The sequence below is a fragment of the Megalops cyprinoides genome, chromosome 5 (genome assembly GCF_013368585.1).
Source record: "Megalops cyprinoides isolate fMegCyp1 chromosome 5, fMegCyp1.pri, whole genome shotgun sequence".
In the NCBI taxonomy this organism is placed as follows: domain Eukaryota; kingdom Metazoa; phylum Chordata; class Actinopteri; order Elopiformes; family Megalopidae; genus Megalops; species Megalops cyprinoides.
This window is the reverse complement of record NC_050587.1, coordinates 4,296,749-4,440,927: the sequence shown is the minus strand read 5'-3', so window position 1 is coordinate 4,440,927 and position 144,179 is coordinate 4,296,749. Positions and strand designations below refer to the sequence as shown.

Genomic DNA, 144,179 nt, shown 5'->3' with positions numbered 1-144,179 from the left:
TGCTAGCGCTGCTTTTAAGGGCCTATTGAGTTGTCAGTACATATTGAACAGATTGGGTTAAGGGCCTAGCCCTACTGAAGCATGGCCCAGCTAACATCTTTGTGATTCAGCCGTGTTTTCCACAGAAACATTAGCACTGAGGAGATTCTGCTCCAGGAAAATGATTGTTGAGAGAAATATGCCTGAAAGAAACTTTCCACAACTGTTTATCTAAATGCAATACAAAAGGAAAAAGATTCATTTTATTGCACACAAGAACAGTGGGTACACCTACACTCTCCAAACTGAAAGGTATCTCTGTTTCACAAGAAAACAAATTCACTCATTAACAGTTGGAGTTCTTTATGTTCATATATGTTGTTTACAGATGGAAATGAGAATTGCTTAATGGATCTGACTCACTGTTCACAAAGATGCCTGAGGATTCAAAATCTGAAATTTTCTAGCCTAAAGAGTCTTCTCATACTTTTTATAAAGCATTTTATAAAGCAATGAAGTTAAATCTTTTGTTTTGAGTTGTTTCCTGTGACAATGAAGCTGTTCCTAAAATCTCTCCCCGTGTGTTCCTGTTGGGCTTTCTATAAAGCTGCTGGAATTATTCCAAAAATATCTGTAACACAGCTTTCACAAACATAACTAGAAACATATGTGTGGATCAGGAGTATTACATCTAAATACTACAGAAATATGTGAGTATCACATTCTGTCAGCATTTTCATAATGTTCAGCCTGGCTCACTGTGTAGTTCTGTGCATTACAGTATGAAAGTTTAATGCACAGCACGCTATCAAAGAGAAAAAAAAATCACTTTTCAAGATTTTAAATTCTCATACATTATGATACCATTGCCCATTCAGAAGAGTGGTCTATGAGCTCATTGACCTCATTTGTTCAGAATTATCACCATCACTGTAAATGTAGCCTCATTATATAGAGTTTGTGTGTGTGTGTGTGTGTGTGTGTGTGTGTGTGTGTGCGTGTGTGTGACAGATGTGTATCACAGGGTGCTCTTGAACATCTACAGTTAATTATCAATTCCCATAGTAACTGCTAAATTGTCTCATGCATGCTGTGCTGTGCTGCAGGAAACAGGAAGACAGGAAGTGACACACATGACTAATGAGTTTAAAGGCGGGTTGAGCTAATGGTTTGGTATGTTGTATCCATCACAAACAGAGCATACTGCTGTGTTAAGAGGCAGCACAGATGCATTTGGGAAGGGAAAGACTCATGTGGTGAGTTTACATTTATAGTGGAATCAGAGTTTTTCCTGCACCTGTCCTGAATTTTGGTGTTATTTACCCCTCACAGCACTGTAGTTTCTTTTCAAATGCTATTTGCTGGTTTTACATGAAGCACACCTGTAATAATTTCTGTTACTTTGTGAATGTGGTATCCATCTGTCAATGATCCTCTTGTGAAAAAGAGCAGCCAACTACAATGATTAATATACTGCCCTGAACCTTTGTCATTATCTGATATGCTGGAAGTTTGAGGTTAAACAGGAGCTACGACTTCATATCAGATTATTTCTGCATCCAAATAGGAAAACAAGTGGAGATAATAATTTGAAACTACTGTACCTGCTACAGCAAATGCAAAACTTGTTTTGCTATGAAGTCTCCACCTACAGCATTATTTATTTGGCACTATCATTTCCAGCACTTAACCTACTGTTAATGCTGTATCTCCTGCTGGTTGAACAGTGATGGCTGTTCTAGAATAACTTGCCTGCCATTTTAATAAGGCAGAAAAGATGGCTGCATTTCCCTTGCCCTTCTTTGCGCAGCTACGTTCAAAACAACATCACACATCTTAGGGTTGGATGCCAAAAACTGCAGTAAAAATCATACTACAGTATCTCCCCTGGATGACTACATACAGTATATGTTATTGTTCTGATTATTGTGAACAAGAAATTTGCTCATTTCCACCACAATCTCTGCTATGTCCATAGTACAGCTGACCCAACCAGGGCAGTTTGGCACTTTAGATCCATCTACAGAAAAAATCGGCAGTTCAACAGCTTCTACAGAAAATATCCTGCTTATTAGATGTTTACAAGAATGTAACTGTCAGATCATTCACAACGTGAACAGTGATTTTGATGGTGGCCAGCCAGCAGGTGTCAGTCATGTCAGAGAACAGAGAGGAAAGCTTCTTTTTCTGGAAAGTCTTTGACACGGTCATGCCTTTGGTAGAGCATAGACACAATGCAGTAACATACAATACCAGTCACAAAAGTATCATTTCCTTGTACGGTTTGTGTGCAGTTCAATTTCCTGTGCAATTGGTGTGTTTGTATTGAAATAATTAGCAGTATGTGTTTGTATACTGGATGGCATTACTTACAGTTGCACTTCAGCGCATATGATCCTTTCTGCCATTATGCATTGTGTGTTTAGCGGTTGAGCTGCTGTTTTGCTTCATGTGCTGGTAAAGGTCATCATGTTTATTCACTACCAGAGAGTTCCAAAGAAGCAAGGGCTTTCTCCCAAATGAGGGCCTGCGGCAATGAGACCGAGGCGGGACAGGCAGGCAGGTTCTGGGCTGCTCTGTGTTTTATCCCGAGCAGGGTGGTCCAAGCCGCCCGCTCAGAGCAGCACATTTTAAAACAATACCCTTCTCTCCAAACAGACCTGGCTATATCATCGTTACAGTGGAGGGGGGTTGGAAACCATTTTTTGAGACGAGACAACAATAGCAACAGAATGCTCCCTCTGATGATGATTAATCAGCACTGTAAGACTTGGTTCTAAGGTTACAGAGACTGCTTCATTATATGCTGAAACGCGCAGAGAGCTTGTATGTGCCCAACTGAGTGCAGGCGAATCTCAGCTTAATGTCACTGCTGGTAAGATTTAAAAAAGAAAAAGAGGAACAAATGGAACTGAAGCAGCAGTTGGTGGGACCGCGTGTGTGATTACGTCCTTAATTACTATGTTGCACTCAGCAAACACGGATCCAACTGGAACTGGTTTTGTATAGTGGAAACTTTCTTTGGTGAGTCATGCTAGACCTTAAAGCAGATTCTGAAAAATATTTTCCATAAAGCAGTAGTCATTATTGATTCCACACTGCTATCTGCCCTCTTTCTAGAGAACAGTGTTTCCTTTGAATATCTTGTTGGTTTGTTCACTGTGTGAAATACATCCAAAATTACAGGCCTGCTCATCAGAATGAAGAGAAGGACCAGACTATGTCAATCATGCCATTAATATGATTGTCAGTTTTAAGTCATTTAGAAATGTTTCTGTTGACAAATCTTTTTCTGCCATTTTCCCACAAGTTAAAGATTTCACAAATTATAATAAAGCAGCCATACATTAAGATGAAAAAGAATCAGAAGAAGAAACTGTTGAGAACCATGCTCACTGTTCAAGGCACTGAGTCACTGTTCAACTCCCTGACCAGCTCGCATTCTGTCATATACAAACCTCTGCCCTGTCACTTGCTAATCACAATATACCAGCCATTTTAAATAATAAGCTATTGTCGTTTTTAAAGAATATAATGATGTGATTATTCTGAGCCGTGTTTATGTGTTTATCTAGAGTTATTCTTGATCAGGTGCTTTTGGAAGTGGAAAAGATTTGACATTTGTGGCTTTTATGTGTTTTTTTGGCCAGTGGCACTCTGTCATTGAAATTGGCAGTTATCTGTAATCAGTTATCTTTGCTGTTGTGTTGCTGGACTTACTTAATACACTACACTGAGGAACCCATGAGATATCAAGTAAATATTACAATATTGGCAACACTGCTACCATCTCTGTCATGCTGAGGGAGGAAAATTTACAGAAGAGGAAACCTTGATCGATATATTGTTCAGCAAATACACAATAATGTGAGTAATAACTGGTCAAAAAGTAAACTTCTTTCCATAGCACGATAGACCGCAATCACAAAACAATACAGCGCAATCAATGAATGAAGGAAACTAAGGCCCCCCTCATTCTCACTGCTGGCCATGTTGCGCTCCCATAGATAAATTCCCTGAGTCTTTGTGTCAAGGAGTGTAGATCGCGGCTACCATTTTGCGCTGTGATGATCTGGGATCAGTCGGCTGGGAAAACTAAAAGTTTCAAGTTGACGCGTGGCGCGGGTGAGGCATCCGCGAGAAACGGTTTGTCTCTGTGCAGGACAATGTCGCGTTTCTCGTTCACTGATTTTGGAGAGACACAAAACGGATGCCAGTAGTCTATGTTCCTGCTAATTGCTCGGAACGAAGAGCTCCCACGCACCCCTTCCACCAATCCAGAGCGGCGGAGCGGGTCGAAAGATCTGCTGTCCCCGCAGGAGACGAGGAGGGTCACCAGTCACACAACAACGACGGCGGGTTAGAGTAAAGAATGGAACCGGGCGCAATTAATCCCAAGCCCGGACCCGTCTCTGCCAGGTTCAGGGTTGCCTGTTTCCCGGCACAAACGCTCGCATGTGAAAATAACGGAGAAACAGACGCCCGGAGACGGGAGCAGAGCGGCTTGGCTTAATTGCGAGGGCTTTTTGGTTCCTGTTTTGATGAGTGTGGTTTCTCCTTCGTGCCGCGCTTAATGCACGCTGTTTAGATTTTGGCCGTTTCCCCTACATTTTAGCTGAATAATAACTAGTGTTTGTCGATCTCCATTTCAGAGGACACCACATATCAATTAATTACCCTCAGATGTGGAAAATAGTTTTGAACTTTCGTAATGAACATTTTTGTTTGAAATAACTTTCCGCGTGTGTGGTCCACATAAATGCAGTTATTACAGTTACAAATCTGGACGTGTCGTGTGATGCCTAATGTTGCTCTGCGTCTTGATATAATATTGATATTGGTATTTTTCCATTTTGGCCCTAGCGCTCAGTGATGCACACATGGTTTCCAAAATGAGCTGAATAAATTAAATCAAGGTCCTAACTGTGGGTAGCACTATTAAGAAAATTAACATGTTTCTGCAGTCACACATGCCTTTGTATTCTGGCTCTGACTTTACTCATGCTTTAAAAGCAAACCTATTCTCTATATGTGAGACAGCTGGAATGTGGCATTCTGTAATAACAGACCTTGTCACTAAAAACACAATAAAACACAGCAGAGTTCAACTGGACACTGAGCCAGCTAGTATGCAGCACTCTGAGGATTATGGGAAAAATAATGAGCAGAACACAGGCCCATGCTCTGAGACTCCCAGCCGTGTGATAGACGCTGTAACTGAGCCAGCTTGAGGAGCGCAGCTTTCTGAACCGTTTGGAACATAACACTAATGACAGAACAATGGATGAAAGGAGCAGTCGGCCGCCCGCTCACTCAGCACTGGAGAGCGTTCAAAGCCACAGAGCATAATTCAAGGGCAGCGCAATGAAAGCTGGGGTTTCTGGTTTGGGGTCAAATGAAGAGTCAAGCACCAGGATTCCTCGTGGACTCTAAACAGGAAGTCATTGTGAGGAGCATAATCAGCGAGGGAGGCTGAGTCATGGCGAAGGCCCCGCCTCCCCCTACGTTCCAAGGAGAACAGCCTTCTGGGAGGGAATTATTTCTAACTGCCCATAGGAGTTTACCACTCACTGAGGAGGTCCTTACCACTAGCAGAGAGAAACATTGCTCAAACTATAGGATCCATTCAGTTTGGATGAATAGATCCTATAGTCCTGTGTTGTGCCAAGAGAATGTCTTTATTTTACTTTTCTGATCTGTCTCATCATTTTAACTTGATCAAAGAACAAACTAACCATTTAAAAATAAAACATGCTTGTTGATAGATTTCTTTTTTCAGTTTGAATATGAGTTTTCCAGTCACACTACATGTGTGTAGTGGTGGGGAGGATCATGGGCAATTAGTCAGGAGCACTCCCCCTTTCCTGCACTTGGCTGAGCTGTGGCTGTTTACACAAACCTCCTTTTTCAACACTGTCCTGTCTTCCGTCTGTTTAAGGATAAACTGCAGACCACCTCCTTCTAGCTGCATAACCTAAAGCGGAAAATTTAAACCTTTGCAATATTTCTATTCATACTACAAACATTTGCATAGCTGTCCTACGCTCATTCTGGGCTCATTTCAGCAGTGAGCCTTTTTCCCATGGTGTTCAGGCTTAAGTCTCTGGTGGACTGGATTCCAATGCACACATGTTAATCATCCTCAAAAAACAGTATTACCACCCTCTTCCCAGGATATAAGTAGGATCCTACACAAGCCTACCCTTGTGTGTACCCCTGTTCAGTTCCCATCAAGGGTCAAAGACTACCTGATCAGATGGGCGTGGTCTATAGGTGACATTTGTGTCAGAATGATGTCACCCACTCATCTCTGCCCAGGCCACCTCCAGGCTGTCTGGATCAATGCTTACAGGGGTAGGTGCACCATCATTTCATCCACCACAACAGAGACAAACTGCCTGCTCATGTGATACTTACCAGCGGTGCTGTTCCCCTTCAAGTATGATGCCCTGAAAATCGGTTGTGCCAGGAGTCAGTAATTTGATGTGCTTTAAGTCAGTGGCAACACATCACAGCCCCAAGTGTAGGGCGGCATTTTATGTCAGGTTGGCTTTTCTTGGAAAATGATACACGTGCTTGAAGTTTTAAATAATAATAATAGTTACAACATGATATGTGTGAGAATTTTTGGCCTGTGGTGTAGTCAAAGAAGTGGGCTTTGCAGTTTGTCATACGATGAAAAACAGGATGGCGAATGTAACCATGAGAATGGAACAGCCATGTGGAGTATCATTCTGAGGCCATGACTCACTGATTAGAGCAAGATTATAGAGCTTAGCCATGGGTTGGGAAAGCCATGAGGAACTTTCCTTATACATGACCAAACCTACATGGTGGAAACATGAGCCTTCTGGAACAAAATAAGAAGAGTGACCCCCCCCACCCCCCACACACACCCAACATCACCCCAGTACACACACACACACACACTTTCTGGCCTATTTCTGTCATTTGCAATGCATGGCAGAGGCGGCAGGACAGGAGAGATACCACAGTAAAGGAAAATGACACTGAAACAACACAGATACTGATGTCTGAGATGTCAGGAACATTTTCAGTCTTTGAAAAGTCATCGCTTTTGACAGGAAAAAAACTGCAGTCCCTCATTCTCTGTGGTGTCTCATTCCACCAGAGGTACCTCATTTAATAAGCATCTGCAAAAGTGGAGCTTGGAGAGTAAAAACAGGCTTTCAGGGACTATATCTTAATTTGGAATTAAGGCAAAATTCATAGACATCATGCCTAACTGACATGTTTCTTGACATTTGAAATGAACACTTGGTGGCTACTTAGTAGCAGACTTCTTGGTGGCAGATACTCTAATTCACTGATTCTCAATCCTGCTCCTGCAGCCCCCCTGCTCTGCACGTTATCCATCTTTCTGCCCTACCTACCTGACTGAGCTCATCAGTGGCACTTTTGATTAGCTGAGCACACCTGATTTAATCAAGAGCATGTTAGTCATTTCAATCAGGTGTGTTCGGAGCAAAGATAGATAGAAGATATGCAGGACAGGGGGGCTCCAGGAGTAGGATTGAGAAACACTGCAGTCTAATTCAACTGAATATTCACTACAACAAATAAAGTACTACTGAGTCCTACTGAGAGGAAACAACTATGTCCTATGTGGGACTATAAACAGCAACCTTCAGGTTACAAGCTTAGCGCCTTGGTCACTGAAACCCCATGGCAATGTACAGGCCACTTGCTGACTGAATCCTTCGGGACTGTGATCTTTACAAAATTAAAAACCTGAAATGGCCTTTGAAATGGGGAATGGCATCTCAGGCTTCATGTTTACCTATTCAACTTGACTACAGGGTGACTAGAGAGCTTAGTGACAGCAGCAATACTATTGAATACATTTCAGTTTGGTTTGCAGTGGCACAAGTTAAAGGTCATTGACAAATTTCTCTCATCATTGCACTATGATCATTCTATTTTGGAATATTTTGAACAGTGACTGTGAACAGACCCCTTCAGTCTCAGTGAACAGATTCAGTTTCAGAAGGTATTTCAGCTCCAAATTATACCATGGTGCTGGAAAAATGAAATGTAGGCTGTAGACTTTTGTTTGCTAATCATTTTGATTTGAATGTGAGTCTTATTGTTAGCCTGCATGATAATTTTACATTACTGCTTTAGCACTGTAATGAGCTGGGAACACTTCATAGCAAAACCTGCCTATAGTGGAGGAGCTCACATCTGGTTTGCAAGCTAAATGCTGAGGTTCCATGAAGGTTCAATGGAGGCCTCTGGTTTCTGCCAGTCAGTGGCTGAGGGAAAAGGCCCAACATTAAACACAAATCTTAACTACAGGAAGCAGGCCTGCTATCGCAGTATAATCATTTGTATTGGCCGACGACCAGTGTCACACATTAAAGGCCTTGTTTACTGTTTTTCACAAGGCCAGAAGTTTTCATATAAATAAATCAGAAACCCTCACAAGCACCCGGGGTTTAGAAGTTTGTTTTTGCTGTCTTACCGCCAGATGTGCAGCAAAAACATGGAATGAGTTCAAAAAGACAAGTGTGTGTTATGAGTTATCAGCTCTTTTCAAAAGCAAAGTTGATCATCTCTTACTTCCTTTATACTCAAACTGTTATTTGAGCCCATCACCTTGTATCTTTTCCATCTACAGTGCCGCTAGTTGCTGAGTGAGCAAAGGGGACTAAACTGGAATAGTTGCAAGGAAATTGTCACTGTTTACGGATAACTTATTTTGAATTTCTTATTCTAACATGCGTAATGAACACAGAAGAGGTCTGCACCTCCACAAATGAGATCCAAACCTCTGTTCTCATTGCACAACTCATTCTATCCACCAGCATGCTACCAGTTGCACTAAAGGCAATTTCCCCCGAGATCAATAGGGAGCAATGCTAGCTAACTCACAGGGAGTGTCACCACTGAAAGTGCTCTGTTGCCTGCTACCCTACCAGTTTTACACAGGCTGCCCAAGCTACCACCTCTTAGCTCTGCTACACAGGCAGATAGGTTTCCCCTCAGTGATGGAACAGCACCCGGCCTGGCCGTTGATATGAAACTTCTGCTACTGTGAGATAAAGCACCTCCCCCTGAGAATGGGATTGACATCAGCCGAAAATACTAACATCATGTCTACGTTTCCACCTCTAATCTACCACTGTGCAGGCCAAGTGATCATACATTCCTGTGTACAGTGTGTGTAAATCTGTACCTGTGTCTTTATTATTAATTCTCCAGCATAAATATAAAACAGAAACAGTTTTTCACCAAATATTAAAATTTCAATTTCCATTTAGTAAAGGCTGGAAAGTACTGTCAGTATTGACATTATCTCACCTAAAAGAGTGACATACTCCTTGCTTGCTGTTATTGGCAAATCTAGCTTTTTCAAGGATATCAGCATTTATCTCTCCTGGATGCTGTTTTATATATTTATTGGTAATATGTCAACAGAGGATTTAAACACTTAAAAACTACAGTCTATTGATGTCTTTCAACAATATTATAATGTTAATGTGCTTTCTTTCAAAGCAACTGCCATTTCCACTTAGTGTTTATATTTCTGTTGCCAAAAATGTGTCAGTTAAGATCCAAATAACATACAACATATGAATTAGTGTTTTTTTCTTTACTTTCACTCCTCTGTGGAGCATTATGATATACATTTTTAATTAGCAGTGACATTTACACATGAAAAAGAAGAGCATGATCCCTCTGTACATCTAATCTTTTAAAAAATCTCTTCTAAAAGGCTTTGGCACATTAGAGCAGGTTTTACAGTTTAAAAATAAAGAAAAGCTTTGATCACAGGAACTCACACTTTGAAGAGAACCAATATTGTATTTAATCACTGGGAAAAAAATTCACTCTGCTGGAAGTTCTTCTCCAAGAAATCTTGCATCTCTCTCCTTGTCATTTTAATTAAGCTTACTTTACTGGTGCAGAACATGTTTACTAAATATTGTCAAAGCATATTATGCAATACAAAAAAGAAACTGACAAAAAACAAATAAAACAAGATCATTAACACATATAAAGTTACTGTATCTAGGTATGTCTGTATATGCATACATACATATACATATATGTATATATGCTTGTGTGTGTGTGTGTGTGTATGTGTGTGTGTGTGTGTGTGTATGCATGTGTGCGTGTGTGTGCGTGTGTGTGCGTGTGTGTGTATGTGTGTGTGTATTTGGTCATCTATAAAGAAAAACAAATCTCTCTGATCTGTTTTGCTGTGACAGTTGCACACTTCCACTGTGGTATGGATAGTGTCTTAAACATAAGATTAAACATCTCTGCATTATATATGCTTGACATTTATTGGCCAATTTTAGGCTTCAGCTCAGACTGCTGAATAGCGAGAGTGAGAGTGATTTCAGCCCCACCACGGTTCAGTACCATTGGCCTGTGCCCCCACTGAGGTCGCTGCAATTGGCCCTACTGTCCTAAATCTGTCTCCCTGACATTAACACCCATGCTTTATTAAACTCATGACTCCATGGCCGTGGAAAAAAAAAGGTGCCTGGCTTGCAAGCCATGATCCCTGCCCGGTCCCGCGTGGATACATTTCATAAAAACCCAAAACAGATCGCTTTTGTCCAGTGCACTATCTTGCCATCTCGGATAATGGGTGGCAGGGGACCGAGCTCTCTCCATGTGCTTAGGTTATGCCTCATTTTCGTGGCCAATGAATTCCAGATGTGCTCCATCATAAGAAAGCGAAAGCAAGCTGGGCCGGGGAGAGCGCACTTCCTGTGTGCCGCTCCCGTACCGATCGTTCCGGACACAATGCCGGCAAGAGGCGGTGCCAGGCTAACGGGGGCAGGGACCCTCCAGACTCAGGGGCTTAAGGGCTATATGAGAATCTGGCTTTCCAGAGATGTTTTTTTTAACATATCCTGTCTCCTCCTTGAAAAAGACAATCTCAGTGGAAAAGCAGGAATTATAACTTAAGGAGTTATTATGAGTATGATTATGAGTTAAGGGCAGAGTCCTTTCTCCCTCTGAAACCTGGGCTGTCAGGGTTCTACAGTATCAACCCAAGTCATAGATCACAGAGAGCTAATGTTCTTTATTATGAACATAACATAAGCTGTGTCTCACTTTGTCATTTTTAAACCAGAATAACAGTCTTAGAATAGGGTACTTGTCACTTACACCATTTTCACTGGGTTGAATTACTTAATAATAAACAGGAGAGGAGACTGGCTTCAGAGTTATTTCACAACGGCAGAAGAATTTTTCAGTAAAGCTAAATGTAAACACTGCAAAATATAGTTCCTGTTCAGCATTGTGAAATACTGTGTGTGGTCTGCTTTTAAACCGAGGTAAGAAAGGCATGGCTGGAAAAATAATGTCTCTTTTTTTAATAAATAGCTAATCCTCCTAGCCAGAGGACAGAGGAGAAGAGGATCTGCAGAACTGTGCTGCAATAAACCATTCATATCTAGGGAACACACAGGGGAGATTCTAGAAGGGTTTTCTTGTTACTTTAGCTCCTACTTTGTAACATGTCAGTATCCACATTGGCTACATGCTGATGCTGGGATTGATTTCATAACTGAAACAAAAGTGGACAGCTGCACAGCTATGTTAAATAAGACATCAGTAAAGTATATAGACAGAGACAGTCATTTTACACTGTCAGTACTACTGCGAGGAATGAACCCACAGAGGCACATAAAAGCTTCGCTATGGAGAAAACCTCCAAACACACAGATCTGAGGGAAATAAAAAAATGGAAAAGTCACTTTCGCTGTAGGAAGGTGCATAAACAAAAAGAAATTAAACCTTCCAGACACGGAGAATGAATGACATAGTTACAGTGGATCAATAAGAGCTGTTTGCATTAGTGTAGGTCTACTGTGTTCATTGGCTGTAGCCATTTTTAGGTACTGTGAAATCTCCATTTCCTTGTTTGTCTTGCAAGAAATTCCCACATCTAATTAGATGGCATAACTGTAGATTATCAACCAAATAATAACAGAGCATAAAGTCCTCAGAGATAAACAGCAAATATGTGTGCAACAACCTGTGTAAAGCAGAAAAGTTACACAGCTTTTTCATTCAGTGACAGCATTATAAATCATGGACTGAAGACACAGGTATTTTAATAGACAGCAATGAGGATATTGTATGTAGCCCAAATGTTGTGCTGTTAAAAGGCAAACCTACACTGTATCTTAAAAATTGCTAATTGACACCAAATAAGCATGTTAATGCATCCACTTCAAAAGCTTCTCAACTGTATCCTTTTAATTTATTGCGGATTTCAAAGGATAACAGATTAAGGTATCACTGAGGACAGCAAAGTGTTCTCATTGGTTCAGATAATATCATCACAATGGATGCTGTAGCTAGTAGCGAAATCATTTGGTTTCATTTCACAGTAATTCACTGACTAGCATGAACTTTATACTAACCTAACATTTTGCATATAAGAGCACTTTTAACATTTAATTTAATTAATTTAACATTAATGGGGCATTCACAGAGCTATAATGGAGGCTCTGATTGTAACAGCATCCTTGAATAATCCCATGCAGCAAAGTTAAATTTTCAACACAATGTACCTAAAACAATTAAGTAATTAATTAGCAAAATAATATTATTTCAAGGGTCCCAAAGAATCAAAGTTTGACTCTCAGTTCAATAAATTCTTTATTGAGGACAAATCAGCATGAACATACAATGTACATGTACCTGAAATGTTATTTTACAGCTAATAGCATGTCTTACAGTTTGCATCACTGAGAATGTAACATAACTAGCAAACTAACTAATGTTCATTAGCTTATTAGCCTACTTAGTTTGTAATGTTCTAAAGCATGATCTTGTTTCTGTTTAGACTATCTTTAGGTAGTGAGGTGATATGTACCTCATGTTTGACAATTTCAACCAAAACATTTACGCTGTGATGTATCACTGAGGTATTTAAAATTAAACTGGTTGTTATCACATAGGGAATTCCAGCTAACTATCACACTACTCTGAATTTCCTATTAAGGAAGAGCAAAATCTGACACTTTGCAAAATTCCACAGGTTACCCATATGGCTAAGTGACAGATTGCTGAGCAAAGGTTGGTGCCTGAATGTTCTACTCCTTCGCAACAAACCACACATGACTGGGGTTTTGAAAGCTTACAAATCAAACGTACAAGGTTTAGCAACAAGCTGTTACAACCCAACTTTGGTGTTTATATTTAATGAAAGCTGTAGGAAAAGTTGGTGTTTAAATTTTGTGTAGCAAAGTTCTGCACATGTTTCACATGCAGGCTAACCATGCTGCAGCCCCCATGTGCCTGTGCCTCACGCAGGCATACTCTGCCACTCATTACTTACATCTTAACAAATCAGCAATGTTAGGAAGCCTCTGTAACACTGGCACCAATGGAGTTACAAAAGAAAATAAGCTGCCCGACTGCGATCTGTCCGCAAAAGCTAAATATTGACTTAGTGACCTGTAATCAAAGTCGCGCACATGACAGGAATGGAAATAAACACCATCATGTGTGGGATGTCTCCGTCTGCCTCCTCCGTCCCACAGAACAGGAGCCAGCGACACCGCCCGGAGCTGTCTGCGCCGTTAATCTGGTAATGGGCCCACACCGAAGCGCTGCTCGGCCTGCATAAAGCCGGCAGCAAGGGAAAAGCACGCTCACTTATGAGCACGCCTAAATATGCGTTCCCTCTCTCTGTGTTTTTGGACGACTTTAAGTTTGAAATTTCCACATGAAATTTCACATTTTCTATGTCTTCAATAGAAAGAGTACTACCATTTTAAACAGATGGTAGAACTGTGAGAAAGTGAAATCCAGGAATATTCAAGTGAAATTGTGTTGCCTAATTCTTTAAGTTAATTTCTCTGAGTCCCAATCTGTATAATTACAATTGAACTGTACATTTATTAGATTATAGATTACAAGCTTTTTTAATAGCAGTGGGTTGTTTTATTCAATTGTACATTACATTATTGGCATTTAGCAAATGCTCTCATCCAGAGCAACTTACCTCAGTTACAGTTTTTAACAATATTACTCATTTATACAGCCGGATATTTACTTGTGTGTTAAGTACTTTGCCCAAGGGTACAGCGGTATTTCCCCAGCAGGGAACTGAACCAGCAACCTTTCAATTATGAGTCCTGCTCCTTACCACTGTGCTACACTGCCGCTCCGGTGTAGAATGTAGAATGTCATTGTCATTGTAGAATGACACATAAAGGAGTTGGTATTGATTAGCAATTGATATAGATGTTTGACACTTTTTGACAAACAGTGGAATATCTGCATAGACTAAAATGCTGATAAAATGTACTTTTGGAATGTGCACTGAATATAAATATTCTCTGATTGTGGATTAACAGAAAATTAATAGAAAATTAGATGTAAATACATTGGTAAATATTTTACTTAAATTAAGATTTTGATCATGTAAACTGAAAAAATCAGTTTTGAAAAAAATCCTTTTGAAAGCAGTTCAGTCATCCCCACAGCTGAAACTACTCATACACACATCTGCTTTCAATATTGTTTCATTTTTTACTCATATGAATAGCATACCCCCATAAATGACATTTGAGGACTTTTATGATTTGCCAAAAATGAAACAATGAAAGGAAATCAAAGCTTTGCAACAGATTTTCATTTTGAAACACAATTTTTCAGAACCTTGGTAAAAACTTACATCACCAGTACAGCCATCGGTCATTACCCATGAGTGTGCATGTGCATGTACAGTGCTATATCAGTTAAAATCACCCATTCTGTTTTCTGTCCATGTTAGCTTCTTCCTTTATGTTAGCTGCCTTTATGTCTGAAGACTGCAGTTGTCAGTTGCCTGCAGAAGGCAGTGTGCTCAGTAAGGTTGTTCTTGATACAGGGTCTGTGTTTGTAGCCCATTTGTTTTCTGTCAAAAGGAATAAACATTGAGTTCTGAACTTTCAGCAGGCAACTGCTTGCCCTGCCCTTAGCCATAGACTGCAGTGACAAGAAAGAAGAAGCTCTTCTGAGGCACTTCAGCTCTTAAGGGGAGCTAAACAGTCTCTGTCTGCAGCAGAAGGCAAGTTTCAAGGATAAGATGACAATCAAGAGCTCCATGTTTTGAACTGAAACTGCCTCTTAGCAAGGGTCCTTGACCTGGCATTACGCGGTTTCACGAATTCACTGGCCAGATTAGACAAGAAACAACAAAAACACACATCATTCCTAACATTTTAAATAAGCTTCGTCAGAGCCAAAAAATTCTATTAAGGTCATCATTGCCGTGTGTGGGGGCCATCTTGGCCTAGTTATTTCTTTCCTTTTGATCTAGATTAATGTTAAGAACCAGTATATGAGCCCATGAGTAGGAGGGCAGGAGTGGTTTCTGCTGAAACGTGCCTGAAAACATGGCCTACTCCTCCACAGTTTCGGGGTAGTTCTGACTACATGGGTGCAGAAGATCATCACTCCCTCAACAGTACAGTGGATATCACACAGCAGGAGCACTGCAGCTACAGCACTGCAGCCAGCTCATAGAGCCTGCGTGTCTGTTTGCTCTCTGTGCATCAGCAGAACGTGTCAACGCTGTGATCCCTCGCATTCTGATCCGTATCCATCTTGGCAAACTGCTCCTGTGAAAAAGCACGAGGCGCAAACCTCTCATGAAAGCAGATGGCTCCATCACAGCCAGACATTAAAAACATGTGTTGGAGGGGCCATTTTTTTCTTTTTTTTGTCACACGTGGTATTAGCTACAAGCTCTTCAAGGGTGCCTTAGAGTCCTGCCACAAGGGTCATACTGTGCCATTGATATGGCTTGTTTGTGTTAAGCTAAATGGTACGTCATTCCCATGCATGCCTGTTCTCAGATTGTAACTGATATAACTGTGACCTCTAAGAGCCCCCATGCTCTTACTCAGTAAAGCGCAGAAATGAAGAAACTCTCGATTCATGAAATTTCTTGGCTGAGAATTGCTCTTAAGCTTGTGCAAATAGTGGTTAGAATGTATTCCAGTCGTTGTTTAACAGCAGAACAAAACCATCAATGTATTCTGAATGATTACCCTGAATGATTCTATTGAATAATACAATCACCCTCACATTTCCCCTGATAATTCACTTGTTTTCTCTCCAAACATCTCATTAAGGTTGAATGTTATATTTCCTGACCATACTCACTTGTTGCTCTGGCTCATATCTTTGCCCTTATCTTCACTCTTAGAAATGAATATTTATGCTTGAAGAAATAAGCACAGGCAAAATGAGATTTGCTTGACTCTGAAGTCCAAACAAGAACGGAAATACATATTTTGCTGCCGTGTGAGATAAAGAGACATCCGAGATATCAATTTGGTTGCAGTTACTAATCTTAACTGAGGAAATAAGTGGGTTCAAACCTAGTAATGTTAAACATGTGAGATCTGTTCCAATAAAAGCTTTGTCTTAGTATGTAATGTCATACCACCCTAGTTTTCTCTGGTTTGCATTGCGGGTGGTCAGTCATTTCCTAGATCACAGCCTAATCCTCCTGAATTCTGCCAGAGGGATGCTCCTTTCAAGGGGATGAAAAGCTCTGGAGCAGATGACAAAGATGAACAGAAGTAGTGGACTCCAGAGAGAAATTCTGCTCTGATATGTTACTGCTTTCATACCTTACAGCATGGCCATCCCTTTAATATGCCATATTAATTCTGAGGCAGAGTACACTAGCAGGGTCAACAACCCTATTACAGCTTCAGCAGTAAAGATATAGCACAGTGTTTCTCAGTCCTACTCCTAGAGCCCCCCTGTCCTGTATATCTTCTATCCTTGTTCAAAACACACCTGATTGAAAATAGTGAGTAACATGCTCTCATCAGGTGTGCTCAGTTAATCAAAAGTGCCACTGATGAGTTCGGTCAGGTAGGTAGAGCAGGAGAGCTGAAGATGTAAAACGTGCGGAGCAGAGGGCCCCCAGGAGCAGGATTGAGAGTCAGTGATATAGCAGATTTCTTTGCATTCTGTGACTTTTTCAAATAAACCTACCTCTGCTACCTGTGCTGTCTTTGTTGTAATGACAGCATAAAGTCAGAACTGTGGCCTTTCAAGGTCTTAGAAGATGCTGAATTGTTTTAGTGTGCCAAATTTTGCCAGTGTAAAACATAAATCTCCAAAGTTCCTTTTTTGTTAGCATCATGTGCTTTCCCCTGTGAGACAACATTATCCATTTTCAAATATTATTTCTGTTATTATATCTGTTGTGAAGACTGAAAAGATATTGTCTGTCTGTGCTTTGGAGATGTACTGCTTTAGGCAGTGCAACCTCAAGGTAATATTTGCACCAAAAGAAAAGAAAAGAAAGAAACAGCCATAAAGAGTTTATTTCAAGGTCATAGGAATGGCTCAGTATTTTCTCTGGAACTGGTGCAGATTTGGTGCTGGAATTCACATTTGACAGAAGCTTTGCTCTGAAGCTTCACTGTCATTAACTAGGAAAGAACAAGGCAAGCCCCCCAAGTGAAGCCACAGAGCTTACTCTGTGAGCCAGTGATTAACACAGCCGGTCCTTTTGCCAGCAGTAATTGCATTTAGATGTAATTTTGACTGATTTCAAGGTAGCGCGTTGTTTTGTTTATATTTAATTTCAGCCTAGATCAACAGCCTGCAAGGTCTCTGAATATTGCTTTATAATTAATGTGTAAATGTCTCATTAAATGTTTCATCATTATTAAATATTCCTGGAGGCAAAAAAAAAAACTGAAAGAGACTCTTTCACCTCTGGTAGAATAACATCTGATGGAGGCATTAAGAAGAACTTAGAGGCATATTTTGTTTGATAGTTCAATGGTCATTTTTTCATTGTTGTAATGCATGTTGCATTCATGTGCAGGACGTTTTGCCACTATTTGATTGAGGAAAGATATTTTCTTGATTCAAAGAAAATTTTACTTTGACAAACAATGGTGTTTTTGTGAATATCAAAAAGTTTTATGTGGGCATAAAAGTGATTTTTCTGTCTGAGCACCATATCAGCCCCATGAACTAACTGACTGTGTAATCTTAGTTTCTTACACAGATATGTGATACTTAAGCACAAAATTTAACTGTTATTATCTTCACAGGGTAGGTGTAGCATATTGGTTGTGTAGGAATGTGTGGGTGCCACAGGGCTTGTTGTAGCACATACACATGCAAATGTGCTTGAAAAGTTCAGGTGTTGAAAAGACAAAATTAAAACCCATAAACACTAAATATATGCTCTGAAGTACAGTAAGGTTTCAACTGTGTCAGATATGTAACAATAATGATAAGACAAATGCTAAAACTAAATGCTAGAATATTTTCACGATCCTCATGACTTGGGTTTTGCTGTCAATCAGCTGTCAATCCACAGTTATTATTTAAAACACATTTATATCATTCTGGGATCCGAAATAGTGCCAGAAAACACAAAAAGGCCCCTCAAGAAATGACAGGACTAATAATTTTCAGTTCAAATGGAAACAAATGACTTTTCCGTGCTTCTCTGACTCGGAGCCCGTAGTTGTGGATTTACCGTCTCAGAGCAATTCACCAAAAGTGGCCAAAAATAAGAACCGATGCAATGTAGTACATTCCTACCTGAATTTCCTCAACAGAGGAAACATTCCTGGACAAAAAGCCTTTCCCCACGTTGCTATGGGGATGTTGTCTTTGCTGGCGTGGATTGGCTGCCATGTTCCACAACAGACTTGACAAGTAGGGGTGTGTGTGCTCGGTTGTTTGGTTTGGCATCAGTGTGCAATCTTATACCTTTTTATAGAAAGTCACAATAAAAATAGGCCCTCTATCCCCAGACTCCTATTCTGTCAGCTATTCAGGCATGGCTAAGGGTTTGTGGGCTTGTTACATGTAAACAGGCCGGCTTTGCCACAGCCTCACACCAGTGCAGCGTTGTCAGTTACACAAGTCACTCTGCATTTGTGGGTTGCGTGTTGCACTTAGAGGTACTCCAGGGACAACCTCAACCCCTACATCAGCGGTCAGCAGCTAGCAGCTTCACAATGTGAATGTGTTACTCTCAAATACTGGTGATGATAGAGGAATGAACCAGCCAAAATTTGAATCTTCAGATGAAAAGCCAAGTGATAAAACTCACTCTTTTTTGACCATTGGCGGTGAAATATCTGTGTTCCTTTTCAAAAAGCAGTCATATAAAGAAAAACATCAAAAAGACAAAAACAAGCTCTACTTTTGTGAGATCTGTGACTAGGGGAGCTAGAGGCCACAGAGGAAACCTCCAGGCTGTGTCTCCTCCATCCCACACACAGGCAGAAGTAATGCAGAGATTACATTACTGTCATTTAATGGATGCTCTTATCCAGAGTGACTTATAGCAGTTACAGTTTTATCCATTTATACAGCTGGAAATTTACTGAGGCAACTGGGGGTAAAGTACCTAGGGTACAATAGAAGCCCCAGCGGTGAATCTAACCAGCAACCTTTCGGTTGCACTCCCTGCTCCTTACCACTATACCACACTGTCGAGATGTGTGCGTGTTTGCTGATTTGTGTCAGCACACTGTGTGAGTGGAGGAGTCAGGGGAGCACAGAGCCCACGCTGGCCTTGCCCTGATGGCTGTCAGCCCTTGTCTCTGCACGACCTCACCCCCCACCCACCCCCACTTCCTCTTCTTAGACCGCAGGCCTGAGTGAGCTCCACCCCAGATCTGAAGCAGTACTAATGTTTGATAGGGTTACATTCACCATTGTTGTGTCATTTCAATGACAGTTGTGTAAAATATAAAAGTTTCCAATGCTGGAGTGTATATAAAGTATACATGTGTATATTATTTATATATACTGTATATACATATATACATGCACATACTCACACACATGCTCACACACAAACACATACACACACACACATATATACACATATTGACACACACACTGAAACACACTTGGGAAAGAAAACTTTGCCCTTAAACAGCTTATTAGCACTGCTCTTGGACCCGCCTATCTCACCACTTCAGCTGATTGTGGCTGAAACATTAACATTCAAGCTCACTGACAGCAGTCAGCTCTAATGCATCAGTCTGTTAGTCTGTGTGATCCAGGCCCTCAGGTTGGGCCCTGGGCCCTGGGCCCCGGACCCCGCTCCGCCCCCCACCCAGCTAAAACAGCTGTCCATCCCCAGACTGTGTCAACGGACACAATGAGACGGTATTAACACAGAGTTCTTTGAAATGGTGTCAGCCAGCCCCGTAACCGGACATCTCCTTGAGCTGGGTGAAATTCACGGCTCCGGCCACCCCATGGCCTCCACAGCTGTCTTAATGCCCATATCCTGTGATGCAATCACATTCGGAGTGAACAGGAGCAGGGATTTGGGATGGCCTATTAAACATGTGAGGAATTTAGTTTAGAGAATTTAACTGTGAAGATAAATTATGCTATATTACAATCAAGAAACATCTGAAAAATGTCTGTCAATTTAGTTACCTGAAAAAGCAGTAGACATACCATGCAAGAATAATATACTGCATATTTTGATTTACTTTGCTTTTTTTTTTAATATAAAGTTTATTTAAAAAAAAACATGTTATGGCAATATGTTAATACTTCTTTTCCGATGGTGATGCAATCCCATAATTTCCAGTGCTGTTGAATGTGCACCCTCTAGTGGTCAGTAGAGTGTCTGCAGATGCATCCAAAAAGGGTCACGGTATTCTCTGAACACCTTTTTTAACTTTCTCTCACAGCCTCTCTGGCACAGGTGTGCTGTAACACTGAGAAAATGCTGCATTACTGAATATGTTTACAGATAGGTGTGTCCTTTTCATGCAAGCAGCCACCATCTGCCTGCATCTCAATTAGGGAATGTGTTTTCCTTTCCTCTATGCAGTCTGCACATATCTACACTGCACATATCTACACAAAACATTTATCAATGTCTTATAAGTTTGAACTGCTTACAGTGTCCTACAGATGCAAAAAATTAAAGCTGATATCTGACCATACCAGTGTCTTCATTTATGTCCCAGAGAGCACAACAGAGCTGGGTGCAGTGTTCCATGGAACTCAGGACACTCTTCATTGGCTGGACACTTCCTTAACGGTAATGCAGTGTAAATGATAAATGCAGATAAATAGCTTATTCGACACTTAACTGTGCATGACACACAGCTTTGATATTGTGTTTCCTCCTGAGCATCTAAGAGTTTTGTACAGAAGAATGGTGATGCATGCATCCTTGTTGTATCCCTAACTGAAAATCTTCAGAGGTGCAGCAAAAGCATACATTTGGAGACCAGTGGAGGCCTCAGTCTAGTAAATAACTGAACCGAACCATCAGGAAGTCCTTTATTTGACTGTGTGCACAGGTTAATGCAAGCAGAAAAACAGAGCACCACCTGTCCTTCCATGGAGTAGCTCCAGAAAGACTCCCCTCCGCAAGCTCTGGATCAGAAGACCTGCTAAAGTGATAGGAAAAGTGAGTCCCCAGCAACCTTGGCACTGCGGAACAACAGTCAAAATAAGAAAAAAAAACAGGAGGAAAAAAAACAGCAATAACAAATCTGACTCCAAAAAGTAACTTAATGGAATATTGTCATTCATAAGAGGAGGAGGAGTCTGTAATATGTTATGGCCATGTTGTCTATGTTAAAATACTATGTCTGTTAGTGCACCTGCAATACACACTATGGCTGCTGGATACAACTGAAACACATTTAAAACTTACTCTACTAATGGCAATATGTAAGAAAACCAGTGTCAGATCCTCTTATCTGCTGAGCTGCAAGCTGAAATCACTGGCAAGAAGAAGAATGGAGTTAATTAGATATGAGAGTTCCTACAGAGTGCTCGGTGAACTGCAGAACACTGGTCAAATCCCTGGCTGGACCCGTCTCTCTGATCTCAGGTTCAGGCCCAAAACACCAGCCACATGACTTCATGGAGCTAACACGCTCAATTAAGCTGATGTGTAGCCCTCTTCTCTCAGCTAAACCATAACTCTGGCTATGGGAACCAAGCCGCCTCGTACTGTTTCATATTTGATCCCTCTGTGTAGCTTCAGAAACTTCTAAATGAATTTCAAAACAGCTAGATGTAGGTGTAGGTTTGCATTTTTTTGGATTTTATTGTGTTTTCAGGAATAAAATCCATTATCTGGGAACAATATGGTCTGGGCAATTGTATTTGATTATGCTATAACATTAAAAACAGAAAAATGAACCAATGGGTGCTTCTTCTACCTTTTTTACCTTTTTGATTTCTTTTTGTCCCTTTTTAATCAGCAGTATCAAAAAATATGGAGGGTACTGCATATGTATAATTAAATGATCATCAGAAGACAGCTACCGCAAGTCACAGGCAAAGTGTTTTTATGTACTGCCATTAAAGGAGTCTGCCTACACCAGACAGCTGCTGGGGTTGATGCAGGGTGTCCCATGATGGGGCATGGGTGGGAGAGAGAGGGGGAGGGGTGTTCTTCCTGTGACCCCATGTCAAGCCACATTACCCTGAATTTGGCCAGATGTAATCTGTTGTGAAACATCCAGGTGGTGTCTCAGTCAGATGTTCTCTGACTTTGCAGCCAGCTTGTCTCTCTCAGTTCCTGAACCTGGACACTAAAACAGCAACACACAAGAGTTCTGTTGCCTCCATCTCTTTCAGGTGTACTACTGTGATTATTTCAGAGTAGGGAGATTTTAACATAAGTCTCTAGATATATAGCCGTTACCTCTCCTCTCCTCCAATATTGTGACATGGAAAGAGTGGAAAAGACTGTGTTATTCATTATTATTATTATTATAAGTCAAAAATCACACTGAATAACACTGGCTGACAGACAATGCCGTCACAGCTAGCTGTCCTCCTGCAGCTCATTGCTGAGATCCCCCAGAATGCACTCCAGCACTGGAAACTGATCTGGAAATCACTGTTCTTTAATACTCACTGAAATCACTGTGCTTTACATAATCCATTTTATGCACCCAGCACTGTTCGTAGTGGACGTACTGGTGGTACTGGTGGCAAAAACAGTCATTCACATGACCTCTCAAAGATATCATTGAACACACAAGGAATGAATCCACTTTGTGTAAACACTGTTCAGCTGTAGCAGGTCAGCTTTTCCCACACTTCAGCTGGGTCTTACACATGTTAAGCAATGTAGAGAGCTGTGTGTGATCATGAATCCATGAAGCGATAGTGTGGCCCGCTGCTCTCCAGCTGATGTAGAAATGAGGTACCCCCTCCGAAAGATGAGAAAATGAAAGAGGCCCTTATAATTCCAGCACGCCAGTATGCTTCTGCGAGCTGCTCAGTTTGTTGTCAGCGAGCAGCTGTGTAAACAGAGATGAATTACGCTCACACCTGCAGCCTGTTAATGAGAGGGTCGACCCGGGGGCGGGGGTCGGGGGGGAAGAGTGTGCCGCGCTCCTGACCTCAGAACTTTGGCGTGTTGTTCTAAAATCGGCTCTCGGCGGGCGGCAGTGGAGGCTCCGCCTGGCCGTCCGTCCCAAGATGTGCACGGTGCTTCCTGGCGCCCAAGGTCACTGGGTTCCTGCCAGTCATGTGACCCACTTCTCTATCCCTCCCACTCAGTGTTTATGTGTGACACATTCAGTGGGTTTGTGCTGAATTGCATCAGGTGTGCTCTTGGCAGACTCCCAGTCCAGAGTAAATGTGTTCCTTATATTAATTGAAAAGGTAGGTGGAGAACAAATAAGAAATGAAGCAGTCAGAGCTGCCATTGATCAATATCAGGGAGCACTATGCAACAGTTACATTACATTAACACTTAGTCATTTAGCAGACCTTCTCATCGTTGGAATCACTGTATAACATACCACGTCAAGGATTTGGCTTTCACTTCCTGAGATGACCACCAGATGGCCTCATAACGTCCTGTGCATGTATTCTTGGGCAAGTATGCATTTCAAAGAGATCAATACAAATGAATGTGGTGCCTGAAATGACTGCGATGAGTTACTTCATAAATTCTCTCTCATTGCTGTTCCAAAATTAAACACAGGATGGCGATATTACCCCAAAGACAAGCCGCAAGAGCTGAAGAGTAATGTTTCCATTTAGAAGTTCAGAATTTAGGTCAGGTAAAAGGTAAAAAGACAAATTCACTAAATACTGCATAGGTATTGGTCTGATGTAAACAAGAACAATGAACCATATATAATCAGCCTGGAATTTTGAACAGATGTACCTTACATCTAAAAATAAAACATGAAGAAATGAAGGCAGACAATTTAATTTGTAAATGTATTTTTATTTAATTAATTACTGTATTCATTCAGCCTGCACTATATGTGACCACATAAAAGTATAAGATTTAGATTTGACATATTCCACCACATATTGGCGACTTCCACCACAGTGCATCTATCAAACCATTTAAATGTTTTTTTTTTTTCCTGTTTTCCGTTCAAATAAATATAAGTTTAACATCCTTCACTAAAATACATTCAGCAGCTTTGATTGGGTAGGGGCAGGGTAGCATATTTACAGAAGCTCTAAAATGTCATGCTACGTTCACATTTAATTTCATGCTATGCAGGTTTTGTTATTTGTTTGCATTATCGAAGAAATGGAACGTTGTTCTGAATTTCCACTTTCTTCTTAGCTTTTTTTATTTATTTAATCACATTATTTTTGATGATGCAAATGCTTTGGATTTCCCTTAGATTGAGGGTCAATTCAATCAAAATACACAGGCGGTTTAGCTCAATGCCTGACTTTTAAAGGTGAATTGAACATTTCCATTTGTAATGTACACAAGTGAGTTACAGACAAGATTTTGTGCATTGTATATCTTCCAAACAGGATTTTGAAAAACCAAAAATAAATCCTGACCCGAGTATGAACTGGTACCTCAGTCTCAATCAGACTGTGTTAGCCTGTGTATGTGTCCCTGTGTCTCACTGAGCCCTGTGCTTGTGTGTTTCCTTGCACACTTGCATGACTGGTTTAAAGCCCTTAGAGGCACAAGAGCCTTATTTTCAGAGCGTAGGGTTACAAAGCTCAGCGTAGCAAGTAGATTCCATGAGGACATTTCCAATGCATATGGAACCTCAAACTGTGCATATCCTCAGGGGTTGGAGCCTCCTCTCTGTGGCTACAGAAGACATTTCTTGGGGACTGCAGTGGTTTGCTTAGTGGATATGTCCTGCTCCAAGTTATTTCTCACTGTCCACCCTCTTCTTGTGTTTTGGAGGTCTGATGCAGTGCATTATGTTAACTTTCATAATAGCTATTATAGATTTGTTCATGAAGTAGATGCTCTTATTCGGAGTAATGTGCAAGGACATCATGCCAAGTTGTATTAAAGTACATATCACAAGAGCAGAAAGAACCGAGAGTGCCGTGGTACAGACCAGCCAATAAAGGGTCGACAAGCTGAAAAACAGTGATAATGTATAAATATTACAAAGTAATTGTATTAGGTCATTCATAGCACCTAACACTTATCCTTTAGGTCAAAATACCAAAAAGCATACTAGTATGGCCATAGAGACTAATAATGAGCAGCATTACATGATAGCGTATATGAGCGTTAAACATACAATTGTTGTAAAATCATAACCATAATGGCATATGATGATATGCAAGTGTTGCTATACAATATACCAGAATTCACATCAGATTCCATTCATTTGTGAAGGGTGCATTTCATTCATCACTGGTAGAGACCCTTGTACGGAGTAATCATGGTATACATCATGCCCCATCATGAACTAACTAATCAATCGGCCAGTTCACATATATTGGATGTCTGCAATTGTATGTCTGAAACATTCGATGAATTCACAAAAAAACATAAATCTATTTTAAGTGTAGCTAGTGAAGTACCACAAAATGTAATGTGCAGCGGCAATTTAACATAGTCTATCTATTTAAATTAAACTCTTGCTGTTGCTCTGTGGCTAGGTGTTCACTCTGTAATTCCTGCCTCTGGGTGTGCTCTGTGACTCAGTGTTCACTCTGTAATTCCTGCCTCTGGGTGTGCTCTGTGACTCAGTGTTCACTCTGTAATCCCTACCTCTGGCTGTACTCTGTGACTCAGTGTTCACTCTGTAATCCCTGCCTCTGGGTGTACTCTGTGACTCAGTGTTCACTCTGTAATCCCTACCTCTGGGTGTACTCTGTGACTCAGTGTTCACTCTGTAATCCCTGCCTCTGGGTGTACTCTGTGACTCAGTGTTCACTCTGTAATCCCTGCCTCTGGGTGTACTCTGTGACTCAGTGTTCACTCTGTAATCCCTACCTCTGGGTGTACTCTGTGACTCAGTGTTCACTCTGTAATCCCTGCCTCTGGGTGTACTCTGTGACTCAGTGTTCACTCTGTAATCCCTACCTCTGGGTGTACTCTGTGACTCAGTGTTCACTCTATAATCCCTGCCTCTGGGTGTACTCTGTGACTCAGTGTTCACTCTGTAATCCCTGCCTCTGGGTGTACTCTGTGACTCAGTGTTCACTCTGTAATCCCTACCTCTGGGTGTACTCTGTGGCAGGGTTCTGCTCCAGCAGGGTGGATAATCTGCTCCGTAAAGCTGCAGAGCCAGGCTCTAATGAGATGGAGCATACCTATACCCACATACAAGAGATCTACTGCACAGAAATGGAAAAGGGTGAGCTGTAAGAGAGAACACTTGTCTTTGTTTACATCGGGCACCAGGTCCCCCAGTGTTTTCCAGATCTAGTTTCCACAGATTAATACCTACCCATATACTCAGACTCAGTGCACCCCTGAAAGCCCTAGTCTGTCACAGTGATTTTGTAAGTTTGTTCCCTCCTCACACCCCACCTCTGGTTTTTGAAGCCTTATTCATTGTCTGCCTGTCAAAATCCGCTATAACAGTGACTTCTGCCTGTTTGGGCCCACGGCTCCTTAACAGACAATTCAGTGTGGTGCCCTGAAGGATTTGGGTTGGAGATAACAAGCACTTGTAAAGTATGGGTAAGAGTTGCTGTGTGTTGGTTAAACAGGTCTCCAGTCATCCACTTCTATAGTGGGTTGCTTTGACCATAGTAGTTAAAATATCAAATAAAATGGGCATGAAACTTTTAAAATTCTATTCAGAAATGCCCCACAATTGCATAACATGCAATTGCATAACATAACATGCAATTGTAGGGTAAAAAAAAAGTATAACAAAACATATCTCTCTCTTTCTATGTATGAACGATGGGCTGGCTAATGCACTGATCATACCAAATAAAGTTCGAAAACAAATCGGGAACCTATCAACCAGCATCACCCCCAAAAGAAAGGTTGATTGGACAGGTTCAACTCATTAGCCAATGGATGGCTTCCTTTGCAACTGTTCCTCTCAATCTGACACAGACACAAACACACACACACATAATGGCAATTACCCAGTATGAAATGAAGCTGATGGATCAGAGACCTGCTATTGGTGAGTTCCTTAATAGAAACCAAGAATCTCCAAATTAAGCACTTTCATTCACTCATTCCCACACTCATGGAGACTAAAACACAGATCACATGCTGACAACAACTTTATCATAATATTTAATTCAGTATAGCACAGCAACATGCATGTGATGTGTACAACATTTTTTTGCGTTGTCATGTAGTCCACGACTATTCCTGAAACAGAAACTGAGCAAGATTATGCATGAATTTTACTAAATCCAGAGGATTTTGGAGATTTATTTTTTTATTTTTAACCCTTTCTCCACTTGCCTTTACAGGTATTACATGGCTCAATACGCTTTCCGATACGATACAGAGCTTCAGAATCCCATTAGCTCCTTCATCTCACCATGGAAAAAGATTACCATCATAATTAAAAATCACACACATACACTCTTTTTATTGGTGCAAAATCAGCATGCAGGGTGGGTGCTCTGCTTGGTGCTACCAATTAGTAAATATCTCAGTATAGATAAAGCAATGATTTCATCCCTCATGAACTTCCAGACAGAGAACTATTGGTACGCTTCTGTGTAAGTAACCTTCAGCACATCCGCGTGATATGAGTGATCGGATATGACTCCATCAGTGTCTTACTGCTACATAAATACAAAATCCAGTTAAATGGCTTACACGGCATAACGAGCATAATTTACAACGCTCATCATTTCTACATTCACACATAATAAAACCGACGGTTTACAATGAAACACTTTTCTTGATCGCTCGGTGTAAGAAATACTTCCATTAAAGTAAACTTAGTGTAATGTACAACTCTGTATTGATCTTACAAGTCAAGAGTTTGTAATCCATATATCCACGTTTTCAGTGTCCTGCTTTGACTAGGAAACTCCCACTGAAACTGATTTTGCGCGACCAAGGCTCCGGATCTATTGCTAACACTACTGCTACAACATACACTTCGGGTCACTTTCGCGTTTAAAACGAAATCAATAGCCTATAAACACATTTTTCATAAGCCACTTGCTATACCTGCAGTGATACTGTCAACTTTGATAGAAAAGATTTGTATTGCAAAGATTAGTATGCATGCTCACGACTAACGTTAATACTGAGAAACTTTGGGGACTCGGCTTTACAGATCTGTGGCGTTCCAGTATCACTTTAGCAAAGAGGACTGGTCCTTTCCGAGTCAAATTCTATAAAAGATGTCATGAAATCACTCTTAAATACTACATACTATAATATAGAATCAATAGTATTCAATACAACTGCATCCCAAATAATCAAACGACACATTCCAAGTGACCACCTAATTGAGCGCCCAGTTTAGTTCCGTTTGATAATCACGATACACAAATCGCTCACCATAGCTATGCATCCCTGGATGTCATTTCAAAGCTTAAACTTTGCTCTTACAGTTTGCTTCACGTGTTTGCAGCTTTCATCAATAAACTAAGTTGATGGACTTAGATTCCTGCCACTTACGATAGTTTCACCTATCAGAACTACAGAAACAAAACAAACTGAAGGTTTTACATTATCGATTACTTCAGTATGCGTTTCCTTCCGGCAAGCAGCACAATGCTGCCTCCCCAGGATTGTAACATCATTGCACCTAGTATAATATTACACTTACTACTCGCACACATTCATGCACACTGAGAGCGGCACATTGACACTGCGGTCAACATTATCTATACATTATTTCGATAGTTGCCATAATATCCTTCCTGTCATTAAATATAGTTTTGAAAAGCACGCATGTGGTAAATACTTGTATGGGAGCGGCAAACTGGAAGCTATGAAGATTCCAGAAAGGTAGCTAGTTATTTTCCTCGATTGTTGTCTTATTTGCTGTTTATGCTGTACTGTTTTCAGCCTCACTGGTTCATGTGTGGAGAAACGGCAGAAGTTAGCTCTCTACCTAGTTACGTTGTATTTCTTGAGTAGTTTACTTTACGAAGTGTCACATGTGGATATTAATGTAGCCTATGATGAGTAAGATTCATTTCTCTGCTGCGATATTTATCACGTTTTTCGATTGCGCTGGGGATGAAACGTATGGTTTGCTGGGGTTTTTACTGGCAATGCAAGCTAATGTAAAACTGCACTTCCAAGCTACAGCAAGCTTCCATGTGAATGTAGAGCAGTTACAGTTGCCATTGTGCTATGGGTCGAATCGTCCTTCCTGCAAGTTTCGGTTCGAACAAGATTTCTAAGGAAGGCTAACTGACAGATTTTCGGTGTTTGCGAAACTCATCTTTGTCGTTGGTGGTAATTAACACCTGTGAGTGCGCTGCAGGGGATGACTGTGAGATATGACTGAGGTGGTGGCTGTTCGCGATTTTTCTTTTTTTGTAAAAGATACCCTGCCTACAATGTCAAACTCCATAACGCGTTTCTAAACACTTTGCCGTAGTTACCCGCTATATCTATGTGAAACTAAAGCTATGACATTTTTTCCCTTATAGACTAAAAAGGAGGAGGGTTTGCCGTAAAATGTCAAGAGGTTGACAGAGTTTTGTGAGAGCGGTGGGCGCTGATTTGGGAATCTCTGGAGCTGGAAGCGCCCACTCAACATGACCGCATTCAACCAGGAGAATGTTGAGGAATACTATGAAATCGGAGAGGAGCTTGGAAGGTAAGCGACGGACATACAAAACATATTCAGAGTTAAATACATCAACAGTAGGCGGGGTGCAGTGTTGCTGTTTTGTTGTTTTTGTTGTTGTTTTACACAATGGTCCTTTCACAAATGGTTTTGTATATTAATTTAGCGTAAAATTAAAAACCTGGTTCTTTAGTTTGGCCTGATGTTTTTGAGAGGCACACATTAGTATTTAATGCTTTCCGCACGCTAGAAATTTCCTTGCATATTAACTCTGTATAATTAGAGGAAAACAACCAGATCAAATAATGTATAGTTTAATTGTCTCGTTTGCATGCACAAGTTGTCCAAAATGGCAAGAAATAAGAATACTTAAGTTACCATAATACCACAGTTTTGTGTGTGTGTGTGCGCGCGCGTTCATGTTGAGTGCTAATTCAATATATCATATACTGGAAGAAAATGATAAAACGTTTGGCATTGAAACAGCTACTCTTCGGTCACCAATGCTCTTGCTATTCCTGTCAAGCAATCGATGTATTTTGTCAGTGAAATCACATCAAATCAATGGATGAGCTGGAACTCAAGGTGATAGATCTTCTATGACTGTGCACATCCTTGTGAAAATGCATTAGCCTAGGTACTCTTCGAGCCACCTAAGTGTAAGAAGTATTCCCGTCATAAACTGGAATGTTTTTCTACTTGCATACAAATAGCAAGAAAGGATACTGTAGCCCACAGGAGTGTTTATGGGTAAAAACAGTATTGTCGCTGAAGGAGCAGAGGAAGACCCAGTTTAGTGATTCTCAGTATTACTGCATTATGAAATGTTCCATGACGTATTGTAAAGCAAATTGCTTGTAGACTGCAGGTGTCTGTCAGCTGAAGGAATTTGATAGGATCTTGATTTCCTCATTTGTCCATCCAAATGGCTACTTTAGTATGATTTGTGCTCTACCCAAGCTGTCTAATGGATTCCCTTGCTTTGAGGAAGTGGTTCTGTGAGTAACCGGTTCCCTAATAGAGGAAGTGCATATCTCTTTGAAGCAGGTATCGAGTTTCATCAAAATATTTTATTACTTCTGTCACTGGAAAAGTATGAAAACCATACATTCCTTACAAGGATGTACAGCACAGCGAAACCTTAATATACAGCAGATTTCCAGTCACCTGATGTAGTCTGTAAATAATAAAGTGAAAATAAGGGTTTACAGTATGAAGGTTAGGAAGGTCTTAAAGGACATGAATAGACTAGAGATATAACACAGATATAGTTCTTTAGAGTAGATGTGGCACACCCCTTTCTGGTCATTCAAATATTATTTGACACAAATGTAGAGGATTTAAATTTATCCAGTTTGACCTGTTCAATCACCCTATTGCATCGTATGCATCGCGTGTCATATTAGGCTTTGAGAATGTATTTGCTATGTGATGATGCCACATGGCTCTTTTTGGCTGGCAGTGCGAGGCCCATTTGCTATATCAGTTCAGGTATCGACTATGTGCATGTGCACTATGTGCACAGCATAGTTGCGCAGTTTGCTCTTGACCCTGTGTCATGCCCCTTTGGTGCTATGAGAGCAGAGGAGTGTTGGGCAGTGCTGGAGTGGCTTTTCCTCATGTGACCCTGAGTACTTCCATGTCATTCCCTGAATTGTGGTGAATCACATGTTATTATTCAGTCTATGTGTATTTTGCAGGCCATATGATAATCATAATAAAAAAACAATCTCATGTACACTTTCCATCACTATTATTTCTCTGGATGAGAAACTTAACTGTCATAGGGTTTTCTTGGATCTGTGTACATTTCTTGGATATGTATTGGTTCCTTGTTTATTACATGACCCCTAACAAGCATTAAGTTGTGGAGCTGCCTGGCATATTCACTAAAATAAGCATTTCATAGTCCAATGTCATATTTAATCTTGATGTCTGAAACCTCCATTTAGTTTCTATTCTTATTCTTAAAGGATAATGGATGTTTTATTCCAGTTATTCCATGTTGTCATTCCAGGACATGTTGTACATGACAGGGAGCAAAATGAGGATAAAATAATAAAATCAGGAAGAAGCAATAATAAAATCAAAGAAGAAGCACACAATAACACACCATTAAAGATAAAATAAGTAAATAAATATATAAATATGAGTATTTATATATTTATTTATAATATATATATATTATATTATATTATATAATATAAGTATAAATATATATGACAGAGTGTGAGGAAAGGAATAAGACTTTAAAAAATCTAAAAGATAAACAGACAGTAGGAGTCATAGCAGCAAAAATTGTTCAGTGAGAAGCATTATTTGTTCAGTGAAAGTCTTAAAGTGCCAAATTTATCAGTCTCAAATTGCAGCAATGCCCTGGTATGGAGTAATAATGCCCTGATGTGGAGTAATGGTAATAATAGTAATAATAGCAGTAATTGTTCAGTGAGATACAGAATTTGTCAGTCTCACGGTGTCCGGGAAGAAGCTATTCCTCAGCCTGGTGGTTCTGGCCTTGATGCTGTGTAGCCTCCTGTCTGAAGGGAGAGTGGCAAACAGTCAGTTAGCAGGGTGGATAGAGTCCTTCATGATGCAAGATGTAGGCATGTCACAATACCAGAAATTTAGTAGTCGATACCAATACCAGTGAAATTCCACGATTCTGGATACCCAATTCGATACCATGGTAAAAAAACAAAAACAAAGTAATAAATCCCATGTACTTCAACATACACTCCTTTATTAAAAACATTTGAACATTACAAAAAACAACAACAGTGGCATGTAGCCTTCAAGTATTTAAAACAAACAATACTGTGCTTAATTGCAAACAATCAGCTTTTTATGATGGCACAGCATTTCAATTGCAGTACCTGGCCAAGACATGAAAAAATATGGAAATAATAAGTAGGCCTATATATAATATAATATAATATAATATGTGTCTGAAAAGCTTCTGATGTGGTTGGCTGTGTATGTGTTTGTTGACTTTGCTTCTGCCTCTCCTGGTCGACATCCTTTGGCTGATACTGTGAAAGGAAAATTATGAGATTTCAGTTATCAAATATAGCTCAAAGGCTGCACACACAATGTACTAACACACACACACACACATACGCCTCTATATACTCAGAGTGCAAGCAGTAGTTTAAATTTACTGACATGGTGACAGATCATTAGTCCGGAAATATTTATTTAAAACGCTAACGTTATATTTTGATGACAGATGACACAGACTGAACGGTAAGGACAGTAGCCTACTACTAGCTATGGTTACATTACGTTAGCCTAAACACGGTAGCCTTTAGCGTTTAGCCATTGCAAACGTCATATGGAACATAGTTGGCTACACAGCAATATGCCATCTGTCTCAAACAAAAATAATGGTAATGTGTATTTTAGGATAAGGATAACAAGGATAACATTTTGGATATGTTGTTAATGTAACGTTAACATGAATTGAAACTCACTCACCTTGAATTCTTTGAATAAATCTGGATGTCCGCCTTTGAGGTGCTTCGCTACGTTGGCCTGCACGCTTCAGCCTCCTCGAGAAGTAGAGGCGTTGGTGGGCCTTTTTCACTATGCTGGTTGTGTTGGTGCTCCAGGTGAGATTATCAGAGATGTGCACCCACAGGTATTTAAAGCAGGAGACCGCCTCAACAGCTGCTCCCCCGATGTGGAGGGAGGGAGGGGGGTGTTGGGAGTGGTGCTGATCTTCCTAAAGTCCACAGTCATCTCCTTTGTTTTCTTCACATTGATGGAGAGGTTGTTTATTTTACACCAGCCCTCCAGTTTTTCCACTTCCTGCCTGTACTCGGACTCATCGCTGTGAGTGATGAGTCCCACCACTGCTGTGTCATCTGCAAACTAGGGCTGTGACGGTAATGATTTTTTTCTTCCCGCGGTAATAAAGCAACAAATTACCGCGGTTTACCGCCCCCCGGCGCCGCCCTCCGACCCCCGCGCAACACAAAAAGCCAACCCATAACGTTTAAACAACACATGAACAACTTGTTTATTCTTCTGCAAAATTCTCGGGAAGGCTGATTACAACTTAGAAAGTGATACCATAACAAATAAGTTACATGCCAAGGGGACAAAATTTGCCGTTCAGCACATCTGCGTTTGCCACGCCTTTCAGTAATTCAGCCAGGTAAATATCCGCGCTGGAATTACAGAAGGAAGTTGTGGTCAAACTTGATAATATGATTAATTTGCGTTAAAACATTAATGCTTTAAAGTTTCCAGATTAATCGCGAATGAGCGTTAACGCGTTAACGTTGACAGTCCTAAAATAAATAAATAATTGCGGTGATGCGGTAATGAGCTCAACCCTGCGGTAGGTGTCTCATGCCCGCGGTATTGCGGTGATGCAGTTATCGTCACAGCCCTACTGCAAACTTCACAAAATGATTGCTCGGGTGCTTGGCTGAGCAGTCATAGGTCAGCAGTGTGTTCAGTAGGGGGCTCAGGACGCATCCCTGGGGGGGAACCAGTGTTTAGGATGATGGGGGAGGATGAGTTGTTGTGGATTCTGACGGACTGGGGCCTGTTTGTTAAAGAGTCCAGTATCCAGTTGCACAAGGATGAGCTCAGTCCAAGTAGTGTCAATTTGTCTATCAGGGTTTGTGGGATGATGGTGTTAAAGGCGGAACTGAAGTCCAGGAAGAGCAGTCTGACATAGGAGTCCTTACTTTCCAAGTGAGTGAGGGCCAGGTGAACCACAGATGAGGTGGCATCTGCAGTGGAGAAGTTCTGTCTGTATGTGTACTGGTGGGGGTCTACTGTGACATCAGTGGTCTTCTTCCACACTGAATTAGCATTTTGCGCTGGCTCACAATTACACCGGCCTCCCTGGGGATTGGATGTAATGGGCCCCCTCATTTGGGTGATGAAACGCAGAGAGGTGTGAGCTGTTCGGCACCAGACCCGCGCCGCAGGGTGATCGCTCTCTCTTGGGTGGTCCCCATAATGGAGTGGGGTTTCTGAATTGAGGCGCAGAGCGTGTACTTACTTGGCATTCATGGCAAGCCATAACACACCCTGTCTGCAAGCACATCCGCTGTGCAGAGCAGAGTCAGACACACACTGACCAGGGACTCCATATTGCTGTCGGGGTCTTAGCTTCAAAACGTAATGAATTAGTTCTTTTCTGTCGGTGATCTTTTTAAAAGCAACATTTTGTAGACCTAAAAACCTGCACCTGAAGTATTTGCTGTATTGCAGAGGTAAATTAAACATAACCAGATCATGTAGTGGAATGGTGCGTTTTTGCTGCAGTAACGTTACCTTGAAATGTCCTTGTTTTATACCTTGAAAACTAATTCAGTTATGCGCCACACCATTTCCACACATGATCTCTGAAAGACATTAAGATTTCGGCACTCTTGTTATACCATAACAAGATTGCAAGAGAGCTAAAAGTGACCTGTGCTGTGACTTTGCTTTATTCCCTGGTCAGCAGGAAATGGAAGGCTTAACAAATGAAATGAAATGGGCTTGAGTAGGTACAAGTCACTGGTAGAGTGGGAGTATGAGTATGAAATGTTTAGCAGCGCAGTGGAGAGGGGCAGATTCAGGCAGGCATCAGAGTTCCATGTCTTTCATCTCTGGCAGGCTAGGCAGGGGAGGGTTGTGTAAATTGGTCTGTATTGCACAACTAAGTCATTAGAACATTTCCTTGCTCTCAGAGCCTGACATTCAAATGGCAACCTTCTTGACACTCTTAAAGGCATTATTTGTTTATGTAGCATTGGACACTGCAATAAATTTAGGAAGGGGTTGCTATTTTTTGAAGTCTTGTATTGCATCCGTGGATGCAGACATAAGACTGTGTTCCATAATTATACAGAGGGGACAGGGGGATATTATCATTTGTGCTTGAAAATTCCAGCCACAATGTGTCAAACATGGTGTGTATTTATGCCATTACTGTAGCAGGACAGGTTATAGTGGAACTATGTATCAATCTTTCATCTATCAGCTGCCACTGCCAATGGCCATGGATTGGTAGTGAGGAAAACACAATTACTGTGGTTTCCTTGGGACAGTTCCATGGAAATCTGTCTTTTCCAGTGGATTCACAGTTACGCTCCCAACAGCAATGGGTTTGTAGTTGGGACAACACAATTACCACTGTTTCCTTGGTATCACTGAAATAATGCTAACCACAAGGTAGCGAAGCATGTCTAAAAACATTACAGCTCATAAAGGTAGAATCACACTTGTAATGAGAGAAAGTAAAAACTGAAAGTCCCAGCAGTCCAGCTGACCCCGTACCTGTGTGGTCATCACGCTGCCTCAGGAGCACAGGGTTCCCCAGGACACATCGCTACATGGCCCCTCCTCTTCAGCGATCACAGCAACACTGATTTCCGCATTTGAAAAATACTCAGGTTCAATATCGAAAGGCAAGATTCCATGCATTTTTAAGCATTTGACTCACTCTGAGGACACAGTTAAACCTTTACAAACAAGAGTAACTCTGGTATAATGTTACGGGACCTGGAAGAGTGTTCCCTGCACTGCTTGGCACAAGGACAGAACATTGAAAAATGACAGCTCTGTGGCTGAAAACAAATACATTCAACTCAATTATACACAGTATAATAAATAAATGACCAGCAACCTATTTACAGATATTTTTATTTCAGTAAACAATGGCTTTAATAAGCTTCATGCCAGAGAATTTACAATAGCAGAGTGATCTTTGTGAAATAATGTGTGGCAACAACTTTGTGGCAACAGTTTGGGGAAGGCCCAACATGACTGTGCCCCAGTGCACAAAGCAAGGACTATAAAGACATGGTTTGATGAGCTAGATGTGGAAGAACTTGACTGGCCCTCACAGAGCCCTGACCTCAACCCCATCGAGCACCTTTGGGATGAACTGGAACGGAGATTGTGAGCCAGGCCTTCTCGTCCAACATCAGTGCCTGACCTCTTAAATGTTCTAGAGAATGAATGGGCACAAATTCCCACAGAAACACACACTGAATATAATGTCATTACAGTCCCTGTTGGTGTAATGGTCAGGCGTCCGATTACTTTTGTCCATATAGTGCGTGTATACATATATATATATACATACACACACATACACACACACAAACTGCAACACAGATCATAGATTTCCCTTGTAGCTGGAGAGTGTAGGTCTGCAAAAGAGCTATCAATACAGTGTAGGCCAGATGTGATGCTATGGACTGTTCAAATCAGTCAATGTCAGGTGATATGTTTATCCTAAAGTGACATGTAAACCAAGACAGGTTTACAGAGGGATAAAATTGTGTAATAATGGATCACCGAGCATCAGTGAGAAAGGTGTGCTGTTCATGCTGCATTGGCAGGAGCTGCACCACAGTCCTGCATGCTGGAAAGGTGCATGCACTCATTTGATTGGGAGTTTTATTTCAGCATCACCTTCTGAGATGAGTCTAGGGGAGGTGTAATATTAGCCTCCTGGTAACAGCCAGGTGAAAATTCTTTGTTTTCACATCCTCACAGGGAAGCAATGTAATTGGGTAGGAACCAGGGGAAGACAGATTAGATCAGGTTAATACCTACTCTGAGCCAAATATCCACATCCGAGTGAACTTTTAACCCACAGTGTATTACTGCCACCTGTATTTGTGTTGGCCATTTTGGTGTCCTCTGTCTTTCTGCATCTATCACACGTTAAACACAGAGCCTGATGGAAAGTGATGCATAGATGGGAAATAAATGAGAATAATGCATATTGCATGCTGGTGGTCTGCCTGGAGGCAGAGGAACTGTAACCTGCTCCTTCTCGTATATATTATTATCCCGCTGCACTATGTTGTATTGCAGTAGCATGGCGACTCACTGGGCAGACCTCAGTCCAGAGCCAGTGGGTGCTTGGGTATAATCTATTCAGACCTGGATGCATTTGAATTTAATGCAGCTTTTATTTTATAAAATCTGCTTTGCCAAGATCAGTGCCGCACAATATTAAATCAAGACTCCTGTGATTTGTTTTCAGGTGAAGGAGTAGACATATAAGGCCAGTCTCACAATGTCAGGCAGCTGTGCTGTCCATCTGAACTTCGACATTAAAGAACGGCTTTTTAAGGCAAATTTGAACTTGAAATTGAACGATATATTAACTGTTAACAGTTTAAAGTATACTTAAATATATAAATATAAATAAATACACCTAACAAATGTTCGCAGTTTGCATTGTTAGCATTTGTTTTCACTCTTCATCTTTTGTAGCCATGTGTTTCTATGTACCACATGGAAGCAGCATAGTGCTGTTGCTGTGATATCAACATCAAATAGATATGAGGGGCGTTTTTCCCCCGGAAGCATTTCACATGGCCTCGGAAAACTGGAGGTGTGCTCCCGCATCAGATATGACTAAAGGGAAAAAATACGGGAAGAAACCTAGCGCCTTAACAACCCTTTCGTTGTGCTATGTAGCGTGCAAGTTACCTTACATTGTTTGTTGTGGTTTCATTAGCGTTAGTAAGCTTCTGACAGTTTTCAGTTAGCATTTGTTGTATTTTTTAGAGTTAAATTGCTGTTTCCTCAAAGCTAAAATTAGCTAGAATTTCTCCAATCTAGTGTTCTAATCGCACCGGTTTTAGCATACGCACTAAATGGCTATCCACACCAGTGTGACCGTACGCGCGAAAGGGTTAAGTGGCACCAAAATGAGGGACCGAAATCTGCGTTGCGATTCGGTCTGGTAGATACCAGCCGTATAGGAACCATGGCACCGGGTTTCGGTACCCAACCCTATTAAGGTGGCATTGCCACCCCCACCATCACCCCTTCCTCCTACCCTTCACAGTGTACCGTATAAACTTTGTGTGCTGTTTTGGTGACATTGCACAAGCGCTCTGGGCTTGGTGAGGGGTCACATATGTAAATATACTTATATATATTTATGTGTACACTTAAAAAATGAGCACTCACTAAATGTCACTGAAACAGCACACAAAGTTTTAATATTAAAAATATTAATCTCTGAAACATGGGGTTACTGAACTGTGTTCTGCTGCCTTCAGTGTAGATACCAGCCTGCATGCTGTGCAGATGGGTAGCTTTGTCCATATGGTCCCAGTCTAATCCTGTTTCACATGTCAGTGTGGATGCTCCAGGCAGGTGGGCTGTCGTGAGCTTGGCGGTGCTCCGCAGCTGGAGGCTGCCCAGGGGAAACCTAGCAGGAGCTCTCCTACAGCGTTGCTCTCTTCCACCCGTTTCCCCGGGTTTCCATGGGAACTGTCTGTTGTATTTACCAACCCCGTCATCACATGCACTTCAGTCCGGGGTGCTTGTCAGCTCGGGTGTTTATGCAGCAGGCTGGCTTTGCTAATGAGCCCAGTGTGGTCAAGACTCATGAAGAAATCTCTCCAATAAGATGGTCTGAACTGCCTTGTAGTGTTTCTGCAGCTCACCCCTGTTGTTTGTAAGGCTAAAGGGCCCTCATCCTCATAAATGAGTTTCAAGCTCAGGGGAGAGCTGAGTTTTTTAATGATTACCGCTGCTCGTGCTTCCTTTGGTGTCCTCTCGCTTTCATGTACAATGAGTTCTTTGTTGTCTCATATCCTCAGGAAAGGGCTTGAAATAAACCCCACTGACATCTGAATTCCTTTCAAAGTATTTAATTCAAAATTGAAGAAAAACCACCGCTGACAGTTATTATGTTTTATACCTGACAGCAATGTAGGTCAGTGAGTGGGAAGTCATTGAACTCAGGCGTAGTGTTGTTGACAGCTCAGTGTGAGTCAGTTGAGTTGAATGAAGGCGACACAGAAGAGTGCTAGTGTGCTTTATTGACAGTCCTGTCTCTGAAGGCAAAACTTCAGAACAGAAGAAGAAATCACATCACTCTACTTCACTCTGCTGAATCACTTGCTGCTGAGCAGCGGTTACACAGAGAGGATGGACACTGTGGAAGTATAAGTGTGCTTTCAGTTTCACAAGTGCAGTCTGTACCTGCCTCTCTCCATTGTGATGATTCCCTCATTCAAGCAAGCTGTCAAGCTGTGGTTAAGCATTCACACGCCCTTCAATCACAACTGCCCACTGACAGTGCAGAATTATATCAGATTCATTCATTTCTCTTAGACTGATGCAACTATCTTTTATTTAACTACCAATAGTTTATAGATCACTAAATTCTTTGAAGTACTTTTACATTGGCTGTTGGTAGCTCTTGTAGGGAGATCAGGCCATAGTACATATCACCTCAGATTCTACAGTGAATAAATGTTGGTGTTGGTGAAGTATTTTTACAGAATTTCTTTTGCATGTTGTAATAGTATTGGGGATGTGCAAGGAGAGCTATTTGGACATTGTATGCTTTCGACCTCCTGATATTGAGCCATGACTTCCTGATTTCCTCTCTTGTTACATCAGTCAACACCTTGTTTAAGATTGGGTAAAATCACAGTGAAAACAAGTCTGGAAGTGCTTCAACATTATGTGAACACTCCTCACATTCTTTTTGTCTCTTTTTGAATTTATTCAGGGAAACAAAACACCTTTTAAGTTCAGTCGTGCGTTTGAAGAGGTCAAAGTTGAGCTGGACTGCTGTGACCTCTGATTGCTCTGCTTTCAGTGGTACTAAGTGCCGACTGATCCCAAGTTTCCGACAGTTACTCTGAACAAAGGAAGTTCCAGGCAGCACTTAAGGTGAAAGAATAAGCCATTGTAATATCAAAGCTGTGGAGATCTCTGATTTATAATGGGGGTGGTGAGTCTCCTCAAGAATTGATCTTGAAGAAATTTTCTTGAGCTGCTGCCATTGTGCAGCTATGTCTGCTCTCGGGAGGAAAGACGATGCTGACGTCTTGGAACTTAAGAGCCCTTGTTCATTACTGCAGATAAGAGCTGAAGGGTGAACATGGGCTGTGTAATGCTTGTCAGTTCAGTTTTTCAGCCTTGAAACTGAGAGGATTGGAAAAAAAATTTGTGTGTTTCAGCTTATCTTTTACAACTCTAATATGTAGCTTAAAATGAGCATGTTTCCACTGTAGTGAGTAGAGGACTATTGCACTTAACTTAGATATACGTACTGCAGATGTGTGGACATTGTACCAGTCCTCATGTTGGGATTCTGACTTTGCCGCCAGCAGAGCCCTGTTATTATTCCTGAGGCTACGTAGGAACACTGATCTCAGATCAGTATTCAGCAAGTCAGGTAAAGTGCTTGGTCACAACTTTTGCACTGAGCACTGATCTGAGTACAGAGCCCCTTTCACACATGCACTGGACGCCGGAACGTATCTGGCCCTTACCCGGAGGAGCTGAATGTGAGAACGCAAATGTACGAATCAGTCGGACTGGACATGTGACGGACTTTGTTCTGCCAGCTCCCTAGTACAAAGTCCGGCTCATGTCAAAGTAAGCCCATGTGTGAATAGAGCAGGTAACGTTCCGGAGAATCCACCGCGAGTGAGTGGGCGTGTTGATGACGTTTCTATCTTTCTATCATGTGACTGGCGCAAAACCAGAAGAATACAAACATCTGCCTCGTGTACTCTTTTCTGCGTGCCTGTACATTGCTTTCCACTGTTTCATTGACATTGTGGATATGTTCAAATATATGCTATTTTGAGTCCAATGATCATTAAAGAGATAGTTAGCTATAGTTATGCTGCCAAAACTTGTCGCTTACAATGATTAATAACGTTGGTTAGTAGTTTATTATCTGATTAGTAGCTAGCTAAGCTGTAGCTAAGTAATAGTGATAGGTATAGTGAGATAACTGGTGACCTAACATTACATAGCTAACAACAAAAACTTACCTTCTTGTTATAATAAATGTATAATTAATAATAAATTATGTGTACCGGTAGCACCATTTGGATGGCTACGTCTGATTTTTTTATAGGCTACCCAAAAGTACAATAGCTACAATAGTTCGCCTTCTCCTCCTCCGTGCCACATTATGTACCCGTACCATCGAAAGGTAAGACATTGAAAAGAAAAAACCTGAAAATACTTCAACTCGCGAATACTTTAGGTGATCTCGTCAATACTTTTCACTCGTGAGAATGCAAGTGGCGTCTAACTGGAAAATACCACAAGGAAATCTGGACATTTCTAAACTCGCAATGATTTCAAGCCACAATGTAACATTCTACAAATGTAATTATTAATGGTCGCATACTGGGTACTACACTGAAAAATAGCATGCAGTATACAGTATATACTTGTGTAGTACGCAGTACACAGTATGAAGTAGGCGGTTTCGAATACAGCCACTGTGATTTCTGTGAGCGTACTTTCTGCGTCATGTCCTGCCTCCTGCACACTCTACCCAGGCGCCGCCCCTCACCTAAACCAAACCGGAGTATTTCCTGTAGGTGAGAACGCGTCTGTCACGGACAATCTCCTGTTGTGTGCTACATGTGTGAAAGGGCAGTTCCGGCCAATTTCCGGACCTGATTCTCCGCGCTTTGTCCGGAGTTCATATGTGAAAACGGCTCAGGAGGCTTTGTTATGCAGCTCTGCTGTCTCAAACCTACATGCTTATAAAATCTGTTTTTGCACTGTGACCCCATTTATTGTAAAAGTACAATGGTGTCTTCATAAGCATCTTAACATACAGAAGTTTCCCTCTCCAGGGTAACTGAAGTGACACACATGCATGACTCATCTCTCAGTGACAGGCTCATAGCCACCATGTCCTGCAGAGTCCCCACTGTCACAGCTCTGTAGATGCAGCCTGGTGCCTAGCAGCAGTGTTCTGGCACGTGCTGTAATCAGTGATGTATAAACCTAAGAGAAGCAGGGAAGCTAGCTGTGCCATTAACAGATCGTGTGTATTTTGAGAAATGATGAGCACCCTTAAGGAAGGGATGGAAGGGGTCTTTTACAAGGATGTTGTTATGAAAATATGCTTTTTCTTTCCGTAGGCATATCTATAACTATGTCAGTTCTGGGTGTCCATTTATTTGAAAAATGGGCATTTTGACAGCACTTTTCTCCGTATAGATTGGTTGAGAATTTGACACAGAGATGGCTGAAGGCAGGGGTGTTTGTGACAGGTGCGCTTGGTTATAATGTTACATGGCTAAAACTGACATATCTAGTAAGTCATGAACAAATCAAAGTGTCTACAAGTAATGAAGACTTGTGATTAAATTAACCTGAATGGTGCACTGCTTTTTCTCCACTGTTTCTCCCTGCAGAACGTTTGAATCCTTCGCTGAAAGCTGAAAAATCTTGCATGTGTGTCTACTCTCATTTTTAAAACTTCATATCTCTAGTGAATGAAATGTCTTCGTGCACTGTTTAGTGACATTTCATGGAAGGTGAAGTGTTATAATTTGAGCAACATTGCACTTATGAATGCCCTCCAACATTCATTTCCATATTAATTCAATGGATTAATTTTACTGACAGAAAAGTGTTGGGTTAAATTTTCCACATCAAAAATGGACTACAGCATTCTTTTTAAATATAATATATTGCTTATATTTTGTGAGGTGGCTTGTGTGTGCGCTGTGTGCTAGAAAAATTAAAAAAATGAGCTTGCCAACAACTGTTCAGTAGCTGCAGTAAAGTTAAACCTTGACACATTTCACCATTAGAGACCTGGATGTAACAGTGTTTGAAAGGCCACTTTATCTTGAGATAAGATAAGATGAAAGAGACACATGGTCCAGACACATGAAAAGAATGAAGGAAACACTCCATAGCATGAGGATCTTTGGGACAGAGGTCGCTCAGTTTATATGAGGTCATGTAGCCTCATACAAAAATATAATATATTGACGATATATTTTAGAGTGTAGCTTTTTGAATACGTTTTTAGCCATTTTAGTATATTGCAATGTATTTCTGCTTTGCATTATTATGTTTTAAAGATTTTTGTAATTAATTCTTTGACTGATGACATATTTTTCAATATATTAAAATATATTTCATTTTCATATGGGGTTTGTATAGTTTAGTAGTGTAACCTTGTGTGGATGTCAGTACATTTAATGGCAGACCTTTTTTGCATCCTCTAAGCAATTTTGTGTGATTCAGATTATTCAGCTGGTTGTTGAAACTAATTCGACTGAAAGAGTGAAAAGATTACCATACACTGTCTTTTCCAGTTAATGTGAACTTCAGAGGAATCATCTGGGAACCAGCAGATAAACGGTGTTGAGCTTGTTTAGTTTAATTTCTGTTACTCCCATGCAGTTTTGTAAATCAATATGACAGTGCTAGTATTGAAAAATATCTGTCTTCGATGTGGTCAATATAATACTTTCCAGGTTTTGTTGTTTTTATTGATTTTCACAGTATTTATGCCCATTTATTGGTAGTCTTGTGGAAAGGGTTTGAATTTCACTCCTCGAAATAGCATGACTTTAAAAACAGGTTAGTCTTGAAAATTAGACCCATATTCTGTTGACAGTGCATATGAAGGAACAGGGAATTTAATATTGAAACGAGCGGGCCTTGTTTCAGCTGGTAAAACACTGAAGCAGTTAAGTATCTAGTCTAAGAGTCACCTGACACGGACCGTAGTGGTGGAAGGTCATCAACAAGGTCCTGGTGAACAGCACAGTGTGATTTCATGACATAATGTGAACTGGTCTGCACTTTCATGTGAGCTTCTTTCAACCTTTTAAATATCAACCAGTTTCATTTCTCACTTGCCAAGCTTTCGATTACTTTTCTTGTTCTCAAGAATGAATGAAATGTCAAAACAGAGACCTATTTCCTCCAACAGGAAGATGTAATCTGTAAGTTCTGTTTTCTTCAGTTTTTATCTGGCTCCACTAGAAATCTCATGATTGAAATGTTTCTCCTCATTGCATAAAATTGACCTTTTTCACTTTGGCTAAGCTACAGGCATGTATACTCTGACTGAGTCTGAACGGACAATTTAGGAGAGCACTCCACGTAAAAGCAACATGTTCACTTTTTACAGACGTTGAGAGTTGGAGGCTGCAACACACAGTGTTCCCCTGACAGATCAAAGTGTCAGTTCATATCACTGTGATGACCCACCATTGCCGGTCAGTGGCAGTGGAAACACTGATAGGTGTTTAATCATAGCTTTAATTATGATAAATGGGAAAAGAGCCTTCCGATTTTTAGAAGCTACTTTCGTGTGTAGCTCAGTGCATCTTGTGTGTTTCGTCTGTAATGGAAGCATGGCTGCATCCGAATACTCAGTATACACTAATGTTGGTTAAGAACCTAATACCTGACCGTTACTGTAGTACGTTCTATGGGTATGCAAGCAAGTAGTAAGGACACAATTCGGATGTACTGGCCTCCGTCTTGGTGGTGAGGCAGGGAAGGGCCTTCACCAGACAGGCAGGAGTGGGCTGATGGGGGGGGGGTGGGGTGCAGTCCTGGTGCTGGTGTAGCAGCGTTCAGCCTTTCATCTCTGTTCCACATGCTTACCTGTTTGATCTTCAGCTGGAAAATACGTCATATCGTCAAAACCTGAGTCTTATTGTGAATTCACCCAGCAGAATGAATTAATGACAAACAGGGTTCATGGGTCTCTCAGAATTAATATGTATCCCATCAAGCATGCGAAAGGAAACCAGATGAGTTATATTTTAACCCTTATTTAGCGCTGCCCTTGGAGTGCTAAAGGCCTTTCATTTTTTTATGTATCAGTTTAGAGGTGAAAGGTCATTTCCATGTTCTTTGTGTTTTGAGAAGTGTTTGTGTCTGGCTGTGTGCAAGTGGTGGACATGTTTAAAAGCTGTCAGTTGTGTAGAAAGTCTTCTATTTTTATTCTGAACTGCAACATGCAGTTTCATGTTTTTTCTCTTGATGTAACCAGTGGCAGATTTAGGTATAGGCGACATGGGCAGGCGCCCAGGGTGGCATCTTGCCGGGGGCAGCACAGGGTGCCCACACAAAAAATTCGGAATGGTGACATTTGTGCAATCGGTTTCCTATCGCTCATTTGCATGTCACATCAATGATATCATGTCACCGTGTGGGTCAATTAACCTTGTCGGAGTGGGAGCCCTGATTCTAGTTTGTGAGCCAGGCAGGCTACTTCCCAGGAAGGTCTCCCACTCAGAATTACTAGATGGGGAGGGGGGAGTACGTAGGTTGACCTCAGGTCTCCCCACTGGAAGCCTGAGATAGGGGGAGCGGGGGAATCTATCAAATAGCGCACCTCTAACTTTGTACAGCACTTATGCAATTAGTAAAATCAGTCACACTACAAAATGCTACCAAATAAACCACAATTCATTCATAATTCTGTGAATATATAGTTTCACAGACATATTGTTGCATTTTTTTCTGGTTTGTGCGAAATCGTTAAGAATAATATAAAACCAGTCTGCACACCACCAAGGTGAATTGGTTTAGTCTTGACTCTTGGTTGACAGTGCTGGGCGATGGGTAATGTATTGATGCTCGGGTGCCAAATCAACACAAATGGATAAGAAAAGGTCTAAGCCATCAGGTGCCCAGTTTAGGAAAAAGAGGAAAGAAGAGGAGAAACATGCAAAACATAAAGGTATGCAGCTATGTCACCTCTTTATGAGTATAATATTATGCATGTAATGAATATAAGTATAACACTTATGTTTGTTAGCCTATGTTGCTATGTTGCTTGCTATGCTATTACACATAGGGCGACAATATTCCGTTTTCTGTCCAACTAGCTTACATAATATTGGACAGCATTTCACACAGTTTCATCATGATAATGTGTGTAGCCTGCAGTAAAACGATTACAACCTAACACATTATTGATTTGGGTAACGTTCATTGAGGTGACATCATAAAGGTTTTCTGTGATTGTATTGACTAGGTCCTGAGCTCAGTGAGGGGAACTTCTAGTGCTGTAGGCTAACTTAAAAGACATCTATATTATGCTGATATTTTGTATCTCTTGTGATATATGGAGTCTTTTGGGGTGTCTTATGCCTAGAATTAGCCAAGGAGGTTGTATGGTTCATTTTTGTATGGTTTTATTTGTGTGTTTTTTGGGGTAGGGGTAAGTGTAATAATTCGATTCTCTTTTTTGTTTGTATTTATATACTACAGTTTGTTTCTATTTGTCTTTACTTCTTTTTGATATTTATGAGTCTTATTTTTGTGTAAATTTTTATATTTATATAGTTTTAAGTGTTATGATTATTAATTTGTGTTGTTCCAAATGTCTGAATAAAATTTATAGTTAGTGCAGAATGGTGCTTTTTTTTGGCAGGGGTGGGTTCGCCCAGGGTGCCATACAAGTTAGAACCACCACTGGATTTAATTGATGTAAGCTCTCTTTGATTGCCCTTTTGGAGTCGGCTAGAGACTTGTAAGTCCCTGCCAAGGTGAATGTTTTGGTTTGTCATCTGTAGTATGTCATATTAAATCACAGCCTGACATCTTAGCATAATGGCAAACAAAATAAATTCAACGCTGTTAAAGCAGGAACTCCATTAAAAGGAGTTAGTAATTAGCACTTGTTGGCTTTTATATCAAATTCAAATGCCAGCAACACAAAGTCTCTCTTGCATGTCCTTGTAAATTTTACTGTAAAGAAAAAAAAAGTCATTGAAGTACATTTACCAGCTCTTTAGGTGAGGCTAACCATGTTCTAAACATTCAGAGTACAATGGTTCTTCATCTGTAGAAAAAATATGAAAATAATACTTTTGAGACACATGGAAGCAATTCTGAGTCCTATTTCTTTAGGTTTATGGTAACCCATATGCAATTTCAGCATTTTCTCCGTCAGTGCTGACGACTTGGAGATGACGTCATAGCAAAAAAAAAACAAACAAACAAACAACCCTAACAAGAAGTATGACTCAACTATGAACCGCAGATGAAAGCATTCCGGGGAGAGAGAGTCCAATTTTTTTCTTGCATAACCTGTAATATCATAGAGTAGGTAAAACTCAACAACTCCTATTTCTCATTTCCTTATGATCTGTCAAGTGACAACTTTGACACCAGAACTGTGCATGTGTGTGTGTCATATTTTTGAAGTTAGTCTGTTAGAGAAAAAGGGAAATTGATTGAAATAGTTGAAATAGTTGAAAATTGAGATGAACTCTAAGAGGGTCCCTGGAGATGGATCTAGAGATGAGAGTGTATGGAATCACTGCTGGATGTCCCCCTCGCCTGCTGTTTTGGCAGGATAATATCCCTACAGCACAGCTGAAATGGCAGTTTACTGATGCTCTTCAATCTTCCTCACTAGGCCATGTGAAGTTGCAAAACTAAATTGGGTTTGTGCTTTATGTTCATTTTCTTGTGAGATTTGTTTATGCTTGCTTATGAATATAAAGGGCACAAAATTATTGCTTTGGCCAAGTAACAAGGATATCAATGATGACTGAAACATTTTTGTTTTTGTTACTATGTTAATTGACTGTGTGTGTGTATTACAGAGGGAGAAAGGGAGAGAGAGAGCACTTGTTGCATGCAAGTGCATACTATATGTGCATGGTTGATGGGTAGAGTTGTATGCAAAATTATAATAATAAATAATTAATAATTTGTAATTTGACCTGCTTTATAAGAAGATGGAGGTACTGCTGTTGGAGGTGTGGCTGTTTTCATTTGGCATGATGTGTTGTCTGTTATGATACCGGATCAGACAGGCCAAGCCCACCCACCCCCACCTTCCCCACCCCATCCTGTGTCCCCCACTGTTGCCATGACATTTTTTTTTTTTGAATGATGTGTGCAAACACACCCGTCCCCTGCGAAACAGGAATACATTGTCAGAATGACTGTGGTCTGGAATTGAGGAAGTTCGCCTCTTATCTGTGCAATGAGACAACACATGTTATGGCTGGGCAAAAAATGACTGATCTTACCTCAGAGTAGTGAAGGAATTGAAAGTGTCTCTGCAGACCTTTGCTATTTTGACACTTTAGACTTTTGTGTTTAACATGATATGAAGAGAAGTAGCACATACCTGCATCCTTTAACAGAGGGTGACTCTGATAGGACCCACAGGTATACACTTCCTTGCTGTGCTGTCTTCTTCGGACAACAGCTACTTCAAGAGAACAAGCTACATCCTGCACACTTGATCTGTCATTAACTTGTCCCACATTGACTACCACTGAAATATGTCACTGAGTGAAAGAATAAACCACATAAAATTATGGGTGACTCTGCATGCTCTGCATTTTAGAACTGGACTCTAAGTTTTTAATCCTTTTTAAAGATGAGGTCTTTTCCTGATGAGCAAGTTGCTGTCTCAACTTCAGTCACAAATTCAGCCTAACCTCATAGCTTTCATCCTCCTTTTAAAATGAATTAAGTAATGTTCAAATTTTAATTAAAAATTTAAATAACGATTAGAAATAGTATTGTAACATCCTGTGTGTAGGAGGCCTAACTTCCAGTTCTCTGTTGTTACACTGTCTTTCATTTTGTTTGATTTATGATTTTGTGTTCATTTTGTCTCGGATGGAAGATCAACTGTTGTGACACAGTGGCACTTTTAGGCAGTATTGTACTGGCCTGTATTTCAGTGCATTTTAGGGCAGCAGTCATGTGTTGTTATGGCTGGATAGGGTTCCAGATTAATGGGGTTGGGCTCTTTTCTGCAGAATACAGCTCCTTCTCTTATTGTAAGAGCTAGGCCTTAAGGCTTCTGCTAACGCAGTCATGGGCTCTGAGACAATCAGCAAACAGCAGGAACTCCTTAGGGACCTTACAGCAAATTAAATTCAATTAAACCATCTTCCTTTCAATCTCTCACATTATTCTGCCATCTGGATTCTAGCACAGGAGGATGTGTAGCCATAGTAACATTCACTTTTTGCATGGTTATTGATGCACTATCATGTTGTTGGTAATGGTAAACAACATTACAGTCATCTTAAGGACTCAGTGGATCAGATGCTGTTGTCTTATAATTTTAGCGTGATGGTATCTTTGTCCTGGAACCTGGATATCTCACATTGGTGTAGAATTGTAACAGATTGTATCACTTCAGAGTCCTTCTTTGGGAGGTGAGATTCACACACAGATTCACAGCTAGAGAGAAAAGAGGAGCAGAACATCTGTATCTAAAAGGGAACATGGAAGGATTTTTTTTGTTTATAAACTGTCAGTGACATCTCTGATGTGGATATTTCCAGCACAGGTGTAGCAGCAATGTAAAATACCAAATACGAGATCTTCAAATGTACTGCCACTCTCAGAGACAGGCTGATTTTGCATCACACTCAACCGACATCATCCTGACATCCCCTCCTAACCCCCTTAGTCTTTCTCTGGGCTGTTGTTGATGGGATGTTACACGCTAATCACCCATGCAGCGTGGAGTTTGAAATAAAGCTTGATGTTTCATGCTTATAGAGACTAACATAAGGTTTCACCTTGTCATTGTAGATGGCTGTGATCCATTGAAGATGAATGACAAGGTCTTGCAAATCAAGCGCAGACATTACTGGATATTTGGTGTTGCAGGGTCTGGCTGAATGGAGAAGCTCTGTGTGTGTCTCTCTCTCTATTCCACCAATCTCTCTCCCCCTCCTTCCTCTGTAATGGTGAAATGAGTTCATAAAAGGTTATGTTTTACATTTCCCCTTATTATAGCCATCTGCAATGTGAGGTCAATAATAAAGTTGCCCAACAGCACTGACTGGAACAGTCATGCCATGCGTGTTCCTGTCCGCCTCGTGTTGTTGTCATTGCATTTCAGTCTCTGAGAGATTTTAAAACCACCCACCAGGAGGAAGTTTCTCACCCACTCTGACTCTGACTCTGTACAACACCCATCATCATCATCATTGTCATCCCCACCATTGAAAAACAGGAACGGAAGGCTTGCTGGAGGCCACCACAAAGAGCAGAGGACAGGATGTGAAAAGTTTACATTGAAAACAGAAAACTGCTGTCAGCAGTGACGTGGCTTTCTAAGTCTCAGAAGTTTTAAACTTATCACATGGCATAGTAGTAAGGTCATGGCAAAATAAAAAAAAAATGAAAGGGCACCTTATCAAGCTGTTGGCTTGCAGACTTGTGTAATGCTGAAAAATAAATCCTGATGAAATGATTCAGGTATAACATGAAGCGCTTTAGACAGTGACAGTGAGTAAATGCAGGAATGGATAAAGAGCTTGCTGCTCCTGCAGCTTTTTCTCAAAGGATCCCATGAATGTGGTTACAGAGGGGGATATCCTGAATGCCTATGTTTTAACTATGCCTGTTAGCCAAACAGAAAGAGCTCCTTTTGTGAAGTGGCAGAAAAGGACCATGAGCTCTGGGTGAGCAGATTTCACCACGAGAGACTAGGAATGATTCAGACAACACTGGTTATTTCAGCCTTAACAGGGGCTCTTTCCTGGAATTGTGGACTGGAGCCTCTGCAGATAGTACCCTGTTTTTATGGAGGCACTAAGCAGCCCTGGATGAGGGTGTCAGCAAACCAGGTAAACAGTGTAAAAATAATGTAAGGGCAGACCTGTTTTCTCACTAATTGCTAACTGCAAACAGACGCTGTGGGGTAGTTACACTGACAGGGTCTGAACACTTCCATTTGTAGGAGGACGTCAAACTTGTTATACTCCTCACACCAGTAACGTTGTAGCAGAACTGCTCAGCTTCTCAGCTGACACCAACCTTGGCTTGGAGCAGTTTCCTTCAATCCAAAGATGTCTTTTCCTACTATTGTTGGCAGCTCCCCACTAAAAATATGTTGAGCGGTATGCTAATGTGGGTTTTTTTTTTTTGCTTCTGCCAGATTAGGGAACTCTTTGAGACATGTGACGGTTTTACACAAGAGAAAGCAGTTTACTGGTGCATTTCAAAAGGATTGAGTGCCAAGTGGCTTAGAGCCGGCTCTGGTGACATTTCCTATGGACTAGACTTTGAAAATAGGATTGTAGCAGAACTGGCATGTGTGACAACTCACATCTGTTTATGCTCTTAAGGGGTCAGAGGGTCAGGCCGGCATTTGGCATGGTCTCAGCACTAATGCTATGCTATGGATCTAATGTGTGAAATTCCTACCCCTCGTGAGTTTCAGTTGCAACACCTTGAAACAAGCACCTCAAAAGAAAACATGTGCATGGGATGCAAGCAAAGGGATTTCTGCTTCCTTTAAGCTAACTGCATTCTGCCAGGTCATGCTATGGGGAGTAAGGTGTGCACCACTGCAGAGCAGTTCAGCAGGTTAGCAGAAATTTATTCTCTCAGGTCACTGGTTAGTAAAAGCCAGGCATTTGTTCAAATTGTGTGTGTGCTCCCTGTGTGTATTAGTGAGCTGAGACTATTGTGGATTGAGGGTAAGGGAGCTCTGTCTTCAGTCAGAGGTGGGCGCATTGGGAACAGTCTGGTGGTTTTATCAGGTTTACTTGTATTATCTTTGCATGCAGATTGCCTGTGGGGAAATATAATACTGGCTATGGGCCATCCAGCTGGTGTCCCTTTGAAGTGAGTTCTTAGAAAGTGCAAAAACCCTACAAAGTCCCGCACACAATCGCTGTTTGGCAAGTGATTCATTTTCCCTGGTAACTACCAAAAGGCTTCATCACCATGGCATTTCTGATTCAGGAGCAAAAGGCCACGCTGACCTTTTGATAGGCACATTTGCAGTATCAGTTTTGGATGCAAACAGTTTTTCTTCCGTGCTCAAACTGCCAGATTTACACAAGGAGAGACAAGTTTTCCCTCTGTCAGCCAGCTACCGCACTGAATGTGATGTCGTTTGCGTTGCGTGCTGGACTGCTGCTCTGTTTGGGCTATTACAACAACGGGTACAGCTGCCCGCGACACTGCAGTGGACCTGACACAGCAAAAGGCCTGGCAACCTCTTATATGTAGACAGTACTGACAAAGCTGTTTTCATATGCCATCAGACAGCACAGTTCCTCTATTTTTACATAGACATATTTCTCATTTGCGCTCATTAAAAACTGCCTAATCTAATCATGTGGCTTTTTCTTTTGGAGTTTTGGCTTTTTCTTTTGAAATAAATTTAAATTTTTAGCAATATATCAGGCAACAGCTACTGCTTAGACCTGTTTAAAATAAGTGATTGCAGTGGAACATACAATAACGTATTATCGTATAAAGCATTTATAAAGTATAACCATATAGGTTCATGTACATCAAGTAGAAAAGTTTGATGAGGTGCAGATTTAATTGCATGGATTTCTTCTTTTTCCATTATGTTGCCTCTAAACAGGAAGGCAGCATGCCTTTCCTGTGTTTCCAGAGAGGGGCAAGTTGTCTGCCTCTGTGTGGAAAGGCTTCCTCAGCCTGAATGTTGGCGTCTGAGATGCAGGCGCTTTCATAGCCAGACATATTGGATCACTCACAGCTGGTGGGAAAACAGCCAAATAAATGGAGCCTCAGATGAACTACATGTGGCTTGTCCTCCTGTCTTCCTGTCATTGTCTGAGCGATGCCTCTGTCTAACTGGTCATAAAGTCCTCAGATGGGCCTGGCACTGTGTGCTTAGCCTTGATATAGCAGTGTCGCAGTGACCATTTAGTTACACTGGGCACACATTAAGTCAAAATGCACTGTGATGTAACATCTGTGAAATACTACAATACCATGTTAAAAGTGTGAGAAGGAGATTTGCTTTAGTGTCAGAGAGAATTGCTTGCATTTCTTAGTTAAAATAATGCAATTTGTTTTCTTCAGCCGTTTCCCTTTTTGTGCGTTATTGAGAGTGTATCTTAAAAAATCCAAGACATGGAGTTCTCTCTGGTCTTCTTCTACTTCCCAGAGCACATTCATTTCACTACATGAGTTTCTAAAGCAGTGGCAAAGTGCTGAGAGAGGTGTGACATTCAGGCCTTCATGGGTGTAATAGCATCATGTGGTACAGCTATCCCACGGCCTTTAGAAGCACTGCTAAAGCTGCAGACATTACTGTCTCTGTGATGTCGTAACAGGCTGTGTGGGATCCCATCACCATAGTGACCAAATGGGCTGTGTGAGGAGGACTCGGCATTAAACACTGTGTTTGTTTATTCTCTTGGAGGTCGTAGATGGCTTGCTAAGTGTTGGGAGGGTGTGTTCGTGACAGAGGCCATAGTTTCTGCTTTCACAATGTGACTGATTTTGTGAGTCATGAGGACTGAAACACTCATGTTAGAATGAAAGAGCAATACTGGCTGTTGTGTGGTTATGATGTAATTTGGCAGTGTTGTTGCCTTTCTTGACCATTTTTTCTGTTTATGTAAATTATTTGGATATATAAGTAAAAAGAGACTTTTATTGGATGTTTGTGATATATTTGTGATGTACACATATAAAATCACAGTTTTATCAATGGCACAGTTTTCCGTAATGACAGATCAGCATTGTGCGTGCCTGTGTGTTTGTTGCTTGTTTTCTGTTGCTCAGTTCATTTCATGATTGTCTTTGTGATCCAAAGTGTGGTGCTCAGATGCGTACAGCATTACATAATGGGAATGAATAGGATCATTGCTTAGCAGAGGTTTGTCTGCATTCCGGACCAAACAAATGTTGTTTCATTGATTCTTTGTTTTAAGCACGGATACTGACTGCTCGCATTTCTCTTGTCCTCAGCGGTCACTTCGCCGTGGTGAGAAAATGCAGGGAGAAAAGCACGGGCCAGGAGTACGCGGCCAAGTACATCAAGAAGCGCCGCGGCCGCTCCGGCCGGCGAGGGGTGACCAGGGAGGACATCGAGCGAGAGGTCAGCATCCTGTGGGAGATCCAGCACCCCAACGTCGTCACGCTGCACGACGTCTTCGAGAGCAAGGCCGAGGTCATCCTCATCCTCGAGCTGTGAGTTGTCCTCACCCCACTCCGTTGTCTGCAGTCCGCCAGCTAGGGCTGTGCGATAGAGTCGTCGCGATATATCGCATAGCTATTTTTAGCGCAATAACAGCTATGCCCGGTATGTGGCGTTAGGTTTCTTCCTGTATCGTTTTCGCTGTAGTCATACCTGATGTGGGAGCACACCTCCAGTTTTCTGAGGCCATGTGAAATGCTTCCGGGGGAAAAAATGCCACTCGTATCTATACGATGTTGATTTCACAGCAACAGCACTATGCTGCTTCCATGTGGTAGATAGAAACACATGGCTACAAAGATACTAGAAACCTATGCTACGTGTGTTTCAAAGCTAATAGGTAAGTTAACCAACATATAGATACAAGTGATATTTTTCTGGCCCGGAAGCATTTCAGTGAACTTTGGAGGTGTGCTCCCACATCAGGTATGACTAAAAGGAAAAAAAACATATGGGAAGAAACCTAACGCCACATACTGGGGATAGCTGTTATTGCGCCAAAAATAGCTATTTGATGTATTGCGACGGCTACATCGCACAGCCCTACCCCCAGCATCTCGAAGGTTTGGGCTGAATTACCAGAGCTGCTGCTGTGCATTTGAGCAAAGGCACATAACCTGAATGGCTTCTGTCAATATCCACCTGTGTGAGGGAGTGATATGCTGAAGCTGTGAGTCAGGTTTGATAAGGCCATCTGCCAAGTTTAATACAGAATAATGATAGTGCAGATTTGGCTCGAACCACTCTGATGAAGTCAGCATTATTGCTGTCAGAGGGTCAATGCTCTGTACCCAGACACATTTGGTGTCCCTTTTTGGTCCTTGTTGGCTGTTGAACTCAGCTCTGTAGTTCATGCCCTGTGTTTCCCCCAGCAGTGCCCTCACCCCAGTCCCCCTCCCCAGCAGGAACTCTTCCACATGTTTGTCAGGAATGTGTATGATGCAGCAGCTCTGTCATCGCGGGGCACTGCGGCCTAACCAGCTAGGCTTGTTACAGTGGTTGACAGAGGCTGTGTTCGTACACGTCTTGTTCGGCCTGATGGATGTGGTGACACACTGCTTTTGATTCTGCTGGATGTTCACATGCATATGTGTTACACGAGCCTGCACCCCACCCATGCAGCACACAGAACCACATAATTCAGGAAATTCATGAAACAGCATCCTGTTGGTTTCTGTTTCATGTTGAATTTGTTTATGTGTACATTACGCTTAAATGACTTCTGAAACAGGCTTTTCCAAGTAGTTTTACAAAGTCCCCCATTTACATTTAATAAACAGCAACTCCTAATCTGCCCATGAGAGAACATTTCAAAGGTGTCCGATGAATGGAAGGAGTGTATTGTGGTGGATGGAAAAGAAAACATTGTGCCCACCCTTTTTTAATCTGGCTGGCAGGTGGGCCCCTGCTTGGAAAAGCCCTTTAGCCTAAACACACAATTATGTTGTCAGAGCTCCACAGCTGTTTCACTGCACCTTCCTTATTCAGCTGGAGTGTTTCTGGCCTTATCTCTCATTTACATCTCTCATGCACAAACTGTAATTGCTGCCTTTAACAATAACTGACACCAGAAGGAGGGGGATGTTTGTCTTTCTGCCATAAGCTTTTAAAAATGAAATGAAGCCATATGGATTGTGCAGGACAGTAAGAACTCCAGTTATCATGACAGCTGAGAGGGCATTGAAATTCATGTGCCTTTTCATTTGGTTTTCATTTTTCTTATGTGCAATTTCAAAAAGTAGGGTACATTTATTGTGCACAGGACTTTTATGTCCCCTCTGATGTTGGCTGAAAATTGATGGTTGAGGTGCATTTAAGGAGCACTTCTCAGGAAGGCACTGTATTGCCCATGGTGATGATGATGATTATGATGATGATAATGATGATGGTGATGATGATAATGATGAGTAGCAGAGGTAGTAGTGGTGGTGGCATTATTATTGTTGTTAATGTTGTTGTCCATGCCCTGAATTTCAGATTGCAGTCCACAATTTATTTGCCGTGAGGCACTAGAAAAGCTCCTCTCGTTGCTTTTGTGGGAGATGGTTAGGCTCTTTCCCCTGTCTGACGGCACTGTTGTCTCTTCCGCTCTTCCGGCGGCAGTGTGGCAGGAGGAGAGCTCTTCGACTTCCTGGCGGAGAAGGAGTCCCTCTCCGAGGAGCAGGCCACCAAGTTCCTGAAGCAGATCCTGGACGGGGTCCTGCACCTGCACTCCAAGCAGATCGCCCACTTCGACCTGAAGGTACAGAGTGACAGCGCGCAGACAGTCAAGCCAGGACAGTTAGCACTCAGCAAGACCATGGTCTGCAGCCATAGCATGTCAGTCAGCAGGCTTTCATGTTACCATACATAATTCCACCGAGTGTCATTCTTTACATTTTCTTTTGACAGGTGGAATGACATGTATAATTCATGTTTTTTGTTTTGTTTAGTTTGTGAACTTCTTGGAGTTTACCATAGTGGAAAAATACTTTAAAATAGAAAACAATGTAGCAGTAAACTAGTAAACAAGTATTTTTTCATTAAAGTCTATTACGGTGCAGAACTGACTGACAGTTAAAGACTGATGTGAATGACAGAAGTGTTTTGTCACACTCAGTGTTCTCAATTGATGTCACTCAGTTGATGTGTTTGGAAAGTGTCCATGCTCTTACCAGAGTTTAAGCAAACAAGTATATCACCAAATTGACAATCATCACTGTAAATCTTTGCTTTTTTGAGAAGACAAGTACATAGTATTCTACTAAACTGAATAGACTTCCCCTTCCTAGAGAGAGCTTCCTCTTGCTTTGCATGGGACTGTTTTGTTTTTAAGACATTTTCTCTCCTCTCTCTCTCTTTCTCTCCTCAATCTCCCCCTCTTTCTGTCTCTCTTCCTCTTTCACAGCCTGAAAACATCATGCTTCTGAATAGGACTTCTCCTCACCCACGCATCAAGCTCATTGACTTTGGCTTGGCCCACAAGATTGATTTTGGCAACGACTTCAAAAGCATTTTTGGCACTCCAGAGTTTGTGGGTCAGTGTGTACCCCACTGTTTGCTTTTTGTTTTGTTTTTGTTTTTTGCATGTCAGGGTGCACCGTCATTGGCTCTCTGGCCTGGCTGTGCTTTCACAGAGCTGGTGTTACTGTGGAAGAAGCTGGCAGTGATCAGTGACACCACACTTTCTCTGTTGGCTCTGTTTAGCATGGAAGGCAATAGCCTGCCAAGCAGCCCAACCTATTGTGTTTTGAAACCACAACCACCAGCTGTGGTATAGGGAATGATCACAGCAGCGTGATCTGACAAATAAAGATGGATCAGAGACACTGGCCTGGCCCAGTGGCCAGCAAATCTCCTGTCTCTATTCAGGCCCACTGGTGCTGAATTGACACATCGTACATCCACAGAGAGATGGGCATTGGGAGTCAGCTGAAGGCTGGGTGCCAGGTTTCCAAAGATGAAAGCCCACTAAACTACAGGATTACTCTGGGACTGAGTGGCTGTGCAAAGCAGAGATCAGTGCATTTGACTGGGCCTGCAAAAATGAGACATATTGTAATGTATTAAAACATTGTTCAGTCCAAGAATATATTGTAAATATATTTAAAACATATTAGCAGAAATATATTGCCTTATACTAAAATGTCAGTAATTTACATATTTACAATATGTTAATTGAAGTAAAAAAAACAATAGTTTCTAAAATACAGTCTCAATATATATATATATATATATATATATATATATATATATATATATATATATATATGTATATATATATATATATATATATATATATATTTGTATTGGGTTGCGGCATTTGCTTGATTCTCTAAACCAGGTGTTTCTGTCATCCTGTATGTGGCAGATATTCCAGCCATATTGAAGCATTGCTTTTTGTAAGTGTGTAAGAAAGTTATATTGCAGGGCTCCAAGCTCCCAGACATATACTGCAAGTTGGCACAAACAAAAGCAAAAAGTGTGTGTGGTAGTGGATATTATTTACTCCATTGGTGTGGTCCTGAGGTTCATTCACCTGTCTGTGTGTGGTCTCTGCAGCTCCAGAAGTGGTCAACTATGAGCCCCTTGGACTAGCAGCTGACATGTGGTGAGATACTCATTCATTAGATTCAATTTAATAAATATCAGTTAACACCCTGCCTTGCTGCTGTCTAACTCTCCTGTGCTTTCCTTGCAGGAGCATTGGCGTGATCACTTACATACTGTAAGTACAAACAAAGATAATTATGATGAAGAGATGCAGCACATGAAATAAATGTTCTCATTTGTTAAACATTCATTTATTTCATGCAGTTCTCTCCATGTCATAAGCAGCATCTCAATGCATTGCTGCAGTATTGGAAAAGCAGTTTTCCTCTGTGGTGTAATGAGGTCTCCACGGGATTCGGGGTAATGCAGTACATCCCAATCAGAGAGCTGGAGCGTGCACTAAAAACAATTTGTAATGTTAATTTCATTATAGGCACTGTCCATGTTCCCCCTGCAATTCGGGTCATGCATTTGCCTGGTGAATCTGATAGAAGTCAAACGTTATTAATCCACAGAGAAAAAAGTTATTAAAAGCCTCCATAGACTGAAGCATAAACCAAGCACAATGTTATTGTTCAGTTTGTCTGTTTAGTGGTATATGTGACTGTCTCCCTTTAGTAAATTCCAGGATACTCCCTGTTATTTTATTTTTATGTTTGAAATCCACATAATAACCTCTTGCTATAATCAGCTAGGCTTATTGTCAGTGTACACTGAATGAAAACTTCCCATGTCTCTGCCACAGTGGATGAGAACCCTGTGGGAGGTTACAGCAGTGACAATAACCACCTGAAGGCTAATCAAGGTGTAAAATGATGGGTTCAGGCTGAAACCCTCTCCCTCCTCCTCTATGGGCAGTTCTTTTTTGGGCAGGGTTACGAGACCCAGCAGTCCTGTTTCAGCTCCCTCTCCTCCTGAGTCATTGCACTGCCATTCGCTGTATAATAAAACATGTCACTTTCCCCTGCCCCTCCTCCCTTTCCACTGTCACAGCTGCACCAAAGCAGAGCCTGGAATCAGATTAGCATCGCTCCTCTCTGCCTTAGCGCAACCTGTCAGCATTACCTCGTTAGCCTTGATTTGCTATATTTCTGTATCTCTTGAGTCTCCTCCTGACAAGCATTACTGTATTGTGCTCTCCTGAATGCTTCGTGGTCAGGTGCGCTTGTTTGGCTGGGTTGTAGCAGTGACAGCTTTCAGACAGAAATTTGTCCACACCAAGAACACAGCAAAGCTAGGTTGGAAACTTCAGTGTAAGGAGCATTGAGGGACATTAGCACAAAGCTGTATTGCCTGATGCAGAAGTTTGCTTTGCCAGCACTGTATCAGCTTAACCGTGGTGAAGATCATCTCTGTTATTCTTACTGTTTAGCTCATTTGCAAGCTTTTATAGGAGCCTCCTTTTGCAACACTGCATCTCACCCTTTCTCCAGTGCGCTACCCTTGTCTGTGTTTTGTAATTCTAATTCACCAGGAGATTTTCACATCTCCATTGCATTGCTTAAGCAGTACTCTGTGTTTGCTCAAGACTCCAGACTCTTCTGGACTGACACTCCTGCTTCTCTCGGCTGTCTGTTTCATCTGCACTCACATTACGCTGTGCTGTTTGCTCAGGAGCAGAGTGTAATAACCAGAGCAGTGTGCATTTAATTGGATGAGTATGAGTGTGAAACTGCTTATCAGAGTTAATTATTTTGGTGATTTAAAATGCCTTGCATGAGGTAAACACCAAACAGGGATGACAGGAGTGTAGCAAAGTTAATTGAATCGACAAATCTTGGTTATTACTTGTCATATCTCATTTCATTGGTATTTGTAATGGTCAAAGTTCTCTACTCTTTATTCATTCCTTTTGTCCTGTCCTTTACGTTTACCATAGTTAATATTTGTGCACACCTCTCAGTTTGGGGGTTTTATGTGCTGTAGCACTGCAGTGCATTGTCTGTAAGCTTTGGGTCCTAACTGAGAAATGCTCCCTTTTCTTGTCATCCCTCCTTTGGTAGTCTCAGCGGCGCTTCCCCGTTCCTTGGTGACAACAAGCAGGAAACCCTGGCCAACGTCTCGGCAGTGAATTATGAGTTTGATGAGGAGTTCTTCAGGAACACCAGCAGCCTGGCCAAAGACTTCATCACGAGGCTCCTCGTCAAAGACCCAAAGTATGCAGTCTGATGAGGCCAGAGGCAGACTCGTGGGCTACGCCCAGACTCGTGGGCTACAGCACTTCCTGCAGCCTTTGAACCCAACAGTGCTTATATGTTCTGAGCAAAATGACACAAGTATTTACTGAAGTTGCTTTAACACAGACGATGAAATATTATACTGTTATTAGCATAATGTTACATACACGTGTAAAGTTTTATAAAACAAGCACCCTGCAGAAAGCCAGGTCATGGTTGATAGCAGTAGAGACAGAATGTGTCCCTCATGCGACAGGCAGAATTGCGAGAGCATTGCATAAGTATTTGTGCAGTGCTGCTTCCTCTTCTGGTGCAGCGCGCACGGTCTCGTGGCCGCAGATCGGCCTCGGTGCCGCACAGCTCCGTCACTAGTCTGGAGGTGTGTTCCCGTTTCACCTGGCTTCACTCTGGGAGATACCCTAATTCCATTCTTCTGCAGTATCAAAAGTGAACTGAAAACACAGAGGCCATTGTGTCTGCGGCTGTCGGTACGATACCATGGTTACCCACAATAACAGTGAATACACATGGGACCTCTATGTCATTCTCTTGAAAGGAGTCACTGCGACAGACACAAGCTAGTTATCCTGCAGTGAAAAACGCCCTCTGTCTGTTGTTAAATATAGCTTTACATTGTTATGGTCTTAGTATTGCAACATGTATGTTTTTGTGTCCTTACAGAAAAAGAATGACAATACAGGATTGTCTGCAACATCCATGGATCAAGGTTGGCCTGGATTTTGTAATAAGTACATCAGAATATTCAGTGCTCAGCACACAACAGTACATTCGGTCCAGGCATTATGAAATTGTAATAACTCTAATTGTAGTTTTGTGACAGCGCATGCATTGCCGTGTCATTGACTTAGTGATTTACAAAGAAGGTGATAATCTGAAATATCGCTCTGCTCTGCTCCCTCAGCCAAAGGACACACAGCAGGCCCTCAGCAGGAAGGAGTCTGCAGTCAACATGGAGAAGTTTAAGCGGTTCACAGTCCGCAGAAAGTGGAAGGTAACTAACCGCTTGTCTTTCATGAGGACACACTGGCTGGGAGTACCAGCTGTACTTTTTTCAGTGTTGTACAATATCAGAACAGCAGTTTGGTATCTGATATCAAAGGCCTACCCTCAGCTTGTGGCGAGTGAGTAAAATGTATAAATGTAGTGGGCTACAGAGAAATGGAGCCCACTGCAGTGCCTTTGGCCTGTGTCAGTTTAAACAGTGCTGAGAGCAGATTTTGCAGCAGTTGAATTTGACTGATTGTGAAACATCACACAAAGCCTCACAGTGCCCAGGCTTTGGGCAGCTAACATCCTGCAGACCTCTAACCTCACAGCAAGGCCTGTGAAAGTTAGAGCCGTTGTGCTCTGCCTGGGGCAGGATGGCTTTTTCTGAGCTGGAACTCATGTTTGAGGATGTCTGTCATGACAACACACTAAGAGCTTGTGCAACTTCCATAACATTCATGGGGTGAATGTGTCTTCATTGGCCTATGTGTGAGAATGGTATTTTTGAAATGTTGTTTATATTCTTCATAGTATTTTCTTTAAGAAAAATGTGTGTAACACATAAATTGTACATTATTATTTAGACTGTTGCACTTCTTGCACAATCATAAAAGTGTAGCACATTACTGCACTGAAGCTTCTACACGTTTTTTAACTGAACTGGTTTGTAGTTGTAGACTGTTCCAAAGCCTTGAGAGATCCATACTATCACAAAGTTTCTCTGTTTTTGCAGCAATCAGTACGTCTGATATCATTATGCAATCGCCTGTCAAAGTCCTTTCTGTCGCGGAGCAACATGAGTATCTCCCGCAGTGATGATATCTTGGTAAGAGCGGTGAATTGATTTTTGCATGTATTCAATAGCTTGTGTTTGTGTAGCACCTTTCACCTTTTTAACAACATTGAAATGCTTAAAGTGAGTGGGGAGAGGAGCTGACCTCAGCTGTACCTTCACTCATCTCCAGGAAACATAGCGGCAGTCTCTCCCCAGAATAGCGAAACACTCACTCACAAGTAATTTTCCATATAGGTAAAAGGGCATATATTATTCAATCAGAATGGACTCCAACTCAAGAGCATTATTTTTGTCTTCGAAACTGTTACATGATATGTAGTCCTACCAGTATTTCTGTCATTACTCTGATTTTTTTTGTTTTTCATGATGTTATCATGATATCATGTTACAGAATTGTGAATATTCTTTGTTCAGTCATTTAAGTTGGGAGAAGGACAGAACCAGGTCCTAAGGACACATGACTAAAGTACATGCTCTGCCTGAGGAAACGCGAGGCAGGCTTGTGGTCATAGTAAAATGGACATTGAAGGGTTGGTGTAGAGGCCGCGGTTTATTGACTACGTGAACAGTCTGAGCGGAAGGAGTCTAATGGTAGAGGTCTTGTTTGCCAGAGCAAGTCAAAATAATTGACCACTGTCTTAATCCCACCCCATTATCGGTGATAGAGCCCAAATGTGCACCTCTGTGGAACCTCATTTAAATCCATCTCCCCCCCAGGCAAATGGTCAATGATTTATGAGGCATTAAGTGCTGGTTAATCTTTTCTATTTCAGGGTGAAATGATTGCTTCCCTCCCTAGCTCTGACTTGTTTGTGTAGGGGAGTCAGAATGAATGAGGAAGGAAATGTCCTCCATGGGTACTGAGTGACAGCTGGGTTGTTTGAATAGGCAGGGAAGGATCCCATGCTTATCGACTGTTTGAGAGGTTTGAAAATGAAACCGTGTCTGCTTCCAGCAGGCGCGCAGTTCATTACACGGAGACACAGTGGGGGAAAAAAAACGAAATGGAAAGCATTGACTTGATGGCCTTGCCTCAGGTCATTTACTGTAGATGCCCAGTTTCTACAGAAATAAAGTTACGGAAATAAACTTTGTAGGATTTGTAAACAGGGTGTGTCATCTAAAGTGAGTCACTTAAATTTACTTTTGTTGTGATCAGTTAATCTAAGATTGATCAGATAAAAAACTGTGAAAGATATCAAGGTTCAGAACACCAACCGGGGTTAAAAATGCACTGGAAGGACAGTGAAGGAATTAACAAATGAGGATAAAATGAACTAACAGATACATAAGACTCATTATTAAACATTCAAGAGAAAAATTGGATACAAGATTTTTATTTTGTTCCTTGATTGTGGTTGGATGATGGTCCTTGCATTTACAGTATGGAAAATACTTTTTTTAATAAATACACTAATGTCTATGGTCTAACTCTGTGGTTAACTGCTACACTGAAAATGTGGATTACAAACTGTAATTAAGAGATTTTGCCAAACAGTTAGCACAGTGTCTGTATTGGTTTGATTGCATTCTGATGGGGTCTTGACATGGCGTTTGATCTACGCATGCTTTGAGCCATGAGATTAAAAGCCATGACGCCGGCCCCAACGCAGTCATGCTGCTGGTGTCTGCGGCTGCAGGCTGCTGAGAGGTACAGGAGGTACACTCGACTGTAAAGAGACCCTGCAGCAGAGCAGTGAAGAGCTAGCAGGCTAATGTCTGCTTCACTGAGCTGTCCCATCATTCCCATGGGCACTGGACCACATAGCAGCCTTAACCGGCTGGAAGAGAGCGCTGCTTACCTCTGAGAAAATAATTTAATAGGATTAGCATATGGATTGTGTTACAATCTTCAAAGTGAAGAATTAATGGATTTTGGGAAACGGAGACTATAGTGGAAGATTACATACTGTGCTTTGCACTATTTGCCAACAATGAGTGTGTTTGCAGAGGGTTAAAGTAGTATTTTTTCCCAGTCTGTCATCTGATTTCTTAATCCAGAATTAATTAGAACTGATTTATATCAAAGCACCTTGCACTGCAGACAAGTGGTTGAAAAAGTCCAATGACCTGAGCTGTGCCCGCAGGGTGAGGAAGACTCCTTTGTGATGAAGGCCATCATCCATGCCATCAACGACGACAACGTGCCGGGACTGCAGCACCTCCTGAGGTCGCTGACGAGCTACGACGTAAACCAGCCGAACAAGGTCAGAGGTCCCGAGCAATCTGTGAGCCGCTGGAAGAGCGGCGGGAGGAAACCCAATCGCCCCTGTTAATCTGATATAAGCCCAGAGTGCTGCAGCAGTATGGAGTCTGAAAGCACAGTGGAAAAGGTGTTCAGCCATTGGCTTCTCGCAGTTGAGTTTACACTGACGTTAGGATCGACTTCATTGGACAAATTAGGTGACCTTGTTACATACAGTTTTACAGAGTATTTCAGAGGAGTGGGGAATACGCGATGAAGTCAATGCATATTAATGTTGTGTGGACCTATTAGCATCTCATAAGCATATATGTGAGGTTCCATTTTTAGTTTTGCAGTTGGTTGGATGAAAGAAAATGAAAATTCTACACTCCAACCCAGAATACACCTTCAATCATTTAAAGACAAAATTTTATAAATAAGTAATGCTGAGAGAATAATAGGAACTAGCATGTAGGCTTTTATTTGTTGGTTTTCTTCTTTACCTGCTGTGGAAGTTTACATACCTTACACTTCCCTACCAGTTAACGGTGTTTTATCTCAGGCTTGGCACAATCATGATTTTAGCCGGAGAGGAAATCAGTCATATTGACAAAACTTATTGAACAAAAGACTTCCCTTTTCTCTGATACTAGAAAGCATATTATTTGAAAATACTTTTGCCATTCATGTCTGCCGTTTTCTCACATATCTGGAAATGTGCAAGGAGAATAATTGAAATATGTGTCATTTGCAGTAAAAATGAGGGAGACATTTGTGATTTGTTCAGTGATGGGAAAAGACATTCTAGGCTTGTCTGCACTCTTTTGAGGTGTTCAGGTGGACATCAACATGAATTTGTTCACATGAACTTACTCCTTCGTACAGTGTAAATTATTTAAATAGTTGCCCGTAACGGAACACATTTTAGCCACTGCTGAGACTGGGCTACAATGGAACAGTTAAAACAATGTGCATGAGAGGATAAGATCTTGTTTAAATTGTGTGTTGATGTAATGCAGTTGCTATACGGTGCGCCATCCTCAGATGAGGGACTGTTAGCATCGCTGCTTGCACTGTAAACTAAGAGGCAAGGTGAGAGCAGCGAAGGGAGTGTTGATTAGCCTGCAGCCCTGAGAGTGTGAGGGCCGTATTCACAGCACCGCTCCTGTGTTTCAGCATGGGACACCCCCTCTCCTCATCGCCGCGGGCTGTGGGAACGTCCGGATTATGCAGGTGCTTGTGGGTAAAGGAGCGGACGTCCAGGCCCACGACAAGGTGCGAGCTCCCTGGCTGAACTAAGAACAGTCCTTTGCAGCAAGCCCTCAGAAATATGGAGCTTCTGTAGCTTGTGCTTTGCTTTGCAGTGCTTATTTTTAGATTGCAGTTAGATTTTAGCGGTCAGTCATGGTTTAAGAGTGGTAATATCTGAGCGTGCTGTACATACATCTGTGATCGATTGAAGTATAGCTGTGTAAATGGATAACATTGTAAAGAACTGTAACCTATGTAAGTCGCTTTGGATAAAAGCGTCTGCTAAATGAATAAATGTAAATGTAAATGTTAAGAGAAGACAGGAAGAATGCCTTTTACTTCACTGGGGGAGGGCAAAGCCCTTTTCCCAGCAGCCAGCTATTAGAAATCATTTGAGAGACTAATAGTCTATTTAACCTTTCAGTCTGGGGCAAATGCTGTCTACCATGCAGCGAGGAACGGCCATGTGGAAACCTTGAAGTTCCTGCATGGGAAGGCGTGCCCTCTGGACAACCAAGATAAGGTGCCCTGTTCACCTGTGTGCACAAACACATTAAGAGCACACTCTTAGCACACCACGTCAGTATCACCCTGAAGATGGCCCGGCCTTCTCACATAAGCACTTCATTTGATTTCCCCTACTCTGAAGGCACAGACCTATGCTGTGTGTAATTCTGCCCTTTATAGGGATATTTGCTGTTACCATGGATACTAATTGGGCAGAGACACAGCCCAGTGGTAGTTTTTTGTTTGCCTCGCTTACTGTGTGAACCAAACCAAGGTGTCACAGTGGTGCGATATGGGTGTGAATTTCTCCGAGGAATGCTGTAATACGCTGGTCACATATTGTCTGAATTAGAATGGAAATGGATGCCATTGGTTTCATGTCTTTGTTGAGTCACTTTTCGCTGAAATGTGTTCCTCAACGTTTGGCACAATTTAGCTCTCGAGTCTGTACCTTTTTAAAGGTGCTTCTTCTTGTTGTTCCTCACCAGTCTGGAGAGACTGCCCTGCATGTGGCAGCCAGATATGGCAATGTGGACGTGGTCCAGTACCTCTGCAGTATTCATGCCAACCCAAACCTCCTGGACAGGGTACGTCACACCTTTCTACCAGTCTTACCCATCAACAGCATACTTAATCCCTGTGTATATTACAGCTTAGACAAAGCTGAAGAGTCATCAGATCGCATATACCTAAACTCCTACAATTTCAAGAATGCAATTCCAGCTGTTTAGGGTAGGTATATCTTCTCTCATTTATTTCAGTGAGATAGGAGTTAAAATGGTTTGTGTACCACTGTGGTCTAACCATTTCAACTGTTTAACCATAACCATAACCATGTTTAACCATAAACATCAGTGAAGCCAACGATGCGGTCACACTCAAGAAAGAATACTTTTTTTGGTCAATAATTAATTAATAATTAACTTCTGCAGACATGGGAGCAGTAGAGTAAGGAGTTGCCATTTCCCAGCGATTTTGCATGCATGGTGATGGTGCTGACGGGTATGACACACGAGGGTCAGGGTTTACCCCAATGTGCCCGCCCCCTTACAGGAGCAGGAGACGCCCCTGCAGTGCGCGGCCTGGCATGGCTATGGCGCCGTGGCGCGGGTGCTGTGTGCGGTGGGCTGCGACGTTAACCTGCAGAACCGGGAGGGCGAGAGCCCACTCCTCACTGCCTCGGCCCGGGGGTTCCGGGACATTGTGGAGTGCCTGCTGGACCACGGGGCTCACCTCCACGCCACGGACAAGGTGGGGTTCCCTTTATTTAGGAAGGACGGTACTGCCACCAGCCTCTCTCTGTCAAAGCTTACAAGGCTGGGACAGGAGCACAAGCTAGGCACATGGAGGCTCAATCCTGATTGGATACCATCTGCCAGGTCTCATACCCCAGCTTTCCTTAGGTCACTTTTATCTTGTGTCAGCCACCCCTGGAATCACGCTACCTGCGCGATACGCTGTTGTGCAGACCAGATGTTTCAGTTATTTTTTAGAGCATCCCCCTGTGTTGCCGTGGAGCTCTGTACTTCCTGCTGACTCGAGTTTGAAGCTCAGCTGTGGCTCTTCATGTGTGCGTTCCAGGACGGCCATATTGCCCTGCACCTGGCGGTACGCAGGTGCCAAATGGAGGTTGTCAAGTGCCTGCTCAGTCACCATTGTGACGTGGACCACCAGGATCACAATGGCAACACTTCGCTGCACATCGCCTGCAGGGACGGCAACCTGACCATCGTGTCACTCCTCTGTAACGCCAAGGCTGAGCTGGACATCCCCAATAAAGTGAGTGTAGAAGCACACATTTCTAGTGGTGGGCAATTTTCCAGAATGCTTTTCAGATCCCCCCCAGCAGACCATTTTACTCAGCAGCATCCCTGAAATGTTTCAGTGGCCTTGATTTGTTTTCCCACTCAGACCTGTCAAACCGCAGAAATAGCATCCTCTGATTCACAGCTGACGCTAAAGAGTTTCCCCAGATTCTATCCTGTTTGTGGCTGTTGTGTGAAAGCAGTGAGCTGAATTTCCTTGGCAGTAGTGGTCTTGGGGAAAACTGCAAGACATGGGTTTGAATGAAATACACTGTATCAGGCTTCTGTATGAGTCTCAGCCTCTTACTCTCTGCTTCCAGGACATTGCTGTCATCCTGCCTCTGTGCTTCACTCTTACTGGATTTTGCTAATATGTTATTGTGTGTAATGTATAATATGGCTTAATTTCTATGGTAAGAGAGTGATATATGAGATATATTACATGCCAGTCTAGGTAGGCATCTGTGATCTCATCACATTATGTTTAACACTGATGCTTGTTCATGTGTGGTTAGTGGTGTTCTGTCTGTGCAACCTTTCATGCCACTTCAAATTCGATGCACCATGTAAGTCGCCCTGGATATGGGCGTCTGGTAAATGACAGTAATGTAATATAATGTAAATGTAATGTATGTGGACCAGAGCCCAAATATATTAAGATCCTCTCACCAGTGTGCCAAGTTCATGTTTATTATTTATTTACAGTAGGTCGTTATTGTATAATGGTGTTGCTTTGCTGTTATATTAATTATTTGGTGTTGATTTTCTTGTTATGTGATGTTTATCTCTCTTGGTGTGTAGTTATATTGTGATTATACTGTATGCAGTGTTAAATGTGCCTGTTTCTCCCCGCAGTACGGAAGAACACCTCTCCACCTGGCTGCTAACAGTGGAAGCCTTGAGGTTGTCCGCCACCTCTGTGTTGCTGGTGCTAACACAGACGCCATTACTAGCGTGAGTACTGTACGCAGGTGCTAACTGCCACACAGAGACCACTCTCATACAGAAATCTCAGACCAGTCTCACACAGAGACGTCACCCCACTCCCACAGAGAAATCACAGCCCACTGCCACACACAGCTCTCAACCCACACCTCCAGCCCTTTAATTAGAGCTGAGGGTGCTACAGCAGTCAGGAGGAACGCTTGCATCACTCAAGCTGTTGCCGCAGGGGATGCAGGTGAAGCTGGATGTGCTCCGAATGGGCAATTACCTGAAGGGGCCTTCCCTCTGCTCGCCTGATTCCCCACCTGCTTCACAGCAGAGAAAGAAAGCAATCCATAAACAGCAGCACACTCTGCCTCCACACTGTGCTCTATAGCGGCACATCCGTCTCTCTCACTGCAGAAGAAGCGCTAACTCCCACTCAAGAGACAACACAGGAATCACATCTGTGTTTCGCCGCATGAATATTGCAGCATAACTAATGCACCATGCATGTTCAGTGTATGAAATGGAAGAGGAGATGTATAATTCAGTCCTGCTAGCGCCAGGGTGACCTGCCTCTGGGCTACTGTATGTACAGTATGGCTTTACTCTTGAGTCAAGCTGAGTACTACACTAGTCTTGGATATTGTGTTTTTTAGTTCTCTTTGCTTGTCTCTAAAAACATGGACCCAATCTTTTTTTCATTCAGGCATTCATTAATTAAATCGTCATATTAAATGATGGGCAATTTTCAATTCTTTAAGTGAATTTCAGTTAATTCCCTGAATTGAGTTTAGACAAAATTCCCACCAACTCTGCTGGAACAGCTCTTTTCAAAAGCTTCCAATATAAGAAACAAGGTTATAAAGTTAAATCTGAAAACAGCATTATAGAGCACTTGTCACATTTGTCAAATAGTTATTTACATATTGGTTAATTGTAACCCATTTATCCATTCTTTCATTGTAAACCTGATGTACTTTCAATATGGCAGCTCCTACGATAACCAAACATTTGCCCTATATACCACAATTTGGGGCCCCAGAGTATCTCCCATGTTGAAACAGGCAGGGTGAGAGGGAATGGGGGAAGGGCTTTATGAGGATGAAGAAAGCAGAGAGAGCTGGAGTAGGAGAAAGAAAGAGGGCCGACTGAGGGAGGAGAGAGCTGACAGCTCACTTTAAACTCTGTCACTTGCATGGTCACGCTTCAACACACTGGTATTGGTGTCAGAGCGCTCTGTTTAATAACAGCACTAGGCTGTGGAATAATGCAGTGTGGTTTTATGGTTTCTGCTGCCTGGATCCCTGAAGGTGTTGGAAGAACCCTGTTTTTACACCTCTATCATTTTCACCAGATTCTCCTCTATATTTTTTCCAATACTCATTACACATTTATTTCTTCATTGTTTATAAGTGATTAAAATGATTGATTGACTATTGTTTTATTCAGTAGAGGATACAGTATGATTCAGACTGACTTCAAAATATTAACCGATTCATGTGTTATCCATAGTACAAACCACAAAACTACAAATTTTAAGCGGAAAGTACAAGTTCTTTGTGAAGTGCAGAAAATGCTGTAAGCGAGCATCATGCTGTCATGAGGTGTTGCTAGTGCAGATGTCAGGGTGAAGTTTCTCACACCTGCAGCACTGACACAGCTGAAGGCCTGTGTGCCTGACCAGTACCCCAGGCCAGGAGTTGGTAACTGGTGAAAAAATCGTCAGGAAATTTGTCAGGGTTTTTGTCGAAATTAGAAGAAAAAGTGATAAGTGATAATGCACAAATCTGAGCAATTGGACTTTAAATAGGAAAACAAAAAAATATATATTTTTCTTTATTATTTTTGTAGAATATTTTTTGTTTGGTAATCGTCACAACCAGCATAAAGCTAGACATCAATGCTGACATAGGTGTAGCAGTGCAGGCATTTATGATGATTAAGAAAGACCTTACAGTTATTACTAGGACAGTAGTAAAGGAGTTAGTGAGCTAGAATCCTGAGAGGCAGGGAGTAGTAGCCTGTTCGCTAGTTAGCTAACGTGTAAACAGCACTTATTTTCATTCCCCTTTACTAACATAGGTGGCCAATGTTATTTGGTAGCTAGCTGGTTAGCTGTAGAATAACAGTAACATTTAAAATACCAGATTATATAAATACAGTAACATATTAAAATATCAAAATCCACAGAGAAGCAGCTCTGTAGAAGAGCACAGGCCATGTCGAAACTCCCTCACTTCCTCATCACTGATCCCCAGTGTAAAGATCGTTTTCTTGCTTTGCCTTTTGCCTTCTTACAGCAACAGTGTCATTTACCCTCAGTGCAGTCCTTAATAATGTCAAACAATGGGACTGTATATCAGCGGAACATTGTTTGCAGTACAAACACTCTGTACTTCACCCTTATATTGGTATTTGCAATGTGCTCAAGTCAATCATTGTCATTTCCAACACTTACGAATTGTTATTGTATCCCCCGCACTGTCAACACATTGAATGACTTGGGGAGTCTAACCAAACAGTGGCCTTTGTATAAGGAACAGACATACACTGAAGTGTACGTGTCCCCATATGCAAATTTTGCCTGCATCAGCTGCTATCACTGTCAGTTTTAAAATACTGGTATTTTTGAATCCGTGGTAGATGTCTAACACAGGTGAAAATACGTATAAATCAAAAGCAGTTTTCCGGATTTCCTGCCTCATCAGATCATCCCCAAACGTTCAGGAGACCATAAACTGTTGAAATGAACGCTGTATTGATATTTTTCTCGATTTGGAATGCCCCATTTGCCGTTAAGCCGTGGCTTAGCCTCCACCTGGTTTCTAATACCTGTTTTCACACCGCGCAGGCTGTGTAATCAGGCACAAGTTATGGATAGCACAGCGTCCTGTCGGAAGCTAACACCTCTATTTTCAGAACATGATTGAGAATCACACAGAATGGGTTGCCGCCCAGCAGTGTCAACGCATGGGCTTAGCGAAGCACTCGCTGCTAACGGATGAGAAAACGCTGAGAAAGACACGCATGCTCCATGCCATCTCTTTGTCGTGACGATTGGGACATTGAGAGGGGCGCGGCGCTGCCCGGCGTCACGGACTGATCCCACACTTCCTCCTCATCTGCTCTCTACAGGAGGGGAACTCAGCCGAGGACCTGGCCAGGAACGCCCACCACCAACATATCGCCGCCCTGCTGGGGAAGCTTAAGAAGGTAGCCAAGCATACAGCTAACACCGTTCACTTTAGTCAGGGGAACTCATAGTGACTGTGGTTATTCAATACATCAGGCTCCTTTAAAATTCCTTTCCACTTGACCGGACATTAAATTATTTTATATATACATATAGCCTACATATGGACATTCTTAATACAGTATGCTAGGGTAAACTAAGAATTACACCTGCTTATGTACCTCATAAGAATGTCTCAGTGTTATCATGCAAATCATGTTTAGAAAACTGACATAAAAGTAACCTTAGCTGTCATACATATATAAAATATATGTGTGTGTGATTTGTGTTCCGAAGTAGTGACATCATGGTATTCGGGACTCAGATACAGTTGAGCTGACTCGTCTGTAGCCCTGATGAACGTGGCCTTAATCCTTGCATGTGATTGGCGCTTCCAGGAAGTGCACAAAGCCGGCTTCCTGCAGCAGCTGCGGCCCACACAGACCCAGCAGCCCCGGGCCAAGCTGAAGCTCTTCGGCCACTGCGGCTCGGGGAAAAGCACCCTGCTGGAGTCCCTGAAATGCGGCCTTCTCAGGGGCCTCTTCAGGAGGAGAAAGTCCCGTCTGTCCTCCAGCAACCCCGCCCGCTTCCCGGCCTCACCCATGTCCTCCAAACCCAACGGTACAGCAGAGAGACTTTACTTCTATCACTGCTGCTCACTGAAGGGCTTGTGCCTCTTTTACTATGAAAGCTACCTCACAAAAGCTGAAATAGCCATCACAGCAGAGCTTTATACACTTCCTTTTTCTTAATCAAGGGTATTCCTATAAATGCTTAGCCGAATACAGTATAGATATTTTTCTGCTATTCCCGTTGACCTCAGCAAGCATGAATCGTACACGTAACATTAAGGCAGCTGAGGCAAAACCTCGCTCAGAGGTGAGGAGAGTTCTGGCTGTTGCTCCCTTACCCATAATTCCCCTGGTCACAGTGATGGATGTGTCTGCCGCACCCGTCTCTCCACCTGCCCCTCGCTCCCCAAACAGGCGGCTTTTCTTGAGGTAAAAGCACAGCACTTAAGGAACAGTGATGAATGTGATGAATGTGATGAATCGAGGGCTTCCAGACACGCCCAGAGCAGCGTGACAAGCACAGACAGGCCTCAGGGACGCCCAGTCAAGCGCTCCCTCCACACTCCAACTGAAACCTGCTTTTACAAATTAATACATCCCTGTTCATGGCTGAGCTGTGACATTTCAATATCTGAAAAAAAGTCAGTTGGGGCTATTGACCATTTTTTGTAGCCAAATCATTCGCAAACTGCTGTAGAACTTTTGTCTTGCCACATGCAGCCAAACATAGCATGGAATGAATTCACTAAAGGTGACTACATTGTATGTGCTTGTAATTAAATAGACTAAACTAATTAATTTGACTGTTCTTGCACTGATTTCTTGGAAATTTATGAATAGGTTACAAAACATGAAAACAGTTCTTTAATTGCCTCCTTGTTGGTATATCATATGAGGACGTCAAATTTTCTAACACTATTGGTATTTATTACAAAGAACAACAGTTTTTTATATAAAAATAAACTAGTTCCTACAATAAAAGGATATTCCTTTTATATCAAGTAAGTTAACATTAGTTTGAGCATATTTTTTGTAAAAGGCTGCCACCTGTAGGTTCCAACAGGAAATCTTCCATCAAAAATGCAGACCTTGAGTCATTTTTACACTTTTAATGCAGTGGGACATGGAACACAGCAGGTAAATACAGAACAGACAGTAATGTGATGTTTAAGTTGAGAGAGTATGATTCAGTAGATGGCATGGTGTTTGGGGTTGTAACTCATTGTGGCGTGTGTGTGTGTGTGTGTGTGTGTGTGTGTGTGTGTGTGTGTACAGTTTCTCTCAGCATCTCCAACCTGTACCAGGGGTGTGAGAACGTGAATGTGCGCAGTCGCAGCATGGTGTTCGAGCCCAGCCTCACCAAGGGTGTCCTGGAGGCCTTCTCCCCCGTCCATAGTACCCTATCCGCCCCTGACGACCAGGCCACCAAAGCCATCGACATCCAGAACGCCAACATCAGCGGTGAGCCGGTGGCCTGCGAATGCCCCTCTCTCCTGCTGGGCACCCCGAGACACAGAGTGGCTGGGGAGGATCCAGCACTATAGAGATGGACACAAACCTGAATATCAGTGAACTTATATTATAGTAAAGTGTTTCATTATATCTCATGTTTGACATTACAATTTAGAATTCATAATGTTGTCTGTCAAGTGATCTGATATCTGAATATTCAGTATCTCCCTAAATCACATAACAAGATAATTGAAAAATAATCAAACCCAGTATTTTTCCCCAGAAGTTCAGTTCCACCAGTGTAACTAATTATTCACTGCAAACGGATCTGCATTTGTTCTATGAGGTGAGAAAGTGGAGGACATCAAGAAATGTTTGTTCTAACATTTAATGTGAATATGGGTCCAAGGAATCAGTTCTTGTTCTCAGGGTTGAATATTTGAATTTAATGTTTGGCGTCATCTGTAGTTGTCAGTGAGCATAATATAATCATTTAGATAGGTTTCCCTATTCCTAAAGGGAAGACACTGCAGTGTGTATAGAGGTGTAAAAGGCCTGGTATGAGCTGACAGTCCTTGCCTTTGTTTGCCAGGGGTAGGAGACTTCAGTGTGTGGGAGTTCTCCGGTAACCCTGTCTACTACTGCTCCTACGATTATTTTGCGGCCAACGACAGCACTGCAGTGCACCTGGTGCTCTTCAGCCTGGAGGAGCCCTACGAGACGCAGCTCAATCAGGTCACCTTCTGGCTCAACTCCCTCAAGTCCCTGCTCGTACCTGAGGAGGACATTGGTGTGTACCTCCCCTTGCCCTCATGCCCTCACGCCTTCACGTCCCCGTTTCGGCATTCCTGCACTCCCGTTATCTAATCTTTCTGGCCCATCGGCAGCTCTCAAAGTGCCTCCCCCCTCTGGGTCTCCACCACTCTGTCCTGAACACTAAGGCTTTGTGAACGGCTCCAGCAGGACGGCTAGTCTGAGGCCTAACCCAGAGCATTAGCATTCTGCTGCTTCTGTGTGTATATGTGCATATGCATGAATGTACATATGTGTGTGTGTATATGTATGTCTGTGTATGTATATATGTGTGTGTCTGTCTATGAGTGTGTCTGTGTGTTTGTTGAAATACAGTAATGACGGCTGTGCTGGGCTGAATCAGGACACATTCACTGCTCAGTTTTACACATTCCTCACATACACCCATGCGCTAAATCTGAAACAGCTTGCGTTATATAACTTGATATGTAGCAGTAAGTCAGCTGATATTTTGGGTAGCATCACAGAACATAGTGATCCTAAAAGCTGTCATTCTGTTTGTGATGAAGCATGCTGAATCTGTTGCCACTTGCTGGTTAAACACATTGTGTTGACTGTTAAAGTATCCAGTGTTCAAAGACAGATGGCTGTGTAAGATCCAGCAGACTCCACCATGTAACTAAATAGACAGTCTCAGTCAAAAACTGTTGCATCCTATCAGTCACACTGAATATTCATCTGTAATTAAATCACAATTACCAAAACATGATAATAATTAATGAATTACTGATAGTATGATGCATTACACAGATATTTTCACGTTTATGACATGACAAAATGTATGTCTGGAATGTTTTTTGAGTCTTTTACTATATTTTTAATGTTTTCACACTGTCACTTTGAACTCATAATTGCAGCCAGCATTGCCTTTCAGTTAAATGTTGGCCTATGCATGGAGTAAGTTGATTAGAAAGCACATTCTTTCTGCCATGAATGAGTGCAGTGACTAGAATTCTCTTTGCATAATTATTCCTGTTTTTGAATTTTCAAGTTGGGCAGCCAGTAAGTAATTTGCCTTTTATTAAACCGTGTCACACACACGGGCATGTGCTTATGCAGTTCTGTCATGGTTCCAGCCTTCGGTGGAAAGGTGAAGAATCCTCTACGTGTGGTACTGGTGGCCACACACGCGGACATCATGAACCTGCCTCGTTCCTTTGGGGGGGAGTTTGCCTACGACAAGGAGAGGTCACTGCTGAAGGAGATCAAGAGCAGGTACCCTGTCTGTGCACATGCCTGAGACAGAGCACTGCTGTCCTGTGACTGTGGGAGACTGACGTTTTCACTCAGAACAAAAACACATTATATGGGGTATCTTGGACTGGCCATTGAAATGGATCAGTAGGTCACTTTGCGATTATAACTCAAAATTTAATACTCATTCTTGGGAACTTGACATTTTTCTGAAAATGATATTTGACAATGGCGTGTTTCCCAGAAAAAGTGTAAAAGTAACACAAGTACAATCTAAGTGTGGTCTGAGTAGAGTCTGAGTGTAGTCCCAGTATAATCTGAGTGTTGTCTAAGTAAGTCCATTTTTCTTACATGTGTGATTAATAAATTGTTTGTGTTTGCTTTGATTTTATTTTGTCATAGAGCTCTGATATCTTTGAAGTAAATGTCAAGTCATCTTGTTTCATTTAATATATAGACTGGTCTTTTTATTGTACAGTTTCACATTTAAGACCTTGTGTTAACATTGTTTCAGGTTTGGGAATGACCTTCAAATCTCAGAAAAAATCTTTGTGATGGATGCTGGGGCTTCAACTTCAAAGGAAATGAAGCTGCTTAGAAATCACCTGCTAGAGCTGCGAAACGCCATTATATCTGTAAGTTCTAAAATATATGTATATGTAATTTATTTATATATATATATATATGTAGAGAGAGAGAGTTATAGATATCCAATGCTGTGTTGTGCTGCTTGGATTTGAAATGTTGAAATGTTGACAGCATCCTGTTTGCAGGGAAGCTTTTGCAGGGAACATGTGAGGACATGTTCTACACAGGCCGATGCTCAGAGACAGGCTACCCCACTGGGGCCTTTCCACAGCTAGTTAGCATTTTTCATATCAATGTGTGAATTCATGTAAATTGGAGATTGCTTTTCACGACAAGGGGACAGAACGCCAATTTAAGGTGTCATCCCGATTTCACGAACTGCGAGCGGTCACAAATTTTTAGTCTGAAACGATATAATTGCTCCCCGGAAATATAATGAGAAGAAATGTGAAGAGGAATAAATATTTCAGTAGATGCAAAAAAATTCTACATTTATTCTGTTCTAATTATGTCCCCTGCTTAGTCCTGAAAGTGACTAACCAAATAGAGCCGGTGCTTAAAGACCTGACAGTAGGAAGAGGAAGGCAGTGTGAAGATGTGGTTAACGAGCTGGACTTGTAACCAAAGGATAGCAGTTCAGTCCCTGGGTGGGGCATTGCTGTGATAACCTTGAGCAATGCACTTAAAGTAACTTGCTTCAATAAACTACTTAATTGTATAGACAGATATAAATTGTCAGTCATGTTAAACTGACTTGTCACTCTTAGGGCATTTGGTAAGAAAAATAAGAGGATGAGAAGAGCGTAGCGTGGCAGGAGTGAGACGGTTCGTCTGACGGCTGAGGTAGCACATGGTCTGCCCTCGCTGGCTCTGAGAGCCTCTTTGTCCCCCAGGCTTGCTCTCCCATGACTCCGCTGTGCGAGAGGGTCGCCTCCGCCTTGCCCTCCTGGAGGAAGCAGGGCGGGGCCAGCCAGCTGGTCTCCTGGCAGCAGTTTGTGCTGGACGTCCAGGAGCAGATCAACCCCCTGGCCAGCGAGGATGCCCTGAGGGAGGTGGCCTCGCAGCTGCACAGCATGGGAGAGGTGGATGTACTGACCAGCACACACACTCACAGAAAACCTCTGCACATATGATGCCAGACTAGCACTATAGACAGCCAGACCCTGATGTCATACTTTCATTACCACTGTTTTGGTAGGAATGACACTGTACCACTAGAGGTCAGTCTTTACTTTTGTAGACGTATTACTCAAATGAATTACTGTTCAGTTTTAGAATTTACACTTATATCATTTTACATTTGTATACACATTTTGTAATATAAATATTTTAATCTGAAAAAATCCCATCCACATTTGGCTCACTGGTTTGTCCATGTTAAAGAAACTCAGTTTGCAGTAAATCTGGTTATCTCTGACCACAAGGGGGCGGTAGTGCACACAGGATTTGATACCATCTTAAAAACCAAACCATGTAGATAAACTGTATGGTACTCATTGTTCTAAGAGTTACTTAGGGAGTACCAGTCGACCTTGGGGATGGGGAGTGGGATGATTGCAACCGTCTCTCCTCCCTCCCTCGCAGATCAATATCATGCAGAGCGAGACGGTGCAGGACGTGGTGCTGCTGGATCCGAGCTGGCTTTGCAGCGGGGTGCTGGCCAGGGTTCTCTCCCCCGACATGCCCATGGCCATCCACCACCACAGAGGGCGCTACCACGTGGATGAGCTGCAGGGCCTGGCGGCGGAGGGCGATGTGGACGAGCTGCTGCAGGTGCTGGATGCCATGGACGTGTGCGCCCGCGACACCAACGACCCCGCCATGGTGGACATCCCCGCCCTGGTCCGGACCAGCGGGCCGTCACAGCCCTGGGCGGAGGAAGAGGAGGAGGGGGAGGCACTGGTGTACGGTGGGGTGCGCCTGGTTCCCGCCGAGCACCCGGCCCCCTTTCCCTGCGGCCTCTTTCACAAGCTGCAGGTGAACCTGTGCCGCTGGGGCCGGCAGCACACGCCCCGCGGGGACCCCGCCGTGGAGCTGTGGAGCGGGGGGGCGCGGGTTTGCCGCGGCCGCACCCAGGCCACCGTGCTGCTGGTGGGGCAGGGGCAAGGCATGGAGGTGCGGGTGCGGGGGCCGGACTCGGACAGGGCGGGCTGCCACGCGCTGCTGGAGCAGGTGTGCGGCGTGGCGGACGGGCTGCTGGCCTGCAGCCTGCCTGGCCTCCTGACCGCGCGGCACTACCTGAGCCCGCAGCAGCTGCGCGACCGGCGCGAACCCGTCATGGCCTACCAGCCACGGGACTTCCACCGCGCCCAGGCGCAGCGTGAGGCCTCCCTCGCCAACACCATGGCTGGCTGCAAGGAGAGCTTCAGCGGCGTGCTGAGCTTTGGCTGTGCCGAGGTGTACCAGCGTGCCAGTGTGGGCGCCGATGTGCCCGCCGCCGACCTCGGCCCGCTGACCCGCAGGAAGCTGTGCCGACTGCTGGACCCGCCTGACGCAATGGGGAAGGACTGGTGCCTGCTGGCCATGAACCTGGGCCTGGCGGAGCTGGTGGCTGTGTACGGGGACGGGCCGCCCGCGGATGGGGCGCCCCAGCCCAGCCCCACGGCCGCACTGCTGCTGGAGTGGAGCGCCCGTCCCGACAGCACGGTGGCCATCCTCGTGGCCAAGCTGAGGGAGCTGGGCCGCAGGGACGCCGCTGACTTCCTGCTGAGGGCAGCGCCCGTCTTCCGGGTTACCCTGGAGGGGACGGCGCAGGACAGCTACGGCCCCGCCTGCAACGGGGGCACCTCCCACAACTCCATCAGCTCCGTCATATCCCGGTGAGAGGCTGGGCTTTGGAGCAGGGACGTCCCATCCAGCTGAAGCTACCCCTGTGTCTCCTGTGGAAACCTATTCCCTGTCACAGCCAGGCTGAAGTAATTCTGCCTCTGCATGCCCACACTGTTAGCCCTCCCTGATTTCTATCTCCTGCCGCACCTTCCATTTGGTACTACCACTGCTATAAACAATAAAACAATTCTTAAAACTTAAAACATTCAGCAAAATATCATTCACCAGTTGGACTTGTTTATTTATTTATAGCAGATATTCAAGTGCTTACATAAAGCTGCATACGTAAAAATGTGTGACAGCTAAGTTACATACACAGGAAACGCAGATCACACAGCCTCTTCTAGGGATAACTCTACATACAGCAGTGTAACACATAGCTCCCTCTGGATCCTGAGTCAAAGATAAGCTCTGCCTGCCCCACTAATGCAGTGATGTGGACAGTGAGGAGGCCTGAGATAAGCATGTAAACCGAGTATTAGACCCTTACAGTAGGGATTCAGGTCAGAGAGCTGCTAAGGGAATGCTAAGGCAGGTGAACAGCAGAGTTTAAAAAGCTTGGTAATTTAACACTGCCTCTTTGGCTGGAAGAGACCACACATGTGTGGTGTGAGAAGCCTTTACTGTTTCCTGTTTTGAGAATGAACACAAAAAGCACAGATACAGCTCCAACTTGGCCAACCATTTGCAGTGACATAGCTATTCAATATCCACTGTCAATACTGCAGGCTGGCAGTATGCATACACCTCAGTACAAATATTTTCTGCCTTTACATGGTCCAGAAATAAGAAAAGAAAAACTTTAATGACCAAATATCTTTTTAAGATTTTTTTCTTTTAAATAGTGGTTGAGGCTGAGCTATAGTGCCAGATGGACTGGTAATCATCCGAAGTGGTTTGCTATTTACATGAAGGGCAGGATCCATTCTACACACTGAACCATGAATCAGTGATCAAGCCAGTGTTAGTAGCATTTGCATTTTGAAGGACAGAAGTATAAACGCAAAGTATACCCTGCTTAATGTGTTACTGTAGCTGTATAGTAACAATGGGTGGTTAAAGTTTTGGATGTGATCACACCCCTTCATTTTACTGCTTGAATAAATTAAATTATAAATTCCATCAAGCAGCAACCTGTTCCTTAAACAACATAAACTATACCTATATATATAGTCAATTTCACAATATGTGAAATATAAATGTCATAGAATGACTGTTTCTAAGAAGATTAAATCAGAATGTTGTTTACACTCATATTGTTAATTATATGTTTGTTTTTCCCCTTATGCACACAACTTTTGGTGTCACCAACTGTTCTCTAGGCTAGCCTCATGTCGACCTCTGAACTCTCAAGGGAGCACTGAACAAATGTAACCCTTTGATACACACATGCCTACAAGTCCCACAATGCACCTGCAGGCAGCCACAGACAGGATAGACGCGTTGCCGTGATGCTGTCTGAGTAACTCATTGGCACCTGAACGAGTTGGTGAGTGCTGAGATTGGTGCAGCGAGGGGAACCTGGCCAAGCTACCCACCCCTATCACAGGGGAACAATACCAATCTGTTCTGCTGATGTGGGCTCCCGCTTAATATGGCTGGCTTTGAACCCAGGCCACTGGGTTCCGTCTGCACTGGAACAAGTGCTCCTCCTGTCTGAGTCACTCCAGAGACAGTCCTTTTGTTGTTTACAATTAAGATAAGCCGCCATTAATTTATTCAGTTTGGCACTTATGAAGGATCTTAAATGTTTATAGGTCCCATCAGTCTAATTGCTGAATGACTTCCATTCTTGCCATAACATGTAAACATGTAATGCCTTTTTCAGTACAAACCCAGAAAATTCAACAAGTAATGAACATCCTGTGGCCTTACATTGTTAAAACTCCTGAACATCATGGTTCTGGTTCTTTACTCTTATTACTCAAATTAACTTCTGACAGATGTATTGATCATCGCCAAAGACAAACATGTTTGAACTGCAGACAGATCGAAGTTGCTCTGAATTTCACATAGGTCAAAGCTCATGAAATTAAGTTTTAAAACTTTGTAATTAATTTGTGGCGGTGCGTTGGAATGTACACACCAAAATCGATATTGGTAAATACCTTTTTCTGTAGCCTTCAAAAGTGCATTCTGTCTTCTCTCCTGTTTGTTTTTCCTTTTTTGATGTTGCATTTATCAGTGTTGGTCTTAATTGAGATGTTTTCTCAAAAGGAAAAACCCAGGGCTGAACACATTTTAAAATACAGTCAGAAGTAAAATGAAACTTAGTCAATAAATGAAAGTGTGACATTCCTTGACGTTTTCCCTCTTTTTAGGAAGACTGTCCAGTGAAGTTTGTGGCAGGACCTCAGTCATATAAACAAGGTGAAAGGCCAGAGCTGCTGGAAAAAAGACTGTTACTACTGTCTTACAAAAAAATGAAATGGATGCCTCAATTCAATCTAACCGCAATATGATTTGTTTTTCATTTACATAATTTTTACATGTGTATTTTTATTTTTACCATTTGATGGATGCTCATATTAATGAAAAAAGTATAATAAACAAAAAAAGGAAAATAACACTTGCTTAAATTTGTTAAGTAAAGTTCAACACAAAGCTAATTGCAGTAAGATTGAATTGAGGTCAGAGGTTCTGAAAGGGAAGTCAACATAAAGTATAATGTACTGTCTCACTTCCAAATCGAATGTTTCGGGCAAAATGATTTCCAAATGATAGAGCTTTCAGAAATCATTACATCCAGGCAGTTCATTACAAAGGCGTACACATGTCACTCTTTTCTTTGATATGACAGTATAGGCACATCTGAGGAAAAGGGAGGGAATGTACTTAAGACAGTGTGTTTTACATGTATGCCTTTGCACAAGACTATTTTGTTCAATGTATATCATGTGTTCTTAAATCATGTTTTGTATTACTGTGTTCTGAATACTGTCTTAAGTGTTACAGTGTTGTACATTTTTATAATAAATAATTTACCTGGTTAGCTTGAATTTTATGTTTTTTTTTTTGTTTTGTTTTTTTTTAATTCAAGCCTAGTGTTTTTTACTGGTTTAAAATAACTGTGTCATTGAAGGAAGCAATTTTCATAAAGAGTTAAAATAGTAACAGAAGTTCCTAAAAGTCTCACGAGGAGCACAGTCATTCATTTGATTGTCTTGCATGACATTCCTGGCAGAGTTATTTACAGATGCCTGATTCTATTGTGGTCAGGATGGTGACAAGGCTTGACGAGCACACAAAAAGCCCTGCTTCAAAACGTACCTCCTAAGAGACAATGACGTGAGTGGAGCGAGCATGCCTCTGTTAAACAGACCTTCAGATGACACGGTCATTTTGTTCAACTTGTGTTATGAGTGCTATGTAGAGGGTGCCCTTAAAAATTTTGCAACTCAGAGTTACTTTGAATTAAATTCAACATTTGACTCCTGACTCTTAATCACATGCACATCTACTACAAAATAAATTTATGCACAGTATTGAGTGAAATAAAGCAGTTTCACAACTCATCTGTGACAGTTTGTGGCAAAAGACACCTCTGTTGTTGGCATATGAATGTTTGTCTCTCAAATGATAATTTTGACTCTTTCAAAGTAGAAATGCAACAGAAAAGGAAACAGGAAAGTGGGGTTGTGTATGGCTTGCTATGAGCAAAAGTAAGAGACCAGTACACAGCTGTACAGTACACAGTACAACTGTGTACCAGTATACAGACGGGTACACGGTTTTTATTTGGTAGGGTAAGTACTGTAGATAGGAGTATGTAATGCATACGATTCTATGACTGCATTATGATAAATAATCTAATGTAAGGCCAGCTTCCATGATCATTCAGAATACCTACTTCTCGATTTTGTGGTTTAGGCACAGGCTTATATTGGATAAAGTTATTGTAAACCTTTACAGTGTCTAACACAGAAAAGGGATGCCATGTAACAATGATGCTGTTTGTTTATGACCCAAAAGTCGGTCATGAAGATGTAGAGGACAGTGCAAATGCTTTATGAAATACTTTGTGGAAGTTTGTGCCCATACAACTATAGAGGCTTTACACTGGCAAGTAGATGGTATTTGTTTATTGTTTGGGGTGAATGGACATTTGTAGCAAACCAAGAGAGCGAGAGTATTCTTAAAGCCTTACTTCAGTGTGACATTCATTTTGTTGAAGTGGTGGATTCTGGAAGCAGAGGGAACTAAAGGAAAAATGATTCTCTGCCATACTGTAAGCATCCCTGTCCCTTTATGACAGAATACAGTATTGTGAATGTGACGGTCATGGAGAGACCGCACATGTCCACTGCCTTCCTTGGGCACGAGTTGCCTTTGTGTGTACTCTGCGACACTCGCAAACACACACACGCTGACAGATGCCGATAAGAGCCGTCAAGCTTAAGTCAATGCGATGCCGCTATTGACGGACTTAATGTTGTCGCCCACGAAATCTGCGTTTTATAACGGTGAATGAAAACGCTAGACAATCTTGTGATTATGCTTTAAAACATTTTTATTGTGCTTAAGTAGGCGCGCAAACTTGAGTGCATTAAAAGAAAAAAAAAGAACAACGTAGCATAGTCATACCATGTTGAATGCTGCTCCTCAATGTTGGCAAGTGTCTCTCCGGTGGCAAAGGAGTGCCGTGGGGAAACAGCGTAGCGTTTATTTCGTTCCGGCCACGATTGGCCCAGTTTACCTTGCTTGTGGCCATGAGGGGTGACAGAGACGGCCCTGATCAAGCCGCCTCCGTTTTAATCCTCATGTGTCATTTTGTTGAATTGTATTTTTGCTCAAATCTGCTGTTTAAATGTTGTAGGGTGTTATGATGCTGCATCAGGATTTGTCATGTTGTTGTTTGTGTTGATTGATTGTTTTATGTTCCCCCCCCTTTATGTGAATGGTGCTGGTCACCTGGGATATGTCTGTCTGTCTAGTCTCATGGAAGGAGTCTAGTGTCGGATGTTGGACCGTGAGTACTGCTGCTGTAATATTGTTCTCTGCCTTTTCAAAAGAGACCTAGCAGATTTTGTACTTTGTTTTGTAGTTATTTGCGTTCAGAGATTACTATTTTTTTTGTTTGCCTTTTTCTTTCTTTTTCTACTTAAAACTATTTTTGTGTTATTTGAACTTTGAATATGGACTCCTACTGATTAGTTTTAACATTAAACCAAAAATAAAAATTACTTTTTGTCCATCTTATTCACTCGCACTCTGAGTTTTTGGCCTGACCCAGGAGCCCTCAGTGGCGCCCTCTCGTCCATTCCTTTACAGTGAACCACTTCGTAAAATGTATATCCCTGCTCTGCAGTTTGAAATAACTGGTTGGTTTAAAATACATTACACGGAAAAATGTGAATGGGGCTTAATGTACCTAAAATAGATTAGAATAAATGGCCTTTATTTGTTCTTCCCCCCAAACAGTTCACTTTTATCCTCTCATAGCTAACAGTACACTTTTATCCTATCATAGCTATATGCCACATACACTGTTTGAGAGGAAGTACAAATAAATGCCATTTAGTGGTTCATTCTCCGTTTTAGATATAGTGGGGAAAAGGCTTAATGGACCTAATTCTACTTAATAACCAGAATATTTGACTGATCTGACCAGAATAAAAGCTGTTACTGATGACAGTTATTACACCTCTGGCAACAGTCTCCCAATTCTTCGGATTTGAGTAAATATAGGTTTGCTCCGCAACTAGCTCTGTAAATAAACATAAGCCTTCATTGAAAGCAAATATTTTCTGTGTACTGATTTTTTTCATTTGGGAGTCGGGCAGTAAGACATGCAACATTTTCACTCTATTCATACAAATACAAACAAAATAAGTAGCATATGCCCTGAAATTCCACATATGTTACATGTGACATCATAAAATAATGCAGACATTCCTCTTGGGGGTTACATGAGTCCAACATGTGTGCAATATGTAAAAAAAATGCATGCCTTTTCGCAGAGGTGGACACCCCGGCTTAAGAAAGTAAAAGTCCTGCCACATATTTGTTCCACCCATGCACTACACCAGCTGAATTTAATTAGCACAACTCTTCAGCCAGGTAGAGGAGCTAATTAGTGAAATAACCTTGCTGAGTGAATGGCTAGAACAAATACATGGCAGGACTTTTATTTTCTGAAGCTGGGCTGTCCACCTCTGCCTATTCGTAAGTTAAATATTGCATGGGGATTCACAAAGCAGCCATGTTTTTTGGAAAGACAAGTTTGACCCTAAGCATCCTGCTTGAAATCCCCAGCAAAAAGCAAGTTACTAGCAGTTGTTTAGTTATTACTTATTATTTTACATAAAACCACACCAATTTTGAAACAATACCATGTTAATATGGATGGATGAATAGAATGGTGAGGTAAAGTTTGGATCTTTGACAGCAGATAAGGTATTTATCATCATCATCATCAATCATTTATTATCAATAGCTATTAAGTCACAAAGCAGCTTGTGGCAAAGCAGAAAAAGAAGAAAAAAATTAACCAACCATTTTACAGTTCAGTCATGTGAGAAATCATCTCAAATAGCAGTCAAGCCGGGATACCTGTTCCAACCTGTAGGCATCACGAGGTTTTGTCCATGATGTTGGCTGGGAGACTATTCAGTGTCAAGTGCCAAATCCTCTCCTCTCTCATTCGCTCTGTCATTACCGTGAGCATGAAATAGTGTCTCAGTTTACACTGAATTGTTCTTACACCAGACATTATAATTAACTACCTGGCTATCTTGTGGCGTGTATTAATGCTTTCTCATCAACAATAACAACAGCACAGCTAGGTCTTTTCATGGAATGCCTCGGCCACAGAGGCCAAGGACGTTTAAAACGCAATGCTACTCCCCCTTGTCACATTGTTTCAACGACCATCTTTCCCATGAAGTTCAGGGTACACGGCCTATCCACTGTGGGATAACAACATCACGTGGAAGCAGATCACATGCAGGGATGAGTTTACATTGGGGCGGGGTTTGGGGGTGACGAATGGATCGCTCACAGCCAATGAGCGACGCTACGAGAGCGCAGCAATCTCTATAAGTTCAGAAGCCCGACAACACTCGACAATTTAGTCGGTCAACAAATAAGAGGTAGGATGTGTCTAAATATACAATATAAATATTTTTAGTCGCGATATCCTTTAACTATTTAGGAGTAAACCTATGTATTGGTCTGCAACGTGTTTTTTTTTTTTTTTTAAAAACACTCTTTTAAAAGAGTACAGTTTGTACTGTATGAAAATTTTTGCTCATTTCGAAGTCATTCGTTTAGCATATATTTGCGATGTTGTGTAAAGTAGATTTGTGTACATTATCGAATATTCTTCTGTTCACGTGTAACTGAATTGTTTTAACAGACATCTTGCTGGTGTTGCAAACGGATTTTGATCGTCTTCGCCTTGGCTGCTTGTTATGTTCCTAGGGTTGGGAGCTCTTTGTTTTGTTTTTCTGAGCGAGGTCCTTCTGAAGAAATCGATCCGTTTATTTCGATTTTTTACGCGAAATGTTGGTTTTAGTGGTTTGATTTGTTAGTATGGTTCGTCCGGGAAGCGTTAGCCGCAGGTATCGCTTTTCTTTTCGATTTCCTCGGCTTCCTTCCATGTTTTGCTTCCCGAGAGTAACCGTGCTTCGGCCGCATGTTTTGGAACCACCCTCATCTTGTGATCAGGATAAACGGAACAATCCTACCCCGAGGGCAGGATCTGCTCGGATTTTAGCGCACCTCAGCCAACATGCTCAAAAGAGACGGAATTTCCATGTCAGACGTTTTTTTTTTTCCATTTCCCATTTACTGATAATTCTGAAAAAGCCGTCGTTTGTGCAGCTAGCTAGCTGATCGCTATATCATGGCACGCCGCGCGTTATCGTGAATGTGAATGCCCCAAGAGGACATTGTTCAAAATGTTAGCACGGTCTGGTGTGTTTATCAATCCATTAATGGGCCAGTCAGTTTTAGCAACATTTATTTACTTGCTGGCATTTTCACGGATGGCGCATCGTGTCTGTGCTGGTAGATGTTATGGAGCTAGGCCATACTGCGCTATTCATAGCGCTGTGTCATGACTGTAACCTGAAACTCTTTTCTGTCTCCAGCTGCGCAGCCATGACGCGGTGTTTGGCGGTGTTTACGCTATACCTCAGTGCAGTGTTTGCTGCTCCAAGTTTGGACCCTCAGCTAGACGACCATTGGCATCTATGGAAGAGCTGGCACAGTAAAAACTTCCACGAGGTGCGTAATCTTAAAGAATGCCACTTTGGCTATTGTTGCCTCTCTCTGACAAAAACGACCAAAAAAAACCAATGGTGCATCTATACATTAGTGCATCTTCAACTGACGCATTTACGGCAACATAATTATAGTGTGCTTTTCACTAATGGTGACTATTCTTTCATATTGAGTTAAGATTTGAAAAATGCTAGCAGTGTTTACTGAGTACATGAGCAGGGTCTTTGTTTTGTAGAAGGAAGAAGGCTGGAGGCGAATGGTTTGGGAGAAGAACTTGAAAAAGATTGAAATGCACAACCTTGAACACTCCATGGGCAAACACTCTTTCCGTATGGGAATGAACCATTTCGGTGACATGGTAAGCGTCCTCAGTGAAGCCCAGTACATTTCCTGAAGGCAGACCAAATACAAGTATTATGTATGATGTCACAGAAGGTACTAATGGCTGCTCCTTCTATAGACGAATGAGGAGTTCAGGCAGCTTATGAATGGCTACAAACACAAGACTGAGAGGAAGTACAAGGGATCTTTGTTCCTTGAGCCCAACTTCCTTGAGGCCCCAAAACAAGTGGACTGGAGGGAGAAGGGCTACGTCACTCCAGTCAAGGATCAGGTGAGAACGACCCCCACAACCACAATGCGACTGTCTAGTACATATGGTTTTCTATGGTTAAAGCTTTTACAAAACCTGCTGATCCTAACTGTCCCATTACTGCTCAGGGCCAGTGTGGCTCTTGCTGGGCCTTCAGTACCACTGGTGCCATGGAGGGCCAGCACTTCAGGAAGACTGGCAAACTGGTGTCCCTGAGCGAGCAGAACCTGGTGGACTGCTCCCGACCCGAGGGTAACCAGGGCTGCAACGGCGGCCTCATGGACCAGGCCTTCCAGTACATTCTGGACAACAATGGCCTGGACTCAGAGGAGTCTTACCCATACCTGGGAACAGTAAGTGTTCAAGAACCACCACACCCCTGTTTACATGGCAAAAATTCCCTCACAATAACTCAAAAAAGCTGGGGCTGAGTATTGTTGTTTGTTGAACAGAGATGTTGTCTTCTCTTCCTAGGATGATCAGCCTTGCCACTATGATCCTCAGTACAATTCGGCTAATGACACTGGCTTCGTGGACATTCCCAGCGGGAAGGAGCATGCCCTGATGAAGGCTGTTGCTGCAGTGGGGCCGGTGTCTGTGGCCATCGATGCTGGTCACGAGTCCTTCCAGTTCTACCAATCTGGTGAGTGCTGCAATGCTTAGGGCATATTGGCTGTGAAGTCCAAAGTGTACATTATGACGTCAGTTAATGGATCTTGGAGAACAGTGTATTTAATAACGCTGTCTGACTTGACTTGTGCATAACTGCCTCTCTCTTTGTAGGAATCTACTATGAGAAAGACTGCAGCAGTGAGGAGCTGGACCATGGTGTTCTGGTAGTGGGCTATGGTTATGAGGGCAAGGACGTAGATGGGAAGAAGTACTGGATTGTCAAAAATAGGTAAGTAAAACTGAAGAAAGCATGGATCCAATTTGGTGAAAGGTGGCAATAGTTTTTCCTATTGCACTGTAGTAAGAATTGCAGTCTTTACCACCACACATTCAGATGGGTATGTACAATGGCGAGCTCTACAGTGCTAACCTTGGTTGTTTGTCCTCTTTGTAGCTGGAGTGAGAAATGGGGAGACAAAGGATACATCTACATGGCCAAGGACAGGAAGAACCACTGTGGCATCGCAACTGCTGCAAGCTATCCTCTAGTGTAGTGCCCTGGATGCATCCGGTTGTGAAGCTGTGTGAATGTTTCAAAAGGGTTGCGACTACACTGTAGCCTTAACGAGCCCTGGGTACAAGCAGAACCGGTCATGATTTGCGTGGCTTAATGAAACACTGTTTTAGGGAATTTATGAAATTATGCTTTTTTTAGTGGATTTTTTTTTTTTTTTTTAAACTTTTAGATTTTAACAGGGGGCCTTGTAAATATTGGTCGCAGTAAATGCTACTCCAGTCTTTTTAAATGTGAATGACACTTTGCGTTTTTAAGTGCAGTGTATAAATACAAATGTTTGTTTTATATACGTGATTGATTGAACCTTTTAAAATAGTTCTCCTTATTGAAGTAGGCCCCTGAAGTGGCGGAGGTTCTCCTTTCCATTCCATTTCCTGTTGGTATTACAGTTGGGTGGTAGGGGTGCGTTGCCTTTGCACACCCCTTTTGTGCACCCATTTTAAAGTCATCACAAGCAGCCTGATGGCCAGTTTTAATGTCACCATGGATGTGTTAAAGCCTGCTCCTGTAAGCTTACTGGAATTGTCTGTGTGCTCATAAATATGGTGTGTAACCCCTCAGTGCGGAGACCGTAATGTGGGAAGGGCCGATTGCATTGCACTTGAACTGTGATGCAGCGAATCGCCACTTCCTGTTGAATGTAGTGCACTCACTGTTGGTTTCCCAGGAAATGATTCATGCAAATAAAAATGAGCTGTACAAACAAGGAACTCTAATATGGCACTGGTCGTCTCTGCGTCTCTGCAGTGTGTTTATGCTCTCCTGTCTTTGGAGACTGAGATGTCTTGGTGTGTTAAATTTATTTCATGTGGGGAAAAACCATGGCATGCTGGTGGAAGATGTTGCTCTGAACAGGTGGTGCAAATTATTGGGGCCTTTTCCAGGTGAACAGATGTGGTGTTGGCCATCAGTTGTTGCCATTATGTATAGCTTGTCCATACCACACATTGCTACACTGGAATCCGTTTTGCCTCCAAAATGTAATTGGAGGCAAACTTATTAAAGTGACTGACTTTCCAATGTTAGGATTCTGGTAATGTGTCATTTAACTTTAGACTGACTTTCTATGGATATTTGTATAATGGTATATAGGTTACAGCAGGTTAATTACAGGAAAATATCTGGGTTTTTGGTTGAACATGCATGAATGGGAATCAATTTTTGCACACTGACTCTGGAAGAAAGTCTGTGTGGAAGAGAAGTTGGTCTTTTACAGTGAATGTTGAATTATTAACAGACACCAGCTCAGTATATATGAAAGGAAGACTCTATCCAGGTAGGACAGGGGACTGTGTTGTGTGTTCTGCATTTGTATATGTTGTAATTTTTTAAAAAGCCATTTAAAAATTACATAAAAGCCATTTCAGGTTTATGAAAAATTGTGTAAAAGTCTCTAATGCCTCTAATCTGAAGCATCTGTATGGGATAATGTTTTGATGTGCTTTGTTTTGATCCTGCTGCATCTGGAAAGATTTGCAGTCGTTAGTGTCCTAGAGTTAGACATTACCTGTGCCACATTCTTATCAGTGTTATTTTTTGCCTGTTGCCCTGTCTCGGTCATGATGGCACAATAGCTTGTTTGCGTTTGTGTGCATTCGTGGAGGTGGCAAGCGAGTTATCTGAACCCAGACACTCCAGTGTTCATAGTAACAGGAAGAGACTCCACAGCAGACAGGTGGGGGGCCAGAGGAGTAAGTGGGGGAAGAGGGGGGAGGGGTCTGTGTTCGTAGTGGGTCTTGTATCTGGTGCCAGCAGACCCACGCTGACACAGCACAGAGCGTACACAACAACAGAGGCCTGTGGGGGCCGGCAGTGAGAGAGAGCGAGCAGCCTTCAGTCAGGCACGAGCACTCCCTGTTCTACAAGACAATCACACCCACTCGCACGTCAGGCTTGATTTCCCAAGAATGAGTGAGCTGTTCTGCATTTACCAACACTCAGACTGCCAGCAAAGAGAAACAGTGTTTTTCAGCAGAGGTCACAGTATTTTAGGATCAGCATCTTTTTTTCTTTCTCACTGACAAACACTCTGAGGTCTCAGAACATCAAATTGTACCATGTTACCTCTATAATTGCTTGTTACACAGTAGAGTGGAATTGAATTCACTACGTTAAAAAAACATGTAACCATGTAACAAGGTGCTTCCTTTAAGTGGTTGTTTATGAGCTGAGGCCCAACCAGCAAGCTAAGGATCAAAATCTGCCCGAGACAACAGTGCCTCAGAATGTTCTCTTAACATGGTCCAGATCCTTCCGGATGTTTTCCATACTTTTCACCTAAGCTCTGTTGTTTCATTAGTGTTAGGCTGTTGAGTAGCTGAGTAGGTTACATGTAACGCTGGGGGAGAAAGGACAGATATCTCAACATGAAGGGCATGGGTTGTTGAGATGCATCAGGTGTTATGTCCAGCACCCTCTGGGCTACAGATCGCAATAACACCCTCCTGGTTTGGCTTCATGCCAGAGTTTGAACAAGGAAGTTGAAGCAAAACATAAAGAGTTAAAAAATAACCTGTAAATAATGCAAACATGTCTGATGAAGCCAAGACACTGATCATGTTCCACACTGAAAGCCAAATATGCAACAGCACTAAAGTGGCATATTCAATGTCCATTTTCCTTCCTCACAATCTTTTCAGTCAGTTGTATAATATTGAACTGGGAACTGGGATTAAGAAAAATAGAGTTCTCCTGATTTTTGTGTGTTAATCTGATGTGAGATAAAAAAATAAAAATGAATATATTGTGTCCATATGTGGTTTTGTCATGAAAACTAGAGCCTTACAAAGCGTAAGCGTAAGTAAAGCGTAAGGTGGCCATAACCTGTGCAATATGCGTCAAAAGGCCATCTGCTGTCTTCCCTCCTGTACATGACTGACAGACTGCTGTGAGCGTTCGATCAGCCATCACAACTAGAAGTCACATCAACATAGATATAATGGAATATAATAATGAGATTTTACATTTATCAGTAACAGGTGGTCTATACAGCATTCCAAGGCCTTGTATTTTCTTGTAATATGGCTAGTATGTTTGGACAGGTCACACTGTAAATAGACCATGACCCCCATTGTCTAGTAATTGTTTATGGAATTGTCACATTGGCGATGGTGTGGTGAACATCAGACACCACAGGTTACTCACACTTGCTACTAATTTTAATTTTAATCCTAATTTTAATTTTAGCTTCATTTTACACGTCATATGATTTTAATGAGAACTGACTATTTCAGCTTGTTTCTTGTATAGTGTGTCACCCCTCAAACAGATGGAAGCTTAGGCTGATTTCTCTTCTCGTTTTAATGCTACTTTCTATAATAAGGACAGGTACAAGAGAGGAACGGGTATCACATGGAAAAAACAATTCTACCACCACAAAGACGAAAGTACACAGAAGGAGCCCCAGAGCGGTAGTAGACCAGGTTTTCAAAGACACATTGTCTTAGCTCACAGAGCTTCCATTTTCATGAAGGTTAGCCAACCCAGGCAGTGCTCAAGCAACCTTGACTGATGATATTCAGAGACATATTGCTATATTATTAGTTACACTGATATCAACACCAATTGGTGATTTGAACAGACACGTCATTGTGAATTTTCGTTGCTGTTATTAGGACTCCATATTACTACTCAATAGAAGAATATGGACACAAGAATGACCTTATCTTAAACATTCTAAAACACTAAAGATTATGCAACAGCCTGTAACCTCTTTTACTTCAAAAGTTTTGAGAATTCATCAAGCTTGAACAGTTCTGAAATGAGAGTAATGGCCTGACTTCTTGTAGCCTTGTTAAAATAGCTCAGTGAGGTCATACGGAAAGCTGCCATCACCTAAAGAGAGAAAAATGGCATGGTCCAAATAAAGTTTGATATGACCCATGTGAAAATGAGGTGTGAGCACAAAAGACAGTGATATCAAAAATACAGTAGCTTGTGTGCTTCATATACAGTTGAGTAAAAGTAGGTGGACGTCAGGTTGATGAAATGTAACATACTGTAAGAAGTAGTCAGACCAGCATCGAGAATAGAAATTCAACATTATTTGGAAGATGGCTGAGCAAGTGTGCCCTGTGCTGCTTGAAACAACCAGCTTGCTTCCAAATTGACCCACAGGAATAAATGCAGTGCTTTTGTTAGTTAGCATCGGTGTTAATGATAATCCCCTTTTGCAGAAACTGGGCTCAAACATGAGTACAGCGGTAGCATTAGCCACCATTTCTTAAAGGATCAAACATTCCTAGGGCTTGACACAGTCTCCGTGTGCTCTAATATCAGGTTAGCTTGCTGCTTGTGTGCTTGAGTGATAATATTGTGATTATTGCACAGAACCAAACTGGGCTACAAAGCCATTCCTAAAAGGACCAAAGCATTCATTATTCAAGGTTTATGGGTCTATAAATCTAAACTTAGTTTGACTAATACGACTCAGTTCAAAATGTGAGTCTCTATAGCAAGCTAGAACAGCAGAACAACTGTTTTGATCAATCTTGTGAATATGTGTCAAACAAGAATCTTTACTCACAGTTAATGAACTGTACTTATTATTGTAAGATAGGTAATGCCTAGGTAATGCCACTGTCATATAATGAATGCCAAATGGTATCCTAAGCAAATGGTCAAAAAATATAAGTGCAAGTTTCCTCAAATGTGTTTTTAAAAAAAACACCTTTTCAACAGTTCAAGGGTCACAAGTCTTTAGGCAGAAAAAAACAAGGGGGGAGAACAGTGGCAACAATTAAACCAATTAAATGTATTAATAAAAAAAAAACAAAATAAACATGGATAATTTTGGTGTGAATTGACATAGAGGAATTATCATTAAAAAGGCAAACCAAATACACCTTGCTCATGCTAAATTATACTGAGGTCACAAGGAATTTCTTGCTGTGTAAAGTCACATGAGAGATTACACAACACCCTTACAACCTGCTCTTCTATTTTTGGTCATTTATTTGTAACAAGAGTCAGAAATGGCCAAACACCGCAGATTAACCAAATCCAGACAGATCCACAACCTTAACTGAGTTAGGGCTACAATGTTCTGTGTTTCCTAGCAATCTCCACAGCAGTCACAACAGGAAGGAAGCAGGGAATATGGAGGCCACGTCCTACATTTGCAACATTATTTCATTATTGCCAATTACCCTTGTGGCAGTTACACAAAGAGCAGGTTTTGTTGTTCATGCTGCTATATTGTTGATAACTTTGTTTTGTATGAATTATCTACCTGCTATGCTCACTTTTCAAGGGCACACCAACCTTGTTTTCATTGAGGTCCACAGCTAAGCGACAGTAAGCATGTCTGACTAATCAAATGTGCCTAATACATGACTAAGAAGAGGCAGCGTGATGCATGTTTTGCTGAATGTGCGCGTTCTGCTGCTCCACAGCTCAACTTCTCCAACCTGTTGCTTCCTTGGGTGGAAGCTAACGCTGCAATCCTGCTGGCGTGACTTTGATGATGTCGCCACTGGCTGGGGTCAGCTGACGCAGTGTGGTGCCAAGGGGTGCACAACGTTCATTCTCAAGCGTCTGCATGCGGGCTGTGGAAACTTGCTTGGCTTTGCCTTTCTGCAACCCAGCAAGCTAATTCCAGCATTGTATGCTGATCAGAGAGTGATTCATTTCTTGCCTCATTTAGCCCAGTCTACATCTGTTGAAACAGTTTGCTCTCTCAATCATTTTTGTGCTTGTGACTGTAGGTAGTTGTAAAAAGTAAAAAACCTTATTCTGAAAGAATGAAATATGTAAGCAAACTAATCAGAGGCTGATACTTAGGAATCTAAAGCTCTCTCTGTGTTTGGGCAAACTCATTTTTGATCAAACTGTCAATTAAAGTATTTGCACCCATGTCAGTGTGGCCTACATTAAAGCCAGGGATGTTTCTAGCTATCAAAAAGATCCGGGGCTAAGTCTGGTTTGCCTGAGACTTGTCTTGAGACAAGGGAGATCGGCATGGGTAGGTTGGGAAGGTTATATCTACCTTTATAATAAATAAATATTATCACACCTTCAGATGCTGCAAGTCAAGTTCCGCTCTGTGACAGTCTGTCTGTTGTTTTGCTATAAACACCTCTTTTTTCAGGACAAAAATATTCGGGGCTAGGCTTATAATATTCGGGGCTATAGCCCCGAATGATCAGACCTAATGACGCCACTGATTAAAACTACAGCCCTTTCTCGTATTCTAAATTGTTGCACTCGTGTGAGAATACACTTGCACACAGCTTTAAAACGAATAACACAGTCTGAGTGCGCTTTCATTCAGAGCTTAGTCAGAAAATGTGAGCATGCTGCCGAAGAAAGGTCACATTTCTTGTAATTTAAATATCACAGCACCAAAGCACCCAGCATCAAACTTTATTTATAATTGTAATAAAACACAAATCATTACAATATTCCCTGTCTGGGTAAGCAACAGTGGTTCTGTTTCTAACTACAATAATAGTAATTCACCTCTTCAAACTGTACTACATTTTGTCTGCCCTAGTATGATCTTGTCCCCTCTCTGTGTCATTTTTATACATTGTTTTGTTGTTTGTAGTTTTTGTAGATGTTTGTGTAATTTATCATTCTCATAATGAGGGAGACATTACATTTAACTTGATGTGTTGAATCATGTACACTTAATTGTTTTTTGTACAACATTTCATGTCGTTTTGTTAAATGTACTTGGCAGGCCCAGCACCAGGAGAAAATACACGGGGTGCACAAAAAGTCATAAATACTATGTAGATGTTGGGATATAAGGAGACAACTGGGGGTGCACTGAGGTCCATCTGGCGGTGCAATGCACCTCTAAGCACCCCCATAATGCCGGGCCTGGTACATGGTTTTTGCACATTGGAATTCGCTCTAGAAAAGATGGTCTCCTAAATGACAAAACGTAAATTTTCATGGGTTTATAAATCATGTCATACCATAGTATAGTGAGCGACACCTGGTGGTCTTAAACAGGATAAAACATTTCTATACATTTTTTGGCATCCGGTCGCTCTTGTTTATCAGCTGGAACTCAGGCAGTATACTGCCCCACCTAGTGGCAATGTAACTGCATGATATATGGTCTGTCTAATATGGGATATTAGGATGGCGGTCTTGGTTGCCATCTGAGGCAAGCACACAGTTATTGTAGGACATTCACGTACATCAACCTTTTTTTTATTTATTTACTCCACACGCCTAAGCGGTGATATAGTGAAATTGTTCTTAGCTAGAATTTGTTTTTCTGCAGAACTCTTTGAATGATGCCTCATACGTAAATATTTCATGCAGATAAGAAGATAGCAAGGGAGCGTTTTAATAATAATGAGTAAAACAAACGCTACAGAAGAAGATAAAAAACAAACAAACAAACGTGGATATGATGATTTGTTAAGTTATGGCACTAGCAAAAAACAAGATGAAGAAAGCAATAGGGACGGTAACACCTACATTTCAATTCACGCAAAAAAGACATGATGCCAGAGAGTGACAGCTGCAGCTAAGACAATTCATACAGTATGACCAAATTTTTATTGAAGGAAGACAGCCACAATAGGCAGCCCAGTTCATATTAAAATTACCTGGGCTTAAACCATGTTCAAATTAGGTTACTTACGTCAGAGTTCGACTTTATAGTGACAGAATTAATCTTTTATCAATAATGTATACAATAAATGAGGTTAGAAAACTCATGTTATCTTCAATACTTCCTTTGTTTTATGGAGACACTGGAAAGTAACAAACCAAGGTGGAACATTCTAGCAGGACTAATGTATATATGTAATTCAATAAGTGAATGAGCTCAAATAAGGACAGATGTTCCATTCTACTGTCACTTACTGAGTACTAGACAATTCAAGTTCAGTGTCGAATACAATGTACGCAAAGTATTTATGACAATGAATCAAGTATGAAAACAACCAAATGCGTTTATTCACGAACTCTAGTTAACACCATTCATATTCTAAAGCAACACAGCTAGACAGCGATATATGCAATAAAATGAGAAATTCTGTCAAACTGAATTAAATTTCATATTTTCAGTGTGACTGCGCCCTTACCCTTACTGATAGTGAAAATATAATTTGAATTCCTAAACTACGAAATAATCACGGTACGCACTGACATCTGAAAGTTCGCACAGTATATGTACTGTGGTTGGACTGACTTCATTTACGCCTAGCGCGCAAACGTCACCAGCTTCGTAAAATACTTTTCTCAACATGCAGCGCGGTCTTCGATGATTTGCCAAGACTCTCCACGTGATGTGTTTAGCCAATGAAATTCGAATGTGATGTATTTTTGCAGAAAAAAAGCGTTCAGAGATATACGTCAGGGCCCCGAACGCCAAGTGGTCGACGTAAACGCTGCGAGAGAATGTGTGCGGCCACTGATGACGAACAACGCAGAACCGTCCCTAAACCAGTGCTATGCTTCACCATTTAAAACCAAGAAAATGTTTTTAGAACCCGATCGCTGGATTCGGTTGTAACTTCCTGCGTGGAAAATGGCGGCTTTTATCGTAAGTATGTGATTTACTATCTTACAAACAAATAGAGAGCCCTACGAAGCTCTCTTGTAGCTTGCATTTCCCATGGATAAGCAAGGCCTCTGTGTTTACATTCGGCTACAAAAAGCAGTAGCTACAGATAAAAGTGCCTTTTGCTTCATGACTTTGTATGTCTGCAAATCAGTATAACGGAACGGGTCGATTATGTTGTGTATCGTATGCGATTAATGCTTTTAATAATTACAACGGAAGTTGTGGAAACTTCGATCCTTATAGTACAGCAGAGCGTCTTTTCCACCTCACAGACACTTGCAATGCGCATATTTACCACGAGGGGATGGGTTTTAATGATTTTACTGATTCCATGCAAACATTTGACGGAGCTGTACAGCACATTAACGTGTCCTCGCGATTTTCCTCAGGATAGTCCAGTTTAGCTCCTTAGTATATATTTAGTTACTTCAAATACATTTATTCTACAGTCCAAAGGACTATGTAAGTTGTCCACGTTCTGTATGTATACAAGAGCTGCAAGACTGTATAGTTTGGCTGCACCCCTGAGATGATAAGTTGTTCCTGGACATGGAATGGTTTTTCATATTTCGTCCTTGCTGAAGTCAGTACACCTTTTGTCTTGCTTACTACTGTGTCCACGGTGCTTTTCATTTCAATCATCCCTTAAGTAGCTCTTGTATTCTCTCATTCATCCCACTCCACACAGTCTGTGCTCATTTAGACTCAGAGTATTATCTAGTTTCAGACCAGCTTCTGCCATTCCATCATTCTTCCATTTCTTTTGTTTTGTTTTTATTCCATCAGATATTCTGTTTTGCTCTCTCTTAAAGATCCACATAAGCTTTTAGTCTGTTGCGGAAGTGGCTGAATGATGCTGCGGTGTAGCGTAGCTGGAAGCTGTGCCTCTGCTGTTTGCAGGCTCACCCCTCGGTGAGGATCAAAGGCACGGAGCACAGCTACAACCCGGTGCTGTGCCAGGACGAGACGTGCTCGGCCAAGGCCAAGGGCAGCCACATGCACTGCCCTTTCTGCAGCATCGCCGAGGCCTACCAGGACCCCGTCATCCTGCGGGCCCACTACCGCGTCAAGCACGTCGACAAGGGCATCGATTTCGCAGGTGTGCTGCTGGCCCTCCCTAACCCCCCGAACCCCTAACCCACCGAACCCCTAACCCCCAGAGAGATGTGGCTAGCAAGCAGAAGCTGGATTCTGTCTTTAGTGTAGGAGTGTGTATAATTAACTTAAAATTAGGATGTATAAGACAGTCAATTTCAGGTGCATTCACAGTCGTCTTTAGGCTGGTTCTGTTTGCTGTTCTGCAGCAAGGCTCATTCTCTCATTTCTCATACCCTCAAATATTGGAAAAATGACTAAGTAAAAGTGTTGATAGGTACAGCTTTAACACATATTTGAAGTAAAGTATACACATATGTACTTATACTTGAAATATTGAATATTTGAACCATTTGTATAGTTTAAAATTTCTGTGGATACATCCCTTGAATTACCCACTTTAGAGCATCGGTTGGAAAATAATTATAATTGAAGCTCATTGATTGCGAAGCTTAAAGGTTTTCGATCTCGAACTGAAGCGCATCCAAAAAGCACTTCAGGGAAGTGCTTCCTCTAACTTTCCATTTTCCACTACCAAGCTATCTTTGATTTGTGTAAAAACATGAAATAATGATAGCTAAAACTCTGATATCAACTTTTGTTGGGGCTTGGATGAAGTACAATTAGATGAAGTACAGTAGGCAGGAATAAAAATGAGAATAATCTCTCAGAAATGCTCTGATGGATCATCAGATGGACTTGCGACATTAGCATGCTCGTCTCCACTGTACCGCAGGCCTGAAGGTGCTGCGATGCTGCAACCATTGTGAGATTGTAGGCACCATCAAAGGGGAGAAGAAATTCAAGGGGGCCCACTGGCACTGCTACCGCTGCCGAAACGGCTTCAACCGGCGCGACGAGGCCATCAAACACTACAAAACCCACTTCCGCAACCCGCACACCACCTTCCAGATACAGATCACCCAGGTGAGTCCGGAGCACTCATCGCCTATACCTCAGGGCAGGACAGGACCGGTCTCAGTGGGCTGGAAAGAGTCCATTCTGCATGAGTTAGTAAGCCATTATAGTGTTATACTGCTTTGTCTTTACCTTTGAGCAGTGAATATAGGCAAATACAAATAGGGTATTCATTTTTTCAGATTCATTTCAGCAGCCAGTAAACTTGAGACATTGTTTGAGTGTGAAAGAAAAAAAGAATGAGACATGAAATTAAATTGGTCTCTCAGTTTTTATGGCTTACATCAGATGCTCCTCTGGATATTTAATTTTGGTAGCTTATCCTTTATCAGTCTTCTGGAAGTAAAGACTTTGAACCTGCAAAATTGTGGCAAGAGGCTTGTTTGAAGGTGTCTGCCATGTCTCATGAGATGATGTATAGCTGGAGTTTTTAGTTACCCTCATCTGGAGTGATTTGTGTCCTGTGTCCCTGCCTGTCTTTGTGCCCCTAGGAAGTGAACAGCAGGCAGTACTACGAGCAGAGTGCAGAGGCTCACCCTAAGGCCTACAGTGGACTGGCTGTGAGCGCCGGCTCTAATGGGGACTACAGCACCATAGGGCCTTTGCTGTCCCAGACCGTCATCACCACGGCAACCAGCACCGACACCCTCCTCACCGAAGTGTCCAAGGTATATTACTTTTCTGCAGTGGATGCAATGGTTGTTGGTGTTGTTTTAAAGAAGTGCAGTCAACAGCCGGTATTGGCGCACGGAAAGTTTGAGCCTTTGGTTGGAACAGCTACATGCAATCAGTGTATGGTATTGGTTTGTGGTGTGTGTGTTTGCCTGTGGAATTGCTGCACCTGTATTGTTGATGGATCAGAGCATGTTTGTAGGTGATGATTTGTGCCTTGTCTGGTTGAAGGACAGCAGCGTGAACAATGGGATTGCAGTGGGTGCCGAGGAGACCGTGGGGCTATCACAGCAGGCCACGGGGCAGCAGACGCTTGTCCTTATGGACCCTGATGGGGAGACTGGTAGCCTGATATATGACACAACAGCCAGCATCATTACTGATCAGGTACTGGAAGCGCTAATGGAATCAGTCTGAGCTTTTTTTTATTCAAAGCACTGCACGTATAAGAGGCATCTCACATGACCTGCTTGGTCTGGTGTTAGTCTGGACAATGTCATTGGTCACTACTGTGTCCTGTATCAGGAGTTATCAACATTTGTAAAATATTAGAGGCACAAGCAGTTGAGGAAATTGAGGAAAAAGCTTCTAAAATGCACTCCTTAACAAGATTAACTGATGGCCCCTAGAAATTTAATTTTAAAATTGTCAGAGGACAGTTTTATTAACTGTAGGAGTGTGTAATGTTAGGGCCTTTTCTGTTTTTGGGACATTTGACCAGAAGTGTTCAATGGAATGTCAGGGTTGCAACTGGCTGTGCTCTTGGAAGAGGTCACCTGTTCGCAGTAACAGTTTCCCTGGAGGATAAAGAAATCTGGCCTTCTTCTGTAATTCAGAATTTGCCCTGATGAACACCACCAGTGGCAGAGCTGCAGTGTGCTGTAGATAAAAGGAGGTGGGGGTCTCTAGCTGCAGGATGTTAGCCCCACCTGTGCTCTGTGCTGCAGGGTGGTGAAAGCCTGGACCAGAGCCTGATGCTGGAGAAGCAGATCCTGGAGCTCCACCAGCAGAACCAGGCACTCCGGGCCGACAAGGAGGCCACGGAGAAGAAGCTGCAGGCCGAGATCCAGCGCCTCAAAGACCATGTAGGCCTCGGGGTTTGGGCCTCAAACACCATTGATTAACTGCCTTTACCACCTTGCCCAAGGGTACAACCACAGTGCTAAGCAGTGTTAACAATAATCTAATCTAACGGTTGCTAGCTCAGCTCTTTAACTGCAGTGCCATGCTGTCACCAGTATCCTGAAAGAAATCTCTGAGTTGTACAGACTGTGAGAAAGCTGCTCATCTCTCACACAAACACAGACCAGTTGGGTGCCACGGAAACAGAGAAGCACAGTGCTCATCATCTCCCCTTGGCAGACATGTAGAAATATTTGACTTACTTCAGCAGTTATCTGCTCCACTTTACCTCACTAGTAATTTAATTATATAGGGGATAGTGGATTTTGTGTCTGTGTGTACATGAAAGTGTACATGTAGATGCTAATGCACAAACACCATGTGAAAGTGTGTCCGCTGTTGACCTACACTGCTCTCTGCCTCTCTCCGGTGCTCTCAGGTGGCCAGCCTGGTGCAAGCCAATGTCAAGATGTTTGAGGAGCTGCAGCTGTACCGCACTGCAGATGGCAGTGAGCAGAGGATCAAGAAGCTTGTGAGTCTGGCCCCATGCAGGAGGGGTGAAGGGCTGTGTGTGGAATGTGTGAGAGACAATCAGACTTATGAACATGCAGCCTATCCACATACTACCACAGATAGCGTAGCAGACAAGGCAGAATATGCAGTGTTGTACATATTACATTACATTATTGTCATTTAGCAGATGTTTCTATCCAGATCAACTTGCACAGGTTACCATTTTTACACGTTGCCCATTTATACAGTTGGATATTTACTGAGGCAGTCATAGGTTAAGTCCATTTCCAAAGGGTACAGCAGCATTGCCCTAGTGGGAAATCGAGCTAGCAGCCTTTCAGTTATGAGCCCTTCTCCTTACCACTACGCCACACTGCCGTCCACAGGTTTTTTTATAGTTCTGATTAAACGAGAACAAAAAACATGAGAAAATGGAAAAGTTGGATGAATCTGATCTTTTTCTGCTATATAAATATATTTTGCACTTCAGGTTCAGGCATTGCATAGAGCAGGGGTCTCCAACCTTTTGTCATCTAAGAGCTACTTTGAAAAAATGAAAGTGGCTGAGAGCTACTCATGTCTTATATTACTCACACTTATTCACATAACGTATCAAAACACTCACATTAACCAGCTGAATTAAGCTACTTTTTGTATACGCATGTATCAAATGTTAATATCCAAAGCTCACATTTTGGATCAAAAACATCTTAAATTCACATCAATATGTCAAATGTATGTTCTGTATCCATATGTTTCAAATTTCTATGTGTCAAGCTCACATAATATATCAAAACATCTTAAATTACATCAGTCATAGAAAACATTTGTTGTTTTATGACATGAGATGTCAGACAAATTTGGTGATCATTGATTGCTGTTTTGGAACATTCAGCCACGTTAAGCCTTTTCCTTATAATGGGCGTCAATAGAGAGGAAAATGCTTAATGTAAGATAATGTCCATACTCATAGGATTTCGATTTTGATTTTTTGACAGGTGGAAGTCTTTATGACAAGACATGTCCAAGAGAAATTTGGTGATCATTGATCGCTGTTTTGGAACATTAAGCCACGTTAAGCCTTTTCATGTTAAGAGTTTTAGAATGTCCCTGAAGTGGCGCTGAATGTTGCATCTTTTACCGACTGAAACGTTGGTACCGCAGATGAGGCACACACACTTGTCCTTTACATTTGTGTGGGGAAAAAAAAAAACTTGCATTCCCATTCCTCATGGAAATGGTATCTTTTCTGCTTTTTTTGGCCTGGCCACTTTCTTTGTTCATCATAAATCTGGCTATTTTATAAGCTAAACTGGCTTGCTAACACCACCGAACTCCTTGCTTTAGCTCAGTAGCTACATCAGTAGCTAGCCTTACAGCGTAACTGACGTGACGACGTGTTGACAAACATGACAGTAGCGTAACTTATTTGATTGACAGCTGATATCATTTTGTGTTGGAAGGGGGTGGGACATGTGTGTATTTGATTTGATTGAAATAGAAGGATGTTTCCAGAGTGCATTTATTTGTTGTCGGATTTTTTTGTACATAATCTTTGAACCTTTTGGCGAGCTACTCAAAAACAGGCAGCGAGCTACCGGTAGCTCGCGAGCGACATGTTGGAGACCCCTGGCATAGAGAAATGTAGTGTTGTTGACAGATAACAGGGTCTGCTGTGTTGGGGCAGAGGTGCTGAAGGGGGCTTGTGTTCTGTGCCCAGGTTGAGAGTCTGGAGGCTCAGCACCGCGAGCTGCTGCAGACCCAGTTGGCCACACTAAGGAAGGAGCTGCTGAACCGAGCTGGCGCGCTTCCCATCAACGGCCACACGGAGGTGCTGCAGCTCAGCCTGCCCCAGGAGGGCGAGGAGGCAGAGGGGGTGGAGGGGGCGGGGACCATGAGCATCTCCTTCCTGAGTGAGGATCAGAGCAGTGGGCAGGAGGGGGGCGATGGGCCCGCCCTTGCAGGACTGGAGATCATGGAGGTGCAGCTGGAGTCCAATCAGACGGAATCCGAAATCAAGATGGAGAGCCCCATTCCTGTTCAGGTCCCCGCTGCCACAGCCGCGGCTCCCATCTATCCTGTTGAGGTGCTGGAAGGGGAGCAGGCTGTGCTGTCGCCCGCGAAACGGCCCTCTGAGGGGGAGCCCGAGGGGACGGGAAAAACCAAACTTCAGCGCACCACCTGAAAAGATGGACCCAATCTGCGCCCCTTGCCCCCCCCCCCCCGCGCTCTCTCTGGCCTGCCTGCCCAGGGTGGCCCAAAAGCTTTGCAGAGACATTTCAGAAACATTGCAGTGCTGGCTCATGAGCGCACACCATGGAAGCAGAGTGCAGAGCAGCTGTAAGGGAAACATTCTGTGTAGAGTTATGAGCCACACTGAGTATCCATTTCCAGCTGTTACACCTGTCACCCACTGCTCACAGGACCCTTTTTATATCTACAATCTTTGATTTTGGAAGCGTTGTCACTCTCACTGGGTGAAAAACACTACCTGGACCAGAACAAAACCTATTTATGTTATTTTATATGTATTTTATAATGACTCTTATAGTATTCGGGTACTGTCTTTAAGCTCTTCCTTTCACCCCAGTGAATCATAAAACATGACCACCCATCTGTGGAAGATTCTTGCGGAACTACATCCATTGTAGTGAACTAAATACACATTGCACATATCATTTCTGCCACTGACCACAGTCAAACCATGGGAGTAAGACAGAATTTTGGAGAAAGGAAAATGTTCCCTCAATATTCAGAAGTCCTCTCATCACTGCTTGCAGTAACCTGCTGTGCAGAAGTCTTGTATATTATACTGTGTTGCTTACAGATATAAGACTTTATTTCTGTATATTTCTGTACATTGTAGCATCTTAATCTCTTTTACTTAACTGAGGTGTTCTTACCTCAGTAAGCCCAAATTTCAGGGGTGACTTTGGAACTGTTGATGCTTTCACAGTAACACATGAGCCCTCTGCCAGCACTGCTGTGCATTTGATGTTTTCTCTCTAGTTCTGAATATTACCATCTATAAGCATTACTTGTCCTTTATAGACAGCTTTTCAGGGCTTTGGCCTTGGATTTGTCAGTTGATCATGTTTGTGCTTGTCCGTTATGCTTCAGATATGACACTGAGTGATGCAAACTATTCCACTTAATGTTTCTTCTTTCTGCAGTCACAAAAAAAAATATTCATCCTGCGGTTGATGTAAGCTGATGGATACCTCCATGTATTGGACCTCCTGGGTGTGTCTGAGACTTTTGCACAGCAGTGTCCCTGTTTAGATGCAGACCGTAATGAGCAATCAGTGAATCTACCTGGTCTCCCAAGCACTGACATGTGTGTGTTTTGTAAGAACCACGGCTGTTGGGATCTTCTCATTTCAAATATAATACCGCTGTAGAAATGCACCTTAAAGTGTGTTTGTGGCCAGGAAACAAAGTCCCTTGAATAAATATCTGAAGGAGTACAGTTCTGTTGTCTGCAGGTGATTTGTGGAGCACTAGAACTTCCAGTGAAATTGATGACTCATTCTGTGTTTATATTTGTTTCTTCGCATGCAGATAAGATACTGAAGGTCGTCAAAAGACAGATTGGTTTACATTTCTTTCGATAGAAAAAATGTACCACATTGATAAATGTCAGTTCTTTACAATATGAATGTTTTGATCAGTGTTTTTGAATGTGGTAAATTTACATTTTTATGCTGACAGAAATGAGTGACTCAGATTATTTTACAAATTTTTAAGTAATTCAAAATGTATCTATCAATATACTTAAGCGTGCTTTATTTTTCCTCAGATCCTTAAAAATATCGTTTTCTGTAAACGTGCCTTAAGACTGGTATGTAGGTTCAGTTGCACCCACTAGTGCAAGTGATTTTTAATGCAAACACACATTAACAACGTGAGCCTTTTTACCCAACCTAAGAGTCTCGTAGCTGTCTGAGTCCAAAGAATCGGAAATGGAACCATAGTTAGTATTAACAGTTTCAGTCGGCTCAAGATTCTGAAAAAGGCGTGTTTCCTCCGGACATTGTTTTCGAAACACAGCATGTTGTAGAGTGCAGCAGTGTCGTTACCCGCAATAAATATTTTAAATGTAATAATAAGAAAGTCTCCGAAGACACATAAGTGACGTTTTTTTGTATACACTGGTAGGTAGTTAGATTGTTACCGTAAGTAGCTAGCTTGCGATGTGGCTGTATTTTCCTGATATAATGTTTATTTTCAACGACAGCAGTGGTTGATAACAGACTAGCTAGTTAATGCTAAGTTGCCTAAATGTGTAATGGGAGCTAAGTTGTACCAATCAGCGAGTAGGCTAGCTAACGTTTTAGCAAGGCCGGATGAAAAGCGCGCTAATGTTTAAGTTCAACGGCAATTTGCTCCGAGGTACTGTTCGAGCGAATAAGCCAGCTGTCATAACATCTTTCTAGCTTGCTAGCCTGATACCTATCTAGATAGTTAGCCAGTAGCTAATGGGACCCTTTCAATGAACGTAACCAAGCGTTAGCTCTTAGGTAAATCATCGGAATAAAACAAATTTGCCATAAGCAAGTAGCGAGTTAGCTAACTCAGAGTCGACACAACCAAAAAATTACGTTAGCATTCGTTAGCTAGCTAGCTCGCCATCGAGTAATGTTTTTTTCCTTCTCTCTCTCATTGATGGGGGACAGAATAGAAATTGGGGCAACATTTTCAGGGAACGAAATCTCTCAGTTACGTGCCATGGCTTGATAAGTAGCGTGGAATTGATGGTTTAAACCAACACTATATAGACGAGTACATTGGTAGTGTGTAATTGAATAAATGTGTCCGTCATAATGTTTGTCATGCAGTTGATTAAGAGCTATAATATTCTGTAGTATTAAAACACTTTTACTAACGAAATAACAGCAGGGTATGGGAGACGATTTGTAACGCACAATTAGCTCTGTAGAACAAGTACGGAGCGCAGTAAACGATTAAATAACGTGTCTAATAACTAGGTGTGTACGACAGCTACATTGGAACAGTCGTACTTTAGGCTTGGTGGATCGTGATTATATTGATAATCATCTGTCGCATCTACTAAATCGATTGGGGTCTCTCAAGGGTGCTGCGTAATTGCCTGTATTCTGTAGCTTGTTTGCACAGGGAGCACATTCACCTTAGTAACGAAGTGGGTGTGGGCACAGCAGAAGGACAGAGAGATTGTTGTGTGTAACTATGGGGTGTTCTGCAAACTATCAGCACAGTGTACTTCATTTTGTATTAATATGCGCACATCAAGAACTGTTCTCTATCAGGCATAAGATATTGGAAATTGCCTCTTCGGCGTTGCTCTCGTCCCTCAGACCCCCTGTCCGCCGGGCATGGCGCACCCCCAGCAGACCGCGTCGTTGTCGACGGGCCCGGAATCCCCGGCCCTGGGAGTCACGGTCAGCGGCAATGTCCAGAAGTACGCCATCAAGAAGAAGAAGGTCCTGAACGCCGAGGAGAGCGAGCTGTTCGAGCTGACGCAGGCGGCCGGCATCGCCATGGACCAGGAGGTCTTCAAGTGAGTCGGGCCCGGCTGGCGGAGGCGTAACAGACCAACCGCACGCTGTCGGTTTCAGAACATGCATACATGGATACATTGTTATATAGCAGACGCTCTTGTCCAGGATTGCTTAAATAGGTTACAGTTTTTACATACTCTCCCTGTATACCACTGGATATTTACTGAGGCAACTCTGGGTTCAGAAATTTGACCAAGCATACAGCAGCAGTGCCCCAGCAAGGAATCAAACCAGCAGCTTTTCAGTTACAAGCCCTGCTCTGTACCGCTATGCTACACGACAAACTTCTGTCCTTGGTTTGCCAATAGCTTCCCTTATTGTTTAGCTTGGGTATGAGCACATTACTGTCAGATGTGAGCCTGTTCCCCTCTCGGTGTGCGGTTTCCCAGGATCATCGTGGACCTGCTGAAGATGAACGTGGCCCCGCTGGCTGTCTTCCAGACGCTGAAGGCCATGTGCGCGGGCCAGAGGATCTCGGACACATCGGCAGCGGATAACTCCACAGTGTCACACGCATCCACTGCCCCCCCAGAGTCCAGAGGTCAGACCCCATCTCGACGGGGGGCCGGGGGTTCGGATGGGCGCAGGGCCGCAGTTTAGGAACGTCACTGTCTCGGCCCAACCTCCGATTTTGCTGTAGGCTATCAGACAGTGGAGGAACCATGTCGTCCCCCCAAATTCCATGTGTTTTACTGCGAGCAGTCTAGCCATTGGTAGAGCTCTATGACAGAGTCTGTCTTGCTTTGGGTAGTAGTGGACAGGGTAAGAGGAGGCCAGGGGTGAAGCTGAGGGCCTGTTGCATGTGCTCCATCTTTTCTGCCAGAAGATGTATCCTGTATCCTGCATCGGTAAGTGCGCAGCTCACTTTGCTTAGACTGTACACCTCCACAGCTGCAGCCCTCCACGGAATGGAATTTTCTCAACAGAAATATTTTCTCATTTCACCTTTCATACGAGTCCCATTTTCACCCTTATTAAAGTGTGTATTTTTAGATTTTATTATTTGTGATGGTACACCTTCTTTAAAAGAATGGTAATCATGTGGTTAAGAGAACATGTTAATACCAAACCAATTTGACCGTCAGTGAGAATTTTTTCTGTGAGAAAATGTGTGCATATGGCTTCTTTCACCTTCTTTCACGGCTGCGTCCCGTTGCTGAGAGGAGCTTGCCTTGCTTGCACGCAGTCTTTTGCTTCTGATTTTGCTCTGGGGTGCAGCCTCCATCACCTTTGCATCGCATACGCCGTTTCCCTAATTAGTGCTGCTTATAATAGACAGAGCTGTGCTGTTTCCCTAATTAGCGCGGCTTCCAGATATATCTGATCTTTCCCAAGCCAGGGGAGGAGCAGCCTCCATCCATTCCATTCTAGATGGCTTGCGCTAGCTGAAATGTGGCCTGACCGGGGAGTGGAAAGTAGATTGATGATGTCTACGCGATTGCGCAATGCCTGAAATTAGGTTATGACAGTTTACCACAAGGAGCTGTGTGCTCTGATGGCACACGCAACTTCAGTTGTGTTTCTCCTGACTGTATATCACTGTGCGTGTACGCTAATGTCTCTCTATCACTGTTTCTGTGTGTGTGAATGCTTGTGTGTGCCGGTCTATGTGTGTGTGTGTGTGTTTCTTTCCTTTCCTGAAGTAGACGACTCAGTTGTGTCTGGAAAGAGCAGTAAAATCCCCGCACCTCTCCCCCAGCCCTCTGGCCTGCGGCCGGCGAGAGTAAACACAAAGATTGTGGTCTACAGCCCGGCCGACGCTTGCGCTCCTCTCTCTCAAGGTCCCCCCGGTTCCTTCCACTTTACTTGCTGCCTGTTCTCTCCCTTTGCAGGTTGTGTTTGGTAGTTTCTCTCCTGGGGTCAGCTCTGTCCAGCATCACACCGGGAGCCAGGTGCTGCAGTGCCCCCTGTAGGCTCTGTGCTTCTTATTCCTGGGGCATTTTTGGGTAATGGGGGTGGGCGACCACACTCCTCAAGAGCCAGAACAGCGTGGGTCTTCCCTCCGGCTCAGATCTTCCTTCTAGCTCAGATCTCTCTGATTTGATAATGAAGATGTAGTGACTTGACAATGAGGTGAAGTTATAATTATCTGCTTACATGGATGAGCCTGAGTAATTTCACCTAATGTTCCACTACTTAAGAGGTTTTTACAGAACACTTGCAATAGCTTTCTGCATTAAATTAACCATCTCAAGGATGCAGTGGTTATGAATATCACAGCTTTGCCTGTGCATCAAGAGTGTTGAAATGTATCACCAGTGTGTTAAAAGCAGACCCTGCTTGTGCGTGGAACAAAGTGGCCTATCCCAGGGTCCTCAGTGTACTCTCATGCACTGACAGTTTCCCAAACGCAGGTCCACGGGGGATCTGTGCCCTGGACTCCAGGTGTGATCGGACTGTATGGATGAGGCGCTCTCTATCACAGTTCAGAAAGCAAATGGACACAGACTGGGGACAGACTCACAGAGGAACTCGCAATAAAGCACCACATACTGCAGCAGTGGCAGAAGCAGAATTATACAGAAAACTTCAAGCACAGAATGACTGATCTTTTAGTTATGCCACTGGCTCGTCCACTTCACTGTCAGCTACATCCTCCAGTCTACATGCCGTTTAAGTTAAGTGAGTTAGCATAGCTTGATGCCTTGAAGTGACCTCAAATTCTGATGCACTGGAATCAGTTCACAAAGCTGCAGATCTCAGTATCTTTTTTGTGTCTGTGGTTGATGCTGAGCAGTTTACCTAACGAACTCCAGCACAAATCCCCACCACAAAACCCAACCATCAAACATTCCCTAAAACAGTGTGAACTGCCTGTCTGATCTCCTGCGTTTTCTTTCTGAACTGTGCCCAGTGGCTGTGGTAGAATGGCGGTGCTGCGGCACCTATGTGGAACCTCGCTGTGCGTCCAGGCCCTGCTGTGACCTGTGGTGCGCTGTGGTGACCTGTGTCCAGTGGCAGTGACCCTCCTGCTTGTGCTGTGATGTGCTTTGTGTCAGAAGAGCCTGGTTACTCCACGCCCGCCCCCAGTAAAGTGCTGTTTCATAGGCTGCGTCTAGCTAGCAGTGTACATAGTTTTGTGTGGTCACACCCATATAAGTAACGCCGAGGTGGCCTGATTGCATGGTTGCAGCTTTATTTAACCAGGTTTGAGCTGCCATGCTTTTCAGCAAGACAGTGGTAGGCCTGTTCTTTGAGCTAGGACTGTGTGAGGCTCACCTCACCGCTGCTTCAGAGTGCACTGCACCTTATCAGCAAGTCATTCTTCTGAAGGACACTTTGCTTGACTCAACGGGAAGGTGTTCAATCAGGTGTCACCGTCATCTTGCCGTGCTGTCATCACTGTCATTCACCAGTGTCTGCTGGCTCTCTCATTCTCCCACTGTCACCCCTGACCCCTGACCCCTGACCTGCATGCAGGGTCCCCTGGAAAGGCAAAGGCCAGGAGCACCCAAATCAGTCTGGTATGGGGTGCATGGATGTTGTCTTTATACGGGTAACAGTGCAGAAAAGGGGAAAATTACAGTGACATCCATGATGCCGATGCTCGGTTTCCACATGCTCACTTCAGCTTGAGCAGAATTGCATTACACTAGATTTCATTAGCAAATGGGCAGTTTTATCTCTAAATGCAAATTATCCAGTTTGTGCTGAAGGATTTGGACATTAGATTCTTTGTGTGCCATGTATTTTTGTAGACAATTTGTGATGCTTCAGACTACATTTTGGCTTCAGACATATGAACGAAATTATACATTTAGCCAAACGCGAATGCCCGTTTGCTAAAACACAGCCTCAGAGCCTCGCATGGAAACGTCCTGCATGTCGCTGTCACTTTACTGCAGCAATGACTCCTCCTGATACTTTTCTGCTCTCAGCCTAGCTTTTCCCCTGGATATGTGGCCTGTTGCTTTTGAAAGCGAAACCCTCGCTGACGTCACGTGTTGGTCCCAAGCACTTTTAATTTATGCCTCAGAGAGCAAAAATGAGGACGAATGATGGCGAGATAGGCCTAAATGTGGACAGTGATGTGCTTGGCTTTTTTTGGGGAGGGGTGGGCACGTCTGGCTCTTGAGCGGTGACTGAAGGCTTGCGGGTGCTCTCTGTGCCCTGTCCCCCTGTGTTGTGTGTCCCAGTGCGCGGCAAGGTGGGACAGAGCCACGGGGAGAAGGCCGGCCGGGACGGGTCCAGCCAGCGCGTGCCACGCCAGCCCAGCGCCACCAGGGGGCAGAAGAGCGGGAAGAGCTCAGGGAGCAGCAGTTCATCCTCCCAACTCACCTCCAGCTGAGGCTGCCATATCCAGCCGGATAACACAGTCAGAAAGACACGCTCACTGGGACTCACTGGGGTCTGTGTGGACTGGGAGTGAGCTACCTGGATAAGGCTCTCTGTGGTTCATCCAGTTTGTATTTTTTTTTTTCCTCTCCCTTTTTAACCATGTTCATGTAAGACTGGTTCTTGGAAAATGCTGGTGCCCCTTCTCCACAAAAGTGTAGATTAAAAAGCTGATTCTCATTGTTTTGTAATATCTTGTGTTTATGTAAGGTGATCTGTGTTGAGCTGTGATTTCTGCTAAAACTGTTTAGCTCAATAACTGTACTAAAACTACGGCAACCATAGAACCGAAGGCCCTTTGACAAACAGGTGAACAGTAGCTGGTGGGCCAGCTGTTGACATGAGGTTGACATGAGATCAGGCTCAACGTCTGTATTTTTTAGTGTTTGTGTTAAGCATTTGTGTTGAGGACCTACTTGGAATATATTGGTAAACAATGATAATAAATCAACGATTTAAAGTGCCAAATGTTAATAGATTCACTGAGTATTAAAGAAAATCGATAGAAACTGCTTGACACATTTCCCTTATGGTCCATTTTGTTTTCTGTATCGACTCAATTTCAAAGCCCAGACAGAGCCGTCTGCTACATACAGTAAGTGATGCATACCACAGTGGTGACTCAAAGGACTTAGGCAACTTTTCTCAGCTAAAGCTGGACATATTTAAGCAAAGGACCTTCCATTACTGAAGGAGAAAGGGGTAAGGGGATCAAGGTACCTGTGTAAGGCCAGGACTGAAGTAGTGAGAATGAAGAGGGGTCTATCCAAGTTTGTTGTCAAGACGTTTTGCAAGTGTTCTGTCTTGTGATTTACCTCTTGCACCAACTGTTCAAGTTGCACCCTTTTTCTTCTTTCTTTTGAGCAAATCATTGTTAATAGCATGGAAGCTTACAGGTGAATATCTCCTCTTCCTGTGTGCTGCCTGTTTACTAAATATGCTTTTTCTCTTCTTTCAATCTATAAAAATAATTAGATTTTCATCCTCTTGTTCTCTCATTTCCATACAAGGAGTCTGACTATTTTTCCATTGGATTTTGCATATGAAGTAGAGAGTCACTTGACAAGTTAATGTGAAAAGCACATGTAGAAGCTACTTTATACAAAGCTAGTCTGTACCTTATGAGTTTTACTTGCTATGATTGGATTGCAGAGTAGACAGGTTTCTTACCAACGCTCATAGATGCTGATTGCATACCAAATCTTCAGATTGGCCAAATTTTGACAGGTCATTTTTAGGTCGTGCCTCACTACATTTTGCTGGACTGAAAGAAAAGCCATCACTTCACAGTGAAGCGATGACGAATTCCAACTCAAGTCTCTGGTTGTTGTCTCTGAAGGTTATGTTTTTTTGAACAGTGAAGAAGAGACAGGTGAAGCAGAGGCGTTTTCGGTGCTATTTCTATCAAAGGCCCATTAGCTTTTAGTCAAGAGCGCAGTTGGAACGAAACGGGCCTTTTTGGTAGGGGGCCAATTTTTTCATGCCCGCTTTGCAATGTAGACAGTTGAAAGAGCCCCCCTGGAGGCATTTGTACTTAGCAGTGGTTATTTTCATGTCAGTTGAAGGCACAAATCCGTTGTAAGGCAGACTTTGCAATGTTGTTCCCCTCCTCCTCTCTCTCTCTGGTGATTAACAAACAAAATGCTTTCTCAGTTCTTCCCAGAGCCACTGAGCCGCTCAGTGCTGAGCTGCAGCCTTGAGAAGGATTGGCGACTGCAGGCAAAAGCCGTCTCCTGTGTTTATTCCTTAAGGTCGGCGGTATGGCAACGGAATACCAAACCCATGCCTGAGTGCTGCAATGCTGCATGCATGCATGTGTAGAATCCGCCATCAAATGCACAGCACCTGTCAGTGTGTTCATTTAGCGTTTCTGATTGGCTGGCATGCTGTGCTGTGCCACGATAAGCATTCCACCATAATAGCTCACACATGGTTTCCATACATCAGGTTAAGGATGACCTTCAGCGAAGGAGTCCAAAATCTGCTCAGTGTGAGGGTTGGAAAACTGTGTGCTATAATGTTATATGAGGGAAGATGCTGTACTGGGTACCTAGCAACCAAACAGGACTTTGTGTGAAATATCTGTAAACGGACGAAGTACCTTTTCAGCCCTCTGTTTCAAGAAAGCAAGAGTGTGCAACAGATTTCTGGATAGAGTTTATACATAATGAATAGGAGCTGTCCTGCAGCCATTATGGCATCCATAGTGCATGACTAGATGTTCCTCCAGGTGATAATCAGTTAAATTGTATTTTGTCAGATGTGACTGTATTTGGATTTAATGGAGCTATGGACACCATGTAGATTAATGTAGTGTAGCACAGCTGAGTGGCACATGTCTCTCCTGCTTTCAACCCTTAACCGTCTGATCTGACACAAAAACATCTGAAATGCCACAGTCTTTAGATGGTAAGATGGGAAAGAAAACACCTCCTAGTAACAAGGAGGAATTCAGGGAACATCTGGCGGTAATATGGGCCAAACTGCTTCATGTGGCTCAGCTTTATTTTCAGTCATTTTCATTTCAGTGACATACCTATTTTTGCCAGTGATTTTATTGTAGAGAATCACTGCTTGTGCATATGAACAGCTTGGCCATTTTGAATGGTGAAAGCAATTTTTGGTAGAGAGTGAACATATAGTGAGAAAATGTGGCAATCCGCAGAAATGGGGAGCACTGGCTGATAGTCTGCCTGTGTTGTGTTGGTGTAGAGGTAAAAACTGGTTTGTGCTTTGTATAAAACTATGCAATAAACACATTATCTCCAAGCAGCACCAAAGCATGCTTCTAGCACTGGTCAGAAGGTCAGCGAGCCAGCTGGTGACGTGTGTGCTCTGTGTGTGAACGCTTCTCTGTATGAAACCTTCTGCGATATTCTTAAGGGAGAGGGAGAGGGAGAGGGAGAGAGGGAGAGAGAGAGAGAGAGAGAGGGAGAGAGAAAGAGAGAGAGAGGGAGAAAGAGAGGCAGGCGGAGCGCCTCTGACCAGCCGGGTACGTTTGGAAGCGGGCGGAGGGTTTTTATGCGGTGGTTTGTCATGTTTATGTGAGCCAGCCTGGCTGCTCTGTGCTCTGTTGATGGCCCTGATGGTGTAATTGATGGGGCCATATTGCTGTGGTATAGCAGGGTTAATGGGGCTTGACAATGCAAAGGAGAGTGCCGTTTGACGGTGCGCGGTGCGGGAGACTTAACCCCTTCCCGGCACGCTGGGCCCGGCTCTCCAGTGCCACCCCGTTACGTCACGCCTGCAGCTACCCCCACCCCCGGCCCGAGCTGAGAGTGGCACTGTTTTAGCCCCACGCACCTCTGCGTTTTGTCTTGACATCAGCGCGTCGGCTGGCAGCTCTTACTTCATAAAATCCACGAGCGACCCTGCTGCCAATGCCAGTAATGATTCTCAGGAAACCAACAATGTACTTTTCCTTCCATCGTCAGATCTGTAACAACGGCTGGGAGATACCTCCAGATCACTGTAACATCCCAGTGTTTCATCTGAACCCAGCCCCTACTAAAATACACATCATTGCAGTAGTAATACCTGACATATTAAAAGCATGGCACCTACCCCATGGAAATGAGCGTGCAGTGCTCTGTCTGTTTGCCAGCAGGGGGCAGTATGGTTCTAAGTTAATTGACCAGGAGGAGGAAGGGGGCGGGGTGTCTGCTGGGGACTGAATGCGAAAGCTGTGTGGCAGCGCGGAGCGTGACTGCAATACCAGATTGGCCAGGCTCTGCACCCTGCCTTGGAGAAGGGCAGATACATGCCACCTGTGCTGCATATATATACTCTCCATGGCCTGCTTGGAGGGTGTGTGTGTGTGTGTGTGTGTGTGTGTGTGTGTGTGTGTATGTGTGTGTGTGTGTGTGTGTGTGTGTGTGTGTGTGTATGTGAGCACGTGTGTGTGTGCCTGGGTGAATGTGTGTGAGTGCAGGAGGCATCAGATAGTTATTAGCATGCATGTGCTGTTCTTGTTTGCATGTTTGCACATGCCTGAATGTATGTGTGTCCATGCATGTGTGTGCTTATGTGCAAATACCTTGCGTGTGTTTGTGTGTGAGTGTGTGTGTGTTTGTGACTGGGTGTGTGTGTACCTATGCATGTTTGCACGTGTGTGTGTGTGTGTGGTTGTGTGAGAAAAACCAAAGGACCGTTAGCCTCCATGCGCTGTTCCTGTGTATGCTGGAACAGAATTTGAAGTGCACATATCCATGTCACTTTGCTTGAGCGTTTACCTATGCCAGAGAGCGGGCTTTGTGTGTGTGCGCATGTCCTCACTTCTGTGTGATCAAAGTTTCTGCTTGTGTGTTTGGGTGCTGTGTGCTGTGCACTGTGTGGGTGTGCACACAGAAAGTCAAGGCTGCTCTCCTTTTCCCTGAGACATACCAATGCTTCACAGTACCCCTGCAACCTCATGCATGTGCAGCACGGCCCTTTTCTAGCTTTGCTCCCTCGGCCGACGGTTTCTCTTTGCTGCAGCTGGTCTTTGTGCTTTACAGTGTATTAGTCAAGGCTTTCCAATGCTTTTTGACCTCATATACCAGATAGTTGTCAGAGGAGAACAATATTCTTCATGGATCAATGCCCCATCCCAAGGGCAGGCAGCACTGTCCCCGGAGCACCACAACCATACAGATTTTATAGGTCTTTCTAAATAGTAAAACACCACGTCCCTTGTGTGCCACATACAGGGCCACATGCCTTATTTTATTAACCAAATAATGAATGCATTTATGTACAGACAGGTTTGCCTGTCCTTGTACCCTTTGCCACCCTTGTACCAGCCCTGGTGGGATGAGATGAGATGGGAGGTGTCTGAGGTACTGGTGAGATCTATTTATAAAACATCGACCAGCTCACCAGAAACCAACCCTAAATCAGGTACTTATGACAGCATGACTGGCCTGTGAGTTGTTTGGATGGGACTTGTTTGTGATATCAAACACTGGTGATGCTGAAGCTGCAGTGCTGTGGTCTTTTTGCTTTGTTAAAACTGCGTTTTGTAAGCTCATTTTTCCAGTAACATGTGCAGGTTTAATTCTGCCTGTGGTCACCCTTGGGGTTGTGCTGTTTCCTCCATTGCTGCTCTGCCAGGAAGACGCATCGCCCCCTAAAGAGTATGTGTCTCCCGTAGACAGGTGCCTGAGCATCAGCTCAGCGAATGGGAGGAGAGACAGCTGTCTTTCCCAACAACGTCTCAGGAGCAGGCGATGTCCCGAGGCCCTCCTCTGCAGCTGAGGAAGGTACGCTATTTTCAGCCTGCGCCCCTCCCCTCCTCCCTCGCCTCTTCTTCGAGGGGTGCGCCCTTTGGCGTGGCACAGGCGCAGTCACTGAATGTATTGATTCATCAAGCTGTTCATTTGAGAAACCTGCTATTCCACCTGGAGCCTCCAAACAGCTGTTGACTGAGGAACCATATTGTTTCACAGGCATTTTGAGATAACTAAAAAAATGATTCTTGCTTTTTTTTCCCTTTTCCCTTTTGTTTCTGTTGTTCTCTCCTCAGCCATACATTTTTTTATCTACCTCTCTGGAGATAGCCGTGGTCCTTTAATGTGTCCCACCTATCTCTCCCTCCCTCTCTCTCCCTATCTCTCTTTCTCTCCCTCCCCCCCCCCCCTTCTCCCTCGCCCCTTTCTCTCCCTCCCCCTCTCTCTCCACCCTGTCTCTATCCCTCCTGCTCTCTCTCCCTCCAAAGGAGTCTGCGCACAGGCTCTGCTTGCACATGCTTGCACATGCTCAGTGGCCTCCTTATCTGGATGCAAGTGCTGATTGTTGGCCTGTCTCTCACCATAAGTGACGGCTCTGCTGTTGCCTGTGAAATGGCTGATTTTGTCAATGTTTGTCTGTGGGGCCTTATCTCCAAAACTTATATTAACTGCCTTGTCAGTTGGCAGAGCCAGTCTCCCCACTCTCTCTCTCTCCCTCTCTCTCTCTCTCTCTCTCTCTCTCTCTCTCTTTCTCTCGCTCTCTCTCTCTCTCTCTCTTGCTCTCTCTCTATCCCTCTCACTCGCCAATGCACAACACGTTTAAAGATGGAAAGATTAGTGCAAAATCAAAAGTAAGATAGTCCTCTTTAAAATTCTTAACTGATAGTAAAGCAGACTCTAACTCAGAGAATCATCTCTCCCCTGTCACACACCTGCATTTAAAACAGAACTTACTTGCTTATAGGTTTGTGTTACTATAATCAGCCAGCTCATCACACCCATTCCGTTGCTTTGTAATACAGTATTAAACTGTTTAAGAGGAGATTAGCCTGGCAGTGTATTTTAAATGATCTGAGGTCTGAGGATCCTGTTGTAATTAAACACGTTCACTCACTCAGGTGAAAATGATGAACATCAACACACACAACAGGTTAGCTTTACATTCACAGTTACTGTGTGGGAGATGAGTCAAGTTTCATTCCTCCCCTGTCCTTCCCCCTCTCTCTTCCTCAGCTAGGATTCTGTGTTGTCCTCCATAACATAGCCACTTCTGGTGCTTCAGACAGCAAAGTGCACCTGATTTAGAGGGTCCCTGTACACCATCTTCTCTCTCCAGCATTTCCCAGATGAAATTGTTATATGTGTAGATAAACATGAAGAGAGGCTTAAAGATCATTTAGTTGACCTTTGACCTTTGTTATTGAAAATTGCATGATTATTGTTCATTGTGTTCCCGTAATGTGAGTAGCGGTTTGCACATTTATACATTTCTTGGATGGAAAGATAGCCATTGTACAACTGAGCCTATTTCTCTGAGACAGCTAATTATGATTTTCAGTTTAGAATTAAATTAAGTGACTGATGGAGCCACAGTCCCTGATAGACACAAACAGCAATGCCATATCTAATCACAGGACATAATGAAGTGAGGAGTGGGAGGGACCAAGAATCCAGAGGCCGCAAAATTCAGTATCAAACAAATGAGATTCGTGTTCAGTATCATTTAGAGAGAGCCATAATTTTACACCATTTTTAAACAATTCCATTCAATTAACGCCATGACTCTCATTATAATTGGATGCATCGGCCTGTAAATTGCAACAGAATGGGAGTAATTGGAAGGAATTAGGAGTGCTGTAAGAAACCTCTTTTTTTTTTCTTTCGTACAGGTCCCATGGAAACTGAAACCCATGGAAACCGACTCAGAGGGAAACGAGATCAGATTCTGGCACCCACAGCCTCTGGTTAAAAAAAATGTATTGGCTTTAAAACACACCATCCTGTTCCTAAAGGGACTAAAGGGTCTCACATATAGCAAAATTGTGGGACGTCTTATTGCAGAACATTTACAAATTGTAAAAGTAATTTGTGAAGTTGTTTTAGCATCTTTATTTAATTGGTTGCATTTACTGGAGTGAATGAGAAAATACAGGTATGACTTCAGCTCTCCAACAGTGACTACACAATCTGGTCTCTTTGGGATATCATGTAGGGTGTCTTCTAGTTTTGATGACTAGGTGACTGTCAAGGGCATTGAGGGATACCAGCAATTAGTCCAAGGTGGGAACATCAATTGCTTGAAGAAATTAGAAAACAAGGCAGATGGAAGCAGCAATAATCAGCAAATGTAAGTACTACCAATGCAATTTACAAAAAGGTATGCAAAATGGCTCTCTCTTAGATGGCTATGCACATCTTTGCTGACTGTCTCCTGAGAAATTATTTCTGCGGCACACCGGCACATGTGAAATCTGATGCAGTAGGAAAGAAAAGGAAGATAAAACTAGCGACTGAACGTTACACATCCTCTGTATAGGATCCCTGTCCAATAACCACACGTCTGTTTTGTGTTTCTCCAACATGTGTTTCTCCAAAATGTCCCAGTCACAGGGCTGTCTAGTCAGGTTGCACAAGTTAACTTGTGGTAGGGTATGAATGGTCTTGTGCTCACACTCACTGGTCTGGGGGTGTTGTTTGCCTGGTCTGACACTGTTGCTCACTCAACTTGAATGCATTCACTTTGCAGTCACTCTGGATAAGAGCATCTGCTAAATGAATGTAATGTAATGCATTGAAAATGGTAATTAAATCAGCAACATTCTGGTGTCAGGACTTTGTTCATTGGGAATACACCCTTGGAACATCTCTCCTCCTGCCATTAGAGGGTCACACTTCTCCTGTGTCCAGAGCCATTTGTCCGTCTCATGTCGGTCCCCTCCCAGACTGACACAGCAGGTCCTTTCTTTCCAATTTCCCCCCCGATGTTTGAGGCCCTCTGCTTCTCCCTCCGGGGTGCTCTCCCTCTCTCCTCTCCTGTCCCCGGAGGTGTTGCTTTCTCCCCCTTTCATGGAGGTGAGCACCGCCACAGCGCACTCCCCCTCTCTCACAGATAAGCCCCCCGTGCCCCGTTGAGCTATTGATTTGGATGGATATCCACCACTGTCCTCTGCCTGCCATTCGGAGGTGCCATATCAATCAGTCACTGGCGCGGGTGGCTCACTGTGCTGGTCCATTATTAACCAGCGGCTGCAGCGAGGCTGGCGCAGTTGGACGGCCGTGCCCCTGCTGTAGTAACTGCGCTTTATCGTGGCTAACTGCAACGAGGTCCCCTCTTTTTTTTTTTTGCCGTCAGCCCTCGTTCACGGGCCTGACGGAGGCGCGCTGAGACACGCCGGCTGAGAGCATAAACACGGCTTTTTGCGCGTTATTTATTTATTCAGCGAGAGCTGTTCTGTCTGCAAGTGGCAGCTGTTTGCGAGCGCTGCGTTCACACCTCTGACAGACCTCCACCCCCCTCCTCATTAGAGCGCCGCGCCCATGGGTTAAGTAAACAGCCGGCGGTTCGGAGGCCTGAACGCTGTTTTTCAGCGCAATGTGGTGAAGAAGAAACAGGTGGAGCCCACAGCTATGCTTGTATCGCGCACATAAAGGAGACGAGCAGAGCGAGAGTTATACCCTATGTACCCCAGCCGTCTGTCTGTCAGACGCGTCTCTTCAAAGCTCATTCAGAAAAGTGTCATTGCACCATCCTGTCAGTGTTCTGTTCCACGACAGGCATTCACCAAAGGACACTTCCACTGTTAATTTGTAGAAATCAAAAGCAACTGACCTTTTGAGCCAAGCGTTCCAATATGGAATACCTGCATTCTTGAATAAGTACACACAGTGTAACTGAATTCTTATACATGTGCAATGCAGTGTACTTCATTTTTAACTGAAGAAGAATTTTTGATTGTATGCAATGGGGTACAGTAGAATTCTGGATTATGTACAGTAACATTTTCAATTAGGGGTTTGTGCAATGTGTACTTGGTAATTCCTTGTTTATATACCATTAGATTTTAGTTACTCTGTTTTATTTGTATAATAAATGGTGTTGCAATAATTTTTTCTCATACTGTGCAGTGCCTTGAACATGGAAAAGACCAAATAAAATGAATTATGATTATCATGATGTTCATTATTGTTTATTCTGTGCTGTTGCTGTAAGAGATAGGAAAAGAGGGAAAGTGACAGGTTTACCTACTGAGGGCTTGGCTAGGGTGTAAACTGAGACTAGTCTGGTGTGCTGTTTCCATCAAAGAACATGTTAGTGCTTCAGAGGAACTCTACACGCAAATGCATGGAAAGCCAGGACGCCACTAAACTCAGTGTACAATGAACCTTAATTCTGCATGAACTGTTATTCTGTGTGAACTTTTATTCTACTAGATGAGTCTTTACTCATGCAGAGTAAGATATTTCTGGTTCCATCAATCACATTGGTGTTGCTTGCCCTTTAAGCCTGCTACACACATTACAAGTCAGGCAAGCACACAGTGAGGAAACTTGATATCAGGACTCAGGACACACAACCAATCTGGAGCCATACAGTACTGCCCACAGGTCACTGCCGCTGAATGCACCACAACCATAACCACCATAACACCACGACACACAAAGTCATGGACTGGTTTAATCAAGACGCCTGGCTATTTCTTTCCTGTTATGATCCTTCCTTTCCTTGTGATTGTAGCTGTTCGTGGGCAGATTAAGTAAATCCTCACACTTACATTCTGTATCTCATCATATACAGAAGCACTGCACACTGTGTTTGAGACAGGCAGTGTAAAAAATGAATTCACCACACACCAGCGTAATGTTGGCAGGGCATGCTTAAATGCCAAATACATGGCTCAAGAGTGAAATCAGAGTTACGTAAAATCAGTGCTGCGCAGCGACTTGTGGAGTGTACCCCTTCCGAAGCTCAGGGACTGGTCTGTGTATGACCATGCCACCAGGAGGGGGATGAGGCGCGTGCAGAGTGCTGACCGCATGCCTGGCGCTGTGATCCTGCTGAGTATCTGAGTGACCCAGGGGGTGCAGGGAGGGGGTGCTGTGTCATCATTAGGAGCTGGGAGCTGGAGGCTCCGTCAGCGATCAATCCCCTCTGTACATGTTTGTTTAGAGAGATCCGTTCGGAGCTCTCCCCTCAATCAATCTGTCCCTCCTCGGCATTTCCGCATGCGGCGATCAATGGTGCCTCTCAGTGGGTCCTGCTGATGCTCTGATAGTGTGTGACGGGACTGTCCCTGTGCACATTCGCGCACACAGACCCGAGTGTCCCCGGCGGAGAACACACACGCGGCCTCTCACACCAAAAGCCATGACAGCACTCTGCACTGCATGCAGGCTGCTCCCAGCTGTTTCAGGTCTCTGTGCAACACCCATGCTGACAAAGATGCTGCAGAAAAACAATACCTAAGACTGCAGCTATGCCATCCGACTTTCTGTACCCAAATGGTTCCTTTTCACATTTAAGATTTTTATAGTTGTGGATAGGATCACTTTGTCTTGGGCTGATTAATGCATGGGAATTGTCTGTTAATTCTCACCCCTTGGAAGTTCAACAAATGTATAACGAGATAATTTCAGCTAGAAAAGGGCAACAGGTAACCTGGAATGAAAAGGCTATGGATAAGGCAATGTGAGCTGGTATCAAGAAACATATATGCAATGCTGGCCCTACCACAGCTCCAGAAATGGAGAGTGTGATGGGTCCTTAGTAACTGAGATGGAAGGTTGCCAGAAATGTTATGTGGATTAATAATGCTTGAGAAGTCATGTGTCTCCCTTATAAGAGAATATATATTCAAGCAAATTCATATATCTGTGTAATCAAATAAAAAAAAATTCAAAGTGTGCCATCTCACCACACTGGTGGTCCCACCTTTTCTCTCCACTCCTCAGACAATACAGAAAAGACTTCAATCCATCTGCTTCACGGCTCACCTTAAGATATATGACATAAACTAGAGAAAGTCACCACCTTTCCAAAAAGTACAACATCACACCTTCTTATATGTGCTCCTGGAGTTTGCTTGTGGTTCTGTATGAACATGAGCAGTGCTGTGGACTGCACCAGATGGTACTCAGTGTGTTCTGGAGACAGCTCGAATTAGGACAAGAAGGATGTACTAGTGAATGGGCTGTCAACTGGCCCTTGCATTTTTATTGCAATAAAAACAGCAAGAAAAGGAAGTTAAAAAGTAGAGTGTGTCCATTTGCTTTTTTGGTGGTGTGTACGGCTGCATGTTATATTATAAAAGGAACATGGAAGGTTCCATAATCAGAGATTTCAAGTCTTTTGTCTAAAAGAATTCACATTGGAGGTTGTCCCCCCGAGCATTCCTACATTCAAAACGACTCAGAACAAAACAGAGAAGCCTCTGGCGAGTAAGAGTTCGTCACACCGTACCACTCTTTGCAAGCTGTTAATTAAGGTTAGTTTACAAACAAGGCAGAACAGTGGGGATTTAATTGTCTCCCAATTAAAAGGAATTCCAAAAGGTGATCAGATTGCAATAATTAAAAACACTGCAGATATGTGTTCAATTAGCTTGGTGAGAACGCAGATCTACTTTTTGTGCAGTTTACTTTGTGCTCCACCAAATTAGCAGATTTATGCTGGCGCTCTTAATCACCTTTGGTTTGACACCTCGAGTAGACGGGTTGTGAGCCTTTTCATTTGGAAGCAGGGGTTTGCTCCGGAGCGCGGATGTTTGCCCTGGTGTTTTGTGTGTGACTTTCTTCAGCCATGCCTCCGAGGACTGAAGCGGTGGCCCAGGCAAGACTGACCTGCGGCCCAGCACGTCAGCAAGCTGTTCTTCACACCCACTTCACCACCGGTTCACCTGTTTCCCTCTCTGAGCAAGGATGTCTGCTCACCTATGCCCTCCCCCACCAGGAGCGTTGGCTGGACTGTTAACCATCAGGGGCTGAACCCAGATTCTTCTCCATCAAAAAACTTTTAAAAACGTACTTCTAAATAGACTGTTTCCATGCATTTTTTCTTGCATGTGAGGGCTACACATTGCTTAAAAAATGTGAAAATTGGAGAAAGAAGGAAGGGGTTGGATTTGATTTACAATATAATCATTTTGGATGGGATCTAGTTTTATTGCTGTTTCATGTGTTTAGGCTGCTTTGCTATTTCTCATGTGTAACAAAATGGTTAGCTTGTGTGATATCTTAGCCATTCACTTTATTGTTGCTATGACATTTTAAGTCATTTCCTTTTCACGTTTGAAAAGACATCTGTAAATGCATTCATTCTACTTAGTTATCCCAACTTTGTTAACTAGTAGGCCTAACTACAGTCTATTTGGATTCATGCAACTCAGGTAACGTGAGTTTTTCTATTTTCTCTGTCTAGTTTCACCCTTTCTATCAATAAACCACATAATTTTTATAGCCACGGGTTGTTGATTGGGAAGGCGTTTAGCTGCCTGTCAAATTACACTACAGAGTGTGAGGAGGACAGAACAATGGCAATGGCAACTTTCTACCATTGTAGATAAAGTGCAAACTGGTGAGGCAATTTCTGAATTTTGCCCACCGTCTGAAGGCTCCCGATACGTTCATGGTCGTTCATGACCACTATTGCTGACACCTGACACCGACCTTTTTCACAGCCCCACCTCTCCTGCCTCTCTGTTCTACATCCCTGCCATTCTTATCATCCACTAATCACTGTTTTCTGTTTGCTTCCTATCCCTGCTCCGGGCTCCTGTCCGGAGCTGTAGCCCAAGCGTCTCATCCCGTTTTCCAGTCCTGCTACCTCGCTGCCCTGCCCATCAAAGCCAACTGCGTTCCAAGAACCGGACATCCTAGCAGACATTCTTATAATCACTCTGCTGTTAATTACTATTGTCTATCAATCTTAAATGTCTTTAAGTATATTGTATAACTCGTCTTTAACTCTATCTGCCCAGTGCCGGCCAGAAGCAGATGGGCTCCCCCTCTGAGCCGGGTTCTGCTCAAGGTTTCTTCCTGATAGGGAGTTTTTCCTTGCCACTGTTGCCTTTCCTTGCCTTTCACCACCTCCTTCTGTGTATGACTGAAGTCGCACCCGGTGCACCTGCTCTGACACATGGAAACACCTGCATGGAGGATGTCACCACACTATGCCTCCGATGCATGCAGGCCCTCATCCTGCCCCCTTCTCTCTCCCGATTCAGCAGGGCAGGAGTGCGCCTGCTGTCTCTGTCTGCCAGCCGTGTCAGAGCTGTGTCATCGGCTTCCTTTGGGAGTGTACGGGAAGCCATGAGCTCTGGATGATTGCCAGGAATGCCTTGATACTTAACTGTCATTGACGTGGATGTTATATATCCTCCTCCTACAGCAATGCGTTTCTGCTTTTCCAAGCCAATAAAACATATGGAATTTTTTCAGTGTTTTTGTGTGAGCGTTTGTGTTTTTGTGTGTGAGTGGGTGCGTGTGTATGTGTTTGTATGGGTGTTGATGTGTATGTGTGTGTAAGTAGTGTGTACATTCCATGTGGGTGTATGTTTGTGTGTATGTGTACGTGTGTTTGTGCATGTGGGGCTGTGCTTGCCTGTGGTTGTCTTTTCATATGTGTGCATAAGTATGCATGTGTGTGAATGGGTGTGTGTGTGCTTGTATGTGGGGGTGGGGTGGGTACTTTTTTTGCCTGTTCATATGCCTTCATACTTGTGTGTGTGAGTGTGTGTATGTGTTTGACTGTGTGTTTTTTGTATTCATGTGTATGGGGAATAGCTATGGAACTCTGTGGTTCTGCTCCATACCCCAGCCTCTTCCTCACCCTTTGCACTGTAACTGTCAGTGTGTGAAACATCACCCCCTGGACACTGCGTTGGCTGCTTAGCCCAGCAGGGGCTTCGCCATTCCAAGGGTGGCTTCTGTGCCCTGCTTATGGACATCTCAGTAGGCTTACTCTTAATTGGGTGGGTGTAGCAGTGTTCAGTTGTCTCGCTAAGCACTATCACTTCAAATTTTGAATGGTCAGTAAGGATCTGTAGCCTAGCCAGTGGGAACCACACCAGTTTACTTGTTTATAATGAAGTTTCTTTATGATGGAAATTAAATTAATACAAAGCAGACAATAACAGAGATAGCGATCACAACCTAGCCATCCAATTAACAAGACATCATCTGTGAAATCAGCACAAATACATAAGACCAAATAGCTGGTTAGCTAACCACAGAGTTATATTTTAAAGGATTGGACACGGACTACCTTCCAGTATGCTACCTACTAGTTTTACACAGAATACATGAACTGCAGGCATGCCTAATCAAACCCTGAATACAGATAAAGCACACAGTGATAAGCATATGCTTTGGGATAAGCATCAACCATCTTGATGTAATACATAGTAACTGTAATATGCATTAAATGCAGAATGTATCTTGGATCAATGAAATAATTTTGCCTGATGCCTAATATACACCCTCTTTCCTGGTGCTTGGGGTGAAATCACTAAATTGCAAGACAAAAGCTTTAGGCTAATCATTAATGGCCATACAGATTACACTGTTTTAATTCCTTCAATCAATTATGCATGAAGATACTATCATATCCTCTAGATCTTGAAGGATTTTAACAGAACTGTGTTACTGTATAAAGAGGATAAAAACATTGGCTTGAGCAAAACAGCTTGTGACGCAACAGTTTTCAGAATGTGGTATCAAAAGCATTAAAGCAATGAAACACCTGTAATTAACAAGCCCAGAATGCGGGCTCCGGAGTGGCTCAGATGGCAAAAGCACTTGTTTCTAATGCAGGCTGAACTAGGTTTGGGTGGTTTGGGTGCCATCCTGGCTGACAATGGGGACAATGACCTGCAGCTGCCCCGGACCCACGGTTCTTCCAGTTACAAAGGGGTCCACCTTGGACCCTAATCCGCCAGACTGAACATGCATTTTTGTTTTTTCAGACTGAGGGCGGGTTTTGACCGACCTCTAGCTAAGTTTCTCGCTGCGATATTGAATGAGCAGAGACACAATAGAGTTACAGAAAACTTTATTCGCTGTCCAGTATCCTTGTGTAAGTGTACAAACAGAAAAATTACGCCCTCTGTTCGAGTCCCAAAGCAGGAACTAGGTGATCACCGGCTGTCTTGTTTTATTTCCCATCGCCGTCACTGCTGATGGAGCCGCAGTATTTAAAAATGGTCTCACGCAATGAGGTATGCTGAAATAGCACACCTCATTGTAATCCGCATTTCTATCAGTTCCGCCCTTCCATTTCCGTAAGTTTCCCCTTGGATCTACCTTGCATCTCCATACAGCTTATAATATGATGTGTAAGGGCCCACTACAGGTCCTCGCCCCCTCTGCAATGAGCCATCGGCTCTGCTCCTGCTCTGACCTCAAGGTGACAGAGCAAATTGGTTTCTTATGTTCCTTTTTCCTAAATGTAGGATCCTTGCCAGCACAATTCCCACTTTATCACTGTTTGAGCTCATGTCAATCAATATAATCTGAAGAGGTTCATTGTTAATTGTTTAACTGTCTTTGGCTGTTTGAGCCAACCATTTGTTAATTAGCCTCACCTGCTAATTAAAGCATATTAAATACAGTTGTGTGGCTGCAGACCAGGTAGATTGAGTTAGGCTGGCTGTGCGCTCAGGCTGGTTCTCCTGTTTGGTGTTTTTTTTTTTTTAATAAATTATTGGTTTTTGAACATTTGATCTTTCTGTTCTGTTGTTTTGAATTTTGTGGTAAGTGTCAGCCAGCTTCCTCACACACCGTCTCATGTCTGCGCAAGCTTGGGCTTGGCATGCGGTGTACAGAGACTGTGGTGACATCACATGTGTCAGAGGGGAGCACGTGTTTGCCTGCGCCCTCCTGGATTGTCAGTCAGAGTTGTAGTGGTGGGTGGCATTTCTGTGACACAATTGCGCAATGCAGACTGGGAGAAAATTGGGGGAAAAAGATTGGGCGTTGCAAAAAAAAAAAAAAATGAGCTCAGAACTAGAAGACGTAAAAAGCCATATAAGTTGGATGAGCAGCACATGAAGATACTACTGCCATATTACTGACAGAAGCTGAGCACTGAATTGACAACAGAACTGCCTAACATACCTAATATATACAGTCCTTACACCTCGAAGTATATGCGCAGTGCATGTATGAAATTCCTTTATGTATTCATGTATTTATTCCTAAAGGATAACATGCTGTGGTATTTTTCAGTTACCATTGGCCATGCGTTAACACAAATCTTCCCTTCAGAAGTCAGGTCACAGAACATTTCTTTGCTTCATTAGGGTCATATTTGTGTCTGAAAAAACATCCGCAGAGGAGAGCGTGCTGAATGTATGTACGGAACAAGGAGTGCGAAAACAACCAGCACACCCGAGGAGGGAAAAAAATACACAGGGAAGCGCATGTGACCGTGGCCTTGAGGGTGCGTGTATGCCCACACAAAGGCACGCTGACAGTTGGGGTGGGGTGGGGGGGGGGGGGCTTTGATGTTTGGGCGCTGCTGCCGAAGGCTCACTGTGCGCTCCCCAGCCCATGTGTGGGGATGTGCCGACAATGCGCCCCATTGTGTGGGCCGTGTTTTCTGCGCCTCTGCCTGAATGGAATGTCAGCCGGTACAGTGCGGCTTTCATCCCACGTCACCCCAACCTGCCACGTCTGCCTCTTATGCCAGCGCGGGCGCAGCGGCGAGCTCGTTTCAGGGGGAAGGTAGCACTGTGGCTTTGTACTGTCTGTTGGTTTGTTTTGATAGAATGTGCTGGGCGACGGTGTGCAGCGCTAAAATGGTGGTGTTAAAATGGCACACATGAGGCATTCTGTTTGGAAAGAAAACACAGCCGTACCTTCCTGAGCCCACTGCAGAGTGGCTCCTCTCTGTTTTGTGGTGTCTTAGCCTGCCTTAATTACCTGTGGTGGGACACAGCGCTGTTTCCAGTCACACTGTAGAGTCACAGGCCTGCATCAGTTAGGAGCTCTGCTCCTTATCACTTCCGGTCACTAGCTCTGCTCCTTACCACTATGCTACACTGCCACGCATACAGTAGTTTGAAAGGTTGCTGGTTCAATTCCCCGCTGGAGCGCTACTGCTTTACCCTTGGACAAGATACTTAACCCAGAGTTGCCTCAGTAAATATCCAGCTGTATAGATGAATAACATGTAAAACTGTAACCTATGTAAGCCTCTCTGGATAAGAGCAGCTGCTAAATGACAGCAATGTAATGCAAAGTAATGTACTGTAATGCTACTGCTCTGGCGCTGGTTGCTGCTTACTGCACAGGCTAGGAAGCGGGGCCCGCTCCGCCAGGGCCGCTGTCAGCGTGTCAGTCTCCGGCCTGCCTCCTTGCTTTTCCTGGGAGGGCCGCTGTCCTCCGGCGCGTCCTCATTAGGGGGGACGTGGTGGCAGGTTAATCCGACACTCCGGTCCCTGCGCGAGGGATGCCGCAGTGTCGTCACTCCGGCTGGGGTGTCAGGGGTGCGAAGGTGTGTGTGCAGTGGGGGGGTGGGGGGGGTGGTGTCGAGCGAGGGCCATGCTGTGAAAAAACACACCCGTTCCTCCTCTTCGCACCTCTATGTGCTTGCCATGGTAACAGATGCACAGCTTCTCCCTGCATGGCTTTAGCATCAATTTCATCCGCTTTTTTCCTTTATTTTTTGGGAAATCTACGAGCTCTCCCCCCATTTTTTTTTCTTTGGCAGGCTTTGGAAGTGAGGTGGGTGAGGTGATCCTCTATGGTCTCCTTCTCTGCACTTGTCACCAGCCTCCCCTTTCATTCTGTGTACATGCCCTTGGTGGCCTTCCTGTTCCTTCTCTGTGAATGCCCTGGCTGGCCTCACTCCCTCACTGTGAATGCCCTGGCTGGCCTCCCTTTTCCAAAAGCCCCTTTGCCCCATCCTCTTTCTCTGGCCCTCCCTCCTTCTATCTTCATCTACGTGTACAGGTCTGCCCCCCCCCCATCCATCCTCTCTCTCCTAGTGGAATGGTGATTGACACTTACAAATTATCCCGCGACGCAGGCATTGAGTGTGACCCCTCTCTCGTCTCTGCCGAGCCCCACGCTCGCTGCCGCTTTGTAATCTAATTACTGCAAATCCCCGCTCTGCTCCCTGCTGCTGAATTTTTAATGCAGCCGCCTGCCTCACTGCCTCCCAGCCTGCCTGCATCCGCTGCCTGACTCCCACTCACTCTTCTACACGGACCTCTTCAAAAAAGCCCCCTCTTCCTTTCCTCCCGATCCTGCGCCATCAATCACCGTCAGTTTAGCGTCTCCTCTGCTCCTGTCAGTGCACGGCTGTGCTGTAACATTCTGGGAGGTGCCGGGATGTGGCAGGAGCCGTCAGCGGACTCGAGTGTGATTCGTTACATTACGGCTCTGTGTTTCTTTTTCCCCCTCTCCTCAGAGGAATGGGGAACCGGCATCTGGAGCCAGGCGGGGCGAGAGCGTTGGAAAGGAGAGACATTAGAATAAACAAATAGCCAATAATTCCCTGCAGGCTGGGGCACGCCCGCACCACGTGGAGGGGAGCGATGAGGCGAGGCGGGCCACTCGGCGGGCCTCCCGTCGCTCTCATTTCGTAGCTAGAAATCAGTGGAGCTTATCTGCCCACCGGCGAGGGGGGTTGGGGGGTGGGGGGAGGGGGAGAGAGGGAGAGAGACTTCTCACCTGTCAGCCGGGCCTTAAGGCTGTCACACGGGGGATCTGAGATGCGGCTCCTGTAAAATAATTGAGTTCCCGTTTTGAGTGCCATCCACAGCTCTGCTGTGCAACAGCTGCTTCTACTCTTCGTGTTCCCGGGCTCTGTGAAGCGGGGTGGCTATTCCCTCCAAACCCGGTGACACCTCTACACATCGCCTCTGAGTGACATGCAGCAACAACAAGGATGTATTTCTCCAGAAATAGTTTTTGTTACTTCCTTGCCTCAGCTTAAAATAAATCAAAGTGATCATAATAATATAATACACAAAAAACGGCTTATGTCCCAGCTTCACACAAAACACAGCAACTTAATCAGTCCAACAGGCACATTTGCACATATATGCCTGCGGTACTTGTGAACGCGTGGTGTCATTGTGTTCGGGAATCAGGTTCATATTTAAACATGAGCATATGGTATAATATTAACTCTGCTGATTGTGAGGAAAGTGGCATGAAATGGGGTGGCTACAGGAAGTCCCTGTGAATTTCCTGAGAGTGCAGATTGGAGGGGCGGCCTTCGTGTTCGTGTGCTGAGGTGGTGGGCAGCGGCACAGAGTGGCTGTGGGAGCCATGAGTGAGGCTCAGCTCATTATGATGTCATTAGTGGGTGGAGCCGGGTCCTGACAGACAGAAAGAGAAAGAGAATTGGGACAGAAAGGCAAGGAGAGGGGGAGAGAACCACACACACACACACACACACACACACACACACACACACACACACACACACACGCACGTACAAAAAATGGCCTTGCTCTGAGAGCCAGTGCTCAATCAATCATCTTTAAACAAAAGCTCCCAGGCCCAGGAGGCCCCTTAAAGCCTGCTTATTTAATTAAAAGTCCCATTTGCCATATTTATGGTCCCTTTCTTCAAATATTAACCTTCCAGGCTGAGGACGGTTTATACTGAGAGCGGGGGGACTTTTACAGCTCTTCATCAATAGCATCTAAATATGTCAGGGCTAGGCTGGAGGGGCGGGCTAATTGATCGATGGTGAGAGGTACGGCCCAAAGCTGGGAGGGGATGAGGGGACCCGCTGCAGTGTTCAGACACTGCGAGTGGCAGCTGTGTGCTCAGACTGAGTTTGACTCGAGTGGCCTAAAGTTACCTGCCACCGCTGTGTTCTTCTCCCAGCTTTCCAGTGGGAGTGCAGTTAGCGCCCCCTACGGTCCTGCATTAGGATCATCTCACCTGAGCTTTCAGCCCGAAGTGCCTGCATTTCAGAGACAACTGCATATTAAATAAAGTCAACAACCAGCTAGGTAGGTGATAAAGCTTCTATATTCACACAGGAAAACTGTGCATCTGGGCTATATTTTTAGATATGCAACACAGTAATTGGCAGTCACTGCTTTCACACCTCTGACAAAACTAGCACCTATATATTATATTAACAGCTAGACACTTGCAAAACTGAGATTTTTAAAACATTTAACCTGCATTGATACATTTTCCGCAAAAATAAGAGTGCAGAAAACACACAGAAATAGCCTCATGTTCTCGTCAATACCTTGAAATCCTTTTTAGTGCACTATCATCAATCATAAGCCTGCTTATATTTGCCTGCTGTGGAGTTTAGGATGGGTCTCATCCATTGCCATTTCCCTGCCTTGCATTCTCCTGCTCCTCTGTACTGCAATTGTGACTCTTTCTGGTGTTTACAGTTCCGACTGTGTTCAGTGCTGTGTCCATTACCCTTTGTTTGCTTGGTGAAAAAAACCTAGAATGAATCGATTGTGCTAGGCCTGCAATCTTAAAAAAAGAATGAATAACAGTATTAAGGTTCATTTTAGAGATGCTGTTTATGCTACAAGTCTGTGTGGGTGAATATAGTTTCTTTTTGGTCCCCCAAAGACATGCTAGAGATACATCTATGCAGTTGAATGTCATCCCCACAATGTTATACCAATCACAACTTCTGAGTACAGCACCTTTCTGGAGAAGCAGCAAATGGTGCCGGCATCAAGGACAAAAACAGAGGAAATGAATAGGGAATGAATCAGGACTGTGAACATAAAAACAATTTGGACATGCTCACACCAAAGCCCAGAATCCCAGGCCACATCAGGTCTCTTTTGGAGATGACAAACAGGAATTCCTGCCTTTGATGCAGAAATGTCAAGAGTGCTTATAGATGCTGAAAGGGATCTCGGACAAAGATGTTTTGGTACTCCTTGCTATATTGAACGCAATTGTTATACAGGATTGCAAAAAAAGCTATTTGGAGTTGAGCAGAGCTGTATGCCCCTATCCCAAGAATGGACAAAGACACAGCATGAATGTGTCTTTTTTTTTAATGGGGTAGATTCCACCGCTGGCATAAAGTGTACACTGCTCTCTCACATGTGTGACAAACACGTTTTCACCCCAGTGAGAAAGCGTTAGCTTTAGCGTCGCCGCTCCTCACTTGTTCACTTCTCTCTTCTCCTGTTAACCTCTCCTGGATTTATTTGCATTTATTCGGCGTGGCGTTCATAGGAAGACTTATTAGCTGTTTAAATTGCACTGAGCATATCTCTCTGCTGCTGCTCAGAAAACCCTCAGCAGAGCTGTTTGTCTCATATGTACTGTAAAATACCAATCCAATAACAATTTTTAAAACAATTAAATATAGTTATACAGTATTTTAGGGAATAAAATTGTTTGGAATAAAACAATATTTTGGGAATTATTTTTACCATACAATCCACAGAAGGACTTTATGCACACACAATTAGAAATGTAAACGGCAATAAGACACATTTATATAATATACTTCAATATATTTGAAAACATTTCCATACATGTTTTACATTTCAGATGTTGATCTTTTCACGTGTATCACCTTTTAATAAGGGCATTGTGTTATTAAAATAATAATGTTAATAACCTCCCGATTTTATGACAATAAAACCTCATGTTCCTATAGGCGTAGTGGCATAAATGGGAGTTACGTTCAAAAGATGTACCAGAAATAAAATTTAGAAAAGTTTTGATAAATATGAGTGAATAAATAACTTTTTCAAATGATATTACAACTATGTACACATTTGTATATTTAAATATATTTACACGTTAACTACACTATAAATATTTATTATTGTGGCCCAGCCTTCATGGGGGTTCGCGAATATTAGGACATACGGCGACAACATGCAAATCACAGTCTTCAGACAGGTGTTTAATGCAGAAACAATTAAGTAAACGAATATTCTCCAGCTCGCCCTCACGAGTTCGTGTAAGGAAGAGAAACTAAAATAAGAAAGACACTCACTGGTGCCCTTTCAGACTTTTTTAATGTGTAGCTCTTTTTTCTCGTTCTCAACCCCCTGCGTCACCCCTATAGTTAAACTGGGTTTCGTGTTGTAAAACAATTAATGGTGCCATTTTCATGAATGTCATTTTCGTTGTGAAGCGGGGTGCGCACTCATTGACTGGAGGAGCCCTTATTGCTGTTTACTGCTGAATCTAAAGCAGATTTAAATGCGCTTTGAATCCATCAGCTGACAAGCCCTGAGATTTATGTGAAGACTGCAGTTTAGCCTTTTCGGTTAATCCGCTACGGTCCAGCACTTTCCTCTGACCACTTCGGGTCTTAATGGTTACCCCACCCTCCACGTCCCCTCCTGGCAGGTAAGTCTCCCTCAGGTTCAAGTAAGTTGTCCTCCCCTCTTACCTGCCCAACTTCTCTCCTTATCTGGTCCTTCCACTGTCTCCAGAACTGTGAGCTGGTTTAGAGTAGAGAGCAGAGGAATTCCTCTGGAGAACAGCAACACTGAATGCCATGCCATCTGTGTGCAGTTTTCTCTGTGTAAATAAAGCCATGCCAAATTTCTCTGAAGGGGAAATCTTAGAGGTGGGGGGGGGGTCGGTGCAGGTATCAACAACCAAAGGTTGAATTGGTAGTTGTGTGATTGTACATGTATTAGTACATGTATTAGTACCTGCACATTCATTTGCATGCATTTAGTGTGTATGTGTGTATATGTGTATCTGCACATTTTTGTGCACACGTGTGTGTCTGTGTGTGTTTTACCATGTGTGTACGAGTTTGTCCATGCGCATGTGCCTGTGCATACGTGTGTGTAGTGTGTGAGAGTGTGTAGGTTAGAGGGGGCTGCTGGCTGATAGAGCTAGTTTCTCTGGGGGTGTAACACCGGCTGAGGTTATCACTGGGAAGCGTGAAGACAATAATGCAAACTGACACTTCTGAAATGAGACAGTGGTTGCCTGGGCGACAGGCAACGGGGTAGGGGCTCCCAGGAGAGTCCTCAGAGATGGAGCCTAAATGATGTTTGATTAGAACTTAGATCATTTAGGCCGGCAGAGACAGGCCTTTTGTGGTGGAGGGGTTGGTCACCTGGGGCCAGGAATGGATTAGAGAAGTATGTATGGTGTGTGTGTGTGTGTGTGTGTGTTCATGTGTGTGTGTTTTGGGGGACGGGAGCATGTAGGTGTATGGTATTTCCATTTTCCATCCAAAGAGAAGACAATCTGGAAGAAGGCTGAAATGAATACAGTCTCATCAATGGGCTTCATAGCAGTAAGCCTATCAACTACTTTGATAGCTTTGACATATCACCATTTTAGGATGGCGACTTCAGTCTTAACCACAGATAAATGTCTAAGTAGTTCAGGAGCCAAAGTTTCCCTCCCTGTAGGTCATGTTTGCCAGTCTGAAACAGAGTTAAGATTAATGAACAATGCGTTGACCAATGTACATGTCAACGCATTGTTGTTTTGCCTTGTATCTCAGTTTTGTAGCTTTAAAAGCTCAGTCGTAAACTTCCAGCAGGGTGTGGCAGTCCCACAGTGGTTATGCTAGAGCTGCTGCCATGGCTGCCGTCACTGCTCTATCCTCAGCCTGTCTGTGCAGCTTCACGCTGCAAGATAGGAGCAAAAACGCTATCCGAAATAGACCGAGCAGAGCGAACAGCAGGGGCACGGGAAGCAATGCCAAAACATGGTGTGTCTGTTGTTTATCTACAATCCTTCGAGTAACGATTAGACAAGTGTCCTGGATCCAGGGGGCCCCTGTCCAACATCAGCAGAGGAGCACATGCCAGAGCCTGTATTCACCTGTCAAATAATATAATATTCATGATGATATTGGCTTTCCTTCTGGGCTGTGATCTCACCACATGGCCACAGCGGCTACGCACGTGATGAGAGGAGGGATAGTAATGATCGGAGGCTTTGTCTGTGGCATATGACACCCCCTTGGCACTAGAACAATACCAAGCCGGATAAATGTGGTAACGATAACAAAGAATCAATGAAGAGCTCTGTCTATTGGACCGTCACTAGAATAATAGGCCATATAATAGAGTACCATGCATTTTCACCTTCTCATATCTGACTGGTTGTACTGAAGACCTGGCTGCACCTGCATTAGCTTTGTTTGACCCCTTTTTTATGGCAGTTCCACCTTTGACCCATAGAGGGGGCTTGAGGTGAAGGAACTCACACAGCAGTGGTGAGGGAAGATTTGGTATTCACCTCCTTCAGTACTCTAGCTGTTACTCACTGGGAGTATTTTTATGACCGACCCCAAAAAGTCAAAAGGGGATTTTTATGTTTTTGGAATGTTGTGTCCTTCCATGATTTAATTTCAGATCAGTTTCAGTTCTCCCACATGGCTAGTCCTGCATGGATTTAGCTCATTGTCAATTTGGATTTTTAATTTGGCTAACTGTGAATGATATTGACCAAACCTGACACGGATCTTGCCCATTACTACTCTCCATAGTCCTGTCCATTTTCAGATCATAGGGTCAAAGGCCCCTGGTCTGTAACTCACCCAACTAAGCAAACTTGAAAGACATGTTGCCCTTGCTGTTCTTCAGATCCACATCCATGTTCAGATCACAAGGTCAAAGGTCAAGGTCACAAAGACTTCTGTTATATTTTGAAATTACACCTTACTGCATCTTCGTCACTTCCATTCACCATCTTTGCATTGTCTTTTCGCGATAAATAGCCGTAAATATTATTCGCCACCCAACTCTTAGTAAAAATGTAGGTGTCTTATTAACAGCTTCCATTTTTTGCATTGGTTGTAACTACAATGCAGCAGCACGTCAGCACTAAACAGCTTCATTCTGTACTTCTCATACAAATGAGTATCCATCCAGCCAGCACTCCCTACCTCATATCAAATATTCTCAGTCAGGCTGGGTATAATGAGTTGTTTTGTTTGTTTGTTTTTTACGTTTAACAGACAGTTGTCATTAATTGCCATAGTGTTGGTACTGTATGTCTGCCTGCTGTCACAGACCTGACAAAGAGGAGCACCTTCCTCTGTGTGAGGGCAGCGTGTCCTGCTGTCATTGAATCCGAACACCCACAAAGGCACCAATAATCCCTCAAGGACTCGATGTCCTTGGACCTAGAAACGGTATAAAGAAAAATACTGACAAAACTTCATATTGGCTCTATTCTTCAACAGAAGACCAGGTGTACGAGGCAGAATAGATTTCCTCACAAGATATCAGGGGGCTTGTTCACTTGGCGCGGCGCCTATCTGGGCCGCCGTGAAAAGGCGGGCCGAAGCTCTGGCGAGAGCGATAGAAGGGGGACGAGGGGGAGAGAATCTGCAACAGTAGCTGAAGATTTCCTTAAGTGAGCGGGCTTTGCATTTTAATGGTGGCTGCTCCGCTGAGCGAGGAAGAGTTGCTCCGGCCTTGCGCAAAAGCAATTTTCTCTATGCAAATGGAGGCGCCCGTTCCCCAGGCTCCCTCTCCACTTAAACGCGCATGATTAAAACCATTTCCAGGACGTAGCTTACGGAGCAGAATAAACTGAAAAGTTTGTGGAACGCGCAAAGGGGTGCGTGTCCGTGTGCGAGAGGGAGAGGGAAATGAGAACAAAGGAAGAAAGTCAGATTCGATTGGTTTATTTCAGAACTTCTTCATCGGAATGAACGCTATATTTTATCACAAACCTCTCATTTACAAATTGGCCAAAGTGGCAAAAAATGGCAAGTATACATACACGTGAAAATAGATACGCTCTGTTCTTTGGATGCAGAAAGTCTGTACTGATAACAGTGCTTTCTTCATAGGAGTGGTCAAACCACCAAAATGATTCTGTTTAGCCTCAGGAACTGTTGGAATTGTTTTGACTGTTTCTCCTCTTTATTCAGAGGGAACGAGCTTCGCATTCTTCCCTCAGAGCTAAGGAGGGGCTAGTTTTGCCGGCTGGGAGAAAAACCTTTGAGTCAGCACTCCCTGGGTAATCTCAGCCTGTCATTGTCCGAGTCCATTTTTACATTTTACTATTCAGCTGGTAGATAGATGGCTGGAGATCCTATTGATTTTTTTACTTGGCTTTGGCTGTCACTGCTGGAGCTAACAGATAGAGGTGCTGCGAGTGCTTACACTCTAAATATTCCCAGATAAAAAGGATAGATGTTGGAGGAGCTGTATGTATTTGCACTGCAGCCGATAGGGAGATTAGCCACATCCTGTCTTTTCACCACTGCTCATAGGTAGATGGATAGATAGAGGTGGCAGTAATGTATTGCATTTTGCTTCCATCGCTGTTGGCCACATCTCATCTTTCACTTGGAGTGCCACGCTGTGTGTGCATTTGCACAGAGCATGTCTGCGTTCTGCGTGCAGTGTGTGCTCCTCCCCATCTGCTCAAGGTGGCCATTTTTACAGGATGGCCTTACACCTTTTTCTCATGGCTTACTCCATTCCTCCATGTTTCAATTTCTCTGTCCCTACCTCTCTTCCTGTCTGATTCCCTCCTCTCCTCTCTCTCTGCCTTCTCTCCATCTCTTACTCTTTGGTGCCATGTTCCATCTTTCTCTCCGCTTCCGCCTCTCTGCTCTGTCTCTTTTTTGTGTCCTCTTCTCTGTTTCATTCCCCTGTACCACCCCCCTCCTTCTTCCTTAATAGTCAAAAATTAGTCAGTGCTCTGTAGCATTTTCCTGGGAGCACAGACCAGTAAACATAGCCAGATGAGACCAAAAGATGAGACGTCAGAGCTAAAGGCAGGAGTATGACAATCACAAACACTCATATTATCTGCTCAGCGTCCCGGTTCAACTCAGCCTAACCCAGGCGAGCACAGCCCGTCTCCATAGCAGGGCGAGCACACGTGCACGCAGACGGGCACGCACGCGCGCCCGCGCACAGGCGCTCTGCGGTATTGAATGTGATTGAGAAGTAAAAAATGATTAACCTTGGGTCAGCTCTCCACCTTTATCTGCGCTGAGCCCCGCGCTCGTCTCTGCCTGATTTACAGCCGTCATGTTCCGCTGCACACATTTGCATATATCTATTAAATTCAGCTCGTATTACCCAATAAAAGGGAAGGGGAAGAAACACTCGCGAATTGTGGGTGGTGATGGTTTGGGGGGGTGGGGGTGGGGGGGGGGATTGTGGTGGAGGGTATTTAAAGGGATAGTGTCCTTTTTTGAATAGATTTAGCTTGTATTTAAACTTATGCAGATGTGCAAACAGTTCTTTGTACTCCATGCTAATCCATTGGTATTATGTCCATTGGCTGGGTTGAGTGAATTGCATATCTTATTTTTAGACAAAAAAAATCATTAAAAAACCAACAAATTAAAAAATCTTCTGGATTGCTTTAATTCAAAATTGTTAAAAGATTTGTTCAGTTCAAACTGCTGTATTAGTTCAATTGCATAAGCACTAAACGCTGCCCAACTGGAAACAAAACACTAAACGATCCCATTAAAAAAATGGAATGAAATCAAATCACCTGAAATCAAGGGACACGTGTTCCACATGGTCTCCTCTGCAGGAGGAGCTGAAAGACTTTGATGTGATTATTGCATTCGATGCAATGCGCAGGGGGAGTCCTGGCAGAGAGGGGCACCTTCCTCTGACAGGGGAAACCCAGGGAGTCTGTCCCAGGTGTCCCCCTGCTCCACCTCTGTGGAAGCAGTAAACATGAAACATGGGGTGAGAGCTCTGGCCATAGGGGCAGCTCTCCCCTGTGGAGGGTGACCCCTCTGCGGCTTCAGCTGGCTTTATATTTCTGTCCTTTGCGTCTTGATCCTGATTGGTTCTGGTCCCCCCTGGCCCGGCCCTTTCGTTCCTGAGCGTCACGCCACAGGTTTTAATTTAATTCAAGTGACAGTTGAAAAACAAAAACGACAACACAAAACAACAAAACAAGAAAGAAAACAAATGGCGTCTGGGCACACTCCTGGCAGAAAGAGCCTGGCGCTTGCCCGGGAACCGTGCCAGCTGCTTCTTTCGCTCCCGCTCCCTTGCCAGTAATAGGTGGCAGGGATGCCAGCAGAGATGGCATAGAAATACCTCGTTCACACCCAGTGTGACAACCGCCTTACCTGCCAGGATTCTCTGTACAGCTGTGCCCATCACTGGCAGAGACACCTGGGGTCATAATCAGTTACCACCTCCAGAGTCTCACACACACACAGACAAGCACACACACACTGCAGCGCACGCACACACACACACACGCACACACACACACACACACACACACACACACTGCAGCACACATTTCTCACACAGACACACACACACACGTACAAACACATACACACGCACATATACACCCTCACAAAGATGTGTGCACACCCACACACACCACACACACCACACACACGTACACACGCACATATACACCCTCACAAAGATGTGTGCACACACACCACACACACACACACGTACACACTCACATATACACCCTCACAAAGACGTGTGCACTCCCACACACACCACACACTGCAGCGCACACACACACACTCACAGACATGTGCACTCCCACACACACACCACACACTGCAGCACACACACACACTCACAGACACGTGCACTCCCACACACACCACACACTGCAGCACACACACACACACACACACACACACTCACAGACGTGTGCACTCCCACACACACCACACACTGCAGCACACACACACTCACAGACGTGTGCACTCCCACACACACCACACACTGCAGCACACACACACACACACTCACAGACATGTGCACTCCCACACACACCACACACTGCAGCACACACACACACACTCACAGACGTGTGCACTCCCACACACACCACACACTGCAGCACACACACACTCACAGACGTGTGCACTCCCGCACACACCATGCTTATACACACACACACACACACACTCTGGTACTGTGCCACAGCTTGCGGCTGCGCCAACACTGGGAGGCCCTTGGGCCTGGACGCCCCGTGTGAGACTCCTCCTCTTTTGTGTGCTAATTAGCGGTCTGATTGGTGAACAGCAGGCTGCAGCACATGCACAGACTCTTCACGTGCTACGAGGCGCACTTTGGCTCTTGAAAAGGCCTCTGAATGGCAGGCTGCACAAAGACAGCAAGAGTAAGAAGGCCACAGGATGCTCGCTCGACTGAAAAGCCTTCCATCTCCTTCCCTTTGTTTCCCCTCTGTGCCTCCGGCCTTCTCACACTCCAGCCCTCGCAATATGTTCCCTCTTTCATTGCACTCCACCTCATTTTTCCCCTCTTTTAGCTGTATTTTTTTATCTCCTGTCTTTTATTTAGTTTTCAGTATTTTTGCATCTTAATTATCCCAGGTCGACAGAATTTCACTGTCATTGCTCCCGGGATCCTCCGTAAGGCTAACGGAGAGCAGCGATGCAGGAGCACGTTTCAGAGGAACACAGCATCCTCGTGTCATTGCGAGGGAAGCGCAGTCGGGGTCGAAGGTCAAAGCCGTGACCTCCTGCTCTCACCTCCCGCGGATGCTGCTGCCGGTTTGGTTTTGTCCACAGCTGACGGTTTGAGCGTGACAAACATGTTTATGTGATTTGAGGATGTGTTTGCATGATTTAAATGTGACTTATGAGTGAGAATTGGTGCTAATTAATTACAACAACACATTCATTATGTGGAGAGGCTGAAGGAGAGCTTTCTCATCACACTGTGACATGGCCACGCTACACTATGCTATGCCGAGTTGTTGGCTGTTTTATGTTGTCGAATTATGCAGGGTAATTATGCATCTTTTTTGGGGTTAACCTCTAGATCAGCCTCTGTCACAGAAATTGCCCTTATATATACCTGTACTCTTCTACCTGTTTCATTCACCTTGGTGGAACTGCAAAACTGCAACAGCAGTACCTTTATACAGATTGTATCTCTGAATCTTTTTTTCCCGTGAAGCAAAAATTCCTCAATTTGAGATTCAGGGTGTTGAATTTGTACCCGTTGCACTCGTGGGGGCACAGGCAGCGGTCACTGGCCAGTCTGTTACCGACGGGGAGGAACGTGTGAGAGAGTGATAAGTATGTGTAGAGTCTCTAATGAGCGCATTAAAGAGACGCACACCTTTCATGTCCCCCTTCCCACATGAATCACACCTACTTTGATATTAAGAGCCGGAATTAAAATCATGCTATGCATTGGAGTAATGATTCCGTGTTGATAAGTGGTAATTACCGAGGATGTCAGACAAGGGCAGAGGAGCTGGCTCTGTTCCGCTGCAGGCGCGATGGATATGACCTCTCTGCCTGGGGGTGGCTGCATCGTTACGGCAACGTTGGGAGAACGTTGTGTGTTAGCTTTGGGTTTTGGTTTGCCCCTCAAATCCGGTTTGTGATGCGCAGTACTCAAGGGTATCACAGCATCCCTGCTAGGAATCAAACCCACAACCCTCAGTTACAAGCAGATTTCTCATTCCCCCACCCTGGCAGAACTCAAAAGACAGGAAAGCTTCCCTGTCAAAAGATGGACAACCTTGCCTTCTTATCTGAGCAACAGCGGTGCTCAAACGAAATTACACCTCCAAAGAATGGATTTTGGATTTTGTGCATTAGTGCTTGGTTTTGGTGTTGGGTCCACTCATAATCATTGTATCTTTGCCCTTCCCTCACCCAAACAGAGTGAGCAAGACACAGCTAGTACTGGGCGTACAGAGAAGCCGTCAAAGCTGTTTGCCATGCTGTCATCACCAGCACAACATTGATAATAAAGAGGTAACAAAAATCATACAAAGGCTCATTAATTTGCATAGATGACATAATTAGTGGGCATGCCGTTAAAACCCAGGAATGTTCTTTTAGTAACACTGGGCAGCCTTCTTTCTGTTGCCATTTAATGTCAATTAACAAGGGAGTTCACTCACAAGAATGCACCCAAGTCCCAAAACCCTCTATGTTACAATGTCTAGAGTGCATACCTTAGCTGCAACATAGTGCATAGTCAGGAACCAGGCAGACTGAAACGTCTGATATATATATATATATATATATATATATATATATATATATATATATATATATATATATATATTGGGGTCCAAAATTATTGGGACACTCACTTTTTTTCTGAAAACCCACAATATTTTCATCAGACATTGGGAAAGTCGTATTTATGTCAATATCAAATTCAGCTTCATCTTCTGTGACCATGTTCCAACCTTGTTAGGTTTATATAGGCTTCAGTATGAGTGTTCAATTAGGGGGCAGGGCAACGTTCAATCAAGTATGTAGGCACCTTTTAAAATTAAGTTAATATCATGGAATTGTCAGTTT

General features: G+C 43.2%; 4 protein-coding genes across 9 annotated transcripts; all 4 read left to right on the top strand.

Moving 5' to 3' along the window:
* Window positions 1-29,011: 29,011 nt before the first annotated feature.
* On the top strand, window positions 29,012-81,098 carry LOC118778371 (death-associated protein kinase 1-like). Its single transcript, XM_036529884.1, has 26 exons — window positions 29,012-29,158; window positions 29,812-29,981; window positions 54,423-54,644; window positions 56,755-56,893; window positions 57,539-57,668; window positions 58,693-58,741; window positions 58,832-58,858; window positions 60,687-60,839; window positions 61,542-61,587; window positions 61,783-61,872; window positions 62,602-62,694; window positions 64,752-64,871; window positions 66,026-66,124; window positions 66,525-66,623; window positions 67,096-67,194; window positions 67,661-67,858; window positions 68,189-68,386; window positions 69,268-69,366; window positions 72,478-72,555; window positions 72,973-73,195; window positions 74,422-74,607; window positions 75,191-75,388; window positions 76,488-76,626; window positions 77,120-77,240; window positions 78,087-78,275; window positions 78,778-81,098. The coding sequence occupies exons 2-26, from the start codon at window positions 29,920-29,922 to the stop codon at window positions 80,014-80,016; spliced, it is 4,296 nt and encodes a 1,431-aa protein (XP_036385777.1). The 5' UTR covers window positions 29,012-29,158; window positions 29,812-29,919; the 3' UTR covers window positions 80,017-81,098.
* A 5,944-nt stretch (window positions 81,099-87,042) lies between these two features.
* LOC118777438 (cathepsin L1-like) lies at window positions 87,043-90,739 on the top strand. Its single transcript, XM_036528334.1, has 8 exons — window positions 87,043-87,113; window positions 88,116-88,251; window positions 88,484-88,606; window positions 88,709-88,861; window positions 88,969-89,193; window positions 89,315-89,483; window positions 89,624-89,741; window positions 89,907-90,739. The coding sequence occupies exons 2-8, from the start codon at window positions 88,126-88,128 to the stop codon at window positions 90,004-90,006; spliced, it is 1,014 nt and encodes a 337-aa protein (XP_036384227.1). The 5' UTR covers window positions 87,043-87,113; window positions 88,116-88,125; the 3' UTR covers window positions 90,007-90,739.
* A 7,656-nt stretch (window positions 90,740-98,395) lies between these two features.
* zgc:193801 (uncharacterized protein LOC564476 homolog) lies at window positions 98,396-106,306 on the top strand. 2 transcript variants are annotated; one of them, XM_036529424.1, is made up of 8 exons: window positions 98,396-98,538; window positions 99,460-99,658; window positions 100,391-100,581; window positions 101,064-101,240; window positions 101,476-101,631; window positions 102,192-102,329; window positions 102,806-102,898; window positions 104,600-106,306. In XM_036529424.1, the coding sequence occupies exons 1-8, from the start codon at window positions 98,524-98,526 to the stop codon at window positions 105,062-105,064; spliced, it is 1,434 nt and encodes a 477-aa protein (XP_036385317.1). In that variant the 5' UTR covers window positions 98,396-98,523; the 3' UTR covers window positions 105,065-106,306. The 2 variants fall into 2 exon arrangements, with proteins under 2 accessions (XP_036385317.1, XP_036385318.1); XM_036529425.1 differs by having other exon boundaries at window positions 98,396-98,542.
* Window positions 106,307-106,876: 570 nt separating this feature from the next.
* mzt2b (mitotic spindle organizing protein 2B) lies at window positions 106,877-113,483 on the top strand. 5 transcript variants are annotated; one of them, XM_036530027.1, is made up of 5 exons: window positions 106,877-107,033; window positions 108,216-108,418; window positions 108,809-108,960; window positions 110,063-110,251; window positions 112,556-113,483. In XM_036530027.1, the coding sequence occupies exons 2-5, from the start codon at window positions 108,234-108,236 to the stop codon at window positions 112,705-112,707; spliced, it is 678 nt and encodes a 225-aa protein (XP_036385920.1). In that variant the 5' UTR covers window positions 106,877-107,033; window positions 108,216-108,233; the 3' UTR covers window positions 112,708-113,483. The 5 variants fall into 5 exon arrangements, with proteins under 5 accessions (XP_036385920.1, XP_036385922.1, XP_036385921.1 ...); XM_036530029.1 differs by having other exon boundaries at window positions 106,878-107,033; window positions 110,063-110,200; XM_036530028.1 differs by having other exon boundaries at window positions 106,880-107,033; window positions 110,066-110,251.
* Window positions 113,484-144,179: the final 30,696 nt, after the last annotated feature.

Bases quoted from the DNA above. Each gene is read 5' to 3' on its own strand.
- LOC118778371 (XM_036529884.1), top strand. From the start codon at position 29,920: ATGACCGCATTCAACCAGGAGAATGTTGAGGAATACTATGAAATCGGA. The intron at 56,894-57,538 runs GTACAGAGTGAC...CCTCTTTCACAG, and splicing joins TCGCCCACTTCGACCTGAAG to CCTGAAAACATCATGCTTCT. The intron at 58,742-58,831 runs GTGAGATACTCA...CTTTCCTTGCAG, and splicing joins GGACTAGCAGCTGACATGTG to GAGCATTGGCGTGATCACTT.
- LOC118777438 (XM_036528334.1), top strand. From the start codon at position 88,126: ATGACGCGGTGTTTGGCGGTGTTTACGCTATACCTCAGTGCAGTGTTT. The intron at 88,252-88,483 runs GTGCGTAATCTT...TTTGTTTTGTAG, and splicing joins ACAGTAAAAACTTCCACGAG to AAGGAAGAAGGCTGGAGGCG. The intron at 88,607-88,708 runs GTAAGCGTCCTC...CTCCTTCTATAG, and splicing joins TGAACCATTTCGGTGACATG to ACGAATGAGGAGTTCAGGCA.
- zgc:193801 (XM_036529424.1), top strand. The intron at 99,659-100,390 runs GTGTGCTGCTGG...ACTGTACCGCAG, and splicing joins CAAGGGCATCGATTTCGCAG to GCCTGAAGGTGCTGCGATGC. The intron at 100,582-101,063 runs GTGAGTCCGGAG...TTGTGCCCCTAG, and splicing joins TCCAGATACAGATCACCCAG to GAAGTGAACAGCAGGCAGTA.
- mzt2b (XM_036530027.1), top strand. From the start codon at position 108,234: ATGGCGCACCCCCAGCAGACCGCGTCGTTGTCGACGGGCCCGGAATCC. The intron at 108,961-110,062 runs GTCAGACCCCAT...CCTTTCCTGAAG, and splicing joins TGCCCCCCCAGAGTCCAGAG to TAGACGACTCAGTTGTGTCT. The intron at 110,252-112,555 runs GTTGTGTTTGGT...TGTGTGTCCCAG, and splicing joins CCTGTTCTCTCCCTTTGCAG to TGCGCGGCAAGGTGGGACAG.